General features: G+C 45.6%; 4 protein-coding genes across 5 annotated transcripts; 3 read left to right on the top strand and 1 right to left on the bottom strand.

Moving 5' to 3' along the window:
- Nucleotides 1-1,733: 1,733 nt before the first annotated feature.
- GDF2 (growth differentiation factor 2) lies at nucleotides 1,734-7,542 on the top strand. The gene is made up of 2 exons (XM_060642247.3): nucleotides 1,734-2,287; nucleotides 4,832-7,542. Exons 1-2 carry the CDS (start codon nucleotides 1,942-1,944, stop codon nucleotides 5,770-5,772), a joined length of 1,287 nt encoding a protein of 428 aa, XP_060498230.1. The 5' UTR covers nucleotides 1,734-1,941; the 3' UTR covers nucleotides 5,773-7,542.
- Nucleotides 7,543-20,398: 12,856 nt separating this feature from the next.
- On the top strand, nucleotides 20,399-31,385 carry RBP3 (retinol binding protein 3). Its single transcript, XM_060642248.3, has 4 exons — nucleotides 20,399-23,558; nucleotides 25,742-25,932; nucleotides 27,448-27,590; nucleotides 29,117-31,385. The coding sequence occupies exons 1-4, from the start codon at nucleotides 20,511-20,513 to the stop codon at nucleotides 29,509-29,511; spliced, it is 3,777 nt and encodes a 1,258-aa protein (XP_060498231.2). The 5' UTR covers nucleotides 20,399-20,510; the 3' UTR covers nucleotides 29,512-31,385.
- Nucleotides 31,386-39,460: 8,075 nt separating this feature from the next.
- On the bottom strand, nucleotides 39,461-53,299 carry ZNF488 (zinc finger protein 488). Of its 2 annotated transcripts, none has more exons than XM_060642249.3 (2): nucleotides 53,016-53,299; nucleotides 39,461-40,802 (listed from the first exon to the last, which is right to left on the bottom strand). In XM_060642249.3, exon 2 carries the CDS (start codon nucleotides 40,642-40,644, stop codon nucleotides 39,673-39,675), a length of 972 nt encoding a protein of 323 aa, XP_060498232.1. In that variant the 5' UTR covers nucleotides 40,645-40,802; nucleotides 53,016-53,299; the 3' UTR covers nucleotides 39,461-39,672. The 2 variants fall into 2 exon arrangements, with proteins under 2 accessions (XP_060498232.1, XP_060498233.1); XM_060642250.2 differs by lacking the exon at nucleotides 53,016-53,299 and adding an exon at nucleotides 47,937-48,038.
- Nucleotides 47,876-114,207, top strand: LOC132675375 (anthrax toxin receptor-like). Its single transcript, XM_078434493.2, has 18 exons — nucleotides 47,876-48,609; nucleotides 76,526-76,597; nucleotides 77,919-77,990; nucleotides 80,464-80,545; nucleotides 80,646-80,679; nucleotides 81,353-81,432; nucleotides 81,509-81,577; nucleotides 81,907-81,987; nucleotides 82,091-82,151; nucleotides 100,901-100,996; nucleotides 102,236-102,305; nucleotides 102,874-102,952; nucleotides 104,558-104,773; nucleotides 106,041-106,076; nucleotides 107,206-107,289; nucleotides 108,725-108,802; nucleotides 110,576-110,938; nucleotides 113,675-114,207. Exons 1-17 carry the CDS (start codon nucleotides 47,876-47,878, stop codon nucleotides 110,801-110,803), a joined length of 2,172 nt encoding a protein of 723 aa, XP_078290619.2. The 3' UTR covers nucleotides 110,804-110,938; nucleotides 113,675-114,207.
- The last annotated feature ends 19,334 nt before the right edge of the window (nucleotides 114,208-133,541 follow it).

Genomic DNA, 133,541 nt, shown 5'->3' on the forward strand with positions numbered 1-133,541 from the left:
TGCCAAAAGGGTTGTAGATAGAGGATTGTGGAGCTGCATATCCTCTATTTCAAAATATTAACTGTGGGCATCACTGGTCGGGGAGACATTTGGTTATTTTTATTTCCTTCTTCATGTTTTGCATTCCCTCAATTATCTGCACTACGTACTACTGGGATAATCAGAAAATAAAACCTACCATGCTTTTAAGAAAACATCAGGTAGCAGCCCCTTACGCTCCCCTGACCCACATTCAGGCCACACCCATGTGTCCTTTGGCTCCGCCTCTTGAATGGGACCTGATTCTGGGCTACCTCCAGGAACTGGAGCACCAAGGGGGACGCCTGGCTCACTTCCCAGCTCCTCCCAGGCCTTCTTTGCTGCAGCTCCATTTTCAGGCTCCATACCCCGTCATCCTTTCCCCGCCCCAGGGAGTTCTTGCACTGAGCTGGCTCAACGCCCAGTGTGCTTCCTGCCCCCTCTCGAGAGCAGCACTTCTGAAGCTGCACCCCTTCCCGTCCACCCTCCTTTGACAGTGTCCCCAGAGGATGGGGACAGCAAGTTCTGTTCAGGCCCGGCAACTCTGAGGCTCTTGGTTTCACCCTGCCCCCATTAGGGGTGGGAAGAACACTGGGCACACACTGGGATCTCTGACCTCCGCCAGCTGGCCTGCCGAGGCCCCTCCTACGTCTTCCTAAAGCTACTCAGCTCAGTGCTACCTCTCCCCAGGAGTCCTGCCAGCATGGAAAAACTTCGTGTTCAAATACCCCTCAGAATAGGCCCCCAAGATTGTTAACTATCCCCATTCCTTACCTTGGTCAATGCCACACATAATGGAAATGAACAGAGCCTACGTGTGGGCACGATGCTCTTACAATTACACAGACCCTGGGACCTTGGCCTCCTGGGGCCAGGGGGACATCTCCTGGGCATATGCTGGTCTCAGGGTTTCCCTGCCTCCCTTCCTGTCCCCAGACTGCACACTTCTGCTGGCTGACGAGTGTGGCCCAATTGACATGAGCAAGGAGCCCCCCAAGCCCAGGCACAGAGCGCTTCTGGGGCTTGGGCAACAGGTCTCAGGGTGGGTGTGGTGTCCCGGGAGGGCAGGCCGGGGAAGCACAGGGAAGTAACAGCCAGAATGTGGCCACCCAACAGATGGTGCCATGATGTTTAGCATAGAATCATCTTAGATTCCCCACAATTCTTTTCTGGACCCCAGGGTCGTAGAGGTGATGTGACACTAGTGGGTGGTATATGAGGGAGCCAGGGTTTGAACCCTCCTCTCAGAGGTCCAAAGCCTCCATCCTCCCTGATCCCTAATGTTCAGGGATCTCACTTGACAGACGACAACGCGGACACCGGGCTCTCCAGACACACACACACAGGCACACATGTGCTCCGTAGGGAGCCCGCCTCCCACTGACCCTGGGGCACCCCGCTCGGCCACCCACTCCACCCACCACTTCTCTTGTGGAAGTCTTCTGGGAGTTTTGTGTTGTTTCTATATTTGGAGGACTTTTTGGTCTTCTCTGTTTCCCGAATTGTTTCTGTGGCCCCGGAGATGGAGCCTGGGTCACCCTGTCTCTAGATTCTTCTGAACGGAGCTGGCAAGGAAATGAGAGAGGATCCTAATTAGGGGGGCGATAACCCCACGGAGAAGTTCAGATTCTCTGCAGCAGGCTGTGGGCTTCCCACAAGCCCTGCGTGTTTGTCAGATGTTTATAGAGCCTTCATTAACGGAGAGCTCACTTAGATAAGAGGTGGGAGCGCAGCATCAAGGGCCAGATAAGAGCGCGCGGAGGCCACTCCGGGGACTGCGGCTGAGAGCCTGTGAGCCGGCCGGTGGTTCCGTGCAGAGGCAAGAAAATGCGGGTGCGCTCCTTTTGGGCTCCTCCCCGCGCCCGCTAACACCCCCGGCAGCCGCCCGCAGTCTCCTGTCCAGGGCGACAGCGCCGTCCCAAGATGTGCTGCGGGGCGCTATGGGTGGCCCTGCCCGTGCTCTCCCTGCTGGCCTGTTCCGCGCAGGGGAAGCCGCTGGAGAGCCGGGGGCGCGCGCCCGCGGGGGGAGACGCCCACCGCTTGCTAGGGGGGCCCGGAGGCGAGCGGGAGGGAGGCACCTTCGACCTGAGGATGTTTCTGGAGAACATGAAGGTGGATTTCCTGCGCAGCCTCAACCTGAGCGGGGTCCCTTCCCAGGACAAAACCCGAGCGGAGCCACCGCAGTACATGATCGACCTGTACAACAGATACACCACCGACAAGTCGACCACCCCCGCATCCAACATCGTGCGCAGCTTCAGCGTGGAAGGTAGAGTCGGCTCCACCAGGGCACCCCGGGGGGACTCAGGGGTCACGGCTGCACTGCCCAGTACGGTGGCCACTGGACCCACGAGGCTCTTTGCGTTTCTATTTAAATAAATTAAAATGAAATAAAATTAATAACTTAGTTCACTGTCTTCAATGCAAGAGCTCAATGGTCATGTGTGGCTAATGGCTACCTTATAGGACAGTGCCGAGTGTGAAACGGGTCCCGTCCGTCGCTGCAGAAAGTCCTACTGGACAGCTCTGCTGTGGAAGGTTCTCCCTCCCTGGGCCCGGTGCCACGTTTAACACATTAGGTGCCCCCGAATGCCAGCTCCCTTTCTTCCATCCCTTCTCCTCTTCCCCTTCCTTTATGGCCCCCTTCCTACTTTGAAACAGACAATTTACTTAGCCTCACCCAAGTGGTGTCTTTTTTAACTCTGAAAGAATGGCTATTTCTCTCCCACCAAAAAGTATCTACAAGTCTGATCAATTTTTGTGAGAGAAACATCAGAGGACAGCTTTCTTATTTTCTAAATACAAAATGATTTGCCTGCTTTAATAGGACTGGAAGATAACAAACATCGACTTAGGGCTTGTGCCCACTAATGGCCGTGACATAGGTGAGATGATCTTGTGAGCAGGGAAGGAAGCCAAGGCTTGCAGATGCTGAGGGAACTTACCCGGGTCACACAGTGGTTTGGCAGCTGCATTCTGCCCCAGGCCCCACCTGCCTACAAAGCTCAGGCTTTTCCTGCCTCTGCTGTTTCTCCGAACAGCCAAGCACTTGCGGCCTCTCTCCTCCAGGACTTGACCCCTGCCGACCCCTAACAGGCCTTGCCCAGGACCATGGTAGGCCAGACGTGCCCGCCTGCAGAGCTCATGCCCAGTCTAAAGGACGTGAGAGTCATGATACATGCCCAGCAGTGCTGCGTTTTCTGATTGCCCCAAAGAAGAAGAATAATCTAGATTTCATGTGAACTTGCCTGATTTTTAAAATATTGGCTTCATTTTAAAAACTACAATGTGCGGGTCACCCAGATGCTGCCAGCACCTCACCGTCCCCATGGGACGTGCCTGTAACCTGCGCTTTAGGAGAAGGCTGAGCTTCTTCGGCTGAATCTCATCACCAAATCCCAGAATCTGGGAGTCCAGCATTTGGAGCCATCTCTGTTACCATCCCCTCCCCCGCCCAGCATTGTCCATGCCCCCAAAACGAGTGTTCTGACTCGATCCCACCCCTGCCTGTGGCCAGCACTCCTGTGGAGGGCAGGTATGCTTCCGTTTACAGATGGTCCACCTGCAGCTCAGGTAGGGAGGGTGTTTGTTTTCTAGATGTGTGATGTGGTTCCACAGCCATCTTCAAAGCATGCCACAATAAGAGCACGGTAGGGCATTGATGCTCATAGAGCCCGTTCGCTCTTCACATACGTTCTGCGGGAGCTAGAATGGCACATCCACATTGGGTGAGGGGCTACATGCTTTGAGGGGGGAACGCGTGTTGGGGAGGAGGGTCTGGGAAGGAGGCAAAAGATTGATTATCAGCTGTGAGGCAGGGACTGTGTCCGTAAGTTCCATGTGCCCTCTTGTGGAAGCCTCACACCAACCTTGGAAGGCAGGTAAGATGAGCCCCATTCTACAGATGAAGAAACGGAGGCCCAGAGAGACGCGGGACTCCTCCAAGGTCACAAGCCTAGGAAAGGGCAAGGTCTGGATTAGCACTTTGGCCTGTCAGACACCGCTGGATATCACCGCAGCATGCTGTGGTCTCATGTTTGTGACTGAGCCACAGCATAATAGAGGTGTCCTGATGGCTGTGCATCAGCCAGGAGAGGTTGGAAACGGACACCATTGTGTAGCTAAAAGGCAAGCCCTGTTTTTGCCTACCGTAACACAGCAGTGGAGGCTAATATGTTTTCTTTTTTCCTCAAACATAAAAAAATCCACTTCAACTTTGCTCAGAAATTACAATTCTGAATGATTTCTATACTATTTAAACGCTGAGATTTTTAACATTGTCTTGATGTTGGAAATTCACCGCCCCCTCCCAGGGTGTCTCCTTTAACATTATACACTCAGGATCTGCACTCTGAGGCTGACAATGTGCTTTGCTATGTTATTTGTTCTTTTTTTTTTTTTTTTTAAAGTGAAGAGCTTTACAGGATGTGTTCGCTTGGCAGTTAAACATTCTAAATACCAGTCTCCACATCTGTAAAAGTGGAATAATAATTAGACCCTTGCAGGGTTAGTGAGAAAAGCAAAGTGAAATATAGAAGGCAAAGCTAGTAGTGCAAGGCTGGGCACTGACTAGATGCTTACTAAAGAGTTGGACCCGTGAACTCCAATGCAAGGCCTCTCCTGCCTCTGGTTTTCTTTGGAAGATCCTAAATGTAACTTTGAAAATTCTCTTCTACATTAAGGGCTTAGGTGAAACCCAATAAAGGTTTGGTAGAATCGGTCAATGTCATCTTGGGTGCCCTTTGACACGAGCCATGAGTCTGTTTTGGTGTGATGAAAGATGCCCATCGCTGACTGTGTGCCTGCATTTCAGATGCTGTCTCTCTTGCGGCCACGGAAGACTTTCCCTTCCAGAAGCACATCTTGCTCTTCAACATCTCCATTCCCAGGCATGAGCAGATCACCAGGGCCGAGCTCCGACTCTATGCCTCCTGTCAAAACCACGGAGATTCTTCACATGAGTTGAAAGGCAACATGGCCATTTATGATGTTCTGGATGGAGCAGATGCCTGGGATGCTTCTACAGGAACCAAGACATTCCTGGTGTCCCAGGACATTCGGGATGAGGGCTGGGAGACCTTTGAGGTCTCCAGTGCTGTGAAGCGGTGGGTCAGAGCAGACTCCACCAAGAGCAAGAATAAACTGGAAGTGACTGTGGAGAGTCACAGGAAGGGCTGTGACAAGCTGGATATCAGTGTCCCCCCAGGCCCCAAAAACCTGCCCTTCTTTGTCGTCTTCTCCAATGACCGCAGCAATGGGACCAAAGAGACCAGGCTGGAGCTCAGGGAGATGATTGGCCATGAACAGGAGAGTGTGCTCAAGAAGTTGTCCAAGAATGGTCCGGCAGAAGCAGGGGACAACAAGGATGAGGATGGGGAAGGTCACAAGGCCACAGGGTCATCTTTAGCCAGACGGAAGAGAAGTGCCGGGGCCAACAACCACTGTCAGAAGACCTCCCTGAGGGTGAACTTCGAGGACATCGGCTGGGACAGCTGGATCATTGCACCCAAGGAGTATGATGCGTACGAATGTAAAGGGGGCTGCTTCTTCCCCCTGGCTGATGACGTGACCCCCACGAAGCACGCCATTGTGCAGACCCTGGTGCATCTCAAGTTCCCCATGAAAGTGGGCAAGGCCTGCTGCGTGCCCACCAAACTGAGCCCCATCTCCATCCTCTACAAGGATGACATGGGGGTCCCCACCCTCAAGTACCACTACGAAGGGATGAGCGTGGCTGAGTGTGGGTGCAGGTAGTGCCGGCCTGCAGGCAGGGGGAGACAGGGTAGAGGGGTCCTGCTGAGAGGTCCTGTGTCCCTCTGGGCATGACAGGGACTAAGTCTGTCTGCATGCCAGCCTGAAGAAGGAAAGGAAGCTGCCACATCCTAGAGGTAAAAGCCTGCCCACGCATACACCACGGGGTCCAGCTTCAGGGGAAGACAATAGCAAGCGGCTGGGGGTGAGAGCTTAGGAGAAGAGGAAAGCCTAGAAGGATTGTTGGGGTGCTAGGGGAGACAACCAAAAGGGGAGAGTAGAAAAATAATCCAGAGCCAGCAGAAAAGAACAAAAGGGAGGCAGAGGAGTACAGACAGATGGGGCAGAGATTTATGGAGACAAGAAGGACGGGGTGCATTCCAGTAACTTCAGGGCGTGAAGGGGACAGGGACAGCTATGTGCTCTACACCCATCACTTCACAGATTCCCACAACCCAGTGAGATGGGTGTGACGAGTCCCAGCTTACACATGCAGAAACCAAAATGCAGTTCAAGTAACACCGGTCAAAGGCATGATTCCAACCCATAGGTCTCCATCGGTCTGTCGGCCACCAAAGCCCAGGAGCTTCTCAAATATCCCATCAAAGTTTATCAGGTCACCTTTCAGCTGAAGAACAATTAGATGCCGGGAGGCAGGCATTGAGGGGCAAGCTGGGCTCAGCCCTGGCCAGTACCCACCCGGATGACTGGGTTGCTTGGAGCGTCCGGAGCACATTCTGACTGCTGGTGCCTGTGTTGTATCAGTGGCCCAGTGCTTTTTAAGATGACCCTTGAGCCACTAAACACTACCCCCAAAACCATCTGCAGGATGGAAAGAGGGCATGACAGAAGCCCTCGGGTAGTAGCTTGTACCACGGCTGCAGGTGCTTGGACCCAGTGGCATGATGCTTGCACAGCCAGCGGTTCACATGGGGCCACCGGCTGCCCGTAAACTCAGACTCTGAGATGGTTTGGGAGGAGCAGGCACAATTTACCCCAAGGGATGGGGCAGCCTACGGCCCGCATCTCTGCAGTTAATTTACTCAGCATAACCAGCTCACCAGCAGAACACATCTGTGGGCTGCCCTCCCACAAGGACTCCGTGGGAGACAGGACCTGGATTTGCATTTGTTGGAATAAATGCGCTCTTGCTTTGGTATTTGCAATGTCCCTATTTTTACTCCTCGGTGACATGTGTTCAAGTGATGATGTCCAGCCTTCCTGGGGGAGGGTTCCCAGCCACTGAAGAACTCAGGTCCTTAGTGGCCACATCCAGCTCTGCCTGCACCTGCCGGCTTCCTCGAGCAGTGTGTGTTCAGCTCTGTCCTGGGCTTGGGCCTCAGGACTGGACTCAGCCCCATTGACCCCAAGACGGGACAGAGTTTCCATTTCTTCTGAATTTCATTCTCTTCTCTGACTCTAGAGGCCACACATGGAATGGGGTGGAGTGAGGAAGAGTCTAGAGGTAGTGAAGATTCCACTCCATGGCCCTTCTGACCGCTGGCCAGAGCAGAGCCTATAAGAGGCCTAGAGAGGCCCAGGCCATTCCCACTGGTTGAAGCTCTCAGTATATTTTTTTAAAAAGTGATTTGCGCCAAATGTTTACAAGGAACTAATGAAGAGCTTTAACATAATGCAAATTAATTAATTTAAATACAATTAATTACTGGAGTTACAGAAAGTACTAATTCCTGGTACGACAACGTTGCTCAACCATAAAGATGGATGAGGAACATCTTTTAGTCCTGGTGGTGTATTCTGTGCCTGCATCAAAGTTTCACTTGGAAATAAAGTCAAATGTCTAAACTGTGGACTTTTCCTGAATCTGAGACCTGGGTTTGATGACTCCTCAATGCCATACCCTCACCACCCCTCCCCACAGGCCCTTCTTTCCCTAGGTGGGGGGCAGAGGAGAAGGGCATGGAGACAGAGTTGCTACGGTGGCAAGTGGACAGGTGTGGGCAGCGTCTCTGTCTGCAGGGAGAGTGGACGTGTCCATATAAGGGCATGTGTGTGGGTATGTGAGAAAGCAGATGTTTGCAAGTGGGCAGCAGTTAGCCCCATGCCGTCCCTCACTTCCCCCATGTCAGGGGAGGGAGGTCTGGGCCATGAGTCACCCCTGCCCAGCGGCCTGGGCCCTGCTCCACTATTCCAGCATCGGCTCCCAGTTTGTGCCCGCTCAGATGCCAAGCTCCAGCCCACTCCCAGGTCCACTCCCTGGCGATGCCCTCAGCCGGCTGCCTGGCCACCTCACTTCCAGCTGCAGAGCCCAAGTCGCCATCCGTGAAGGCTTGACTCTAGTGGCACCCCTTTTGTCCCCTCTCTTGATGCTCCGGCTCTGATCTTCCTGCTCAGAAGAGCACTACAGTGCTTCTGTCTCGTAGGTCTTTTGGGCTCGGCGTGGGGACCCGCTCACCTCTTGTCTGAGGTGTCTTGTCACCACATGTGCCACCAAGTCTTCAGGAGGCAAGGTCTGAGAGCCTCTGACCTCAGTCACTCTCAGAGGGCTGCCGTGGGCTGTGGCTCAGGACAAACTGACTTGGACGGATGTGCAGGGAAAAGAACTTGCAAGGAGTGCCCCCAAGAAATGCTGTCTGCCTTCCACCTCCCTGGGTTATTCTTCCCACCAGATTCCCCAAAGCTTTCTTCACCCCCGGCCAGAGAACAAAATGCAACAGCGCCATCCTCTGGACACTCCGTTATGCGGACAGTTAGCCCTCTGCCTAATGACCAGCACCCTTAGTACTGCATTTTTAACGTGTCCTAAAGCGCATTCATTTTTGTCGTATCTGGGTGGTGATATTACCGCTACCACACGTATGAAGAAGCTGAAACCCAGTGAGATGACCAGTTGCAGGGCTGACGGGCCATCCCCTGTTCCTCGTGTGACCTACTCTCCGGGCAAAGAGCAAGAGGAGAGAGAGGTTCAGGGATGTCAAGCAGAAAGCCACAGGCAGACACAGAGAGACAGAGAGATGGGGGTGGCGTGGAGAGGCCAGAAGAAGAGCCAGGGAGGAAGGCTGGGGGGCTCCTGGAGGACCAGGCAGGGCTGGGGACTTGTACTTAGTGGCTCAAGCAATAACCTCAGAATAAATGACATTTTCATCCTGACTTTTGCAAATGAAGAAGACTTTTGCAAATGTGGAAGCACTTGGAAGCCTCACACTTTACTCAGAGCCACTAGCCAGGAACTGCTAAAGCCAGGATTTGAACCCTGGTTGTGACGCTAAGCCCAAATTCGCTCTGTTGCCCTGACCTCTGTCCTAACGACCTTCTCTACAGTGAAGGTCATGGTCATGTTAGCAGGAAGAAGCAAAGACAAAGCCTGTGCTCTCCTGGGCAAGTGCCACCTTCTGTGCCCTTCTTGGCCACTTCCTCTCTGGTGCTACTTGTGCAGAGACCTCTGGTCAGCCAGGCACCGATGGACTGGAGAAGGTGGAGAAGGACACACTTGTCCACTGTGATTAACATTCTATCAACTGGGTCACGAAATGATAGAGTAGGCACTTAGTTAGACAGGAGCTGGAGGCAAGGACAGTGATAAGTAGATTACACATTAGAAACCTGGGGGCACAATATCCTGACTTTGTGGCCTCCAAGACCCCTCAACATCCTGACCTCTTGGCTCCAGCATCCTGGGGCTGACAGACCAAGAGCCACAGGGGTAGCACATATGTTCTCCTCTTCTACCTCTGCCCCAGGGTAGCCCCTAGACTCACCATAATGCATTCACATTGCAGCTTTAGCCCCCTGCCATGGGGGAAGGCTGCCATGCTGGTTCAAGTACAAACCTTGGAGGGGTAAAAACTCCCTCTCCCACCCTGTGGGAGGAGTTTCCCAAAAGATTGGAAGCAGACTCCATCAGAGACCACCCTGTCTGTGACCTGAGACCCAGCTCACAAAAGCCTCAGGGCAGTGGCCACCTCTAGGCCTGCCAGCTCTCCCACCTTGGAAGTGTACTTTCACTTTTACAAACTGCTTCGAGCTACTTCCCTTCTGGCTGTCTTTATTCCAGGGTGGATCCCCACGATTCCTGGGGAATCCAAGAATCAATACCTCCGTTCACACAATGCAGACTCTCCTACCTGTAACAGAAACACCGTGGCTTGTACCTCTTCCGGAATTCTATCAAAATTGGGAGAAAGCAGGAATCCTTGAGTCAATCCTTCCTTGCAACTTTCTCTTTCCAAGCCCAACTGAATTTCCATATGAGCAGAGCCAACACAGGCGGGTGTGGGAGGTCACATCCCTCTGAACTCAGAAACTCTTTTCCTCGTATATACAAGGGTGTGGTTCCATATATAGCTCATCTGACCAGCTCTCTCTGTCCTGGACATCAGTTCCTCTGCAGGGCATAGTGAGGAATCCAGGGCAAGCCCACCTGGGTGGGTGCAGTCTGCAGCAGGCTCCAGGCATTAGCTATGATGGCACTAAGCGACATGAGGAGAGGCCCCTGCCAGCCTCTTCCCCGCAGGGAACCTGCACTCACCCCACTCTAGAATGCACACAGGCATCCCTATGGCCTGGGCAATAGCATGGGACCTGCCTGATTTAATGTTCTGCTGTTGCAATCTCGAAATTCACAATAATTTTTGAACAAGGGTCCTGCATTTCCATTCTGCTTTTGGCCTCACACACTGGTGTAGCTGATCCTGAATGCATGTGTGCGCTTGGTTTCCCAAGTCCCAGGGACACCCTGGAGGCTGCTTCAGACCTTCACATTGATGTGATTCTGATGTGCCAGGGAGTCTGAGCTTTGCTGCTGAGAGCTTGCCCCAGGGTCCGAGTGAAAGGACCAGCCCTACCCCCTTCTCCCTGGTGCCTGCAGAGGGGGCCCAGAGGCGTCTCCAGTGTGTGATCAAAGGCTTTCAAAGGCAAGCCTATTATATCCATATGGCAGCTCCTTGGGGAGCCAAGGTTGCTGAGAAAGTTTGGAACAGCCTGACACGAAGGGGTGCGGCTTTTCCCAGACTTGCCTTCACGTGGGGACGGGTGACTATACCCAAAGCAGGCAGCCCTGCACACAGGTGGCTTACATTGGATCAGACTGAATGAAACTTCCAGAAATTCTTTATTTTTCAAATCAGGCAGAAGTCTAACACCATGGGCCTCAGCTTCCCAGAACACTTCCCACTTAGGACTGCCCCTCTTCCAAGCAGCCTGTCTCATGAGTGGGCAGTTCCGGTTCTCAGAAAGATATGCCTGAGCAAGGGCCCGAGTCTGCCTCTCTGTAGCTCCCTCCCGTGAGTGTTTGTTCCTGCTCATGGGTCCCTGCAGTCCAGGAGAGCCCTGCCATGCCAGCCATCTGCATAGGGGCTGAGGGGCTTTGCCGCGTATGGCCAGCATGGGCCTATGAGGGGTCAGCAGCCTTCTCCAATCGGGATCAAGTAAACAGACTAAGGGCAAGCAAGTATTGTTTACAACAGCCAAGTGCAGTTCAAACATCTCCTCCTTTTTAATGAAATGATGGACATCACAGGTAACAGGATTTTCTTCTTTATAAGGTCCATACTGGGCAAAATAAAATACACTATTCAAAAGGATTTTGAACCATTATAGTTCTAGGACCCAAGTCCTTGGCTCCTTCTCAGTTTGTTCCCCACCTACGGACCTGGGAGTTCTCAGCAGAAGCCCCTCAGCCAGGCATGCCTATTGATGCTGTGACATCCATGAAGGGAGCCAACCTTGCCGACCTCGATCTGGGACCTGTCGACTTTGGGCCCAGCTGCAGCCCCCGTGTCCAGAATCTGGCCAGACCATCATGCCCTCCGATCATGCCTCTCCTGGTCTGGTCTTTCTCTTTTCTGCTTCGCAGACTCCTGGTTTTGGACACCAGTGCCTAGCACCTGCCCACCACAGACCCACGCACGATGCCCATTTTCTCATTCCTCTCTGGTTTTGACATTGGTCCTCACTCTCAGATATGATTTACGGCAAGTTCTTTGTCCCTTCACATGGGTGGTGATGCCCCACCTTCTGCCTGCTCGGTGGGACCCATACCAGCTGCCCACCTAACTCCCTGACAGGAAAGCACCTCCCATCAACAAGATGTAGAAGCCGGGGCCAGCTGGGCAAATGCCAGGTACACACACATACCCTCTCAGGAAGAAATGTAACCTGAGAAGCACTGGAGGGTCACCTCCAGAAGGAACCCAAGAAATGGCCGTGCTCCTGAGTCCCCAACCTGGGGTCTCTGGGCCTCCTCATGGAGGTCTCTTTTAGCTAACTGCAGTACCAAAATGGACCCCAAATCACATAAGCGTTCCCTCTCTTCCTCCTTTCCCCACTTTTTTAGGGAGGAAGAGCCTTTGAGGCCTGTCTGGGTTGTTCTGTGCTGATGTAGGTAACAGGTAGAGCTAAAAACATAAAAGGGGCCTATAGAGCTGGACAGTGAGTATATGATTTCTGTGACCTTCTCAGGACCCCAATGTCACGCTCACATTCTGGAGGCCGTGCCTGACCCCACCTCCCGGAGCCTTTGAGGTCTTCCATGTCAGTGTTGGAGTCTCCTTCCTTTGCTGGACAAGGCCCCAGTCAGGTGGCCGCTCCCAGAGCTGGCATGTGGGTACAGGAGGTCTGCCCAGGACCCCATGACGGAACAGTATAGTGTCTCGGTGTCACCGGGAGAAGCTGTCACATACACATACAGAACAGCAGCTTGACCTCCTTCTGCAGCTTGGTCCTTTGAAGAGGTGTTGAAAAAACATGGCAAGACTCTAACAACATATTTGACCAAGACTTCCTCTCTTGGAAATTGTGAACTAGCATCAGTGAGCAGTGTGCTGTGTGGGAACCTACTGACAGATATGTGCCACACAAATCACAGAAAGCAATGGAAACTGAGAATAAGCTGAAACAAGCGTATGTCCCAACTTACCAGCTAAATCCCAAACACATGTCCAGCAGCAAAAGCCCAGCTGTCCCTACGGGTGGGGCCCTGGGGCCACCCACCAATCCAGGATCCTGGATGGGAAGGGCCTGTGAGAGTTATTACCCTACGCAGCCTTTCTAGGGGCAATCCTGGGCCTTCCTAATACACAGAATGGATGAAGTACAGCATATTGGCTACACTAGAAAAAAATTTATGGGTCTGAAAATGCTGACACAGGCAGACTAGCCATCTCCCAGCCCCCCAGGGGGGTTCCCACGTTAGAAGTTTCTTGTCCTACAGACCACCCAGGGAATGCAAGTCCATAACACTGGTAGTCTTCTCCATGAAGATCCATCAAGCATTCTTTCTTCAGACTATGAATTTGCTCACCAGATCTGCAAAAATACCTTCCAGCTGCAGACAACAACGACCATTGTTCTTATTAATTGTGTTGCCATTAAGGCAGAATGTGAGCTGCTTTTAAATTCTTCACTTCCTATGTTCTGCCTCTGATCACTTTTGTCTTTCCCTCTTGCAGGGTTTGCATTAAACGTCATTTGTTTGGAGAAATTGAAATTAGATGTAAAAAGACATGAGATTTGGAGGAAGCACACGACATCACCGAGGAGACAGCAGCAGCCAGGGCTGATGGAAGATGGAAAGGCAGAGGGGTCCTTTGGAGAGACAGACCCCGGACTTCAGTGAGGCCCCCTGCACAGGACCCAGAGGACACAGGGCATAGGAGCTGTGGCATCACTTAACAAGATCTCAAGCCTGGCTCAGCCCTGTGGTGGGTTGGACATGGACCCCAGGACCTATGAGTATGACCATATATGGCACAGAGGGACTATCACTTTACTGGCAAAAGATGTGATGAAGGATTTCAAGAGGAGGGCCATACTCTGGGTTATCCAGGTGGGCCCTGAATGCAATCACATGTATTCTCACGAGATAGGGAAGAGGGCAGACAGAAGAGGAGGAGTGGGGGGTGACCACAGAGACAGAGACTGGAATGGTGCAGTCACCAGAAGTCAGAAAAGGTGAAGAACACATTGTCTCCTAGAGGCCCAGAGGGACTGTGGCCCTCTCAACACCTTCATCTCTGGCTTCTAGCCTCCAGAACTGAAAAGGAGTAAATTTCAGTTGTTTTAAGCCACTCAGTTTGTGGTCATTTGTTACAGGAGCCACAGAAAAGCAATACAGTGTGTGGCCCTGCTCTGGTGGCTTTGCATGCCGGACTTGTGTGGACTAGCTTCCTGCTTGTTCTTAGGCCACACAGTCAGTCTGTCGGGCAGAGTGTGCTCCTAAGCAAGGAGCGTATGCTCAGAAGCACAGTGTGATCTCGTGCACACAAATGTGAGCACACAAATACACACAAGTATCTGTGTGCACACACGTGCATACCCATGTACACACACATACACGCACAAAACCAGCAGAGATGGGCCGTCCTTACTAGTTAGGCTAGGCCATGCACTGGGCCGAACCCCTGAATTGCCGAGTCCTGGGGAGACAGGGTAACACAGTACATTGTTAAGAGCTGAGGATAGAAGATGATGAAGCAAACTCTCACAGGATCACCAAAGAGGAGAGGACATTCTAACGCAAGTGCGGTTCTTGGAGGCCTTGGCAGAACAGATGGAGGAGTGAGCCCAAGCCATTCTGGACATCTGGAGAAAGAGAGCTGAGGAAATCTAAGTCTGACTTCATTTGGTGAGAAGTAGGGCACCGTTGGGGCTAAAAATTCAGGGCCAGTGGAATGAGGAATTTAGGTTTTAGAGAAATTCAAGTCACTTGCAGTATGTGTGTATTTGTGGTCGATGAAACTGTTCTTTCTGGAACCTGTTTGCAGAGTACTCAAGTGTTCTCTGAGCCTAGACTGTTCTCAGAACAAACAGAAAGGCCTCGTGTGGATGTGAGGGCTGAATGACTTTTTGGAGCTCGTTTTCAGTTCAAGTTCTCACTCAGCTACTTACTGTGCCCTTGGAGAAGACTTTTGACCTCTCCAGGACTCAGTGTTTTCACCTATAAAATGGGAACAATATCACAATATCAACAATGATGGTTAATTTTATGTCAACAAAGCTTGGTGCCAAGCTGTTTGGCCAAACACTAGTCTAGATATTGCTGGAAGGTATTTGTGAATGTGATTAACATTTACTATCAGTTGACTTTAAGTAAAGCAGATTACCCTGTATAATGTGGGTGGGACTCATCCAATGAGTTGAAGGCCTTAAGAGGAAAGACTGAGGTTTCCTGATGAAGAAGAAGTTCTGCCTCAGGACTTCAACATAGAAACTCTGCCTGGGTTTCCAGCCTGCAGGGGCCAGCACTACAAATTCCAGACTTGTCATCCTGCACAATTGATTGCCTGAGACAATTTCTTAAAAATAAATCATCTCTCTCCCTCCCTCTCTCTCTCTCTCTACACACACACACACACACACACACACACACATCTTGTTCCTTGGGTCCACTACTGAAGATCAAATGAGGAAGTGATGGGAAAACAGGACTTCCACAAGCAAAAGAAAGAAGTTGTACCCCTACCTTACATCATATACAAAGATTAACTCAAAATGGATCAAAGACATAATAAATATAGGAGCTAAAACTATAAAACTCTTGAAGAATACCGAAAGATACATCTTCATGGCCGTGGATTTGGCAAAGGATTCTTAGGTATGACACCAAAAGCAAGAGCAACAGAAGAAAAACCAGGTAAACTGGACATAATTAAAAAATTAAAAATTTTTGTGCTTCAAAGGACACCATCAAGAAAGTGAAAAGATAACCCGCAGAATAGGAGGGACTATTTGCAAATCATATATCTGATAAGGGACTTGTACCTAAAACATGTGAAAAGTGCTCATAATTCGATAATACAAGGACAACTGTCCTAATTTAAAAATGAGGCAAAGGACTCAAAGAGACATTTCACTAAAGAAGTTGTACAAATAGCCAATAAGCATATGAAAAAATAGCGGGCATTGTTACTCACTAAAGAAATGCAAATCAAAGCTACTTCACACTCACTAGGATGGCTAGTATCAAAAAGCCAGATGAGAATGAGTGTTGACGATGAGGATGGGGAGAAATCAAAACCCTCACATGTTGCTGGCAGGAGGGTAAAATGGTGCAGCTGCTTTGGAAAACAGTTTGGCGGTTCCTCAAGAAGGTAAACAGAGAATTACCTCATGACCCAGCAATTCTACTCCCAGACATACCTCCGCCCCAACCCATGGGCAAAAGACCTAAACAGATTTTTCATCATAGAATATATACAAATGGCCAATAAATATATAAAAAGATGCTCAACACCATTAGTCATCAAGGAAATGTCAGCTAAAATCACAATGAGGAACCACTCTATACCTATTAGAACGGCTAAAATCAAAAAGTCTGACCATACATACCAATTGTTGGCATTGATGTGAAGGAATTAGAAGGCTCATACGCTGCTGGTATAAGTTTCAGTTTTGGAAAACAGGTTATTTCTTAAAATGCTAGACATATATTCTGTTCTAGTGAAAATAAACACATATACCCACACAGAGACTTCTACTTAAACAATCACTACGGCTGCATTTGTAACAGTTCTATAACTGAAGCAACCTGCGAGTCCATCAACCTGTGAGTGGATAAAAAATTGTGGTATACAGTGGACTACTACTCAGCAATGAAATAAATAAACGAATGGTGAACTCAGCAACATAGGCGAACCTCAAAATCATTATGCTGAGTAAAAGACAGGGAAAAAAAAAAACAGTACACATACTATAATCCCATTTAAAGTCCTGGAAAATGAAAACTGACCCACAGTGGTGACAGAAGGCAAATGCAAGGGGGTGAGGGGTAAGTAACAAACAGGCATGAGGAAAAACAGAGGGAGAGGGAAATATACATGACCTTGATCTTGGTGATAGCTCCATGGGTGAATACACATGTCAAAACCAGACTGTATGCTTCAGATACAGGCAGTTCGATGTATGTTGATTATACATCAATTACATGGTTTAAAAAAAAAACAGAAAAAATACACATTTATTAGATAATTTAAAAGTTACTGAAAATATGATAAAGAAAATATCATAAGTGCATGTGAACTTATGATAAGTGAACTTGAAGTGAACAAGTACACGTACTCGTTGATTCGTTGAGCCAAGGTTTGGACAGTTAGTCTACAGAAACAAGAAGCACTAGTCCTTGTGAACACATGTTTGAGAACGTTTATAACCATAGAAGCAAAAAACAGAAGCAAAAGATCAGTAAATTATCAAGGACTACGATGCAACCATTAAAAGGATGAACTTTATGTATAGGCTTCAACATTGAAGGTTGTTTCTGCTGTATGCTTAAGTAAGTAAAACGAGATACAAACTACTATGTGTATGCAGTATAGACACTATGTATACATAGGTAACACTAAACAAATGGACAGATGGATAAGCATCCATGGGTGAATGGACAATACATCTCCTGCATATGTGCTTCCATGTATGAACGCAGAGAAAGGTGAGGACAGCTACACATTAAACATTTATGTATGTATAATACATATTATTATTGGCTGGGTTAGAATGGCTTTGGAAAAAGATTGTTCACACATTTATGAATTCTTTAACTTGTAAAAAGCAGTATGTTTCACTCTTATTTTTTAAAGAGTAGAAAGAAAAAGGATTAAAATAAAGACAAGATTCAACGTGCTTTGAAATGCATCCAAAAAAAAATATGTTGGTTTGAGATTTAGGGAGAGAGTCAGAGAGATAGAGGTGAGATAATGAAAGGGTAATAAAATGTCAATGTTAGAATCTAAGTACATGGGTATTGGCTGTACTGCTTGAAAATGTCCATAAAGAACATCGAGGGGAAGATAAACATCAAACAATGGATGGATGGATGGATGGATGGATGGATGGATGGATGGATGGATAATAGACAGAGATAAGGCCTCTGCCCACAGCAAAAAGTGAATCTGTAATGTAACAGGTGATTTGCTCCTTCTTGGATTGCCCAGGCTCCAGGCATGTTCCATGTGACCATCCCAACAGCACATCTTCTGTGCTTCATCCCCCTTTTAATCTGACATTTGGATCGCTGCGGGTTGTGCTCTGGGGTGAACACTAAGCCCGAGCTTTTCTCAGGCATACAGATTCTCCAGACACACCGAGGCCAATGGAAGGTTTGGGGCCTCAGAAACATTCCATATGCCAGGGGCCCGAGGGCAATTTCTGCCTGCTGGGGTATCTCTCCCCACCCCCACAGGGGAGTTCTGATCATAGGCTGCCCCTCACCAACTTCTACTGAGTCCTCAGCTTCTCTGTTACACCTGCCAACACTGTTGCAACAATGCCAACTTTATCCTGTTTCCCTTCCAAGGAAGAAGAGGCACAGAGCAGTCATGTTACTTAATAAAGGTCTCTACCCTAGAAGGTAGTAGGGCTGGTCAGGGGAGAGGCTCCCAAGCTTGTACTCTTGACATCTCTGTCCACATGGCTGCTTGTGCAAGTGACAGGGAGGCAGGGGCTTCTGACTTCATCCCAACTCCAAAATCCAACCCAAGGTCACATGGGACTCTCGGTAGCCCCCTAGACTGATGGCTAGCAAGGACTGGATGGGAACGTGTGGAATTTCTCTCCTCCTGGATTTCACTGTGGACTTGTCTGAGGTACACTGTCCTTAGCTGACTGCCAAGTACTTATGTTCCCCCTCACCTGGGGACCAGAGAACATTCCTAGTTCCTGGACAGACTGGAGAACTTTGGGGACAGAATTTTCTCCCACACCCACAAGAGGACACATCACATCCCCTTGCAGGCACTAACTCTGCCCCCCTGATGACTTGAAATGGACCCTCATTTTGTTTTCCACATCCTCTGCGAGGTTCTGGGCCATCCCCACAAATCAGGGCCCAGCAACAGCTGCAGGAATCCCATCCTGAGGCTGCATTTTAAGGAATGTCCAGGAGAAGCACCTTCCCCAAAGAAGGACCTTTTCCTGATTGTCTTTATCCTCTGTACTTCCTGGTCCAGAGGCTTTGCCTGAGCTCACGCAATGACAGAGAAGTGCCCTCAGAGGCCCAGGATGGCATACTCTGAGACGTGATTCCCCAAGTTGGGGCCAGAGTGAAAGGCCCAATCTTCCCAGTAGGGACTAAGGAGGCCTTATTGTTATAATAAATCAGCCTCACCTCATTGGCTGCAAATAGTGGAGTGATGTGACCATATGTCACTTGGGCATTAAACAAATCCTAATGAGCTAAAAACATGTTTGTTTTAGCTAATTGACCTCTTTGGCTTTCATAAACCACTTGGTAAACATCCTCAGACAACGATTTCCAGAGAGCGGATTGTGGTTCTCGGGGGCGCTGAGAAAGCCCCCCGTCTCCCGGGGCACCTCCTGCAGGGGTGCCTGCTGAGGGACACATGTGTGCCTGCCTGCTGCCCACACGACTCAAGAAGTGTGTGGTGGCAATAACAGGACAAAGTGAGAAGAGTGGAGGCAGGCTGCTCTCCCAGCGCTCTTCCTGGCTGTACAGTCTGAGCCGTGCTTGTCTGATAAATATGGAAAGTGCCCACCCTCCGAGGGGTGCGGAGACAAAGCAGGGCTTCTAGACTCTGGGCTCCATGGCAGATACACTTGGAGATCTGTGGCAAATCAGCCCTCAGCAGGACCCATGTCCCTTCCATGCCAAGGAGCAAGATCTGGGAGCCTAAGAGTCCAGCTGTTCACCTGAGACAGGCCTGTATGCTCTGTGCAGGTGAGGGAATGATCTGGATGCCTGTGAGGTCTGGGACCACAGAGACCTAAGTCCTGCAATTGGGTTCTTCCTGCAAGCAGCGGGCCAGAGCTGAGCCCTTACCCAGCAGGGGGTCTTCTTTAGCCAGGAGAATGGACACTTGTCAGGTCTCAGAGCTAACCTCACCTGACCTAGAATCACTGGTCCCATGGTGTCTAGAAGGCAGATGCCCCTCCCACTCACCACATCCTGCATGGAGGTCCGGACATCGTATTCCTACTGTTTGAAAGCTGTTGTGGCGGCGGGAGGGGGGGACCACCCCAATTCCCTGGATGCATTACCAAGATATAGAAAAAAGCTGCAAGCCCTGAAGTAGATGGGAGCCCCAGACTCAGCCTCTGCACTGTCTGGGCTGACTGCAGTCCCCCCAGACTTCTTCTCAATGTCCCCTTCACCCCTAAGGTGATGGGCTTCAGTAAGCTACTGAGATCTATTTCTTCAGCTCTACAGCAGAGATAATACCTACCAGGGAGAACTTATCAGTGATGGAATGCTTCCGTCTTGCCTGAAACCGTGAAATGCTTTACACATATTTTCTCACGTGGTCTGCACAATAAGTAAGATACTTCCCTAAGGCCACAGAGCAGTGAGTCGCGGAGCCGGGCCTCCAGTGAGCTCTACCTAATTCCAGAGGCGTGGATCACCCAGTGTAGTGGGAAGATGCTATTTCCAGCAGGTTAACCGCTCTATTTTGCAAGGCTCTGGTGAAAACTGTCACCTTGTGAAGCATGAAGCACGGAGTCCGGCATGCGGCAGGCACTGCAAATAAACGGTGGTTATTCAGATTACTATACACAGAGATAGCACAGTAGCATGAGATCCAACATACCTTCTGGGTCAAACCACTTCGGGCCCTTCTCCCCAGTCCCCAGGGCTGATGCGCTTGAATTAGACAGGATTAAAGGCTTACTGGAGCTGGAAGCCGCACCCCAACTCCCGAGTTTAGCCCCGGACCTTCTGTCCACCCGCTGAGAAGGACGAGGGAGGAAGGCAGCCGCACAGGGCAGTGCCGTGGCCTTACACACAGTCAAGGGAGCTTTTGCTTGGGAGCCAGCTCTCCTTCTGGATCCCCATGACGAGAGAATGGGCCCTGCTCTTGTCCATGCTGCTCTGTGGCCTGGCTGGCCCCACGCACCTGTTCCAGCCAAGCCTGGTGCTGGACATGGCCAAGGTCCTCCTGGATAACTATTGCTTCCCAGAGAACCTGATGGGGATGCAGGAAGCCATCGAGCAGGCCATCAAGAGTCGTGAGATCCTCGCCATCTCGGACCCTCAGACTCTGGCCCATGTGCTGACGACTGGGGTGCAGAGCTCCTTGAACGACCCTCGCCTGGTCATTTCATATGAGCCCAGCACCCTCGAGGCTCCCCGGCAAGCCCCAGCACTCACCAACCTCACAAAAGAGGAAATGCTTGCCCGGCTGCAGAAGGGCATCCGCCACGAGGTTCTGGAGGGCAATGTGGGCTACCTGCGTGTGGACGACATCCCAAGCCAGGAGGTGGTGAGCAAGCTGGGGGGCTTCCTGGTGGCCAGCGTCTGGAGGAAGCTCATGGGCACCTCTGCCTTGGTGCTGGACCTCCGGCACTGCACCGGGGGCCACGTTTCCGGCATCCCGTACGTAATCTCCTACCTGCACCCAGGGAACACGGTCCTGCACGTGGATACCATCTACGACCGTCCCTCCAATACGACCACTGAGATCTGGACCTTGCCCCAGGTGCTGGGAGAAAGGTACAGTGCCGACAAGGATGTGGTGGTCCTCACCAGCGGCCACACTGGGGGCGTGGCTGAGGACATCACTTACATCCTCAAGCAGATGCGCAGGGCCATCGTGGTGGGTGAGCGGACTGTGGGGGGTGCCCTGGACCTCCAGAAGCTGAGGATAGGCCAGTCTGACTTCTTCCTCACTGTGCCCGTGTCCAGGTCCCTAGGGCCCCTGGGAGGGGGCAGCCAGACATGGGAGGGCAGTGGGGTGCTGCCCTGTGTGGGGACACCAGCCGAGCAGGCCCTAGAGAAAGCCCTGGCCATCCTCACTCTGCGCCGGGCCCTCCCAGGAGTTGTCCGGCGCCTGCAGGAGGCGCTGCAGACCTACTACACCCTGGTGGACCGTGTGCCCAGCCTGCTGCACCACCTGGCCAACATGGACTTCTCCGCAGTAGTCTCGGAGGAGGACCTGGTCACCAAACTCAACGCTGGCCTACAGACTGTGTCTGAAGACCCCAGGCTCCTGGTGCGGGCCGTGAGGGCCAAGGACGCCTCTTCTGGGCCCGAGGTTGGCGAGGACGAGCCTCCGGAGGTAGTCCCCACGGTGCCCGGAGCCGAGGCTGCCCGGCAGGCCCTGGTGGTCTCTATGTTTCAGGTGTCGGTGCTACCGGGCAACGTGGGCTACCTCCGCTTTGACAGCTTCGCCGATGCCTCCGTGCTGGAGGTGCTAAGCCCCTACATTGTGCGCCAGGTGTGGGCGCCCCTGCGGGGCACGGAGCACCTCATCGTGGACCTGCGCCAGAACCCTGGGGGGCCGTCCTCTGCTGTGCCCCTGCTACTGTCTTACTTCCAGGGCCCCGACAACGGCTCCGTGCGCCTCTTTACCACCTATGACCGCCGCACCAACATCACGCAGGAGCACTTCAGCCGCATGGAGCTGCTGGGCCAGGGCTACCCCACCCAGCGCGGCGTGTACCTGCTCACCAGCCACCGCACCGCCACTGCGGCCGAGGAGCTGGCCTTCCTCATGCAGTCGCTGGGCTGGGCCACGCTGGTGGGCGAGATCACCGCGGGCAGCCTGCTGCACACCCGCACGGTGCCCCTGCTGGAGACGCCGGAGGGTGGCCTGGTGCTCACCGTGCCCGTGCTCACCTTCATCGACAACCACGGCGAGTGCTGGTTGGGAGGTGGCGTGGTGCCCGATGCCATCGTGCTGGCCGAGGAAGCCCTGGACAGGGCCCAGGAGGTGCTGGAGTTCCACCGCAGCCTGGAGGCCCTGGTGGAGGGCACGGGGCACCTGGTCGAGGCTCACTATGCACGGCCAGAGGTCATCGGGCAGACCAGTGCCCTGCTTCGAGCCAAGCTGGCCCAGGGGGCCTACCGCACCGCCGTGGACCTGGAGTCACTGGCCTCCCAGCTCACGGCCGACCTGCAGGAGATGTCTGGGGACCACCGTCTGCTGGTGTTCCACAGCCCCAGTGAGATGGTGGCCGAGGAGGTGCCCCCCCCACCCCCTGTCGTGCCCTCCCCAGAGGAGGTCTCCTACCTCATCGAAGCCCTGTTTAAAACAGAGGTGCTGCCTGGCCGGCTGGGTTACCTGCGTTTCGACGCCATGGCCGAGCTGGAGACGGTGAAGGCCATCGGGCCACAGCTGGTGCAGCTGGTGTGGCAGAGGCTGGTGGACACGGCCTCGCTGGTTGTCGACCTGCGATACAACCCTGGTAGCTACTCCACGGCTGTGCCGCTGCTCTGCTCCTACTTCTTTGAAGCGGAGCCCCGCCAGCACCTCTACTCTGTCTTTGACAGGGCGACCTCGAGGGTCACGGAAGTGTGGACCCTGCCCCAGGTGGCTGGCAAGCGCTACGGCCCGCACAAAGACCTCTACATCCTGATGAGCCACATCAGCGGGTCGGCAGCTGAGGCGTTTGCTCACACCATGCAGGACCTACAGCGGGCCACCATCATTGGGGAGCCCACAGCTGGAGGGGCACTCTCTGTGGGCATCTACCAGGTGGGCAGTAGCCCCTTATACGCCTCCATGCCCACGCAGATGGCCCTGAGCGCCACCACAGGCGAAGCCTGGGACCTGGCTGGGGTGGAGCCCGACATCACCGTGCCCATGAGTGAGGCCCTCTCCACAGCCCGGGACATAGTGGCCCTGCGGGCCAAGGTGCCCACTGTGCTGCAGACAGCCGGGAAGCTGGTAGCCGATAACTATGCCTCCCCTGAACTGGGGGCCAAGATGGCGGCCAAACTGAGCCGTATGCAGAGCCGCTATTCAAGGGTGACCTCAGAAGGGGCCTTGGCTGAGATGCTGGGGGCCGATCTGCAAATGCTGTCCGGAGACCCACACCTGAAGACAGCCCATATCCCCGAGGATGCCAAGGACCGCATTCCTGGGATTGTGCCCATGCAGGTGAGACACAAGGGAGACTGAGCCTAGCACAGTCCCAGCCATGAGCCGACTGGTTGTCTGCACATCCAGGGCTCTGTGCACAGTGCCGGGCAATCGCTTCCAGACTCGTTTTCGTGTTTAAGTTCTCATTAGTCACATCTTTCCCTTCCTCTCATCCTGTCATCCCTTCTTCTTCTGGTGTCCCTGAGCACCTCTGTAGAGCACTGATAATCCATGAGGACTCAGTTTGAAAACCCCTGGTATAGAAGGAGTGGCACTCTTGGCGGGGTGGAAGGCAAATGTTTGCAGCACTTCTCATCATCAGTGTTGGCGAAAAGGTCAGGTCATGAGAAGTCACTACGGTTTCGTCCCCTGGAAATGCGGGGTTTGTGTTCATTCTCACCACCTGCCTGCCTCGTGGGGTTTCAGATGGAGAGAGAGGAGCAGGCAGAGGTCTTGGCCTCACAGTTGCCTCAGAGCTAAAGCATGGAGCCTAGACACAGGCTGTGGCATGGTCAGGGGTGCTGACGGCGCACAGCCTGGAGAATCATGGCAGTGGTCAGGCACCACCTGCCTTCTCCTCCCCTCCCATGATGCAAAGCCTCCAGAAGGAGCTGCACTTGGTGGGCGTGCAGTCTGGTCCAAGGGCCAGCTGGATGGCAAATTCCGAGCCAGGCTATTGTGGTCAGTATATTCGAAGCCGGCAATGGCATTTGGGGAAAACACTGAAAAGGTAAATCAAGGTTGAGGAGTTTTGCTGCTGGGTGGATGAGAGAGAAGTTCTCTAGACCAGTGGCCATGGATTCATCAGACACTCCCATAAGCTAAGAGCTTCATCGGGAAGCGATATTTACAACATCTCTCCACATCATTTATCCTCTGTGATTTTGTGGCAGAGTCACAAGTAGTCAGGGCAACATTTGTCTCAGGGTCCCTTGAAAGGAGGTCTAGGATGCAGGCAGTTCAGGTGGGAGGCCGTCTTTGAAGCAGAAGTGAGGGGGCAGGGAGAATGGGATAGGAAAGGAGGAAAAGCTGATGGGTAAGGGCATTATGGAAGCTGTTGCTTCCTAAAATTCCTATAGAACCCTAACAAGTGTGGGGAAGGCTTCCTGGAGCCGTCCATCTACAGACAGGACCCAGCAGTTCCTGTCCTTCTTTGGCTAAAGGTCCCCCTGGGGACATGAACTCTCTCAAACTCTGAGGCAGCTTGGAGAAGGTCCTGAAATCGACAATGGAAAGACATAGGGGTGTGCTGGAGGCAAGGCCCTGTCAGATGAGGAGCGGTTGTAGCAAAAATCAGAGGAGGGCCAAGGGCACCAGAAGCATCTAGTGCAGAATCATCATCCCTGTTTTACAAAAAGAGAAATGGAAACCCAGAGGGGTGCAGAGGAGTGTGACCCATGGCTGAAGAGCTTGTGACTAAGGGCAAAGCAGACCCTGGAGGCTGGGTGTCCCAGTTAACATTCCGGCCCACAGAGCCTGTGTCCTTCTAGCAGTCTTGGAGAGAGAAGATGAGGCACAAAACATGTTGGGGGAGCCTAGAATGTGCCAGCACTGTGCTAGACTCACAGGGCCACCAGATTCCAAATCGAGGACTCACTCCTTTCCAGCATCGCCAGGATTCATGGTTTGGAGTCACATATGGATTCAGCTTCTGGTTCCACCACCTACTGGCTGTGTGACCTTGGGCAAGTTACTTAATCACTCTGTGCTTCAGTGTCCTCATTGAAAGGATGGGGATGCTATAGGGTGCCCTCATGGTGATGGTAAGGGCTGTAATGTGCTCAGCACAGGGCCAAACCCCCTTCTAAAGGTTCAGGGGCCCAGGAGCTAGCTAATGTCTTCCCTCCCAGCCCTAGGGAAGAAGATGAACTCAGAACCATCAGGAGGTATCTGGTGAGGTCAGGGGAGTCAGAGTGGAGACCACGCCTGGGGCTTGCAGCTCTGGACACCGCGGTGTGGGCTTGACATGCATGAACGTTCTCTGTAAGGAGTCTGCCAACCGCATTTGGGTCCACATCCTAGGCCCACCACCCACATAACCTCCTAGGCGCTCCATTGGAAACCTTCTTCAGAAATGTTAATTCCCTCCCATACCCTCAATATCTTTCACGTATAAAGGAAAACTGTGGTGCCCGGTTTCCTGAGCTGTAACATCTGCTCCTCTGCTGACACTGAGCTGGACCCCCACCCATTTTTTTCAGATCCCTTCCCCTGAAGTCTTTGAGGACCTGATCAAGTTTTCCTTTCATACTAATGTGTTTGAGGACAACCTTGGCTACTTGAGGTTTGACACGTTTGGGGACTGTGAGCTGCTCACCCAGGTGTCAGAGCTGCTGGTGGAGCATGTTTGGAAGAAGATCATGCACACGGATGCCATGATCATTGACATGAGGTCAGTGGCTGGGGGGGCAGAGGTCTCTGGCCAGCCAACCCAGGGGTTCCGGCGTAACTGGCCGTGGGGGACCCCAACATCGGTGATCTTTCTAAGCTCCTCAGATGATCCCAGTGTTAATTCCAGGCTGAGAATCACTGGGCTACTCCTGTGGTTTCCAAACTTGCCTGGCCATAGGACTCAGTGGAGAGAGAGGAGGAAGGGAGACTTTAAAAACAGATTCTGGGGGCTTAACGTGACCCTACTGAATCTAAAGCTCCGGGGTGAGGCCCAGTCATCTGTGTATTTGAAAGGCATCACCCCGGGTGATTCTGGTGATCAGTCATGTTTGGGACAGCTAGCTAGGCCACCACCTGCATTGTGCCTCTTATGTCATACAAAGTCAGCCCGTGACCACCCTGATCATGAGAATTGGAAAGCCAGAGTCCCCGAGAGAATGTGAAAATAAGCCACTATTGTGGCAAAAAGAATTCTTTGCATCACAAAATGGCTGGTGGAGGGACGCTTTTAGGTAGATACCCACCCCCAGCAACCAGGCCCCTGCCTCCATGGACACAGGGAGGGGCAGGCTGCTCCCCCAGGGATACAGAACCCCACTTTGTAGCTGCAGGAGACAGGCTGCCAGAATTGGCCAAGTCATGACTTGCCTGCTTGGCCAAGTCATGACTTGCTTGTCTGCAGCTCAGCTGTGGTTCTTGTCTGTCACTAGAGGGCTCCAGATCTCAGAGGCTTGTTCTCCAAAATCTCTCCCAGGGCTCTGTGGCTACATTTGTAAAAAAGGAAGTGGCCCAGCCTACAGAGTGCTTCCAGACCCTTCTAACCTGAGGTTTGGAGTTTCAGACACTGAGGTCAAAGGCCCTAAACCCAGCTGGGCCACCCTAGACCTTCAACCAGAAGAGACTCCTATCATATCACCAGCCCACACTTCTTATTCACAGATGAGGAGACAGGGTCCCAAAGAGTTCACATAACAGGGCAAATCCGAACGTCCTAGGACAGGCACAGGTTGTCGCCTCCCCCACTCTTCCACTCCCCATCCAGTGTGGTTCCACAACTCTGAGCACTCTACTGTACTAAGTAGCAGCTCATTAGGAGACCTGAACAAAAATGCGCAGTGGGTCTTATGAAATTATAGAGAATGCAGCCGGGAAAACAGTGTCCTCACAGGCAGCATGGGTGTGGAGAGGAGTCTATGGTTAGTAAATGAGGAAAATCTATCAGCAAGTTCATGACTGCAGGACTTGTCAGAGCCTTTAATGTAATGGACACAATATGTATCACATAATGTATTAATATGTGATCAGAAAGGGCAGGTATGGCACCAGTGTTTTGAAATTTCTCAAGAGACTTGTACTCTGGGAAATGCCAACCATAGAATTCTGCAGGAGAAGGATGGGACAGGGAGGCTGCCTGGAATTAGTGTCCTCCTCAGGGCAAAGGTCCCAGGCTCCCAGAGGGGAACCGAGGGCCTCCCTGTGAGCTCTGCCCCAATGACCCCCACTTCCCTTCCCTTAGGTTCAACATCGGTGGCCCCACCTCCTCCATCTCTGCCCTGTGCTCCTACTTCTTTGATGAAGGTCCTCCAATTCTGTTGGACAAAATCTACAGCCGGCCCAACAACTCTGTCAGTGAGCTCTGGACCCACACCCGGCTCGCAGGTATGTACAGACGCTTTCCCTTTCCTGTTCTCATTCTAGAAGCTTCTGGAAAATCAGGGAAAGACAGCTTGGGTCCAGGGAAAAGTAACAGTAAATGGAATATAAAGCTCTGCATGCACTACACTTTTACATATGATTCTTAATCCCTACAAAATTCTACCATTATGCTTATTTTCTAGATGAGCCTTGACTAGGTCGAGTCTCTTGTCTAACATCACTCAGCTAATAAGTGGAAGCGCCCAAATCTGAATGCCAGTTTCTCTAAAACCAAAATGCCCTCTGTTCTGGCCACGACAACCATCAGCATGCAAGGCACAGCAGAATTAGAAGGACCCTTGCCCTTCACCAAACCCCACAGAGTTTCTGGTGCTCATCCTCCCTGAGCTGTCAGCAGCAGCTCAGCACACCTGCCTGAATAAAGTTTGTGGTTCTGATGGGGTCTCTGCCCTGCACAGGCGCCACGCTCTGTAGAGCCAGGGCTCTCGTGGTCCCCATCACGGGTGATAGGCTCACTCTGATTCCCTTGCTCAGCATGACAAACCAAGAAACCTACGCTCCCATCCGACGAGGGGCTGGGAGAGCGGTGGGAGGAAGGGTGCATATGACCAGAAAAGCACCCCACAATTTTCATTTGTACACTTCCTTATCACACAAGGATTCGAGGGAGATTCCAGGGCACACATTCACAAATACTGCAAAACGTAAATAAAAATTAGAACCGGGTGAACTGTAAATTCAAACAGTATTCAAAACCAGGAGTTACAAACAGACTCAAATCTGCAAGAGCATGGGGTCCTAGATTGCAATGATGTCCAGTATGGGAGCCGCTTGCCACATGCAGCCACTGAGCACTGAAATGTGGCTCATATGAATTGGGATGTGACAGGTGTAAAATATACACCAGGTATTTTAGGGCTTTTCATGGAAAAATAAAGATGTATAATATCTCCACAATGTTACTGATTACATTTTTGAGACAAACTTGTTTTGGATATGTTGAGTTAAATAAAATATGGTTAAGATTCATGTCATCTGTGCTTTTTTTTTTTTTTTCTTGTTTAATGTGACTCCTAGAAAACTTGCAGCGACATCTGTGGCTCACTTTCTGGCTCACGTTGTGTTTCTATCGGACATCGTTGCCCTAGAGGGCTGTTGTCGTGAAGCCACGAGTTTGGGTCTTCCGGGAGTCCAAAGTGAAAAGAGAATCTGGCAGGTTAGGCATTCTTATGATTCATGAAGAGGAAGCGCATCCTTTCCTTGGGAGAGTCAAGGCTTTTCCCGTCACTCAAAGATAAAAGTGCCAGAAGTGCGTGAAGCAGCTGTCAAGCCCTTACAAACTGGAGATGGGGCACACGCTCGTAGCCCCATTTGACACTTGCAGAACTGGGGCTCACAAAGGAATGCCCTGCATGTGGACACAAGGCCACAGAACCAAATCCCAGGCCTTCCTCTTTGCGGGTCCACACAGTACGGAGAAGGCAGGTGCCCCACAGTGCTGACTGGACTCCCCATCCTCTGTCTTCCAGGTGAACGCTACGGCTCCAAGAAGAACGTGGCCATTCTGACCAGCGCGCTGACAGCCGGCGCCGCGGAGGAGTTTACCTACATCATGAAGAAGCTGGGCCGGGCACTGGTCATTGGGGAAGTGACCAGCGGGGGCTGCCAGCCACCACAAACCTACCACGTGGATGACACTCATCTCTACATCACCATCCCCACGGCCCGCTCAGTGGGGGCTGTGGATGGCAGCTCCTGGGAAGGGGTGGGTGTGGTGCCCCACGTGGCTGTCCCTGCTGAGGGAGCCCTCACCAGAGCCAAGGAGATGCTCCAGCACACTCTGCTGAGGGCGAGGAGGAGCCCCAGGATGGGTGGGACCTCCAGGCGACACACCAAGGGCACTCCAGCACGTGGTCCTGCCTGAGGTCTCCGGGTTCAGAAAAGGGACCTGCTGAGCCCCGGTAGGCTTAGAGTTGAAGGCACCCTTGCGGTTCACCCGATGGTCTCTTCACCATTGCCAACATCTCTGAGCACATAGGGACAGGCAGCTCACCCCTCAGAGGCAACCCCCTCCATAGTAGTTATTTTGGGGAGGCGAAGTCAGATGTACCTCCTACCCATGCTTCTTAATTGCCAAGCCCTAGAGCAGCTCCATCCGACCGAGCTACGACGTGAGCCGCAGATCGCAGCACTCACGTCACTTTACCTTTTCTAGTAGCCACCTTCTTAAAAAGTAAAAAGAAACAGGTGACGTGTATTTTACTAGTGTGATTTATTTACCCTACTATATCCACAGTAGTATCATTTCAGCAACATAAAAATGATTGTGAATGAGATGTTTTTGCACGGAGCCTTCAAAATCTGGTAGGTAGTCTGCACGTAAAGTGCTTCTTCCCCTTCCTCACGCACATGTCTGGGGCTCAGGGGCCACCTGCGGCCGGCGGATCCCCTGTGGGACAGTGCAGGCCCAGAGGTCAGGGACCCCCACTCCCCCAGCACATTGTCCCCCGTCTGCCCTCCCTGCCTCCGCATCTTCCCCATTAAAGCACCTCTCCCTCCTGCCCTGGGATCATTTCTGTCCCAGCATTCTCCTCAGGGGTGGCAGCCATCGTGCTCACCCTGGTCTCCCACTGCCCATCGCTTAGCACAGCGCCTGGTGCAGGAACGCACGTGAGTATCTGGCAGCAAGTCTGTCTTCCCTTCATGTGTTCCGCCCAAGGCCTTGTTCTCTGGCTTCCGCCAGGGTCCCCAAAGTGAGCTCTAGTGTCATGCGGCACTTGGACACGCAGCATTGCTGTTTGAGGGTAGAGTGGCCCTGGGCGGTGGTCTGGGTGCCTGCCTTTCTTGGCCTAGGGCAGTCTGTCACTGCACTGGCTGTGGTGACCAAGCCCACTCCTAACAGGGCAAGAGGGCTGAAGACCCCAAGATCTCCTCCAGAACTGGGCAAGCCCCAGGAGGAGACAGGAAGCCCGGGGGTGACCTGGAGGAAGGCAGCCACTGGCTGGCCCCTGGGAGCTAGGCAACCTTACTCCACTAGAATCAACAGGGACCCAAAAGTGAGAGACCTCCAGGACTCTGCCCAAAGTCACGGTGGGGATGAAGCTGTTACAGCAAGGACATCCCCCACCCTGCCAATCAGTGCTCTCAGAGCCCCGGGCTCCAAGATGTCTGAGTGAGGGAGGATGAGGGACCGTTGCCATCTGGCCTCGCTGTCTGGTGAGTCCAGCCTGCAGCTGCCACAGGCGACTTCCCCAGGGCACCGGGCTGACCTCACTACACAGCCCTGACTCCACCAGCCCCCTCCCCAGGCTCCAGGGAGCTGTGGAATCTGGGCACACCCCTGGGTCACCACCAATGTCTAGGAGGTTCGCCACCTGGAAAACCTTGAACCAACCCTGCTGAAGTAGGAAAACTCTGATGCAAGGCGTTCTGGGTCCTTTCCCTTCTGCTAGATTCAAGTAACACGAAGGGCATGATTGAATTCTAGCAGCATCACATATACTGGGATTTCACCTTTTTCTTCATTAGACCTATTAACATCCAGGCAGATGTGTGAGGCCCCTACATGCTTATATTCTAGGGGCTCTTTCTCCTCCCTCCTCCTTCCCGCTCCCCCCGCCCCCCACACACCCATAGCTATCTGATGGTCACCTACATCAAACAATGGTTCCTCTAGTTGGTAGAACCAGGGGCAATATTTGAACTCTTCTCTTTCCTTAAATCCTTATAATAAGCATGTATTATTATTTTCAAATACAGCATTCTTCCAAAAATAAAATAAGATACATTATACCGTGAGTCCCTAACCATACCTTAGTGATCATTAGCGATTGCTGATTTTTTTCCCACGGGTTTTCCTTGTATATCACTTGGATTTCTTTGATTTGCACCACTGACATTTGTTGACTGTTTATTTTGTTTACGGTATCAGGCTAGGTGTTGTGGGGTTTGCAGATGGCAAAGGTCTCGACGGGTCTTAAATAGGGGGAGGGGTGGAGCAGCTCCTAGGGTGGGTGACAGACATACTTCTCTCTTCTGGGCTTCACAGTGCAGAGACAACCATTTTTTTTTAATTTGCGTATCATTCCTGTGCATATCACGAATTTGCATATCGTTCCTGTGTGGGGTCCACGCTAATCTTCTCAGTACCATAGACAGACATTTCAGTACATGTGCTGCCGAAGCGAGCACTGCACAACCATTCTTATCATTTCTGCAGAAGTCAGTGGACACTCAGTCAAGCTCCGTAATTCACAGGGGCTTACATAGGCAGCACAGCGGACATTCGCCCTACTTTAGGCCACCCAGCAAAGGCACACCCTCTGAATGTTCAGAGAATCGCTCCCCATCTGATCCTGTGGGAAACAGACTCCCTAAGAAGCAGTGAGGCATTTGGGAGCCCTGTCTGGATGGATAGGCCAGGACAGCTACTTCCCAGCTACAGAACTCAGGGCAAGTCACTTTGCCTCTCCAGGCCTCAGTCTTCTCATCTGTACAATGAGATCCACAATAGCACCTTTGGGGCTATGAAGATGAAAAAGGTTAATCCAGGGGTGCCTGGGTGGCTCAGTCGGTTGAGCGTCTGACTTCAGCTCAGGTCATGATCTCGCGGTCCGTGAGTTCGAGCCCCGCGTCGGGCTCTGGGCTGACGGCTCAGAGCCTGGAGCCTGTTTCAGATTCTGTGTCTCCCTCTCTTTCTGACCTTCCCTCATTCATGCTCTGTCTCTCTCTGTCTCAAAAATGAATAAATGTTAAAAAAAAATTTATAAAAAAAAAAGAAAAAGGTTAATCCAGTGCCCAGCCAATGTCACCTCTCACCATTTCCCCACTACCAAGCTGGACACACCACAAGTTCACTTTTCCAGCTTCCTGGCAGCAGGGTACAGGCACAGGGTTCTTTCTGGGCCAATCAGAAGTTCCTATGAAGAATGTTTAATCTGTTTAAGCAAGTTGAATGGGTTTTTTTTAGTGTTTATTTATTTATTTTGAGAGAGAGAGCGAGCACGCACAGAAGCGGGGGCGGGATGGGGAACAGAGAGAGAGGGGAGAGAGAGAATCCCAAGCAGGCTCTGCACTGTCAGCACAGAGCCTGATGTGTGGCTCGATCTCACAAACCATGAGATCGTGACCTGAGCTGATACTAAGAGTCAGACGCTTAATTGACTGACTCACTCAGGAGCCCCATACAAGTTGAATGTTTAAGCAAGTGATAGCTGGGCAGCAGCAGCGGCCAGGTGCCCCATGTGCAGGGCAGCATAGCCATGCCCCTACTCAGCAGGGATGGCAGCAACATCCTCCATAGGCCACCCTGGCTGACCTTGACTGAGGTCCTGCTGACCAGCTCCTTTTTCGTGCCCACTGTCCAGCTCAAGCCCCCAGCCTGCCCATCAAATACTGGGTACAGCCCAGGCTCCCCTCAAGACATCCAGGCGAGGGGCAGGTGAGCTTTGAACCCACATCTGTCTGGCTCCAAAGACCCTGATGTTCCCACCATACCATGAAGAGGTCCTGGGCCCAGCCTGGGGAGAGGGTCTATAGTGGGAGAAGCAGACCCAGAGGGTCCCATGCAGACCAAAGGGAAAGGGTCAGCGTTCCTGAGCCAGCTCTCTTATACTCTTACCACCTGCTTGGAGACAGAAGGCTGGAGAAAAAGGAAAAGGAAAGGCTTCTCTTCTGGTGGCAGAACCAGGTGACCCACAGCTGCCTAGCAGCCTCTGTTCCGAAAGACTACAAGCCCCTTTTGCTCTTGATGTCCCAGTATGAGCTCATCACCTCCACCTTCTCTCACCTTACCTGGATAAGATCTGCTCCTGCCCCCAGGACCCCATCCTTTACACAGCTACCCCTCCCTTCTGAAATTAGGGCAGAGATATGAGAGTTAACCCCAGCTCCCTCCTCTCTGCTCCCACCACCACTCCCACCCAGGTATCTACATAATCACCAGGACACTAAATGAGTTGTCAGAATTAATAGTTAATAGTTCATTCCCCTCTCCCTTGTTTTGGAGTCCTGGTTTGGTTCCTAAATCCCCACCACAGCCTCCTACCCCATTTCTGTGGCCCAGCCTGCAGTCAGGGCCACTGTTCTGCCATGTAACCTTCTCAGGTCTCCCCCTGCTTGAGGACCCCCCCCCCCCCAAGGCACCACTGATCTGTGGTGAGAGGGACCGGGCCAGGCTATCCTCCCCATCTCCCAAAGGTAACCCCAGCCCACAGACAGGCTGGGCCTTTACTTCACCATCAGGATCCTTGCTGGAGACTTGGCCAAAGACCCCAGTCCAGCAGAGGCCAGGGACCACACTGGAGCATCAGAGGGGAGGACCCCAGCTTTTCTCCCATCTCACTCACCTTCCTGCTTCCTATGTCCCTGCATCTGCCTACTCAGCCCGTCACATGGCCAATGGTTGTGTTTGTGTGTCAGTGAGGGCCTTGGTTATCCACACAGCTTTAGTGCAATGAGAGAACATGACTCAGAAAAAAAGGATGCATACCAAATTACTTGTGGGCGAAGAAGCCTGCCTAGGAGATCCCCACTGGAGGGCGCCTGTCTCACATTTCCTGGGTTCCATAGGATTAGCTGCCACCTGGCCTAAGGACCTCCTTGCTTCCTTGCTGATGAGAGAGGCTGGAAGTGAAAATAGCCTGCTAATCCAAGCGGCTTAGAAATAGCGAGGGTATCAGAGGCCACTGGCTTCCTGTCTCCTACCCCAGGACAACACAAGATGACCAGGGAAGAAGATGTTAAATTTAAGGAACCCCAACCCTCCTTCCAGAATGTACTGCCTCCCAACCCCCACTCAAAATTAGTGTCTGAAAATCACTAAGAAGTGGTACAAATCAAAGCCTATTGGAGAACAATTTATTTTTAAAATAAAAGTTTTTTTCCTATGGGATCTATCTCTTATGATATGATTTTTAGTCCTCTCTCAAGACTTCTTCTCCAAACAAAATAAACAAATTATACAATTAACCAGGGTGTGTAAAGCCCTCTCTCAAGAGAAGTGGCCTGCAGGGGAGGTCTGTAGCCTCCAGAGGGAGCCAAGAACCTTCCAAGGAAAGGGAGGATGCAAAATTTGCCTTGGAACAACTGGTGAATTTCTCCCGTATGTGAGGGGTTCTCTTACTGTGCCCAGAAGAATAGGGCCAGGCCCAGCACCCAGCCTCTTCCAAGTCTGGACGCATAACGGAGTCAGGGGTTTCCACTGCTGGTCGTTTCTCCCCCTCCCCGACCCCCTCCCCACTAATGTGCTTCCTTAAATCCATGTTATTCTGGGCATTGGTTTTTTAAAAACTGAATCACCAATTTCACATACAGTCCTGATTTTCAATCTCTCTTGAGGCCTGCATTCAGCCTGGCGCTAAAGAGCCTTCACCAAAGACAAAAGAGCTCTAGATGTCAGGTCCAACCTCCCTCCTCTACCCTCCCTTTCCCTAAGCTCAGTGGACTTCACTCCTGTTCATTAATTATACAGTTTAATTATACAGTTATTTGACTAGGATACCCTGTCTTCAAGGTCTAAGATTCAGGAAGGGGCCAGAAGTTGAAATCCAGGATACCAGCCTTGTTAAGGTTTCACTTCTCTTCCAGATAAAAGCAGGTGGGGGGGGGGAGGGTTGGGGGAGTGGGAGAGGAGGCAGATTTTAGTTAAAATTGAGAACTAAAATGGACCTGAATTCCGAATGTCTTATTTTAGCCTCATTAGCACATGTTGGGGTCTCTTAAAAATCTTATTTGAATGGTTGCTGCTTGGGAGATTTCTATATATACATTGCTGGGGCACCTGGGTGGCTCAGTCGGCTAAGTGTCCAACTTAGGCTCAGGTCGTGATCTCATGGTTCATGGGTTTGAGACCCACATTGGGCTGTCTACTGTCAGGCCCTGTGCTGACAGCTTGGAGCCTGGAGCCTGCTTTGGATTCTGTGTCTCCCTCTCTCTCTCTCTCTCTCTCTCTGCCCCTCTCCCACTTGCACTGTCTGTCCCTCTCTCAAAAATAAACATTAAAAAAAAAAGGTATACATTGCCATTTTCCCAGCCACTATAAGGTATTTTCTCTAGCCTATTCCAAGAAATTAGCCAAGACTTTCTGATCATTGACTCAATGGTTTTTGTGTGACATGCCTAATGACAACATTGGCAGAAAACCATCAAGGCCTAAGATCCTGGAAGAGGTGGAGGAGAGAAGACTGAACACATTGGAGGACAGAGGCAAAGACACCTCTGTATGGGGAGGTGCAGTATGGGGAGACCGCATGATGCTAAGAGAGATTACCTTCTTAGGTGGGGCATGTTGTGGAACTTTCTGCGAACTTGAAAGATGGGAGGAATTTGAAAATAACAGATTGCATATCCTACCAGAACCTACAGGATCAGGGTACAGAGCAGGTTAAATTAGATATAGGGAATTTAAGAAATGTGGCAATTCTTACTCCAGAATTATAGAGGAAAATTCTTACCTGCTGATGTGATGTTTTGTGGCAACATCACCAACCAAACTCTTAACTAGTATGGAAGGTGGCAGAGGGACCTTGGGCAAAGTCATGATTAAAAGTGACTACTCTCCAATATGGCTGGAAGGGCAGGAGAGAAGAAGGGATGAGACAGGATTTGACAGCCAAGGGGACTTTGGGAACCCAGTCTGGTGATAAGTAGGAGCTGCCACATTAATCAACTGCAAAGTCTTCACCTCCATAAGTCATCTTGGAGTTTGTCAATTTAAATGGCTGCAAAGCACCTCGCATGTCCATCCGTTTTTATTAAAATGAATTCCATCTTACAAAGTTGAGTTGGGAGAAGATGTTCTGTTATGCTTCTTCATAACTTTTATTTGATTAACTTTTTTTTTTTTTTTTTTTTTTTTTTTTTTTTTTTTTCAAAATGTCTCCCTTGCTTGAAAATGACGCGGTTGCTGTTAGTAGTAATTCTGTGTGCGGCCACAGGCAATGTTCTTAGAGGCATGCGGGCGGGTCAGGAAAGATGCCTGGGCTGGCATTTCAGGGGTCCTAGCCTTGACCTCACCACCACTCGCCTTGCATCACTTTGCAGGTCAGCTCACCAGTGGACCTCAGTGCTCACCCTTATACACTGGAAGGATGGACTGGAAATCTAGAGTCCCTTTCCATTTTAAATTTCTATCCGGTCTTAAGTGCACTTATGACTTTAAAAAGGGATTTTACAGAAATACAGACCAATCCAATAAGTCAGAAGAGGATGGCTGTGCACACCATTTGACAGATGTCAAAACACTATGAGCAGCTGGCTCGGGGTTTGTCAGGGGCGAGACTGGATCTAGGCATCTCATTCATGCATGCAACAAAAGTCTGTTGAACAACTACTATGTGCCTTCATTGTCCTTCCTGCTGGGGATACAGCAGGGAACAAAACAGCAAAAATCTCTCGTGGAGCTTAGGTTCTAGTAACAGGAGAGACGCTGTAAATAACACAAATCAGAAAACTCATGTAGCATACAAGATATAGAGAAGTGCTAAGAAAAGGGTGATAGGAAATGTGGGGGTGTATGCAGGCTGCAAGTTTAAATTCCAGAAGGGGTCAATGCCTGGTCCTAAATCCTACTTTTTAAACCACCCATGATACCATGTGACCCACAGCTGAGCAGATGTGTGGCAGGCTGGGAAGGATGTGAGTGGTCCTGGGGCCTTATTCTTGCGCTGCTTCTCCTGAACCTATGATCTTAGGAAAGAAGCTTACCCTCTCGGTGGTTTGTTTCTTCTTCAGTAACATGGGAATTAAATACCTACCTCCTGCACCTGTCATAGGTTAAAGGCTATATGTCACTGCATAGTGTGGAGCCTCAGGTTCACACTCCCTCAGATGCCCTTTCCTGGGGGAAGGTTCCCCCCAGCTCCAGCCCCCTTCTGTGGGTAAAGGGACCACCCTGCAGAGCCTCCCTTTTCTCTCTCAGGGAGGGGGTCCTCCAAACCTCCCTGCAAGAATGGAGATGCTCTGTTGGTGCCTGCAGGGAGCATTGCTGGCTCCTTCCACATGCAGAGGAAATGACTCAGGGGGTCTTCTCCTCTCCTCCAGCCCACCCTTCTCACTGCAATCAGAGGCCCCCTCAAAGTGCCTCTTGGAGCCATCCTTCCTGTGCCCTGGGCCAAATTCCTGTCCTTTGAGGCCTTCCTACGTCTCCATCTCAGAGGGCCCCACTCAGTCCTCCTCACACCAGCCTTAAAGCATCCTAGAGCCTCTGTAGCTCTGCCCCCCTGCCTTCTCCCCAGCTACTACCCTCCACCTGCACCTCCAGCATCTGCTGGACTTGGATGATCTGCTCTTGCCCCTGCTCCTCAGGAGGCCTCAGGGGGCACTGCACTTACTCCCACAGGTCTGAGGTGCACCTGCTCCCGTGTGCCAGGCACCCCACACGGGCTTTTGTTTGGCATCCATCATGCTGCACACCAGGCATTGCGCACCCTGAACAAGGACCATGGGCCTAATTCACTGGGCCTCCCCCAGGGCCTGACACCGAGCCTGGCCCAGCAAGGGTACCCAGGGAGGCCAATAAATGGGTGACTGAATGGCTGGCGATGGGTGCAGAATGGCTGGGTGTGTGGGTGGGAGGCGGGGAGAGGGTGAGCGAGAAGGAGGGTGGGCCGGGTGGGACAGGCTCTCACCAGGACCCTGTGTATGCATGGAGAGGGAGAGAAGAGATGGAGCTTGGGGGGTGTTTGGACGGGTCACTGGCCACTGTCTCAGATGCCCACACCAGCTCCTTCCCAACCACAGCCTGAGCTCGGTGCCAGAGGCCCCACCAGAGGGTTGGACACTGCTGGTCAAATGAACAAATCCTGAAAGTGCGGGGGAAACCAGTCAAAAGAACGCCTAACTTGAAAGAGCTCCCAACGAATGGCCTTCCCACAAACTGGCCCGAGTTACATCAGAGTTTATGACCTGAGGTTTGCAAGAGCAAATGCAGATGAATAGAACAGTCACCAAGAGAAGCGCAACCTGCAGTGGATAATGGTAACCAGAACGCTCCGAATTCTCACCATGTTTTAAGTCTTAAGCTTTTGCACATGCTTGCTTGCTGAGAGATAAGGGGTGTGTGGGTGGGGGGATGTTGCTCCTTTCTCCCCCTTCCACATATTCAGCATGTGAAGAACCATGGACCAAGTGTGTCAGCTGAATGACTGGTCCCAACTCTTCATGCCTCTGTAGTAGGACCTTACATCCGCTCCCTCATCACGGCTTCCCTGCGGGCAGGTGGCACATTTCACCCACTTGCTTTGGGCTTGGTCATTGACTCGCTTTGGCTGGGAGGCTGTTAGTAGAAGTGACCCAAGCAGAGACTTGAGGTGTGCTTGTGAGTTTGGATTTTCCTTCTTGTGCTCTGGGAATGACCATAAGAGAAGTATTATCTAGGAAGCCCACTAGTCCTAGAGTAACAGAACATGAACCTAAATATAATTTGCAACCTGGAGCCAAGCCCAGCCAAGCCCAACCCAACCCAGCCAACCCACAGACCTTCGAGCGAGAATTAGATGCTTTGGGTTGCTTGCCGCTGAGACTCTGTCATGGAACAACAGCTTACTAATCTGGACAATGATAAAAAATATCATTCACTCAGGAATCACACTGTGCCAGGTGGCATCCTGGCTATTTTCCACACACCTTCCCACGTAACCATGACAACATCCCTAAGACACAGGTGTCGCCCTCTCCATTTGCAGAGAAGAAAACTGGGGCTCAGATGGTGAAAGCGATGTGTCCAAGGTCAGGGCTAATATCTGAAAGGTTAGCATCCAGGTTTGTCTGCCTCCAAAGCCCAGGCTGTGTGTCAAACTTGCCTCCATATGGAACAGGACCAGGGCCTCTACTCCGTGCCTAGCAGTCTTGATACCCTAGGTTAGCAAAGTGTGTCATTTTATCTCATGACTTTATTTCCATCAAAATACATCAGAGCCAAGGACCGTCTTTTTCAAATGATGACCAAGTTCATCTATCAACTCCAATGCAGACAGCCCTGCAGACAACGATGACGAGCCTTTTCAAAGGAAGCACCAGTGAGCCATCTCCGCCCCACTGCCAAATGCTAGAAGCTGCATCTACAGGTCTGTTCCACAGCCACCTGCTAACTGTGAGAAGTCATGTGCCTGGAGAGATGGTGGCGCTCCCGGAAATACTCATGGCAAATGGGACACGTGAGGGCCTCTTCTCTCAGCTTCTTAGAATGTAAGTCAGGCCCCACATGTTCCTTTTTGTGGTGGGACCGCATGTGGAAGACCAGGTCGGAGGTCAGGCGAAAGGAGAGGTTGCATTTTGCACACCAGTTCTGGGTGGACAGGCCCAGGGAGGTGAACGTAGGTGGCAGCAGGGCCCAAGTGGCAGTGGAAGAGGATGATGACGGTGTGGACATCTGGGCTGTGGCATGCTTTAGCCACAGTGTGGGGGCCCCCAGGAAAGCACTGCAGAGAGGAGCATTTTGTGGCAACGTCTGCAGGTTCCAGAAATCACCCACCAAAAACTTAGAATTCGAAAGCTGATCCCAACAAGGGACATCTACCGTGTTGCTGAGTCCCAACAGCTCCCCAAGGGCATCTGCAGGTCCACGTGCCTGGAAAACAGAGGTTGGCCCAGGTCTCCCTGCTGGACACCTGGCTGGTTTGCTGAAGGCGCTTTTCTGCTCCCCTCGGGCTCCACTGGGCCACACAGAGGTCTTGCTGTCAGCCAGGTCCCTGGGGGTGTCCTGGGTCAGCTTCTGGGGACCAGGCTGGCCTGTGGGGTTATCATGCTCCCTCTCCTTGGCCTGCACACCCTCCAGCCTCTTCTTGAGTCGAGGCACCTCTGTGAAAGCACTCTGCCCCTGTTCCCAGCACACCTTCTGGGCCATTGGCTTTCCCAGTCTGAGTTTTCCTGGGGTTGCTGACAGTGCCACCTCAGCAGAGGTCTCCTCCCGGCCATCACCACCCATGGCAGCCTCAGAGCCCAGGTTGTTCATTTTTTCCAGCAGCACTGGCTTGCAGCTCCAGCCCTGGTCAGCTTCACTAAGCCTCCATGTGTTTTCAGCCGAAGAGCTCTGCAGAGCACCCTTCCCAGCAGCCATGACGACCAGCAGGGTGTGAGCCAGCTGAAGAAGGCGGATGCTCCAACGGCTGTCAGTCTTCAAGGCTTTGGCATTGCGGAGGGCTTGCCCCGGGGAGGAACCGTGAGATTGGAAAGCTCCCCTGTTGGCTGGGCCAGCCACACTTGGACCACAGGACTCTGCATAGAGAGGAAGCAACAGCAGTGAGACACGAGCCCTCCATCTTCATTGTTTGCATCCAAAGAATCCTGACTGCTATAGACACGACAGCTCACCCTGACTCAGAGCGCTATGCCACCCGCTTTCACCTCCAGGACTCCGTCGGGGAGGAAGGACCACACTGCGTGACCCTGCCACCCAGGAACATGGCTCAGCATTGCCCCGCACCTGCCAGCATCCAGGCAGCAGCTGCCATGTTCACACGGCACACGAGGTGTCCACCAGGCAGTTCTGACCTGGTTGCCAACTCTAATGTGCTTGCACCCTGATTTATGAAAGTTTTCATTTTTGTTTAGAGCATTCTTGCTACTCAGCATGCCAATTTTTCTTCTGAAGCATCAGAAGTGCCAGGGCACAAGCACCTGGGGACTGGAGCTCCTGCAGCACAGGTGGCCAGAGGGTAGAAGCTGGACAGTAAATGTCCAGGCATCCCGAGTACGTCTGTGGTTGTACCTGGCCCCACTCCCACTCCTGGGGGGCAGCCACCTGTCCACCCAGCCCTGCCCCTTGGAACAAGCATGAGTCTACCCTGTATCCATTCAGACATTAATCCATTTCCTTCTCCTCTGCTCCCCTGTCAACTGTCCTCTCGTGCCAGCCAACCTGCTGGGCCTACTCAGGGAGACCAGCTTCCACTCAGCCTGGAGGTGCTCAAGGCTCAGAGGAAAGACACTCACGGCCACATGTGAGGTGGCATTGAAGAGGGGAGAGTGCCACCAGCCCTGCTGGGGAGGCTTTCATACCTGCCCTCCCCTAATCAATTCCACCAGCCAGTTCTTGAAACCAGGACACCCATCTTCAAGCTCCCCAATCCCAGCTGGCGAGCAGCACTGGCTGAACCAGACCCCACTGAGTGTTCTGAGTTTTCATAGTTAGAAAGCAGTTATCCTCGGGCCCAGGAGGACCGTGATGAGTGGGCGACCAAGCCCCTTCCTCACAGGGACCTCCACGGGCTTGTTATTCATAAACATCACTGGGTTCAAGTCAGCTCCCGCCCACCTGTAAATGGAAGCACAGGTACCCTGCCCTCCTCCTCTCTGTCTCAGTGGCAAGAGTGTGGACAGGTGTTTTGCACGTGTTACCTCCTTCCACCTTCACTGCACTTGGAGGACCGTCACCCTCTTTCACAGAGGAAGAGGACATGGGTTCTGGAAAGCTGAACACCCCGTCTGAAGTCCTCTGCAGTATGAGGCACTGCTGGGAATGAAACCCAAGGGTGTGTCCCCAAAGCACACTTTGGTTGAACTGCCCATGTGGCCCTCACGATACCCCAAGTGGTGAGCTCTGAGTCCAAACTATATGCTTCCAGGGGAGTCCAAGCCACTCCTAACATCCTTTCTGAATTCATTCTCAAATGGGGTGCCTTTGGCATCAAAGTTTAGTGCTAGCTTATGCTTCTTGAAGAGGCAGAGGCGACCACACCAGTCTACCAAGTGTCCCTGCACTGACCATCCCACCTCTCTCAACCTCAATGTCCCGTCTATAAACTAGAGCTGATGCTAAATTATCTCACTGTGCTTTCCAGATCTACCAGTGTATGACTACTTGAGATGAAGCCGATTCTCCCTCATCCTCAAAGAATAGCTGGTCTGCTTGAAGCCCCACTGCTGAGCTTCTGAGCTCACAAAGATGCACACGCACCCAGATACACTCACACCCTCACATGTACTCACACACACTACACTCACACACTCAAATACACATATACTCACAGACACACATACACACACACATATGATCACACACACTTACATACACTCACACTGGAATACTCATACACACACAAACATCCCTTTTCTAACCCTTCTCTCTTTCTCCACCCAGCTCTGCCTCAGACAGCCTTCCAGATTATATTTTAGAACCATACAATGTCTTCCCCGAGCCTGGGCTGGAGCCCACCCTGCTGTCCTCCCGGTCCTGTTGCACCCCCACATCCCTTTGCAGACAGCTCTACTGGGCTGTCTTCACAGCTTTGCCAACCACAGTCATGTAGACCTAGTTTTCAGAAGTGTCTGGAGTGCCCTGAGCCACAGATGTCACAACCCTGCTTTCAGCATTCAAATTTAGAACATGGGATCTTACTGCAGGATGAAATATTTGCTACCAGGGATGCTTTGTGATATGAGAATAGAAGTAACTGTTTATTGACTATGTAAGTGAATACGTGCCAGAGATGCTAAAAGGCTTCGTATGACTTATTGCATGGAATTTTCATGATAACCACACAAAGGAAGTGCATGATCCAACCCAAGGGCATTAATCTCCAACCTGACAAATGCCACGTTGCTAAAGGCAGCACTGCCTTCCAGCTTCTTAGACCAATATGGGCCTGGATTCTGCCAATCATTATGTTAGACATTCACCCATCTTCATGCTCCATCAATTTTATTATTCAAATCTTAATCATAATAATGAGAACAACAGGAGGAGAAGAAAGAAAAGGACATGATAATAATGATGATGATGATAATAATAATAATAATAATAATAATAATAATAATATTGGGGCGCCTGGGTGACTCAGTCAGTTAAGCATCTGACTTCAGGTTAGGTCATGATCTCACAGTTCATAGGTTCAAGCCCTGCATCGGACTCTGTGCTGACAGCTCAGAGCCTCAAGCCTGCTTCAGCCCTCTCTCTCTCTCTTCCCCTCACACACATGCGCTCTTTCTTTTTCTCTCTCTCTCTTTCTTTGTCTCAAAAATAAACATTAAAAAATTTTTAAATAAAAAAAAAATAATAATATTGAGGAGGAGAAGAAGAAGAAAAGGAGAAGATGACGGTACTGAACTAGCTGGGGACCTTTGGCATGACCAAGCTCCCAGAGGGTCACCTCTTTCTCATGCATCAGCACTGCTGGGGTAAGGTCACTCACACAAGTGCAAACAATGTCCTACAAAATTCTATCTGGGGCTCCCTCTAACTGGTCCACTCTGTCTGTGACGTTGCCAGATTGAAGCCTCTCACAGCCGAAAATGACGTGTGCCTGACGTGGCCTGTCCCCAGTGAGCCTGTGCCAGCTCCTGACGCTCGTCTCTTCTTGTCGAAGGACTCACAGGCCCTTTCCCAGGGTCAGCATCAGACTCTGGGTCTCATCCAGCTCCAGGCTCCATGCACCTCCCCTGTGATCCAGCTCTCAGATGATCTGAGCAGATGTATGATGTCACCTCTGGGGTCACATCATGCCCTGGCCAGTGAGTTCCGGGTCAGGAGATCACAGGCACAGGAGCTTGGTGCTGCCTTGCTCCTTCTTCCTACGTGGACCTACCCATGCCCTTTTTCACTAGAGACGGTTCTCAGCCAGAGATTCCAGTGGATGTATGCAGCCCTTGTTCTCCTTGTTCCCATGCAATCTTAAGGGGCCCTTTGCTGTCCCTCCACTGTCCTCAATAGCCTCAGTTCATTCTGGGCTCTCGACCCAGACACTATTTACTCGTCCTCTTCACTCTGTTATGTGTGTCCTGAGAAGGGTTCTCTTGTCCTCCTTGGATCTCTTCAGTCTGAGCTCAGCAAGATAGTCTTCTGAGTCACACGGACATTGTTCAGTGCCACCCTGTGTCTTCTTACTGAGTGGACCTGATTTCAATCCCATACTTTGCAACATTTCTGAGCCCTTAGATTGTGGGATTATGAAGTAATGATCTTTGAAACCTTCTGAATCTGAGTTTCCTAAGTTGATATGGTGTGACCACATCCAGCCTTCCCTGTCATACATGATCCTTTTCCCTCAGACTCTCAATCTTCCTGGGCCACAGTGAGGATTCCACTGACCAACACAGGAACGGCTACCCACTTGGAGATGAAGACTCACCCACCCCACAGTGTTATAAGCATGTGTGTCTCTGTTTATTACCCATTTCCAGGGCACTGAGTGCAGACTCCAATCATCCTTTCACCTGGGAAACACTGGCCGCATTCTTCCATATTACTTTTCTGTTTGTGCTATGACTGGCCCATCCCATGTACTCATCAAGCCTTCCATCACATAGAGGTTAAGTGCATGGCCTCTTACGTCAGATGTCTGGATCAAACCCACCTCTCCTCTTACCAATCTTTTAACCATAGGCAAGGTGCTGATCCTCTCTCTGACGACTTTCTCATCTAAAAAAGGACCCTTTCTAAAAAGGATCATCCTGGGGTCCGCTTCACCAGGTGGTTGTAAAGATTAGATGAATTAATATACCTAAAGTATTAAAGAGCCTGGTTCAGTAAGTGTTAGGTAGCATCAATTTATCAATTATTATCACACTAGTACAAAGGGTCAGAGTCAACCTCATGGCTGCCTTCCCTCTACTCACGTGCTCCCTGGAACCAGGGCACAATACTGTTTAATGAGTGACCAAATGCCCTGGGCATTTTCCTCCTTTCCCCTTCATTCACATAAGAAAGAGGTTTTAGCAAACAACTGGGCAACCTCATTTCCTGAGAGATCTGAAGGTACTCTCCAGCCTATGTCAGCTGGCCAGTCTCCAGCTTTTCCAAACTGCAGCTCACTCAGAAACTGGATCTTATTCAATGATACCATTTATATCACCAGCTAGTGTCTTCCTGTGTCTGCCTTCCTTTTTAGCTAAAACAGGAGAAGATAATATCTCCTGTGCTCCAATCATTTGATTTCCCTAGACTTTGGAGATGCTTCTCAGACCCTGAAGGAAGGTTCCAGAGGATAATTATCTATCCATCTCTTCTACATATGGATTGTGATGTCCTGGGTTTTCCTGAGAAGGGAAATACACATGCATCCTCCTAGCTCTGGACCCCTGAGAAAATTAAAAACTGGAGAGTTATCCAGGCTTTCCTGGAGGCTGGCTGGTAGTGCCATTGGAGCTGGGAGAGGGGAAGGCTTCCCAGCCAGCCAGTCACCACAGGCTCTATGTCCAGCTCTGCCTGCACCGCTTCAGCAGCAATGCTTATTGTGTTCAAGCAAAACCAAATGCAGGACTCCCAGGATGCAACCACACATCAGGGCCATAATGACGTCAGCAGGAGTCCTAACACAATTTGGCCATGTAGACCAATTTCAGTGGCAGCCTTCAAGGGTAAGTCCATGGCTTGTACATCAAACTGTTCAGCCAGATTCTACCTGATGCCAATGACAGCATAACCTTCTAGAAAAGAGAAACACAGCCTACTGAAAGAAAGAAAAGAAATTTAAAAGCACTGGAGCTCGACACAAAACCTTGAAAAAAAATTTTTTTTTAATTTTGTGATTTTCTGTTTTAAAGAAAATTTGTCACTTCCTGGGTTTCTGAAAAAGAAATCTGCTAAGCAAAGAAGGTATGATATTTTTAAATCATTTGCAAAGCATCCCTTTCACTCCACCCCTCCAGAAGTTTGACACATGGGAAGTCAGTGGTACAATGACATAAAAGGCAATTTGACTCTTTGATGCAGAAAATAGTCCCCTGAATCAAAGTTCCAAGCATATACTTAAGAATTTGTCCAACATTCTTTGATTTAAAATGAAAAAATTCTTTCAATAAACACACTCCAATCCTCTTCCATATTTCATTTTTGTTTACTTCTTGTGTGATTTATGTAATGACAAATTTCCTTTTCCATAGCAACTGAAAAGTCAAATAAACTGAATAATCATTAAAAATCATAAACTAAAAGGTTAAATTATTTATTTGAAAAAAGCTTCAAGTGTTAGGTGGCAATTAATAGCTTTAAAAATAAACAGGCTTTCTTTTTACAACCATATGAGATATATATATATATATATATATATATATATATATATATATATGGTGCATACATACATATATATATATATATATATATATATCGTGTGTATATGTGTGTTTGAACATACAGCTCTATAGATGTCATAAAAATATCATAAAATAATAAAATTATGTCTCTGACAAAATTACATTGCTAACAAGAAACAAAACATTGCTTTAACATACAATACCTCTACTTTATTCTCCCCAAATGAGTCAGATTTGTTTTTCTAGATTTCTTCACTTAATATGTGTCTAAGATAATCTTTGATACTAAAATATTTTCAACTGTGGTCCTACCCAACGTACACAAAAACATTAATTTTAAATGGCACAATAATTGCTATAAGATGCCTGTCTGATTCAACATACTGTCTGATTCAGTAATTTAATTTCTGCACATCAGCACCATTGACAAGTATGTATTTTAGAAATATACACTTAATTTCATGTTTTAACTCTCAGCTAACGTTTTCACACGCAAAGCCCTGACCTCCCTATTGTCTTCCCACAACTGAGCTCTGATTTCCGCCCCTTCCCTCCCCACCAACCTGGCTTTACCCTACTTCCCCAGAAGGAAGGTGTGGGCCCCAATGTCCCCTAAATGTTTCTGCATGCTTTAGCTTCCCGGTGTGTTGTCTGTGCCTATTACTAAAGGCAAGTGTCAAGAAAGGATTCAATCAATTCCTTGTCTGTAAAACCAAGTATTTTCTTCCAGCTCACCATAAAAACTCAGATATTTACGACTGAATCATTTATGGGTTTTTTTCCCCCAAAACAGACACTGAATGTGTTACGTGCTCGAATCTTTGGATATAATCTGTTGGGAGAAAGGATCTGGGGCAGATGCACCATTACCCTGGTGCCCAGCACAAGCCCTAGCTGACAGGGACAGAGCAACAACAGGATGAGAGGATGCGTGGATGGATAGATGGATGAATGAAAATAATTGCTGCCCCAAAAGTCAACCTAGGAGAAGAAAAATCAAAGGCGGAATTCTTGGGGCGGGGAGGGGTGGGGGCAAAGGGAAAGACCACCGAGAGAAACAGAGAAGGAAGAAAAGAAGGGGTAGGACAGGGGAAATACGTAATGAAGAAGAGACAGACAAGAAAAAGTGAGATAGACGACAGAGAAAAACAGGAAGAGATAAGGAGACAAAAGAGGCAGATAAGGCAGGGACTGGGGGGCACGGGGTGAAAAAAAAGGAGGGCGCGACCAAGGAAGCAGGCGCCCGAGGGGAGGAAAGAGGCAGGCAGTCAAGGGCAGGACGGAGCATTCTGCCCTAGGGAGAGGCCGGTAGAAGTGGGATGAATCGCGCCGCCCACGTCCACTCGCGGCCCGTCCCGGGGGCAGGACGGCGCGTCTCACCTCAGCTCTCCCGCGGCGCTCTGGGCGCTGGAGACGCGCTGGCAGCCCCGGCCGCTTGCAGGTTGCGCCGCGCGACACGCGTGTGGGAACCCAGCGCGCGAGCCCCGGGGGCCGGCCGGACCCCGCCCTCCCGGACTGCTCCCGCCTCCGGGGCGGGGCCTCGGGCACCCTCCCCCCCCCCCCCCCCCAACCATGCCGGGAGGGGCCTGGGAGTAGACGCGACCCGCCGCCAGGGGTGCGGTAAGGACGCCCGGTGCGCTCGGCTCCGCGAAACCCCAGCCGCCGCCAGCTGGCTCGGCCTTGGCTGCAGCGGCGAGCCTGAGGGGGCGTCCTGGCGCCGGCCGCCGCGCCGCGCGGAAAGCCCGGGTGCCTTTGGAGGCGGCTCCTGGGCCGCGGCGGAACCGCCCCTGCCTCTGCTCACTCGCTCTGGACGCCGCTACTTTTCGCTGGGGTCGGAGGGCCCCCAGGCTACGGCCGGGACGTCAGTGCGCGCGGTCTGCGCCCCGCCGCGGCGGGTCCCCCGGGCGTCCGGGCAGTCGTTCCCCTGCCCGCTGAGCGGCCGGGCAAACTGCATCTTCGCAGCGCGCCCGAGAATCTCCCAAACTTCAGCGGAGCCGTGCCTCCGCCTCGCCGCCTCCTCAGCTGTGAGATGGCCGCACCGCGCCAGGTCATGGTGAGTTCTGCGACCTCCCAGGAAGCGAAGGTGGCAGGGAACCGACCCACCCACGGAGGGTGGGACGGACTCGGCCCCAAAGAAGGGCTGGGGGACGGGAGGGAATGGCTTCTGAGTGGGCGACGGTCATGGCAGGGCTTGAATGACCTCGTGGTGACAGGAGAGAAGAGATGGGAGAAGTGTCTCAGGTAACCAGAATTGTTGCAGTGGCAGCCAGATGTGCGGGTCACAGGGCATGAGCACAGAGACTGGAGTGCAGAGCAGATGAGACCAAGGAAGGACATTGAGGGACTGAAAGGGAAACCAGTCCTGAGTCCCTGCGCCTGCCTTCCTTCAGTCACTCTGTAAATGTTCTGGACGCCCTTGGGGAGGCAGAGGGTGCGGGGACATAAGGTGACAGGCTCTGTGCTTTTCCCCAGGTTTTGGAGTCCCTATTACACAAATAAGATTGTAAAGGAATGAAATGATGCTAAATCTGAGGTGGGGAAAGCTGATTCAGAATAAACATTAAAACTTTGGGGGGTGGTCCACAAAGCAAAACTTTTATTTTGGTGAATATGGAAATCCCTAATGTGAGCATTTATATAGCCTTAGTGAAGGAGAAGCTTAGAGGAAAATTTGTGCCCCCAAATGGTTATGTTATGGGGGAGGAAATGGTGAAAATAAAGGAGTTAATAACTGACCTAAAGTAGTTGAAAAAGAGTAATAAAATTAAACCCAAAGAAAATGAAAGGGAGAATATATTAGAGAAAAAAAATACAGAAAATAGTAAAATAGTAAAACAAAGCCAAAGGTTATTTGAAAAGTTGTTAATATAAATAATATTCTAATGAAATTGATTGTAAAATAAGACAGTGCTTCCCAATTTTTTTTTTTAAATTATAACCTCCCCCCCCACCCCAGGAGCTTTTTCAAACACATTTTTCCTTATAGGCTCATGAAATTTTAGTACCAAGGATTTATTGTATATCTCTTTATGTACTGTGCTTTATAATTAAAAACTGTGAGACTAATTTTAACTCCCTTGGGACAATATTCTCCCTGTTGTGAATGCATAGAATGAGAAAAGACACAAGTCATATTAGGAATTAAAAAGCTATAACCACAAATCGAGCAGAAAGTTAAGACTCAAACATATTCTTAACAACTTCATAACAATATGTGGAAATAAATATCCAAATTCCTATAAAAATGTGGTACCTAAATGACTGATAAAAGAAATACAAGCACAAAATAATCCAGTGTGTTAGTCTGCTCAGACTGCCATAACAAAGTACCACAAGAAAGTTCCTTTAGGATGAGGGCCATATTCTTATGACTTCATTTAACTTGAATCATCTCCTTACAGGGCCTGTCTCTAAATACAGTCACATGATGTGTTAGAACTTCATAATATTAATTGAGATTGGGGGGGGCACATCTCAGTCCATAATGTTCAGTAAACATTAAACAAATGATATCAGTAGTTTTAAAAAATCCTCACAAACAAAACACTAGGCAGAGATGATAATATACCAAGTATACGTGGAGTAGATTGTTGGGATCATGTTGAAACTACTTTCAAAAGGAAAGAAAGTAAAAACACTCCAAGCACATTTTCTGAGGCTATTGTTACCTAATATAAAACCAGTTAAGAACAGCACAAAAAGAAGAAATTACAGATCAGCCTCACTCATGTTCATAGATAAAAAAAATTTTAAACTAATAGTAAACTCAATCCAGCAGTATTTACAAAAATTATCATGGCCTAGTCAGGTTTATTTATAAAATATTAAAATTGGTTTTATATGCATTAATGTAGTTAATCATATTAATAACTTACTGGAGAAAAATTATATTCATCACAAAGTATGCAGAAAGAGAATTTAGATAAAATTTAACACTTGTTCATGATTTGTAGCAAACCAAGAAGGGTAGGGAGACTCCCTAATCTGATAGATGTCCACCAAAAGCCTTTCATAAATATCATTCTTAATGGTGACGTATTAGAGGTATTTTTAAAGTCAAGAATGCCTCCATCAGAGCTTCCAGTCAAATGTCATTAGAGAACTAGTCAGTACAGTGTTTTTTGGTTTTTATTTTTTATAGAAACCAAAACAACTCTACAGATATATTTTAGAATAAGGGAGCCTAGCAAGTTAGGTGAATAATCAGTAAATTAATACATTTGTCCACAACACCAATAAACAGTTTGAAAACTTTGTTTTTAAAATGCTATTTACAAGAGCTGCTATATATGTATATATATCTATGTAAATATATGTGTATGTATGTATATGTATGTATGTATATATATAAGTACATATGTATATGTATACACACTGTAGGGAAAGGCACTTGGCAAAATGGTTTAAGATCTTTATAGGGAAGTTTATATGAAAGGCGTTGAATAAGACCAAATAAATAGAGACATTATCATGTTTACCAATAGGGGAGGCTAGATAGCAGATTCAAATCCTTTCAAATGTATCTATATATTTAATGTTATTGTAATAAAATATTAAGAGCGTTTGGAGGAGTGGAGAATTGGTGAGCTGAATCTAAAATGTACATGAAAGAACAAGTGGCCATAAGAAAAATAAGGCGGATGATTTACCCTGCCCTGCAAAGGCTTGCTGTAGAGCTCTGTATGTTAGATAAAATAACTGATGCCCTGTGTGTATCAGATTCAGCTGGGTTATCTTCTTGTAACAGCCCCCCACATATGATTAGCTTAAAAGCACAAACTTTATTTTCCACTTATATTCCATACCCTCCTGCATATACGTATCCACCTCAGGTTTCTAAGAGGGCATTGCACAACACAGGTGCTCACCTGAATCATACCTACATTCTTAAGGATTCTATCCAGAAGTGGCACATGTACTTATGTTAACATTTCATTGGTGGAATCAAGTCCAAGCCTGCTATGAATGTGGCAGGGAAGCACAATCCTTCCTTACAGGAGTAAGGGACAGGAAGGAAAAATAACACAATCATCCATACTATAATAAGATAGTGTGGTATTGACACTATAAATACAAACCAACAGATGGATAAAAGGAATAGGACAGAGAGCACAGAACCACATCCACACCTATATGGGATTTGAAACACATCAGAGGTGACGTGCAAATCATTGAAAAAAACATAGAATAGTCAACAAATAGAAAAGGATGGTGCTGAGACATATATTTGGGAAAACATGGAGTAAGATCCCTAGCACAAATTGCACTTATTAATTAATTACAGTTTGATCAAAGGCTTCAATGTGAAATAAAATCTTTAAAACTTTTTTTAATTTAAATTTTTTCTTTTTAACGTTTATTCATTTTGTGAGAGACAGAGAGACACAGCCTGAACAGGGGAGGCGCAGAGAGAGAAGGAGACACAGAATCCGAAGCAGGCTCAAGGCTCTGAGCTGTCAGCACAGAGCCCAATATGGGGCTTGAACTCACTGACTGAATGATCATGACCCGAGCTGAAGTTGGACATCCAACCAACTGAGCTACACAGGCGCCCCTAAAATCTTTAAAATTTTTAGGATAACGTGTGTCTCACCCTGACCTTAACAGGGGAGAATTACTTAAGTCAGATACAAAATCCTGCAAATCTTTAAAGTATAAAATAAGCCACATGCTAAAAGAAAATATTTGCAACAACTGATAAAGGATTAGAATCCAAAATGTATAAGAAATGCCAAAGAATCAATATGAAAAGCATAAACACCTGAATCAGAGAATGGATACAGGTAGGAACAAGCACTTCACAAACAGAAAAATGAATGACCCCAAATCTCTTGAACAGAAAACCATCAGAAATTATGGAAATGCAAATTAAGCCCACCATGAGATGTCTAATCAATAGATGAGTATGCAAAAATATGACAATAGCAAGTGTCAAACAAGGAAAAGCTAATATGCTAATGACATGCATACCAATCGTATCAATTCCAAATATCATTTAAGATATTCCATGGCTTTAAATACCACTCCCCCAAAAACAAAATAAAAAACAAAATAAAACTGCCAACACAAAGCTTTTTATCACTTATACTTTTTTGTAAATACATACTGAAAGCTCTATTTTAAACTTAGAAGGATTTTTAGTGCATATCACACTTGTTTTGTACATGCAAAAAAATGAATAAAACAAAATAAATCAGTTAAGGAATTTCTAAATACTTTTTGCATCTCATACTGACTCTTTGCAATCACTTTCGACTCAAGAGTTGTCAGTGCCTATGCTTTTCCATGGGGCACAGACAAGCCATCCCCATTCAGCCTTCTCTGCATTTCTGATCCACAGAACCTGTGCGCATATAAAATGGTTCTCTTGTATGTCACTACGTTTGGGTGGTTTGTTACACAGCAGTAGATAACAAGAATGTCCCTTATTCACAAAGAACTTTGAATGTTTACACAAACCTTCTAGGCCTTCTAGATCCTTCCATGTCCATGGATGACTTCAGTGTTCACACCATGACCATTAATTACTGTACTGTAGTCTTCCAGTTCATCGACCTCCTGGACACCCACAGGGATGTCCTTATCTAAACCACCTCAGCTGCCTTCTTTGAGTTACAAAAAGGCAGAGTCTTGGAGATTTTAATGGCCACCTATGAGGGTTTAGGGTAAGAGACAAATGGAGGCCTCATCTTATCCCCCATCCAAAGATCCCATGACTCCTGCCTGGGGTTGTCAACAGGCAGGACACCGAGCAGAGCTGCAGGTCACAAAGTCACCATGCCAACCTTCCTGTCCATCATAAGGGACATCACAGGGAATTCTGTCTCTGTGGGGCAGGGAAGGGCCACTCAAGTAGTGGGACTACTGCCCCAGATCCAGCTGTTTGCCTCTTCCGCCCAAAGGGCAGGTACCAGGTGGAGGCTCTAAGAGCACCTTGGAGAAAGAGCTTGAGAGAACAAGGCTCCAGGACACAGGGTTGAAGGGGAGACAGCAGATGAGGCAGAAGCCTGTGGTGGCCAGGCATGGCCAGCGCTGATCCCCCTGCTCCAGGAGAGAGTGGGGCCTCAGGGACAACTAAGAAAATGGGGAGCAGCAGCCTCTGGGTGCCAGGCCCTGCACTCTCCCTGCTCCTGCTCCTTTTCCTGCTGCTGCCACCTCCATTGCTGAGCACAGGGAGCTTCCTGCACCGTCTCCCAGCCTGGAGACCCTTCCACCAGGGCACCAGGCACTACAGGAGCAAGATAGAGAAGCCAAAAACCTGCGAGGGTGCCTTTGATCTCTACTTGATCGTCGACACGTGAGCAGCCCTCCCACCCTGGGTGTTCTTCAGGGCACCTCTGACCTCAGGGTTACTGCTAGCATGAAGCGGTTCAAGTAGACCCCAGCTTCTGAGAAAGGGGAGGTGGGAACAGTCTTGATCAGACCCAAGATAAGACCCTCTGCAATCCCCTTGTTCCTGAGGCTGAAGGAATGTCCCCAAAATTTGTTCCCTGGGACTTCTCCTTTTGGAGAGGAAAAAGTGCCACCATAGAGTTGCTGGATGGCTCTCAGTCTCCCCACCAGCATGGCCTGGATCTGTGGCCTGCATGCCCCTTATATAGCTGGAGAGGCAGGTGATTACTAGGAGCTCCTTCTCAGCAGTTGTTAGAAACTCTGTATGGTTTTTGGTTGTTGTTTGTTTTGTTTTTTACCCAAATGATTTCTGTTTTTACAGGGCCACAGAGATTGCCATGTTGCTTTTGTTAGGCATTGTCATAGTGTCACCGATTAGAAAGTTCTTTGCTCTCCTGCTGCTAAATGTTTTGGTTTTTCTTCAGCCACTTGGAGACCATGTTACAGTTTGTGTGCACGTTCACAACAGTTTGGTCTGATCAAGCTTTGTCTTAGGAAACTGGGATGTGCATCTTATGGTCTTTGATGGAAAGGGGGTGGATCTTCGTGCTTGGAGAGACTGGAGAGGTTGCCTTGGTTCCCTTTTCAACTCCTCTGGTGGGTTGAGAATAAACTTTACTGATTCAGTGGTAGCAGTAGCATGACTGTCAATATAGTGTCAATATAGCACTTTTTGGTTTCCAGAGCCCATTTATTGTACTTTTGTCATCCTCATAATCATCGTGGGGTCAGGGGGTGGGGAGCACCCCAGCATGTAGCGTACGGACGTATTTGCATTTGCAATCTCCTGGAAAGAGGACGGAATCTAGAGTTTGATGAAGTGGCACTGAGACTGGTAGGACTGGCAAGACTCAGGCTTCATGTGTGCCCTGATGGCAGCATCCCAGGCTGTACTGCCTCTGATTCCTTCTATTCTCCGTGGAGGCTGATGATTGGGGAGTTGTGTACCCAGCCCACTAGCATTTAAGGAAAGCCGGCAGAGCTGGGAGCCACCATGCCCACTGAATAAGTCCCTCTTCACTGTCCTGTGGAGGGACTTCTGAGTTGTCCTCAGCAGGTTATGCCTCATTGATACTTGGCACAGCCCAGAGGGATGGTGATTTCTCTCTTGGGCATTGGGCTTGGGAGACGGATGGGCATTGTAAAGGAATGAAAGCCTCTCTGGGTCAGTCTTTGCAGAGGATGGTAATGAGTCCAAAGGGGCCCCTCAGGTGCCATGCTGTTACAGTGCTCCTGCCAATGCATATTTCTGCCATTAGGCCCGATGTGGGTACGGTTCAACCCTGCAATGGATAAGAAGGGCTCTTTGCACAAGTAGGACATGTGAGAAAAACATTAATTGAGCACTTATTGTGTGCCAGGCAATGTGTTGACCACTTTGGTCTCCTCCTGCTTAGAGGAACAGGATCTATTTTCCTATTTTAGGGTGATGCAACGGAGTCTGGAGAGTCCAGTGTTTTCTCAGTGTCAATTAAGCTAGTTTGCTGCAAAAGATTAGATAATAGGGGTTGGTCTCCTCCCCTCTCTCCCAAAGAGGGTGTAAAGTAAGGGTATGAAAAGGTACCATTCTAAAGAGGTGGTCAGGAAAGTCAGGGCTGACAGACAGGATTGTGAGGAGTTCAGGCAGGGGCAGTGTTTTTGACCAGATGAGGTGTATGATTGGAACTGGTTTTAAGTGAATCACAGTTGAGCAAAAAGGCAGAGACCAGTGAGGGGCTGGCACAGAGGTCCACAGACGACATGATAGTGGCATAGAACAATAGGGTAGGCGTGGTAATAAAGAGTGGCCAAGTTCTGCATCTTATTTGAAACTAGAGGTCACAGGAATCCAGACAGATTGGATGGGGGAGGCAATGTGTGAGCCCAGACTGGGGGCAAGAGTAAGGTAGGAAAACAGCTTCATCACTGCATCTTCCTCACAACTACAGGTAAATGTTATTATCCCTATTTTATAGATGAGGGAAGGAAGCTGCTCAGGGGAAGGAATGATGCCCTTAAGGTTTGGCATTGCCTCATTCAGATTTCTCAGATAGGAAGACATGGACCCAGAATTGATACTCTGAAGTGACTTATTCCAAAGCTCATTTCAAAGACTTCAAGGCTGGGTAGCTTTCTTGGAATACCTGTGATTGTTCTTGAAGACAAACGGAATTTGTCACCTGCAGGAAGGTCTTGAGTGGTTTGCTTTCAGCTTATTCATTAGGTTCCTTATTAATTTGGTCATTCATTAGATTGAACAGGATGAAAATGAGTGAGTGTTCCCATGTGCCTGCCTTATTGGCCAGTGGCATATGAAAGCCAGGGAGCTCCAGGCAGAGGGACTGGTCTATGCAAAGACCTGAGCACTGAGGCCCTCAGGTGATCCCAGAGGATCCAAGTATAAGGAGGAAGAAGGAAAAAGAGTGGAAGAAGGAAGAGGACAGGCTAATGAGGAGGCCTTGGGCCCATGTAGGAGGTGTGTTCTTCACCTTAAGGGCAACTGGGGATCAATAGAAGAAAAGCTTTTAACAGAGGAGAGATGGATCAGATCTATGCTTTTATTAGAGCCACTGGATTCCTTGAGAAGCATGGGTAAGAAGGAGGAAGGATGGAAGCAGCAGCTGCAGTGAAAAAGAGAAGGTCTTAGAAATTCCCAGAAGGCCTGAGAGACTAGGGAAAATATGTAGGAACCTAAGGCAGATGTGCCCTGTGAAAGGAGAATGGGCAGACAGACTGCTAGGCAGCTCCCACATGTGTGGTATGGATGCAGAAAGAGGGGCTAGTGTAGAGAAGAGAAGTAGAGCTTCAAGATCCATTCATTCTGGGGACATTGGGACTCTGGGCATTGCCACTGTGGGTGCATTGGGGATTGGAGAGGAGCTCACCACTGTCTTTCCTAGTATTAAAAGGTAAACTGAAACACTTTGTAATTTTTAAGGATTTGAGCATATATGAATTGGAATCAGGAAACACCAAACCTCAGTTATTAGGAGCACTGACAGGATCCAGTGTCAAGGTTTATATAGAGAATATATGAAAGAACATCAAAGAAATTATTTGAATGATTGTAGTTTAAGTAGTTACTAGCCTTATTTGGAAAAGCCTATTTTGTTGCTTGTGATTGGTTTGCCTGTGTAGGCTTTCAAGGTATCAGAGCTACCTCAGTCCAATGGCTTTTCGTGTTAATACTTTAATAATTACTCCCTTTTGGTCATCCTCTCATACAGGAGAGACTGACCAACAATTTAGTATTAGTGCCACTTTTCGTTACCATTAGGGTTAAGTTGTTCTTGTCTTTCATGAAACTTGTAGGTAATGATGTCAGGAACATCGGAAGAATTATTTGTTTTGCTATTCATCTGTTCATTTTTTTTCTATTTCTCCAAGTGCAATGAGACCATCTGATGTATTGATGATGGTTGTGGACACATATTTAAGACCTTTGAGAGAATACAGCACACCATGGAGACTACCATGCTGACTATCAGGAGGATAATAGCAAGAGACTAAAGAATATTCCTTAGCCAGCAAGAGACTAAAGAATGTTCCTTAGCCAGGGTACACATGAACCAAACCAGTTGGCATGAGATAAATCAAAGAATATATCACAAGAGGCATCAACCTGTTTAGCTAAGTGGCTTGTTTGTTAATTTCTCATATTTCAATGTCTACAATACCAGGGGTGTTGGACCAGATACAGCAGGAAGTAATTGCTATGGCAGAGACTCCTCCTTGTTAGCCAGTAAGGAATCTAAACAAATCCTATTTTCTAAAACCACCTTATCAGCTTGAAATAATCCTTGAAACAAAGAGGCATACTTTGGGGTAGCATAATTTACTACCTATTATCTACCTCCTTTGAAATTTCCCCAAGAATTTTCAGTCTAGAAGTTGAGTTGGTAGCTTGTTTCATCTCATTGAATCCATCCCTTCGTCTTGAGAATAGGCCAACTCAGTTAAACAGTGATGTCTCATTTCAAGAGGCAGTGTTGCAGGTAGGATCCCAAAATTAGACCTATACCATGTGAGCAATCAGATATTTAATAAGAGATATTTCAGTGAAAACAAGGAAACAGTTAATGATTGGGGCAGACTATACATCAGGTCCTGAGTCGAGAGAGCAGCCAATTGAGAAGACTTCCAGACATTAGGCTTCTAGATGTGGGTTCAAAGTGTCTCTTGTGTAATTTAATTGTCTCTGGTGATGTTATTGGGTGTTCAAGTGACTGTTCTGAGTGGTCCACACAGCATCAGACACAATGGTTTTCTGTAAATGAGCCATTGTGTTGATTTCTATGAAGTTTATATCAAGTTATCCAGTTCAGTTTGGAGGACTTTGGGAAAAGGGCAGTTTTTATTCTTAGCAATTCCAAATCAGAAGGGTGGAAGAAAGTTGGGATCATTAATTTGGAAAGTTGTAGACAGATATTGGAGAAAAATAGAATAATTTAGTATCCACTCCATTTTACAAATGGATAACAGTGCCTCAAAGACAATGAACAGGTTTAGAATCTGATATCCATTAGGGTGTGTTGTAGGTTTTACTGAAAATATTTTTCATCTCTACAATTACCCCAATTTCTACCAAAAACAATCATAATAAGACTAATTTGTTTGCAAAACATGTCTAGTCTTATTAAACTGGGTCTAGTTATTTGCATATGTGCAGCAAGAATATTCCAGTTAAAGCTTTGGTGATATCTAAAGGGATTGTCTTTATACAGTCCATGTTGTTTTCTTAAAATTGGAAATGACTTAGATTCAATTTTTAAAAGTTTTCTTAGTCTAAGAAGCCAAACTAAGCTGTTGCCCAAATTTGTCCTGTAATAAGAACAGATTTTCACTGAACTTACGCAAATGTCTATATTGTTATGTACAGTAAGAATACTCAAGAATTTCCGGATAATAGAAGGATGAGGTAGAAAGAAAGAGAGAAATACGGTTGACCTTTGAACAATAGGGGTTTGAACTGCATGGGTCCACTTACACATGAATTTTTTATAAATGCAAGACATTCGTAGAAAGAGGCACTACACATCTCTTCATCTCCACCCAAAGTTAGCAAAGCTAGATCCTGGAGTGACACCTACTCCTGGCTTTTCTACCCAGGAATATGGGAACCCTCTTTCCTAGCAGAGTCTAGGAGAAGACAGAGTACCTTTGACCATCTCCCTCCCTAGGTCACTTGCTCTACCTGACCCCTCTTATGTGGTTCTAGTACAGTTTCTGCTTGCAGGAAGTTCTGGCAAGCAGTGAGCCTCCAGTTTCCTGGTGCTGCCTCAGAGAACTGTCAGCACCGTGGACAGTGCCCCTCCTGCTGTCTGCTCTAAGGCCCAGGCTTCTTCTGCCTGGTGCCATCCTGCCCTGGTGTTCTCCCAGATTCCCTACCGAAGAGCTCCTATTCTGTGGTCCTTGCCAACTCTGACCAGTGACTGGACCCACCACTTTGGCAAGAATCCCTTCACAGAACTGGTTTCTTTGTGCTTCTCAGTTCAAGACCTCAATGATATGAGCTTCACATAGGTACTGGAGTGAGGAGTGCCGGGAACAGACCAGAACTCTGCTGTTCCAGCCTTCCCTGCATCTTTGCTCCAACTTCCCTTCACTTCTAGTCATTTGGTAATTTCTATACTTTTAAATCACAATGTTAAACACAGTTGTTGAGTTTTGAGAGGAGGAAAAAGTTATATGTGAATTTTCAACTGTGCAGAGTGTTGGCACCCCTAACACTGATGTTGTACAAAAACCAGCAGTATTGCATTTTTGTTTAAAAAAGTTTGCTTTGCCAAATTGCTATAAGTTATAGATAGGTTAAAAGAAAGAAGAAAAGGGACCTCTTAAGTATGGAAAACAAAATGTAGAAGAAACAGCTGTGTTTCAAAGTCATAAAAAATTATAATCATCCTCATCAGTTATTTCAGTCCCATTCCATGTAGTTAATTCTTTTTAAAAATTATTAGAGAGGGGAGCCTGGGTGGCTCAGTCGGTTAAGCGTCCGACTTCGGCTCAGGTCATGATCTCACGGTCCGTGAGTTCGAGCCCCGCGTCGGGCTCTGTGCTGACAGCTCAGAGCCTGGAGCCTGTTTTGGATTCTGTGTCTCCCTCTCTGTCTGACCCTCCCCTGTTCATGCTCTGTCTCTCTCTCTCTCAAAAATAAATAAACGTTAAAAAAATTAAAAATTATTAGAGAGAGAGAGAGAGAGAGAAAGAGATAGAGAGAGAGAGAATGTGTACAAGCATAGGAGAGGGACACAGGGAGAGGAGCAGAGGGAGAGAGAGAATTCCAAGCAGGCTCCATGCTGAACCAATGCGGGGCTTGATCCCACAACCCTGGGATCATGACCCAAGCCGAAATCAAGAGTTGGATGCTCAACCAACTGAGCCACCCAGGTGCTCCATATAGTTAATTCTTGTTAAAAGTTTTATGAATCTATCAGTTTCTCCACTAGAGTTCAAAAAATTCTCATGGCATTACCAGCTCAAGGTATGACATTAAAGTTATTCAGAATCTGTACTTGGCAGTCCCTTTTATGAATCTCTTTGAAGAGGAAGCACTTTTGCAAAAGCATGAGAGTAAAACAATAACTGTAAATGTCAAAAGACGTAAAAGTGGCCAATATTAAAGATCTTATGAGAGCCTATTACAGTGAAATTGATAAGGAAATTTTATTTTTTCTGACATAAACTTTAAGATAATAATTAGAATTATGACTGATAACGTTATACCATAACAGAATTCTACATAGACATAACAGACATAACAGAATTCTAAGGAATTTCATACATTCCCATGTGATTTGACATGTTAAATTAGCCTAATTGTCTAACATGTCTCTTTTATAAGGAAAGAGAAAAACAACTTTTGACATGTTCCAGGGACCCTCCAAAATATCCCAAAGTTAATTTGAGATAAAAAAAGACTTCATTTAGAATTTCATTATGGGAAGTTTATAAGAAATAGCAAAAGATTTGAACACTTGATTAAAAGTCATCTGGGTTATCTATCCAACTAAAGTGATAAAGATTTCTGGGGCGCTTGGGTGGCTCAGTCGGTTGAGCGTCTGACTTTGGCTCAGGTCATGATCTCACAGCTCGTGAGTTCGAGTGCTGACAGCTCAGAGCCTGGAGCCTGCTTCAGATTCTGTGTCTCCTTCTCTCTCTGCCCTAACCCACTCACATTCTGTCTCTGTCTCTCTCAAAAATAAATAAACAATAAAAATTTTTTAAGTGATAAAGATTTCTAAGGCAAACATAAAAAGTTACATAGTTGTAAAAAATCTTAGCTCTTACAAAAAAAAAATCTTTCAGTAGAGGAGACTTAGTTCCCCCAAGTAATCAAAGACCCAGTAATGACAGCATGAAGCACAAGAAATTATTTTGGTAAGACACAATATATTTGATTTCAAGATAGATTATACAAGGGTATAGAGCAACCTTTTATAATCTGTTATTAAGAGCACACCAAGAGGGGTGCCTTGGTGGCTCAGTTGGTTAAGCATCCAATTCTTGGTTTTGGCTCAGGTCTTGATCTCACAGTTCATGAGATCAGGTCCCATGTTGGGCTCTACACTGACAGTGAGAACCTGCTTGGGATTCTTCTCTCTCTCTCTCTCTCTTTCACACTGTACCTCCCCTACTCATGCTGTCTCTCAAAATAAATAAATTTTAAAAAGAGCACACCAATAGTTTAAGAAACTTTTTCTGTTCAAAATATGAAAGAGAATTACATTTTAATTTTGCATAAGTATACTATTGATATTAAAGCTTATTTTTAAAATATTTTATAATATTTTAATAAAATCATTCATTTCTCACCAGCTTGACCAAGTAAAATGTTTCTCTCACTTTCTGCTTTCTATTTCCATTTAGTTTTAATCTTCCATTCCTTTTTTTCATTCTAAAATGACCATTCTTTTAGAACAAAATTACTCTTTTCCCTTAACAAAAGTTTATTTTCATACCTCATACCTTTTCTTACAAAAATACATTCTACTCTCCCTATATAGAGTCATTTCTCTTATTATTTCTAGTAGTTTTAATTGCATATGTTGATTCAAATTTTTAGTCCTTTAATTTCTAGTGAAAACTAAAATTGAGCTATTAAGGACTATTATACCAGCATTCTGTAGACTGGCAAGTTTGTGAATAAATTTCATAATTTCTGGAAGTATGTATATTCTTCCTCATAGTAAATTTTTCAGTGTGGCATAAGACACGTTTATTAACAAACCCAAATAGCTTTAGTTCTCTGTAATAAGCAGCCCAATGTAGGTAATCTTATGTTGAATAATTAGTGTTTCCATATTTTATCTTGTTTGGAAAAGGCAGTCTCATGTGTGTAGACTCATGTGCATCCAGCCACATAAGAATACACCTTGAGCCTGGAACATGTTTTTCCAAAGAGATAAAGAACCCGTACAGCCTGTGTCAGGCTTAGCACCTTGAGTGAGGACATTGCTCCTTGTTTAACTTTCTGAATGTTCTTTTGTCTCTGCTTAAAGGATGTGCATCATATGGTACCTGACCAATCCACTGTTACACCTGTCTTCTGTGGAAAGGGGCAAGGCTCCTTCCACTGTTGCAGGAGATGCATGCTTAGGGCAATTGCCATGCCTAAGCCACCAGGAGAGGCCCACTGGGTATGGGGTCTAATGCCCACTAGTGAAGTTCATCTTGTTCTGTCTCTTTATGTCAATAAAACATTGTTCCATCCAGTGCTTGACTATTGGGTTTTTCTTGGGGACTCCCAACCATGATGTACTGATCAAAAGTGTTAGGGTTCTCTCCTGGAATTGTTAACTAGTGATCAGTAGTCTCCTCTCTTAGGTAACTAAGAGAGGTAAAAAAATTAAAAAAAAAAATAAGTGGGCTTTGAATCACTTATGTAGAAGTTTTTTGTTCTCATAATGAAATAATTTGTAAGATTATTTTTTATTACTCAAAGAACTGGATTGCATTCTGAATGATATCAAAGGGCTGACCAACCCTCTAACTACACTGCCTTCAATTTGTATATCAGGGAGATTTTCTTCACCTCCTTATTCTCATTTGTTATCTCTGGTCTTTCTGATGGTAACCATTTTAACAGATATAAGGTGAGATCTCATTGTGGTTTTGATTTGAATTTCCCTCATTATTAGTGATCCTGAGCACCTGTTACTCTCTTTGGAAAAATGTCTCTTCAGGGTTTTTTACCATTTTAAAATTGGTTTACTTTATTTTTGCCTCCTCTCATATTTTAAATAGTTTTTTAAGTCTTTATCTAGTAAGTGTGATGCCTTGGCTTTCTTGGGGATGATTTCTGTAAATTTATTTAGATCCTTTGAATGAGCAATGTTCTGCTGTTTCTATGTTTTGTGATTTTACTTTGTTGAAAATTGGGTTTTTAATTATTATATTGTAACTCTTGGACATGTGAATATCTTTGAGAAAACATGTCATTTTAGGTCATACACCCATTTTTAAATTGGATTGTTTGTTTTTTTGTGATTGAGTTGTATGTGTTCTTTATATATTTTGGAAATTAACCCTTTAGCAGAATATATCATTTGCGTATATTTTCTCCCATTTGTGTAGATTGTCTTTACAGTTTGTTGATCTTTTTTCTGTGCAAAGCCTTTTTATCTTGATGTTGTCCCACTTGTTTATTTTTGCCTTTGATGCTTGTCTTTAGGTGTTATAACTAAAAAATTATTCCCAAGACTGAAGTCAATAAATGATTTTCTTACATTTTCTTCTAGAAATTTCATTTTTTTAACGCTAACATTTCAGTCTTTACTCCATTTCGAGTTAATTTGAGTGATATAAGGATCTAGTTTCATTCTTTTGATTTAGAATGTCCAATTTTCCCTGAACCATTTATTAAAAAGATAGTCTTTTTTCCATTGAATATTTTTGACTTCCTTGTTGAATATTAATTAACCATATGAGCATGGGTTTATTTTGCAGATTCTAAATTTTATCCCATTGATCACTGTGTCTGTTTTATGCCAGTATCCTGCTGTTTTTAACTACTATAGCATGTAATACAGTTTGAAATCAGGAATTATGATGCCTCCAGCTTTAGTTTCTTTCTCAGGATTGCTTTGGCTGGCCACTTGGGGTCTTTTGTGGTTCCATACACAGTTTAGAACTGTTTTTCCAATATATGTGAAAAATGCTGTTGGAATCTTGATAAGGATTTCATTGAATTTTAGAAGGCTTTGAGTTGTTTGGCTATTTTAACAATATAAATTCTTCCATTCAATGCACAGGATTTATTTCCATTTATTTGTGTTTTCTTCAATTTCTTTCATCAATGTCTTCTAATTTTCAGTGTAAAGAGTTTTCACCTCGGTTAAGTTTATTCATAAATATTTTATTGTTTGTGTTATTGTAAGTAAGATTGTTTTCCTTATTTCTTTTTCAGGTAATTCATTGCTAATATATAGAAATGCTTCTGGCAGCACATCCTGCCAATGTGCTGAATTTGTTGATTAGGTGTGTGTGTGTGTGTGTGTGTGTGTGTGTGTGTGTGTGGTCTTTAAGATTTTTTAGGTATAAAATATGTCATCTGGAAATAGAACAACTTTATTTCTTCCTGTTTAATTCTGATACCTTTTATTTTTCTCTCCTGCCTGGCTGCAACTTCCAGTACTGTGCTGAATAGAAGTAATGAGAGTAAACATCTTTGTCTTGTTCCTTATCTTAGAATTTCTTTCACACTTTCACCATTGAGTATGATGTTATTTGTGGGCTCTCATATATGGCCTATATTGTTAGGTGTGTTATTTCTATAAACCTAATTTCTTGAGTGTTTTTTTTATCATAAATGGATGTTCAATTTTGTCAAATGCTTTTTCTGCTTCTATTGAAATAACCATATAATTTTTATCTTTCATTCTACCAATGCAATGTATCCCACTTATTGATTTGCATATGTTGCACTGTCCTTGAACCCCAGGGAGGAATCCCTCTTGGTCATGGTGTATGATCTTATTAATGTGTTGCTGAATTTGGTTTGTTAGTATTATGTTGGGAATTTTGTATATATATTTATTTATTTATCAGAGATTTAGTCCGTGGTTTTCTTTTCTAATAGTATACTTATCTGGATTTGGTATCAGGGTAATAATGGCCTTGTAAAATGAGTTTAGAAGTTCTTTTGCTTCAATTTTTAGAACAGGGTGAGAAGGATTGACATTAATTCTTTAAATGTTTGGTAAAGTTCATTAGTAAAGCCATCTGCTCTTGGGTTTTTCCTTGTTGAGAGGGGTTTGATTACTGATTCAATCTCCTTACTCATTGCTGGTCTCTTTAGGTTTTTTCTTTTTTCTTGATTCAGTCTTGGTAGTTTGTATGTTTCTAGGAATTTATCCACTTCTTCTAGATTGCCCAGTTGTTGGCATATAGTTGTTCGTAATAATCTCATATGTTCCTCTGTATTTATGTGGTATCAGTTGTAATCTCTCTTCTTTCACTTACAATTTTATTTATTTGGGACTTCTCTTTTTTTTTTTTTTCTTTTGGTTAGTTCAGCTAAAGATTTGTCAATTTTGCTTATCTTTTCCAAGAACCAAGTCTTAATCTTTTCTATTCTTTTCTTGTTATCTTGACTTATTTCTGTTCTTTATTATTTCCTTTCTGTACTAAACTGGACTTAGCTTCTAATTTGTTCTTTTTCTAATTCATTCAGTTGATAGATTTATTTGAAATACTTCTTTTTCCTTGATGTATGTGTTTATTGCTGTAAACGTCCCTCTTAGAACTGCTTTTGCTGCATTTCATAAGTTTTGGTATATTGTGTTTCCATTTTCATTTGTCTCAAGATACTCTTCTTCCATTTTAATTTCTTCTTTGATCCACTGGTTGTTCAGAAGTATTTTCTTCACTCCCATGCATTTGTGAATTTTCCAGTTTTCCTCCTGTTTGATTACTAGTTTCATACCATTGCAGTGAGAAAAGATTCTTGGTGTGATTTCAGTGTTCTTAAATGTATTAAGACTTATTTTGTGTCCTAACATATGATCAATCCTGGAAAATGTTCCTTGTGTGCTTGAGAGGAATGTGTATCCTGCTGCTTATGGATGGATGAACTATCCTATAGATGTCTTTTAGGTCCTTTTGACCTATAGTATGACTAAAATTTGTTGTTTACTTATTCGTTCTTTGGATGATACGTCCATTGTTGAGCATGGGGTATTAAAGACCTGGGCCAACTATTATGGTATTGCTGTTTATTTCCCTTTTTATTTCCGTTAGTATTTGATTTATATGTTTAGGTTTTCTGATGTTGGGGCATAAATATATGCAATTATTATATCTGCCTTATGGATTGACCCCTTTGTCATTATATAATGACCTTCTTTGTCTCTTTTGGCCATTTTAAATTTAAAGTCTATTTTGTCTGATGTAAATATATCTACCACTCTTTTCTTTTGGTTACCATTTGCTTGAAATATCTTTTATCATCCCTTTACTTTAAGATGTGTGTTTCTAAGGCTAAAGTAAGTCTCTTGTAGACAGTGTATCATTGGGTCTGTGTTATTATTGGTTTTGGTTTTATGTTTTTATCTACTCAGTCATTCTGTGTCTTTTGACTGGAGAATTTAATTCATTTATATTGCCATTTGTTAATTGTATTCAGATTGTTTGATAAATCCATTGTTCTTTCCTTCTTATCTTGTCTTCTGTTGTGATTTGATGACTTTTTGTGACAGTATATTTTGACTCTTTTATCATAATTTTTTTGTGTAACTACTACAGTTAACCCTTGAACAACACAGGTATAAACATCTACTTATATGTGGATTTTTCTCATAAATACTATGTGGTACTATAATTGTATTTTCTCTTCCTTATGATTTTCTTAACATTTTCTTTTATCTAGCTTATGTTATCTTAAGAATATAGTATATAGTACATATAAATACATAATATGTGTTTATCAACTATTTATGTTATCAGTAAGGCTCCTAGTCAACAGTAGGCTATTAGTAGTTAAGTTTTGGGTGAGTCAAATGTTATATGCTGTCAAATAACAAAAATTCAACCAAATAAATTTTAAAGGTCTAATTGGAATTTATTTTTTAAAAAATCATGAATCAGGCAGTACCCCATCTAGCAAGTAGAGGGGAGACCCAGAGGGCTACAGAAAAGGAAAGGTTTTTTAATGTATAAAGGAATAGAGGGGCTTGGGTGGCTCAGTTGGTTAAGAGTCCAACTGTTGATTTTGGCTCAGCTCATGATCTCACAATTGGTGAGATTGAGCCCCATGTTGGGCTCCATGCTGACAGTGCAGAGCCTGCTTGGGATTCTCTCTCCCACTCTCTCTGCCCCTCCCCCACTTGCACGCATGCATGCACACACTCATTCTCTCTCTAAAAAATAAGTAAACATTTTAAAAATAAATGTAGAAAGGATGTAGGAAAATGGAAATTATTAGCAAAGAATTAATTGTTTTAGGCAAGATTTCACTCCTAGGAGGAACAGAAGGGATCTATCAGTACTGACCAGGAAATCTTCATGGTGACTAGTTAATGGTTACATTTATGGGGGGTTGAAACTGAGTTTGGTTGAATATTGTCTTGGTTTGGGGTGTCTGGGTGGCTCAGTTGGATAAGCATCCGACTTCAGCTCAGGTCATGATCTCACAGTTCGTGGGTTTGAGCCCCGCATCAGGCTCTGTGCTGGCAGCTCAGAGCCTGGATCCTGCTTCAGATTCTGTGTATCTCACTCTCTCTCTCTCCCTCCCCCTCCCTCCGTCTCATACTCTCTGCGTCTCTCAAAAATAAACATTTAAAAAAATGTTTTTTTAAATATTGTCTTGGTTTACTGACTTGGGACCTTAACCTAAGTGATGCTATTTGGGGCTTGTGTTTTTTTTAACAACATAGATTTTCAACTGCATTGGGGGGTCAGCACCCCTAACTCCTATGTTGTTCAAAGGCCAACCGTATGTTGTTGTTTTTGTAGTTATGATGAGGCTTACATAAAATATCTTATATTTATAACATTACCTGACATATAACCTGACAATTTAACTTTGCTACCATTAACTAAACTTTATATACTTTTACCTCTTTCCATCACATTTAAGGTTATTGATATTACAAGTTATTCATTTTTATACTGTGTATCCAATAACAAATTGCTGTGGTTATGAATAATTTTATTATGTCTGTTTCTTAACTTTTAAATTAGACTTGTGAGTGAATTATGAACCACCAATTTATTAGAGAATGTGACTCTGAATATATATTTAGTATTATCAATGGATTTTATACCAATGTTATGTTTTTATTATTTAAGTAGCATTATTTTATTTCTACTTGAAGAACTCCCTATAGCATTTCTTATAAGGCAAGTCTAGTGATGAACTCTCTTACCTTCTTTTGTTGTTATTCAGGAAAGTCTTTATCTCTACTTCATTTCTGAAAAACAGAATTGTTCAGTATAGTATTCTGGTTGACAATTTTTTTCTTTAATTATTTTGAATATATCATTTCGTTCTCTCCTGACCTAGAAAGTTTCTGTTGAGACATCTTCTGACAGTTTTATGGTACGTTCCCTTATATGTGACTGTGTTTTTCTCTTGCTGCTCCCAAAAGTCTCTTTTTGTCTTTGACTTATTAAAATTAAATATAATGTGTCTGGTGTAACCATTGTTAGGCTTAACCTATTTGGAGGCATTGCACCTCTTGAAGCTGGATTTCTATTTTTTCTCCATGTTTGGGAAGTTTATTTAGCCATTATTGCTTTAAATATACTTTCTGTCCCTTTCTGTTTTTCTTCTTTTGGTATTTCCATACCTGTATTGTTTCCTTTGTTGATTTCTCATAAGCCCGGTAGGCTTTCCTTATTCTTTTTTATTCTCTTTTCTTTTTGCTTCTGACTGATAATTTCAAATGTCCTATCTTCTAGTTCATTGATTGTTTATTCTGCTTCTTCGAGTCTGCTATTGAAATTCTCTATTGAATATTTCAGTGCAGTCATTATATTCTTCAGCTCCAGGATTTCTGCATGATTTATTTTTATGGTTTCTATCTCTTTGTTGAATTATTTACATCATTTTAAATTTGTTAAGACTTGTTCTGTGGCCTATATTCTCTACCTTGGAGAATATTTCACAAGCGTTTGAGGAAAATGCATTTTGCTGTTGTCACATAGAGCGTTCTTTACATATCTGTTAGGTACAACTGGTTTAGAGTGTTGTTCACATCCTCAATTCCCTTATCCATTTCCTGATATTTTGTCTAGTTTCTCTATCCATTATTGAAAGTAGAGTATTGAAGTCTTCAACCTTTATTGTAGAAATTTCTAATTCCCTCTTAAATTCTGTCAATGTTAGCCTCATAAATTTTGGAGCTTCAATGTTTGATGAATATCTGTTTATAGCTGTTTTACTGTCTTGATTATTTGACCCTTTTATGAATATATAATGTCCTTTGTTATTTATAACAGTTTCTTATTTAATGTCTTTTTTATATAATATAGTTACCCAGCTCTCTTTGGGTTTCAGTTTGCCTTGAATATCTTTGCATTCTTTCATTTTCAACCTATTTATGTCCTTACATCCAAAGTGAGTCTCTTGTAGATAGCATACACTTAGATCTTTCTTTCATCTATTCTGCCAATCTATCCCTTTTGTCTGGGTAGTTTAATCCATTTACATTTAAAATAATTGCTATATGGAAGGACTTACTTCTGCCATTTTGCTGTTTATTTTATGTTTGTCTTAGGCCCTTTTGCTCCTTATTTTCTCCTTTACTGCCTACTTCTGGGAAGGGAATCAAAACTTATTAGTACAAAATAGAATAATCAAGTTTTTATCCCCTTCTCATTTCCTCTGTGCATTCTTTATAGATATTTTCTGTATGATTACATGACCACTAACTGTAATATGCTAAATTTATAGCAATCTAATTATAATTAATGCCATCTTAACTTTAATCACATATAAAAACTCTACTCCTGGGGCGCCTGGGTGGCGCAGTCGGTTAAGCGTCCGACTTCAGCCAGGTCACGATCTCGAGGTCCGTGAGTTCGAGCCCCGCGTCAGGCTCTGGGCTGATGGCTCGGAGCCTGGAGCCTGTTTCTGATTCTGTGTCTCCCTCTCTCTCTGCCCCTCCCCCGTTCATGCTCTGTCTCTCTCTGTCCCAAAAATAAATAAAAAACGTTGAAAAAAAAAATTTAAAAAAAAAAACAAAAACAAAAACAAAAAACTCTACTCCTAAGCTGCTACAACCCCTCCTTTGTGTTATCAGTGTCACAAATTACAGCTTTACACATTGTGTGCCCAGTAACAGATTTCTAATGACTTCAATGCATTTCTTTTGAATTCTATAGAGAGTAAATGTTCAGTTACAAACCAAGATTACAATGATGCTAGCTTTTATATTTGCTCTTGTATTTATCTTTACCAGAAAGCTAAGTCTGTATCTTTTTATGTTCATATAACTTCAAGTTACTGGTTAGTGCCCTCCTGTTTAATCTGTATGGCTCTTTTAACATTACTTAATGTTAGGGCAGGTCCATTGGAAATGAACTCCCTCATCTTTTGTTTATCTGTGAATATCTAAATTTCTCTATTACCTACAAAGGACAGTTTTGTAGAATTTGGCATTCTAATTTGATTTTTTTTCCTTTCATCACTTTAAATATTTTCTCTACTACCTTCTGTCCTCCAAGGTTTCTGATGAGAAATAATCTTAGTGAGGACAACCTGCATGTTACAAGTCTTCCTTCCTGCTCAAGATTCTTTTGTTGTCTTTGTCTTTCAGTAGGTTTATTATAATATGTCTTAGGGTGGGTCTCTTTAGTTTATCACAGTTGAAGTTCGTTGAGGTTCTTGGATAGGTTGATTTATATACTTCATACAATCATGTACTTTAAAGAAATAATTCTAGTATAGTTAACATATAGTGTTATATTAATTGTAGGTGTACAATGTAGTAATTCAACAATTCTATACTTCATTCAGTGCTCATCAAGATAACTGTGCTTTTAATCCCCTTCACCTATTTCACCCGTCTGTCACCCGCCTCCCCTCTGAAAACTATCTGTTTATTCTCTGCAGTTAAGAGTCTGTTTTTTTGGTTTGGCTCTTCTTTTCCTTTGTTTTTTTTTGCTTGTTTCTTTGTTTCTTAAATTCCACATACCAGTGAATTCATATGGTGTTTGTCTTTCTCTGCCTGATTTATTTCACTTAGCATTTATACTCTCTAGATATATCCATTTTGTGGCAAATGGCAAGATTTCAATCATTTTTATGGCTGAATAATATTCAATTTTGGACATTTTTTTTGCTGCTATTTCTTCAAATAATGTTTACGTTCTTTTCTCTTACCTATTTCTAGGATTCCTGAAGTGTAGATGTTGGTCTGTTTCATGGTTTCATGTAGGTCCAAAAGATGCTTATCATTTTTCTTCATTCTTTTTTCTTTCTACTCCTGACACTTGAAAATTTCAGGGGCGCCTGGATGGCGCAGTCGGTTAAGCGTCCGACTTCAGCCAGGTCACGATCTCGCGGTCCGTGAGTTCGAGCCCCGCGTCAGGCTCTGGGCTGATGGCTCGGAGCCTGGAGCCTGTTTCCGATTCTGTGTCTCCCTCTCTCTCTGCCCCTCCCCCGTTCATGCTCTGTCTCTCTCTGTCCCAAAAATAAATAAAAAAAAAACGTTGAAAAAAAAAAAATTAAAAAAAAAAAAAAAAAAAGAAAATTTCAATTTTCCTATCCTCAGCTTCCCAGATTTTTTGCTGTTTATACTCAAATATGCTATTGAACCACTGTAATAATTTTTTCAATAAAATTATTGCAAATTTCACCTTCAGATTTGTGTTTTTTAATAATTAGTTTTTTGTTGATATTCTCATTTTGTTCATATATCATTTTCCTGATTTCCTTGATTCTTAGTCCTTACTTTTCCCTTACCTCTGAGCATATTTAAGATAGTTGCTTTAAGCCTTTGCCTATTAAGTCTGATGTCTTGGCTTCCTCAGGGTTGGTTTCTGCAAATTTATATTTAGTTCCTTTGTTTTTTTTAAATATGAAATTTATTGTCAAATTGGTTTCCATACAACACCCAGTGCTCATCCCAAAAAGGTGCCCTCCTCAATACCCATCACCCACCCTCCCCTCCCTCCCACCCCCATCAACCCTCAGTTTGTTCTCAGTTTTTAAGAGTCTCTTATGCTTTGGCTCTCTCCCACTCTAACCTCTTTTTTTTTTTTTTCCTTCCCCTCCCCCATGGGTTTCTGTTAAGTTTCTCAGGATCTACATAAGAGTGAAACCATAAGGTATCTGTCTTTCTCTGTATGGCTTATTTCACTTAGCATCACACTCTCCAGTTCCATCCACGTTGCTACAAAAGGCCATATTTCATTTTTTCTCATTGCCACGTAGTATTCCATTGTGTATATAAACCACAATTTCTTTATCCATTCATCAGTTGATGGGCATTCAGGCTCTTTCCATAATTTGGCTATTGTTGAGAGTGCTGCTATAAACATTGGGGTACAAGTGCCCCTATGCATCAGTACTCCTGTATCCCTTGGATAAATTCCTAGCAGTGCTATTGCTGGGTCATAGGGTAGGTCTATTTTTAATTTTCTGAGGAACCTCCACACTGCTTTCCAGAGCGGCTGCACCAATTTGCATTCCCACCAACAGTGCAAGAGGGTTCCCGTTTCTCCACATCCTCTCCAGCATCTATAGTCTCCCGATTTGTTCATTTTGGCCACTCTGACTGACGTGAGGTGATATCGGAGTGTGGTTTTGATTTGTATTTCCCTGATGAGGAGCGACATTGAGCATCTTTTCATGTGCCTGTTGGCCATCTGGATGTCTTCTTTAGAGAAGTGTCTATTCATGTTTTCTGCCCATTTCTTCACTGGGTTATTTGTTTTTCAGGTGTGGAGTTTGGTGAGCTCTTTATAGATTTTGTATACTAGCCCTTTGTCCGATATGTCATTTGCAAATATCTTTTCCCATTCCGTTGGTTGCCTTTTAGTTTTGTTGGTTGTTTCCCTTGCTGTGCAGAAGCTTTTTATCTTCATAAGGTCCCAGTAATTCACTTTTGCTTTTAATTCCCTTGCCTTTGGGGATGTGCTGAGTAAGAGATTGCTACAGCTGAGGTCAGAGAGGTCTTTTCCTGCTTTCTCCTCTAAGGTTTTGATGGTTTCCTGTCTCACATTCAGGTCCTTTATCCATTTTGAGTTTATTTTTGTGAATGGTGTGAGCAAGTGGTCTAGTTTCAACCTTCTGCATGTTGCTGTCCAGTTCTCCCAGCACCATTTGTTAAAGAGACTGTCTTTTTTCCATTGGATGTTCTTTCCTGCTTTGTCAAAGATGAGTTGGCCATACGTTTGTGGGTCTAGTTCTGGGGTTTCTATTCTATTCCATTGGTCTATGTGTCTGTTTTTGTGCCAATACCATGCTGTCTTGATGATGACAGCTTTGTAGTAGAGGCTAAAGTCTGGGATTGTGATGCCTCCTGCTTTAGTCTTCTTCTTCAAAATTACTTTGGCTATTCGGGGCCTCTTGTGGTTCCATATGAATTTTAGGATTGCTTGTTCTAGTTTCGAGAAGAATGCTGGTGCAATTTTGATTGGGATTGCATTGAATGTGTAGATAGCTTTGGGTAGTATTGACATTTTGACAATATTTATTCTTCCAATCCATGAACAGGGAATGTCTTTCCATTTCTTTGTATCTTCTTCAATTACCTTCATAAGCTTTCTATAGTTTTCAGCATACAGATCTTTTACATCTTTGGTTAGATTTATTCCTAGGTATTTTATGCTTCTTGGTGCAATTGTGAATGGGATCAGTTTCTTTATTTGTCTTTCTGTTGGAAAGCTTAAGGGTTTTTATGGGATTTTTCTAAGCATGCTTCTGACTGGGCATACATGTGGCTTTTTAGATGTACCTTTGTCCACACCTGCTTTTGTACATTCTAATTTACCCCAGCCAGGTTAGAAGAGATGTACACAGTAATTTGTGAGTAAGGTCCATGCTGTCCCCTCTGGTTCAAGGAGAACTTTGAACTGGGCTACAGATCAAGACCAAAACTGCCACCAGACTAGAAAGAGAGTGGGGAAAGAATGATTAAAAATGCCACAAATCTTTCCTGTCATTTGAAGAGGCTGTTTCTTGATTTGGGCATTTTATTTATTGCTATAAACCTTTGATTGTTTTGTAGAGCTCCTACAGAGTAGAAAGTTGGTGAAGAAAGCTTTTGGTTATTATTTTTTTTTTGAATGTTATTATTGGGGAATGAAGGCTTGGAGTTTCAGAATCTGCCTTTTTGCTGACATCCTCTATGCTATTAGTTTTTGTTTGTACTTTAATTTTTTTCATTTGTCAAAAAATGCTTGAACATAAATTTAAAAGCAAACACTTTGACTTCTGCCTAGGAAAGAAGAGAATTTAGTTTTCTTATAGTTCAGCTCTCCTACATGGATCTTCCCCACTCTTTCCATTCCCCCAGAGTAGTGACATCAGTAAGATATTTTAGACTCAATCTTCAACAGTAGAGATGCCCTCAAATGTCTGGTGATCCCCATCTCTCCATTCTCATTTCAGTGTGGGGTGATAAAAATGATTGGAGCTCTGTGTGCTGGAGCTCCATGTGGTTGCTCTGTTCCATACTGCCTCTCTCCTAGGTACTTATATCCTTGTGGTTTTTCCCACTACACAAGAGCACTCACATTCTTCTGTGTTCTAGAAGCCAGACCTTCCTTCAAAATCATCACAAACTTTTCCAGGGCTGGTAGATGGGTTGAAGACTCTTATCCTGTGAATCTTCTTTGGAAGATCCTCTTCACTCTGGGGGAGAACAGAGGAGAGTAGTAGGGAGAAGGAAAGTGAAAAGGATTACCATTGGTTAGGAGAGGAATTGCCTTTGTTGTAATTTATCATGGAGCTTCCATGAGAAAGTCTGTATTGTGGGTAAGTTGTCAGAGTCTATTGCTATGCTCCCAGCAACTGTTGGTACAGTAGTGTCACCCCAGTCTCCCAAGTCCAATAGGTAGAGCATGGGATTTGCTGGAAGATCTGGGTTCATATCCATGCTATTCATGGAAATTGTGCCAAATTCCTTGACCTGCGAGAGCCTGTTTTTTAATCTGTAAAATAGGAATGATGCTAATACCATTGGATTGATTTGGAATTGGAAATCATGCATATAAAGTGCTTCATAAATAGTGCTCCATGAATGATCATCCTGACATAGTTATAATCATCTATTCTTAGTTTCCTCACCATCTGTTGATAGTTTTAGATGAAACTTAGAGGAGTCAGTAAAAATGATAAAGGGAGGATGTCCTTGGATATGAGGACCACACATATAAATATGACATTTAGGATGTTTATTGACAAAGTTATCACTGGAGGAAAGAGGAAGGGCCTCCTTGTGGGTTCCTCGAATTCATATGACATAAACTGTCAGATGCAGAAAAAGAATCCAGGCCAGGGAATCAGACAGCTTTACCCCTTAACATCCATAGGATCTTGACCAAGACTCTTAGTGACCCTCACATTTGCCAATCATAACCTGGAATAGTGCAGAACTATAGAGATGTTGGATTGCAAAGATCATTGAACCCTGAGCTGGTAAGACTCATTTAAGGGCTTCCTGCTTAGACAGAAGGAGACATCATAAGGCTCTAACCTGCTTGAGCATCTTCACCAACTAGGAACTAAAGTGGGAGCCTATGAGTGTGAGAAACTGAAAATTAGAAGAGGAAGTGGCTTTTCCTGTGGCTTTCCCTGCTGGCCAGAGCATGATGGTGACAGAAGATCAGTATCCTAGGTCTATTCCTATCTCTCCCCTTGCAGTGGTGCTGGAATAGGCCTTCTGTGTCTAGAGTGGCTCAGCTTTGAAGGATGAAGGGAAATTAAATAGTCTGAGTAGCATAGCCTCCCTTGCCTGAGGTGCAGGCTCCTGTTGGGAATGTCTTTTCCTACTCTGTGAGTGCTGGAAAACATGAAAGTATGAACAGAATCTGTGTGTGTGTCATGAGGAATGGTCGGCAGGTCAGACTTTGGCCTACAAATGGATCTCCAATCTAAGGAGGTATGTCAGGATAGCTCTGATACCCAAGAATCCAGAGTCCATTAAAGAATTACAGGGAAAGCTTGGGTCACTCTCTCAGCCTAGATGTATTGCTTTCCAGAGGCATTTGATGGAATGTGGTGCAAGAAAACCCTGTCTTGCATCCCACTACACACCTTTAAGGGGTAGAAGAGGACAGTGTTAATGGTTATTCCAAAGGGAAGTGGGGGGCCAAGAGAGCCAACATTTCAAAATCAGAATGTGTTTTCCAATGAATGCATCCTCCTTCATTTCTTGTCTCCCTACCATGGCCAAACCAACCATCCTGGTTTGCCACCCAAAGTCCTTAATCCATGAAAGTCACGTGGTCCCAAGGACACAGGCCTGGTTATTCAACCTCCCCACCATTCACACTGATGAAAATCACCACCAGGGTGGTGGGTATGTGGCAGGTTTCAGTTATGTGGGATGCAGAGGAGCTTGCTAAAGGGACTGTGGGAGGTGGGGACAGAAACTGCTCTCCTGATGATTATCTTTCATCCCTCTGACTCAAGTCTTTGCTTTCAGGTCAGACAATGCAAACAGCATTTGGAAGGACATTTATAAATTTGTGGATGATCTGGTGAAGAGGTTTCCAAAGTAAGGCTTCTCCATGCTCCAGGGTATTTTCTTCTGTCAGACAGATACACAGCTGCTTAGACTCAGTGGGCATGGGAGTCCCTCAGGCCAGGAGCACAGAGCCCATGGTGGTGTTCTGAAAAAGGAAAATCACACTGATTCCATTAGTTCTTAGCAGCTTTCACTGACTCTTGCTGGAAAGTCAGTCCACATTAAGGGGGACACAGTCTGCTTCTGAGGACTTTACAGGCTTGGAGAGGAAGTTAAAGCAGACTGACTCAGTAACCAAAAACCTGGTTAAATGATGCTGAAGGCCAAGAGAAAGGGACAAAAGTCTTGCATGGCAATATGGAGGAAAAAGCAAGAATTCCTAGAGAAAAAGCCAAGGATAGCTACCTAGAAGATGTGAAATTTGAACTAGGCCTTGAAAGATAGGGGAAGACAGGGTAACAGGAACCATCAAAGAGGCTTCTGGTGATGGGAATGGTCTGTTTGCCTGCAGAGTAGGTTTAGTCAGGAGAAGACCCAGAGATGAGGCTGGACAAGTAAGCCAAGAGCCAAGAACATAGGGGCTCATTATGCCAGACCACAAGCTTGAATTTCCTGCTGTGCGCAATAGGTGGGTATAGGATTTTTGAGCAGGGGTCTCACATGATCGAGGTTGTGCTTCAAAAAAAAATTCTTATAATAGTGGATAAAATGAGCTGGATTAAGAGCCAAGAACAATAAGAAGTTCAGCTAGGGACCTATTGTACCAATTTATCTAAGTGATAATGAGGGTCAACAGGTCAGAAGACAGTGGCTAGAGGATGGAAAGAGAGGGATTTAGATAAATGGCTGCCAAGAAAGAGAATTAATTTCTTTGACAAGAGAAGGAAGTACAGAAGGAGTTAGAGAGAAAGGAATGAAGGTCCAAAGAATGTAGAAGAGAGACCAGGGGGAACCCCTCATGCAGGAATGTGCAGGTGTCTATCTCCTTGCAATGTACTGTTCACATGGCTTGGGGTGTGTGTGTGTGTGTGTGTGTGTGTGTGTGTGTGTGTGTGTGTGTGTCTGTCTTTTGGAATACTGTAAGAATGTAAGAGTGTAAGAATGGATCAGGATGCCATCTTGTCATTCTATTCTAAGGAGGCCACACATCTTACAGTCTAAAAAAATTTTCACTAAATTTACAGCAACTTTCAGGTTTGGGAAATGGGTCCCAAAGCAGAAGAGTTGTGGTGGGAAGTATAGAAATTGACATAGACCCCCTCATTGGCTGCCTTGAGCCTTGTTTTTCTGAGCTTCATTGGTTTCATTTTGAGCCTGTGTTGATGGCGTCTCACACATGCTTCCTCCACAGTTCAAAAATGAGGATGTCCTTAATCACCTACTCCACACAGAGCGACACCATCATGAATCTCACCTCTGACAGGTAAGCACTGATATGATCCCCAATGGCAGACCTAGAAAACCAGGTCTCAGGGAGAGCTAAGAGGCTTAGGGGTTCCCTGAAACCACAGTGGGGAGCCCACTGGTGTGCAGGCTGGGCTGGCCTGGACTTCTTTCCTTGTGCACCCTGATCCTTAGCTTTGGGCCCCCAGCTCTCTCTGACCCCTGGCTGCACTGACACTGGCAGACTATGTGCTGCTAGACCTCTCCACCCCTCTAAGCCCTGACCTACAGCTGTCCTGAGTTCTTCCCTCCATGCTCTTCCCTTTTCTTAGAATGGGCTAGCTAGGATTCCCAGGATTTTAGGGAGCAGATGTACAGGTCCTTTATGAACAGTGATATGAGTCTGACACCTACTGTTGTTATATGTCACTTTCTGCCCTGAGCCAGTGTGTAAGGAGGGGTGGGTGGGAGACATATCAGAACCAGGGAGGAAGAGATCGGCAGCATCGAAGCATTGATGTTTTCAGTGGAGGGAATTTTGCTCCCTTGGTGGGTCTAAACCCATGAGTGGGGTCCTGAACATCAGGCTGGGATAGGGTGCTTGAGGAAGATAAGACATGCCTTCATACTAGGTGGGCCATGGTGAGCCCAGAAGTTTGGGCAAAAGTCTGGAAGTTATGGAGCTTCTGAATAGCTGGTTAAGGAGGTTAAGATTCCCATGGACACAAATGACTGGAACCCAATGAAGCACCAAAGAGAGGTTGAGCACCTCTTAGGACTAGATGGGCCCCAATATTTGTGGCACAGAGCTACCATTCAGGACCATGGAGAGAAGCCAGGCATAGCAGAGTGGTGGTGTCAATGCTTGGAGGTAGCAGCACTCTTCTGTCTGACTCCAGGACAAGCAGGGAGAGAGGGCTGGCTGCCCCAAGCACTAGTGGAGGCACAAATTTGTGCATAGGTGGGGTTTTGCATTCAGGACAGAGAGACCTGAGTAGGTTGAAAGTGGAAGGAAGCAAGTCCATTGGGAGAGATGCTGGCAGGTGGCAGAGAGATGCAGGGCTGCTGGGCAGGGGGCTCTGGAGGAAGAGCTGCCCACTGGGGAGGGTAAGACCTCTGCCTCCTCCAAGGTGGGGGGCTCAGGGCCCCAGATGTGAGAAGCTGTGGCGGGGAGGGGGCTCAGGGAGGACCCGCCTGGTCCTCTCTGGAGCGTGAACACAGTAATGTCTTCCCTGATTCAGGGTTCAGGAGTGGGAATGGGGCCCAGGGGCATGGAAACTATATGAAATTATGTTTTTCTGAGGAAGTAATGTTTTAAGGGAAGGAGTCTAGCTGAGGGTGTTAGGAGCCTGTATTCCTTCCAAATGCAGAGCTAGGAGTAGGGCTGGAGGGGCAGCACTCCCTTAAGGGCACTGGCTCAGGCAACCATATGCCTGACCAGGAGGCTCCTGGGCCATAGACTGGGGAAGCATGAGAGTCGCCCCAGATTTGGGGGCTCAGTTAAGTAAACTTACAAAACGTGGCGAGAGGAGGGAGAATATTTTTGCTGGGCCGAGTAGCACCTGGTTTGATCTCCACTGGCCATGGGTGCCAGGCCTCACCTCCTGGGCTGGGTGGGGCTAGACCTGGAGCTCTCAGGTCTCACCCCACAGCAACATCTCCACTCTCCACAGTAAGAAGCCCTCTCAGGGTCCCAGCTCTCCTAGCCTTGCTGTGCCAGCTCAGCTTGTCACATGAGATTAGCCTGAACCTAGGTCCCCAGTCCCACCTGTGAAATCCCCCTTAGCAGCAGCCACCTGGCCACATACCCATGGCAGCCAGGGGAGCACTGCCCCTCCACCTGCATGGGCAGCCCTCGAGGCACTTCCCCAGCTTTTGGCCTTTTTCTTCAGGAGTATGTAAGCCCAGGAGCCCTAGTTCTCTCATTAAGGAGCTTTCTCCTTCCTTTGGTGCCAATACAGAAGGGGAAGAGGCTTGGGGCAGGTGCAAGTCAATCTCAGGATTCTGTGACGGGGAGGATGGGACAGAGCAGAGCTATCAGCAGGATGACCTTTTCCAAACTCAGCCTTACCTGCTGAAGGAAGAGTGTGCCTTCCCAAGGGACCCGGTAGGTGCTAGCAGCCCTGCCAGTCACACTGTGAGTGCAGATTCACAGTGGCACATCCATGAGTGTGCCCCACGTTCACCACAGATGATCAAGGCAGGGCTCTTGAGGGTCCCCCAGGTAGTGTGCCTGAGACAGTGGTGAGTTCAGAGAAAGCCAGGCCATACCCATGGGAGCAGCAGAGCAGCCTCCCCCCACCCCATGCTCACCAGATGGGGGACAGAGGAGGCCTGAGCAAGGCCTGTTCATATCGAGGACACAGAGCATAAGGTCATGACCAGGCTACTTGACTTGTATCCTGTCCCGACTAGACAGGTCTTCACAGTGCACAGTGGCTCCAGGACAGCTTAGGCTGCTTATAAATTCAACCCCAGATTATACCTCAACCCCTTTTCTAATTTTTTTTCAGAAGTAAAATACATAATAGTCTTGAAAAAATTCAGAATATAGTGCCTACCGGAGCCGCAAACATGCATGAAGGATTTAAAAAGGTACCAAATCTAGAGCTCTGAGGATCTCTGCTTTATGGAGTTCTTAGATTATCCTGGGTCCTCCCACCGCCCTCTCCAACACTCCTTCATTTCCTTGCAGGCAAATGAGCAGATTGAAAAAGCAATCTATGGAGGTAAGCTTCCTGGTGACTTCATTACGGGCAGGTGTGGGGACAGAGCGAGGCCTGGGCCTCAGCAAGGTGCAGACCCTCCTCGGCCCCTTCCTAGCGCTGACTCTTGGAGCAAGGTGCTTGCCCTCTCTGTGCCACAGGTTCCTTCTCTGTGCAGTGAGGATGAAAACCACCCCCAGTGATGAGTCTCAGAACCACATGGGATCATGTGTGTACCTTCTAGGCTCTTGGTAACTGTGAGGTGCTTGACCAACACTTGGGCTGCCTGAACAAGAAAACAGGAAGCCAGGGAAACCAAGAGCAGAAGGATTCCATTTTCAGAAAAAAAGAGCTGGGTTTACCCTTTGCCGCCCACACTTTGTCTGTATCACATTTCTGGCCCTGGCTCCTTTTTCCTTCAGTTCTTTCCCTTTGGCTGATGTCCTGTAACTGTGTCTCCAACACTGGAAAAGGCTGTGCTCTACCCAGAACTGTCTTCATCTAAGAGAGAGAAGTCTCCTTCTCCCTCCAGGACTGTGATTCTAGCTCTCCAGGCACTCCTGATGGCAGGTGCTCAGGTCTGGGCGCTTCTTCCTTGGAGGAGGAAGTATGGGGAGCAGTGTTGTGGCCCCAGCAGCCTGCAGAGAGTCACTTTGTGTATCTTTACCAATGAGGTTACTCCCCATTTCCCCTGCAGGCAGCAATGCTCCCAGTCTGATTATTGGTCTGACTGCAGGACCACTGACACCAAGGACATTTGAGGAGACTAAGTCTGAAGTGAGTCCAACCCATCAGTACCAGCGTTTTGCCCCATGTATTTGGTACTTTATACTCAAAGGGTTCTTTCTCTTAGGCTGAGAAGGCTCGTGAAAGGGGCGCCAAAGTTTATTCTGTGGGTGTAAAAGACTATAAGAATGACCAGGTAATTCAGAACAGGTAACCTGGTGCCCCTTGCGAGCCCAAATGGGGTATGCTTTCAAAGTCAGCTCTCCCAAAGGTGGTCCTGTAACCCACCCCGGTGTCTGGACAGCAGATAGCTACTCCAGAAATGAATAACAGCGTGTAAAACCTGCCCACCAGCAGTGGAGGCAGAAGAGCTTTCCCTTCCATAAGTGTGGGCTGCTGCCCACAAACCAGGGTCTGGCTCTTGGAGTCTAATATGGCATAAGGGAAGAGACTGTCTCCTGGGGTGGAGATTTCTTTGTCCTCAAGCCCAGGCCATGTGCCCAAGGTGCTTCCTCTCTCTTGTAGCTAGAAGACATTGTAGAAAGAAATGACCAATTTTATGGGGTAAACAGTGGATTCGAGTCCCTGGAAGACATCGTTAACATGGTGAGTGTGGGCTAAATGTGAGAAGAGCAATGGGATGGCTTCTCACCGTGTCCCTCCCCCCATGTCACTATCCCTGACCTGCCACCCCTCTCTCTATTTCCAGCTGGTGGTAAATTCCTGTCATGAAATTATGGCTGGGGAGAGTTACTTTGTTTGTGTAGGAGGTAAGAGCTATAGTCACTGTTCTAGCAGAATGGAGAGTGGTGGGCGGGGTGGGGGGGCTCTGTGAGGTGTGTGAATATGTGGCATGTGGGTAGTGTGTGGCTGTCTGTGTTGTGCACGTGTAGCATGGTAGTGTAGAAATATGTTGGATATATGAGTGTGCCTGGGGTATACAGGTGTGTCTACATTTTATTGGAGTGTGCATGTCAAGCATGGGTTGTGGTGTGCTTGTGTGTGTAATTATTTTCCCCATTATTATTGAGATATAACTGACAAACACCTGTGTATAAGTTTAAGGTATTCCATATAATGACTTGACATGCATATATTGTAAAATGATTACCACAATAAGATCTTTGTAATTACTTTTTTTAATCTCAAAACCAAAACTTTAATACAAAATAAGAATAAAGTATATTTAAAAACCTTCAACAAAACACTTCAAAATGAAATCTGAGAACATATTAAAAGAACAAAACATCGAGACTAATTAGGGGCCACCCATGCAATACAAGTCTGATTCAGTAGTTCAAATATCAATGTAACTTACCATATCAGCAATGTGGAGAAGAGAAACATGATTATCTCAATGGATGAATAAAAGAATTAGAGGGGGGAAGAGTTAAGGTGGTGAAGGAGTAGAGGGATCCTATGCTTGCCTTGTCCCTTCAACATAGCTAGATAAATATCAAATCATTCTGAGCACCCAAAAAATCAATCTGAGGGCTGAGAAAACAAACTGCACATTTAGAGGGAGAAAAATGGCCACATTGTTAAATGTAGGAACTGCAGAGAGTTTATTCAGGGCAGAAAAGAACTGCATGTGCTCTGGAGGGGAGGGAGCCCTGGTCATGGAGACAAAGAGTGGAGGGGGGGAGAGAGAGAGAGAAAGCAGAGTGCAGGGGATTGCACAAGAGAAACTCTTCCCCAAAACCATGGACTGGGAAAAGGAGAGGGACTGACTACCACAAGGTTTTATAAGCAGCAGAGCTCAAAGGCTGAAGTTTTAGAAGTCCATGCCATTGCCAGGGTCATACCTGGTGGGCTTAGTAGTGCTCTTATGGGGAAGGAGACCAGAAGCCCAGGAGTGGGCAGTGTGGTCTGAGGATCCCCCGAGACACACAGGGAGACAGTTCCTCTTCTTGGAATGCATTTGGGAGAGGTGGCATGGCTTCCCAGGAAAAAAAGAGCTGGTGGGCACCAACATGCTGCCCTGTTCACTAGAATAGGAACAGAGACACTTGCTGAAGGCAGCAAACCTTGGTTATGGCTTTTTCTGTGCTTTACCATAAACGTCAAACCACTGCACAGTCATGCAACTGTTTTTCTGGCACAAATAAACACCAGCCATAGCACAGCAAGACTCTCCCCCAGAGGATCAGTGTGGGTCCATGCCACACCAGGTCCCTAAATTTGGAGCTCTGAAACCCAGTCACATGCCTGAGATAAAACACAGGAGTACTGTGCTGCCAGGCAGACAGACGGCTCAGACAGACAGGGTGAAGGCAGCGTTCTGACATAAATCTGGGATACAAGAGTCGAGATTGTTTGCTCTTCTGTGATGGCTTCCTGAATAGTGGCAGGTGTGTACTCCCCTCTCCAGGGATGAAAGAGTGGGATGACACCATTTTCTGCCTGCACATTAATACAAACAGACTTCGGTGAGCAGCACATCAACTCCACCGGAGGCTGCAGCGACTTACACCAAGCCCCGCCCCACTGCACCTGCAGGTACATCTTTACAAGGACAAGTCACTCTGAGTACCAGCACAACAGGCCCCTCCCCCAGAAGACTGGAACAAATCCCCTGCATGCACCAAGTTCAGTGATCATATACAGTGCTCCAAAGCTTCAGCCTAGCGGAAATAAGATCTAGCTTCTTTTAACAAGCAGACCAAAACACACCTAAAACTTTCCATATAGTGGACAAGGTCCAACCACTCTGTACTGTAAGCAAGGAAAAACTCTGCAGAGGACTGACTTGAGGGATGGAGCAGCCAAAACACAACAGTAGAGTCCACACTCTGAAACATTTCCTGAAGCACCAGGCACAAGACAGTATAGAACCCCTTCTTATTATAGCCATTATTCTCAGGAGCAGGAATATAACAGCCTTTCCTAACACACACACACACACACACACACACACACACACACACACACAACAGTGACCTAGACAAAAATGACAAGATGGAGGTATTCATCCCAAAAGAAATAACAGGAAGAAATCACAGCCAGGTATTTAATCAAAACAGATATGAGTAAGATTCCTGAACCAGAATTTAAAACAGTAATCACAATGGATAATAGCTTGGCTTAAGAAAAGCATAGAAGACACTAGAGAATCCCTTATTACAGAAATAAAAGAACTAAAATCTAGTTAGGCTGAAATTAAAAATGCTACAACCAAGACGCAAAACCGACTTGGTACAATGCAGAGGATGGACAAAATAGAGGAACAGATCAGTGATATAGTAGATAAAATTATGGGAAATAAGCTGAGAAGAGGAGGGGAAGAAAAGTATTGGATCATGAATGTGGACTTAGGGAATTCAGCAACACCTTAAAGTGTAGTAACATACGATAGGAATCCCAGAAGAAGAGAGGGGAAAGGGGGCAAAAAGGTTTATTTGAGCAAATTTAACTGAAACCTTCCCTTATCTGGGGAAGGAAACAGACATCAAAACCCAAGAGGCACAGAGAATTCTCATCAAATTCAACAAAAGCCAGTCATCACTTAGACATATCATTCATAAAATACACAGACAAGGAAAGAATCTTGAAAGCAGCAAGGGAAAAAAAGTCCTTAACCTACAAGGGAAGACAGATCAGGTTCATGGCACATCTGTCCACAGAAACTTGACAGTCTAGAAGGTAGTGGCATGATATATAAACTGTGCTGAATGGGGAAAATATGCAGCCAAAATGACTTTATCCACCAGGCTGTCATTCAGAATAGGAGAGATAAAGAGTTTCCCACACAAACAAAAACTAAAGGAGTTCATGAACGCCAAACCAGCCCTGCAAGAAATACTAAAGGGGACTCTGCGTGGGAATGAAAGAGCAAAAGCAACGAAGAGTATAAAGGAAAAAAAGACATCACCAGAAACACCAACTTTATAGGTAACATGATGGCACTAAATTCATATCTATCAGTAATCACTCTTCAATGTAAATGGACTAAATGCTCCAATCAAAAGACACTGGGTATCAAATAGATTCAAACAATCAAACAAACAAACAAACAACACCCATCTATATGCTACCTACAAGAGACTTATTTTAGACCTAAAGACACCTCCAGATTGAAAGTGAGGGGATGGAGAATAATCTATCATGCTACTGGAGATCAAAAAAAAAAGCCAGAGTACCATACTTATATCAGATGAACTAGATTTTTTTTAATATGAAATTTGTTGTCAAACTGGTTTCCATACAACACCCAGTGCTCATCCCAACAGGTGCCCTCAGTGACTATCACCCACCCTCCCCACCCTCCCACCCCCTGTGAACCCTCAGTTTATTCTCAGTTTTTAAGAGTCTGTTATGGTTTGGCTCTCTCCCTCTTTAACTTTTTTTTTCCTTCCCCTCCCCCATGATCTTCTGTTAAGTTTCTCAGGATCCACATAAGAGTGAAAACATATGGTATCTATCTTTGTCTGTAGGACTTATTTCACTTAGCATAACACTCTCCAGTTCCATCCATGTTGCTACAAAAGGCCATATTTCATTCTTTCTCATTGCCAAGTAGTATTCCATTGTGTATATAAACCACAATTTCTTTATCCATTCATCAGTTGATGGACATTTAGGCTCTTTCCATAATTTGGCTATTGTTGAAAGTGCTGCTGTAAACATTGGGGTACAAGTGCCCTTATGCATCAGCACCTCTGTATCCCTTGGGCAAATTCCTAGTAGTGCTATTGCTGGGTCATAGGGTAGGTCTATTTTTAATTTTTTGAGGAACCTCCACACTGTTTTCCAGAGCAGCTGCACCAGTTTGAATTCCCACCAATAGTGCAAGAGGGTTCCCATTTCTCCACATCTTCTCCAGCATATATAGTCTCCTGATTTGTTCATTTTAGCCACCCTGACTGGTGTGAGGTGGTATCTCAGTGTGGTTTTGATTTGTATTTCCCTGATGAGGAGCGACATTGAGCATCTTTTCCTGTGCCTGTTGGCCATCTGGATGTCTTCTTTAGAGAAGTGTCTATTCATGTTTCTGCCCATTTCTTCACTGGATTACGTGTTTTTGGGGTATGGAGTTTGGTGAGTTCTTAATAGGTTTTGGATACTAGCCCTTTGTCTGATATGTCATTTGCAAATACTTTCCCATTCTGTTGGATACCTTTTAGTTCTGTTGATTGTTTCCTTTGCAGTGCAGAAGCTTTTTATCTTCATAAGGTCCCAGTAGTTCATTTTTGCTTTTAATTCCCTTGCCTGTAGAGATGTGTCAAGTAAGAAATTGCTACGGCTGAGGTCAGAGAGGTCTTTTCCTGCTTTCTCCTCTAGGGTTTTGATGGTTTCCTGTCTCACATTCAGGTCCTTTATCCATTTTGAGTTTATTTTTGTGAATGGTGTGAGAAAGTGGTATAGTTTCATTCTTCTGCATGTGGCTGTCCAGTTCTCCCAGCACCATTTGTTAAAGAGGCTGTCTTTTTTCCATTGGATATTCTTCCCTGTTTTTCAAAGATTAGTTGGACATACTTTTGTGGGTCCAATTCTGGAGTCTTTATTCTATTCCATTGGTCTGTGTGTCTGTTTTTGTGCCAATACCATGCTGTCTTGATGATTACAGCTTTGTAGTGGTGTCTGAAGTCTGGGATTATGATGCCTCCCACTTTGGTCTTCTTCTTCAATATTACTTTGGCTATTCGGGGTCTTTTCTGGTTCCATACAAATTTTAGGATTGCTTGTTCTAGCTTTGAGAAGAATGCTGGTGCAATTTTGATTGGGATTGCATTAAATGTGTATATAGCTTTGGGCAGTATTGACATTTTAACAATATTTATTCTTCCAGTCCATGAGCATGGAATGTTTTTCCATTTCTTTGTATCTTCTTCAATTTCCTTCATAAGCTTTCTATAGTTTTCAGCCTACATATCTTTTACATCTTTGATTAGGTTTATTCCTAGGTATTTTATGCTTCTTGGTGCAGTTGTGAATGGGATCAGTTTCTTTATTTGTCTTTCTGTTGCTTCATTATTAGTGTATAAGAATGCAACTGATTTCTGTACATTAATTTTGTATCATGCGACTTTGCTGAATTCATGTATCAGTTCTAGCAGACTTTTGGTGGAGTCCATTGGATTTTCCATGTATAATATCATGTCATCTGCAAAAAGTGAAACCTTGACTTCATCTTTGCCAATGTAGATGCCTTTGATTTCCTTTTGTCGTCTGATTGCTGATGCTAGAACTTCCAACACTGTGTTAAACAATAGCGGTAAGAGTGGACATCCCTGTCGTGTTCCTGATCTCAGGGGGAAAGCTCTCAGTTTTTCCCCATTGAGGATGATATTAGCTGTGGGCTTTTCGTAAATGGCTTTTATGATGTTTAAGTATGTTCCTTCTATCCCGACTTTCTTGAGGGTTTTTATTAAGAAAGGATGCTGAATTTTGTCAAATGCTTTTTCTGCATTGATAGAGAGGATCATATGGTTCTTTTCTTTTATTAATGTGATGTACCACATTGATTGATTTGCGAATGTTGAACCAGCCCTGCAGCCCAGGAATGAATCCCAGTTGATCGTGGTGAATAATTCTTTTCATCTGCTGTTGAATTCGATTTGCTAGTATCTTATTGAGAATTTTTACTTCATATTCATCAGGGATATTGACCTGTAGTTCTCTTTTTTTGCTGGGTCTCTGTCTGGTTTAGGAATCAAAGTAATGCTGGCTTCATATAATGAGTCTGGAAGTTTTCCTTCCCTTTCTATTTTTTGGAACAGCTTGAGAAGGATAGGTATTATCTCTGCTTTAAATGTCTGGTAGAATTCCCCAGGGAAGCCATCTGGTGCTGGACTCTTATTTGTTGGGAGATTTTTGATAACTGATTCAATTTCTTTGCTGGTTATGGGTCTGTTCAAGTTTTCTATTTCTTTCTATTTGAGTTTTGGAAGTGTGTGGGTGCTTAGGAATTTGTCCATTTCTTCCAGGTTGTCCAGTTTGTTGGCATATAATTTTTCATAGTATTCCCTGATAATTGCTTGTATTTCTGAGGGATTGGTTGTAATAATTCCATTTTTATTCACAATTTTATCTATTTAGGTCATCTCCCTTTTCTTCTTGAGAAGCCTGGCTAGAGGTTTATCAATTTTGTTTCTTTTTTCAAAAAAACAATTCTTAATTTCATTGATCTGCTCTACAGTTTCTTTAGATTCTATATTGTTTATTTCTGCTCTGATCTTTATTATTTATCTTCTTCTGCTGGGTTTGGGGTGTTTTTACTGTTCTGCTTCTATTTCCTTTAGGTGTGCTGTTAGATTTTGTATTTGGGATTTTTCTGGTTTCTTGAGATAGGCCTGGATTGCAATGTATTTTCCACTCAGGACTGCCTTCGCTGCATCCCAAAGCATTTGGATTGTTGTATTTTCATTTTCATTTGTTTCCATATATTTTTTAATTTTTTCTCTAATTGCCTGGTTGATGCATTCATTCTTTAGTAGGGTGTTCTTTAACCTCCATGCTTTTGGAGGTTTTCCAGACTTTTCCCTGTGGTTGATTTCAAGTTTCATAGCATTGTGGTCTGAAAATATGCATGGTATAATTTCAATTCTTGTAAACTTATGAAGGGCTGTTTTGTGACCCAGTATGTGATCTATCTTGGAGAATGTTCCATGTGCACTGGAGAAGAAATTATATTCTGTTGCTTTGGGATGCAGAGTTCTAAATATATCTGTCAAGTCCATCTGATCCAATGTATCATTCAGGGCCCTTGTTCCTTTATTGATCCTGTGTCTAGATGATCTATCCATTGTTGTAAGTCCTCTGTATTAAAGTCGCCTGCAATTACCACATTCTTATTTGCTTATGTTTGTGATTCATTGTTTTATATATTTGGGGGCTTCCATATTCGGCACGTAGACATTTATAATTGTTAGCTCTTCCTGATGGATAGACCCTGTAATTATTATATAGTGCCCTTCTTCATCTCTTGTTACAGCCTTTAGTTTAAAGTCTAGTTTGTCTGATATAAGTATGGCTACTCCAGCTTTCTTTTGACTTCCAGTAGCATGATAGATAGGTCTCCATCCCCTCACTTTCAATCTGAAGGTGTCCTCAGGTCTAAAATGAGTCTCTTATAGACAGCAAATAGATGTGGTCTTGTTTTTTTATCCATTCTGATACCCTATGTCTTTTGGTTGGAGCATTTAGTCCGTTTACATTCAGTGTTATTATTGAAAGATCTGGATTTAGAGTCACTATGATGTCTGTAGGTTTCATGCTTGTAGTGATGTCTCTGGTACTTTGTGGTCCTTGCAACATTTCACTCACAGAATCCCCCTGAGGATCTCTTGTAGGGCTAGTTTAGTGGTGATGAATTCCTTCAGTTTTTGTTTGTTTGGGAAAACCTTTATCTCTCCTTCTATTCTGAATGACAGACTTGCTGGATAAAGGATTGTCAGCTGCATATTTTTTTGGTTCATCACATTGAAGATTTCCTGCCATTTATTTATGGCCTGCCAAGTTTTAGTAGATAGGTCTGCCACTACTCTTATGGGTCTCCCTTTGTAAGTTAGAGCCTGTCTATCCCTAGCTGCTTTCAGAATTCTCTCCTTATCCTTGTATTTTGCCAGTTTCACTATGATATGTCATGCAGAAGATCGATTCAAGTTACGTCTGAAGGGAGTTCTCTGTGCCTCTTGGATTTCAGTGCCTTTGTCCTTCCCCAGATCAGGGAAGTTCTCAGCTATGATTTGTTCAAGTACACCTTCAGCCCCTTTCTCTCTCTTTTCTTCTTCTGGAATTCCTATGATATGCATATTGTTCCGTTTGATTGCATCACTTAGTTCTCTAATTCTCCCCTCATACTCCTGGATTTTTTTTTCTCTCTTTTTCTCAGCTTCCTCTTTTTCCATAATTTTATCTTCTAATTCACCTGTTCTCTCCTCTGCCTCTTCAGTCCATGTTATGGCTGCCTGCATTTTATTTTGCACCTCATTTATAGCATTTTTTAGCTCCTCATGACTATTTCTTAGTCCCTTGATCTCTGTAGCAATAGATTCTCTGCTGTCCTCTATGCTTTTTTCAAGCCCAGCAACTAATTTTGTGACTATTATTCTAAATTCTTGTTCCATTATATTGCTTAAATCGTTTTTGACCAATTCATTAGCTGTCACTACTTCCTGATGTTTCTTTTGAGGAAAATTCTAACATTTCATCATTTTGGGTAGTCCCTGTAGTGGCTCCAAACTGCAGAGCACTTCCCCTGTGCTGTCAGGAGTAACTTGTGTTGGTGGGTGGGGCTGCAGTCAGACCCAGTGTCTGCCCCCAGCCCACCACTGGGGCCACAGTCAGACTGGTGTGTACCTTATCTTCCCCTGTCCCAGGAGCAGGACTCACTGTGGAGTGGTGTGCCCCCTGTCTGGGCTACTTGCACACTGCCAGGCTTGTGGTGCTGCTTTGATGGGATCTGGCATATTAGCCGGGCTGGATCCGCAAGGTGCAAAGGGGTAGGAGGGACAGGCTTAGCTCGCTTTGCCATCAGTGGTCCCCTGCGGGAGGGGCCCTGCAGCACAGGGAGGGAGACAGCCCTGTCAGAGGGATGGCTCCACAGAAGCACAGCTTTGGGCGTTTGCATGGTACAAGCAACTTTGGTGATGGGGACTGGTTCCCTTTGGAATTTCAGCTGGGGGATGGGAGAGGGAGATGGCGCATGCCAGAGCCTTTGTTCCCCTGCCAAGCTGAGCTCTGTCTTCCGGGTCTCAACAACTCTCCCTCCTGGTGTCCTCTTGCCCTCCTCGCTCTCCAAGAGCAGAGCTGCTGACTTTTAACATTCCAGATTTTAAGTCCCTCTGGCTGTTAGAATTCACAGAGTCCGGCCCTTCTGCTTTTGTAAGCCAGACTTCGGGGGCTCTGCCTTTCTGGGCGGGCTGCCCCTCCACCGCCCAGGCTCCCTCCCACCAGTCTGTGTAGCATGCACCGCCTCTCCACCCTTCCTACCCTCTTCCGTGGTCCTTTTGTCTACCCATATGAACTAGATTTTAAACCAAAGAATGTAAAAAGAGATGAAGAAGGGCACTATATCATAATCCATCAAGAAGATCTAACAATTATATATGCCCCCAACTTGGGGAACCCAAATATGTAAATCAATTAATAACAAACAAACTCATTGACAATAATACAATAATAGTAGGGACTTTAACACCCCAACTACAGCAAGGGACAGATCATCTAAGCAGAAAATCAACAAGAAAACAATGGCTTTAAATGACACACTGGAACAGATGGACTTAACAGATATATTTAGAACATTTCATCCTAAAGCATTAGAATACACATTATTGTTGAGTGCACAAAAACATCCTCCAGAATACATCACATATTGGGTCACAAATCAGCCCTCAACAAGTACAAAAAGATTTAGATCATGCCATGCATATATTCAAATGACAATGCTATGAAACTTGAAGTCAACCACAAGAAAAAATTGGGGAAGACCACAAATACATGGAGGTTAAAGAACCTTCTACTAAAGAATGAATAGGTTAACCATAAAATTGAAGAAGAAATTAAAAAGTACATGGAAGCAAATAAAAATGAAAGCACAACACTACAAAACCTTTGGGATGCAGCAAAAGTGGTCCCAAAGGGAAGTATATTGCAAAACAGCTATACCGTAAGAAGCAAGAAAAGTCCTAAATACACAACCAAACTTTACACCTAAAGGAGCTAGAATAGGAACAGCAAATAAAGCATAAAGCCAGCAGAAGAAGGGAAATGATAAAAACTAGAGAGGAAATAAATAATAGAGAAACAAACAAACAAAAATAATAGAACAGATTAACAAAACTAAGAGGTGGTTCATTGAAAGAGTTAATAAAATTTGTAAACCCAAGCCAGATTTATCAAAAAGAGAAGAGAAGGGGCGCCTGGGTGGCGCAGTCGGTTAAGCGCCCGACTTCAGCCAGGTCACGATCTCACGGTCCGTGAGTTCGAGCCCCGCGTCGGGCTCTGGGCTGATGGCTCGGAGCCTGGAGCCTGTTTCCGATTCTGTGTCTCCCTCTCTCTCTGTCCCTCCCCCGTTCATGCTCTGTCTCTCTCTGTCCCAAAAATAAAATAAACGTTGAAAAAAAAAGAAAAAAAAAATTTAAAAAAAAAAAAGAGAAGAGAAAGGACCCAATTAAACAAAATCACAAATGAAAAAGGAGAGATCACAACCAATACCACAGATACAATTATAAGAGAATATTATGAAAAATTATATGCCAACAAACTGGGCAATCTGGAAGAAATGGATAAATTCCTAGAAACTCACAAACTACCAAAGTGAAACAGGAAGAAATAGAAAATTTGAACAGACCCATACTATTTTCAGACATTATACTCTATGTAGAAAATCCTAAAGGCTTCACCAAAAAATTGCTAGAACAAATACATGATTTCAGCAAAGTGGCAGGATATAAAATCAATGTACAGAAATTCATTGCATTTCTATACTCCAATAGTGAAGCAACAAAAAAAGAAATCAAGGATTCGATCCCATTTACAATTGCACCAAAAACAATAAGATACCTAGGAATAAACCTAACAAGAGGTAAAATTTCTATACTCTGAAAACTATAGAACACTTATGAAAGAAATTGAAGAGGACACATAAATGGAAAAATATTCCATGCTCATGGATTGGAAGAACAAACATTGTTAAATGTCTATATTACCCAGAGCAGTCTCCTCATTTAATGCAATCCCTATCAAAATACCAGCAGCATTTTTCACAGAGCTAGAACAAACAATCCTAAAATTTGCATAGAACCAAAAAAGACGTCAGATAGCCAAGGCAATCCTGAAAAAGAAAAACAGCTGGAGGCATCACAATTCCGGACTTCAAGCTATATTACAAAGCTGTAGTCATCAAGACAATATGGTACTGGCATAAAAACAGTCACATAGATAATGCAACAGAATGTAAAATCCAGAAATGTAATCACAACTATATGGTCAACTAATCTTTAACAAGGCAGCAAAGAGTATCCAATGGAAAAAAGACGGTCTTTTCAACAGTTGGTGTCAGGAAAACTGGACAGTGACATGCAGAAGAATGAAACTGGACCACTTTCTTACACCATATATAAAAATAAATTCAAAATGGATAAAATACCTAAATGTGAAGCAGGAAACCATCAAAACCTTAGAGGAGAACACATGCAGCAACCTGTTTGCTTTTCCTATAGCAACGTTTTACTAGATGTGTCTCCGAAGGCAAGAGGAACGAAAGGAAAAATGAACTATTGGGACTTCATCAAGATAAAAAGCTTCTGCACAGCGAAGGAAACAATCAACAAAACTAAAAGGCAGCCTACTGAATGGGAGAAGATATTTGCAAATGACATATCAGATAAAGGGTTAGTTTTCAAAATCTATAAAAAAAACTTATCAGACTCAACACCCAAAGAAACAAATAATCCGATGAAGAAATGGGCAGAAGACATAAACAGATATTTTTCCAAAGAAGACATACAGATGGTTAACAGACACATGAAATGATGCTCAACATCACTCATCATCACAGAAATACAAATCAAAACCACAGTGAGATACCACCTCACACCTGTCAGAGTGGCTAAAATTAACAACACAAGAAACAACAGGTGTTGGTGAGGATGTGGAGAAAGGGGAACCCTCTTACAGTGTTTGTGGGAATGCAAACTGGTGCAGCCACTCTGAAGAACAGTATGGAGGTTCCCTAAAAATTTAACAACAGAACTACCCTATGACCAGCAACTTCACTACTAGGTATATACACCAAAATTACAATAATACAGATTTGAAGGGGTACATGCACCCTGATGTTCATAGCAGCATTATCAACAATAGCCAAATTATGGAAAGCCCAAATGTCCATGGACTGATAAATAATTAAAGAAGATGCCCTATATATACACAAGGGAATATTACTCAGCCATAAAAAAGAATGATATCTTGCCATTTGCAAAGAGATACAGTGTATCTCTTGCCATGGAGATACAGTGTATTATGATAAGTGAAATACCTCAGTCAGAAAAGAAAATAACATGATTTCATTTTATGTGGAACTTAAGAAAGAAAACAGATGACCATATGGAAAGTAAGATGAAAGAAAGGAAAGCAAACCACAAAAGACTCTTAACTATAGAGAACACACTGAGGCTTGATAGGGGAGGTAAGCAGGGGATGGGCTAAATGGGTGATGGGTATTAAGGAGGGCAGTTGTTATGAGGACACTTGGTGTTATCTGTAAGTGATGAATCACTGATTTCTACTCCTGAAACCCATATTGCAATGTATATTAACTAGAACTTAAATAAAAATTTGAAAAAAAAAATAAAAGAATTAGATACAGTTCAGTGGCCAGCATCATACTAGAAACATAGTCCGACAAAAGGTATCCACACAAATACAACTAAACACACCTTGTTCTATGGGGGACGCCTCTCCCCGACATCTGGAACTTCACAAGCGTGCCCTCTCCCCCCCTACAAAGGTCCCTGAGTCAGTCTGGTGAGGACATCCTGTGCAGTGACTTTTGTGATAGAAGCCCCCTCCCTGCGATGAGCTCTGTGTGTACAGGCTTATATGTCTCATCATGGAGACTGGTACTGAGGAGGGTGGATAAGCACACTTACTCCCCTGGTAACAGCACACACAGCTGGATCTGGCCAAACGCAGACCCAGAGACCGGGTCAGCCTCTGTGCTCTTAACTGTAAGGCTATCGTGCAGTAGACCATGGGGTCAGACACAGCTGTGTTCAGATCTGGCTCTGCTGCAACCTGGAGCAAATTACCAAATATCTGTGAGCTCCCCTTTCGTCTCCAACAACACCCACTAGCTCATCTATCGTAAGACGTAAGGCCGGGCAATCTTACAAGGACCGGCACAGGATCTAGAAGCTGGGAAGCCCTAACCAATAGTAGTGGTACTAATAGCCCCACCATCCTTGACGCCTCCACCCCAAGGCTGAGCTCATGGGCGGGGGGGGGCGGGGGGGGAGGACAAAAAATCACCAGTATGAAAGCGTCTCCCGCTGAGCCAGCTGTTGGCAGCAGCTCTCCGACTCTTCCTGTCTTCTTAACCAACTCGCAGTGAGAGGTTGGAGGCGGGCAGGAGACTCCCACACAAGTAGGCTCTTGCCCTGCTTCTGCTTTAAAGCACCCCACCGTGCAGCCGACCTGACAGCTTCATTCCTCTGATTATGTCCCCTGCACACACGCAGGTCATGGCGTCTGAGCAGCATGTCAAACTGCAGGTGCAGACATCAGTCGTTGTCCATCCCCCATGGCGGCCTGGCCAGGGTTACAGGTGCCTGCCACACACCCGCTGACAGCTCAACTCAGCATTTCCTGCTCTGACCTTTAAGATTGTCGCCCTCTTGACGAAAGCTGCCACACGACATGACAGTCACTTGGAGGCAAAGCTCAAGGCAGGAACCTGGACCCCAAATGAAATAGAAAGAGCCATTTCATCAGGCTGTCATTTGAAATAAATCAGTGGGTCAGGGTGCCTTGGGAAGCAGACAGGGCATGAGCACGACACTCCTGACCTCTTCAGTCTCTCAGGGTGCTCTCCAGGATGAGGCAGAGAGGCCTCTGCTGGCCTTCCTGCCTCTAGGCCTGTGCTCCGCACAGGACCTCAGGGCACTGAGAAAGCCCCTTCCCTAACCCCAGCCTGGCCTGGAAGTCTGAGGCCCCTGGCCCCACAGCAGGGCCAGTCAGGTCTTCCCTCAGCTCTCAGGCTGGGGGTGTCACTAGGCTTCCTACAAGACCCTACTTCCCCCCACTTTACAGGGTCCAGCCCATCCATCCTTTGATGCCACACTCACAGGAGGTTCATCCTTGTCCCTTTCTTGGTTCACTGGCCCCTCTGGATTCCCACAGCCCTTGGTCTGTCCTTCTCATTAGTCGCTTCTCACCTTGAATGTGCCATGACTTCTGCTTGGCTGTGTCACGGTTGATTCTTCTCATTCAGTTCTTTGATGTGTTACCAACCTTTTATGAAGGAAGCTTTCAAACCTACAGCAAAGTGGAAGCAACTGTACAATGAACACCTCTGTCTATACTACCTGGATTTTGCAGTTACTGTTTAATATCTCGCCATATTTCTTTATTTATCCAATGTGCTTTGTCTCTCTCCCTCTCTCTCTTACACACACACACACACACACACACACACACACACACACACATTGCATCTTATTTTTTTATGTGTTTCAAGTCAATTACAGACATCAGGCTACCTCACTTCCAAAACCCATCAGTCTGCATATCTTTATTTACACAAATATTTCTTTTTTTATGTTTTATTTATTTTTGAGAGCAAGAGAAACAGAGCATGAATGGGGTAGGGGCAGAGAGAGGGAGACACAGAATCTGAAGCAGGCTCCAGGCTCTGAGTTGTCAGCACAGAGCCCGACATGGGGCTCGAACTCACAGACTGCAAGATCATGACCCGAGCCAAAGTCAGATGCTTAACTGACTGAGCCATCCAGGTGGCCCTATTTATACTAATATTTCTTAAGAGCTCTCCTTAAATTGCAGCAAACTTCAGTGTATCATTTGACAACTTATGAAAAAATGCACACTCCAGGAAGACAGAATTTACCATTGTCCCTGGAAAATCTCCTCAGATCACTTGCCAGGCAATCCTTGTCCCCAACCGCTGAAGGCAATTCTTCTCAGTTTTTCCTCCGTAGGCTGTTTGGTCCTGTAAAATCTCTTCTCAGTACACTCAGGTAGCATGAACATTGTATTTAAACATTCTGTTTGGCCAGGTACTCTTGGCACAGTGGTTTGGAGAATCATCACTCCTGTATGTTTGCTGGATATACTTCGATATTTGTGTCTGGGAGGACAGCTGGAGGTGGCGCGTTCTCATTCTTTTTCCTGTGTGTGGCTGGCCCAGAGCGAGTGTCTACAGAGCCCAACAACCATGGCACATCAGTGGTGGCACATAGTAGGACACAGGGCAGAGGCGGGCTTTTCTCTGAGAGCTGGTGGACAGGTCCTGCAGGGTGGCCAGGAGACTCACTGTGTGCAGAAGGCAAAGCAGACTGTAGGGCAGTAGGACCCAGAAGGCAAAAGCAGTGCAAAGACACCATTGCCACCAGCTTGGATAGCTACTGTCCCTCCACAATGAGGTTCCCCTTTTTCTACTACTACTGCCTCCCAGAAATAGCTACCATATATAATTGATCATATAGATGCAAATAGCTATTTATATATGCTTTTCAAGGTATTTTTACATTAATGGGATCATGCAGTTCATAACATTTTCCAGCCATCTGCACATACTCCATTACACAGATGGAGGAAATTTCTTTCATTAGTCTCCCCTGGTCGATATTGTGGCTACAGCAGGCTGTGCACACCCTGAGGCTCACCTCTCTGTGGGCGTGGGTCAGGATTCCCTGGATCAATTCCAGAAGTAGAATTGTGGCATTAAGAGGACACACAGCTTAAATGTTGGTCAATAGAGTTGAATTTCTCCCAAAGAGCCGGTGCTGAGCAGAAGGTGGTGTCCCAGAGCCTGACCCTCCCAGGGCAGGTCACTTCCACCTGGTGCCCTTGTCAGTCTCATGGTTGGTTGGTTGTCCTTCCTCACTGCTTGGCTTCCTCCTGACTTGTCAGTGGGCTGCCTGCCTTCCCATCTCCTCTCTCTGGAGCCCAGGAGGCCTGGTGTAGAACTCTTCCTCCAGAAAGAAAGCTCTCATAAAGAAGGATTGGTCTCCCTGCCAGGGACTGGATGGTCCCTGTGCCACCCGAGAGTGGGTGCACAGTGGGACTCTACCTGGGAAACACAGCTCCCTGAAAGCCAGTGTTCATCTGTCCTTGGCTTCAAAGCAAAATCCTTTAACTCTATGTCCCTTCTGCTCGAAAGTCTGACACCATCACCCTGCCTTCCACTTACCAAGACTTTCCATAGTGACGTTTTCTGAGAGCAGTAGTGCCTGGGGACACAGAGGGCACTGCTGTAGAGGAGAAGTAATGACTGAGCAGGGCCTGAAGAGCTGCAAGGCGTACATGGTGGGAAGGGGGTCACAGACGTATGGACAGTGTGCAAGTTTCCCGAGTAGTGCAGACACTGCAAGGTTCCAGGCTGTCAAGCAGCCCTATCCTCAGTGGCTGCCCTACATCCTGAGCAATGGCGTGATAGCTGCTCGGAACTAAGACAAGAACAGAGGGGGGCAGAAGTGGCCTGGATTAAGCTCTAGATGTCAGATCCTGGCCTTGTACCTGCCAGGGGTCTGGGAGAGGCCATCTGCCCTCTCTTAGCCTCAGTTTCCCTCTCTGTAAGCTTGGATAGGTATGCCTAACTCATGGGTGTTGGAGGTTAAGGAAAGTGTAGATTGGCCCATAGTATATGCTCAGTTAGTGAGGAGTGTCATTTTGGATGAACACCGGTGTTACATGGCTTGGGCCTGGCACAGATTTGCCCACTTAGGGTTCCTTCTGCCTGTGTGCTTGTGGAAGAAAGGCTCTACTTGCCTTTTGCCTCCTCTGGAGCCTGATCTGTCCACATGCAGCCAGCTGACTTTTCCCTTCTCTGCCTGTATCTAATTATAATGTGGGCTATCAATTTACAGTTCTGTCTTGCAAGGAAATGCTTCTTTGCAACAAAAAATCCTGGAATGTAAATTGCAGATGACACTTCCTTGAGACTGAGGGCCAGCAGCTCTGCTGAGGGTGCTCCTAGCTGGGCTGGTGAAAGGGTTTGCAGGAGACAAGGCCAACTGCTCCTTCCAGGCCAATCATAGAGCCCTGTGTCATGATGGGAAGGGTCCTTATGAAGTGTGAACAGTGAGAAGGCAACCTGACACAATTGTGGTATTGGTTACTGTATACCACAGTTTACACAGCTGCAAGCCTAAAGTCATTAGCCTCCACTGCTGCACATGTCCAAGACTGGATCATTCCAGTCCCTGAAGCTTGGTTAGAGAGAACATATTCCTTAAGGACATCAAGCCTGCCTAGATGGACAACATGCAGATTTTTTTAGCACAGGGCCATCAGCTGCCCCTCCTGCCCTCTATCAAAACCTCAGTGCTCTCTTCTCACTTCTGTAAGACTCATGAGCTTCCTTGGGCAGGGCCACTGCCAGCAGGAGCCTTTAGGTGCCAGGCAGGTTCCATGCACATTAGGATGGGCTCAGGCCAAACAAAGGATGATTCACTGCAGTGTGATTGGTTCTGGAGTGGTGGTCTGCTGGCCATGGCAAACTGCTCCCTTGTGAACAAAACAGTGGCCCATGTTCAAGCCAATGGTTGACATGTAGAAATATGAACCCGCTGATGCCAGGTGCTCCCATTTTCCATAAAAGCTAGTAATATGGATTTTTAGGGACAATATGTAGACTTTCAATGTTGACTTCAATTTTGGGGAAACACTTGAAAGACTAACATACCATATCAGCAGGACTTGCTCAGCTACAGGGCAAGAATCTATTTTCTTTAAAGCAGAATTTGTAAATGTTGCCTCAATCAGTGGGAGCTGCAAGAAGACCTGAAGCAGGAGAAATCAGGATAGCCATATCCAAGGTTGCCCTGGAATTTTGAGAAATTGTTCCATTAGTTCATCGACCTAAGGCTAATCAGGCTTCAGGGACTGGAATGATTCAGTCTTGGACATGTGCAGCAGTGGAGGCTAATGACTTTGGGCTTGCAGCTGAAGACCTGCATGTTATCCTGGCTGAATCCTTTGGGATCCTGTCTACCATCTGTCCTCTCTGTCTCCTGGTGTTTACTTCAGGGTCTGGGAAGCACTAGGGAAGCCTCAGCACCCTGGTAAAGGTCTAGGGCCTAGACTTGCACCTCACATATCAGTGTTTCCACACTGAGAGAGTTAGTGCTTCCTGAATCCTGGGCGGGTTGTCTGTAGTCCATGAAGCCTCAGGCAAAGGCAGGGGAAGAGCAATCATGTGAGACTTCCAGAACCACAGCTAAGACAGAACTTATCTTTACCTGGGGGATTCTTCTGTACAGAGTCCTGGGCTCTTTGCCTGCCTCACCTGAGTCCCATCCCTGCTCCTGGGCCTTCAGCCTGTGATAGGCAAACAGAAAGACTGGGAGGAGGAGGAAACTCCATGCATCAGGAAGTCATAAGGCACCCAGGCCTGGACAACCAGCTCCGGCATGGGACAGGGCTGTTTTCAGCCTTGTTATCCTAGCTCTTCTCTCATGTATATGGTAGACCCCATGGAGAGGACCTCCTGCACCCTTCAGAGAGTATTTGGACATTTCGGGGTAAGAAACCCAGGGCTGGCATTGCCCCTATGCAGGAGATGAGGCTGAATGCCTTAATGGGCTCCAAAGATCAAGGGTGGAGGTGAGGGGACCCTGAGTGCTCAAGCCCCCTCAGCACTCATAGTGGACCCTCAGTGAAATCAGGTGAGGATCTGACCACACGGGTCACACATCTTGGTTTTGACGTAGTTGCTTCCTTATGAGGAGTCCTTGGAAATGCAGTTTTTGGGTGACCTGCTATTAGTAGCCAATCAGAGGAAAGACAGCCCTCATCCCTCCCTCACACAGATCTTTGGATATTGACTTTGCAGAAGAATATGATATGAGATTTTATGATACTGACTTACATCAACACACGATGGATGAAATTGTTTGCAGATATAAGTTGGATGTCGACAATATCCTCCGTAAGTAGCCACCTTGGTGCCTCTAAGTGACAAACTCCCTACAGTAGGCTGCCTTCCCCTCAGCCCACCAGGCCTTTAAAGCCCTTGCTGGCCATTCACTGTTGGTCCTGTGAGGATAGATCAGCATGGACAAGTAGAAGGAGAGACCTGGCTGGGAAGCCTGGTGACCTATACCTCAAAGCTGGGAAGTCATCAACCACAAGAGCCTCTCCTAGCAGGGCTTTAACCCTTGCCAGGAATGGCTGTGGTGTGCTGGGTGTGCCCCAGAGCTGTATTCCCCCTCCCTTGGCTCAGCTCTCACTGGCCTTGAGAGACAAGGACCCGAATCCATTGAGTCTGCTGGCGAGAAACACAGGCAGCCCTGGGCCAGGTGCACTGGGAGCTTCACAGGAGAATGTGTGCATCTGGGATTGACACAGGATGCCAGCTTCCAGGCCCAGGCCCAGGCCCAGGAATCCTGGCACAGGCACACATTACTTGTCTGACCTTGACCAAATGAGGGTTCTATTCTCAGCTTCTTTTTCCTCTACTGCAAGAGGAAGTCAATATGACAGTCGAGCTAAACCACATCCCCTATGTAAGCCTATAATGTAAGGAAATACTCAGGCATCAGGTATTCCTCCATGATGGGTGAGTGGCCAGTAGAAGCACATGTTGGGTACGTAGATGTGCCCTCACGCTGAGATGGGTGTGATCCTCCCCAGAGAGCAGGGTGGTACAGTAGGACTATCTCCCGCTGAGCCTCCCCAGTGCATTCATTGGACCTGATGAGATTGTGTGCCGTGATGTCTTACTGCAGGGCCATCTGGTAAATCCAGAGCTACCTCCAGACATCACAACATTACACAGTAAATGTTTCAGTCCCTTAAGAGAAATGGTGTCTCTTAGGGACAGGACAGGCCCCACATTCCTAAGCAGCTGTCCCTTCCCCTCTATTCGCTGTGCCTTCTGTTGTTTATTGTGGTCTAAAGAAGTGTCCCTCTCAACATTTATTTTGTTCTTTGTTATTTCATTGTCTCCCTCCCATCCCTCAAATGTAGGGCCCTTGAGAGCAGGGACTCAACCTTTTCCATTCCAACCAGGCATTGCACAGGGCCTGGTGCATGGCAGGGGCTCAGAGGAAGGCAGCAAAGAGAAGCTGGCATCTGCCAGTGTTAGTCTGCTTGCCAGGGGCCAGCTGAGGGGAGATGGATGGATGGACATGCTCCTTGACATTATTCTCTTGTGGTTTTCTCCTAGATAAAAAACCTCTACTTAAGGATGATGAATCTTTAGCTTGCCCAGGACATATATTTAAGGAGCCTGGACAGTAAGTACCTCAGGTCAGGGACCAGTGGGCAGTTTTTGTCACCATGTGCTATACAGAATGTGGGATGCTACTTCTGCTGTGACACTACATGTCTGTTTCAGAGGGCTCAGGGCATCCTTCATAACTACTCTTATTGGTCCTCCCCTGAGATGCTCAGGGTTCTGCTGTGGCCCAGTCTCTGCTGAGGAGGGCAGAATATGAGAACTGATGTTCCCAAGGGTGGTGCCTTTGCTACATGCAGCCTATCAGGGCTAAGCCAAAACTTTGTAAATAGAGAAGAGTCAGGATGGTGATACCAAGCCGACCTCCTTGGAAACTTAGCCTATGGCCATGATGGCATCTGACCCATGCAGGGTTCCTCATGCCTGGTCAGCCTTCACTGCAGAGGTTGACCTTGTAGGGCTTGGGATGAGCCCCCTCTTATCCATGCTGTGTGCTCAATGATGGATCAAAAGCCTGCTTATCAGAGTCTTTACAATGAGGACAGCTGTAGGCTGTGGTTTGAGCCAAGTGCAAGAACAAAACGTCTGCAGGGTAGTACACACGACATGACCTTTCTGTGCTTTAGGGTGGTCATCGTTCAATACAGCCTGAACAATGGTGTCACCTTCATTGAGGAGAGCATGAAAGTAACCAGCCTGAATTGTGTGAGTGCCACAGTGGGGCGGCATCCTCCATCCTGGGACTGTCAAGAGCACTGGCATTGGAGGAGAAGATAGTTGGCGGGGGGGAGGGGGGGCACGGAAAGAGGACACATGCTGGAGGGCCTGAGAAAGTAGCTTATGCAGACAGGCAGCTGGGACAACTTCTCACAGCCAGCTTGGGGCCCTCAGCCCTTCATCGGCAAACCATCCGCACATCAGGCTTGTGAGGTGCCCTGGGAGTGCTTCCACAAGAGCACCTGCCATGTAGCTTCCTGTCTAGCAGGTGCTACAGAACCTCTGCTGTCTCTCTCTGGGAACCAGGCGTCCCTGAAGGCAAAGGAAAGGGAACGGTTAGAGCTCTAAGCAGAGTCCAGAAATGGTGCTGGGGCTCTGCCACCCCGCCTCGCCCCTTGCCACCTCTGCTGGCCCAAGAATAGTGGTGGGGAGCTCGGGGCTCCATCCTGCATTCCAGCTGGGCAAGTGGGAGAGGCTTGGAGGCAAGTGTTAGGAGCCCGAGTCCAGGACCTCTGGGTCAGTGGGGTGCTCCAAACCTGGGCCCCAGACACAGGGGATCTGGAGGGCGGGACCCACTGTGGCCCTGTGCAATCAGGGTGTTTCAGCAGCTGCTGACACAGATGAACCCACACACGCCCATCACTGCCCGCAAGCCCAAGCCCGCTTGAGGAACACCCCTGTCATTTTGCAGAGGGCATCAGCCTCCCCTCTGCCTCTGCTGCTTTCTTGTGCTCCTCAGCCATCCGTCTCCGCTAACTCTCTGACCTCTGCTGGACCTTGCTCTCCGGCACTTGGTGGGAAGCTGCCAGGGCTGTGGGGAGGGCCTGGGACTCAGCTCAGGGACGGGCACGTGGGAAAGAGGGTGCTGCTCCCAGGTGCCCACTTCTCGGAGCTCCACGTCACCCGGACACCTGGGGCGGGGCAGCATGACATGGGCGACAGAGCACGTTAGGCACAGGAAGAGGGCTGCCTGGGAGGAGCGATGCCCGTGCCTGATTGCCACCAGCCTAGTGTCCAGTCCCAGCTGGGAGGGTTCCAGCAGCACAGACAGTCCTCCGACTGTGTGTTCACTTGTGTCAGGACAGGCACTCACCGACCAGCAGACCACACTCAGCCATTTGTCCCTCAGGAGCCTGACAGGCCGCCCTCAGCAGGCACATTTAGGAAAGAACTCAGGAGGAGCCTGAGTTCATGGGCCCCCACCCTGCTTCCCCCTCCTGGGCACAGACTCTGTCCCCTGTAGCTCCCCTGCATCAGGGAAAGCCGAGCATTTGGTTTAGGGCAGGACTGCACCGCGTGCGGCTGAGGCGTGCAGTGAGGGCTGGCATGTCACACATGGGGATTCCGGTCCTTGTCAGGGCTCTGGGCCAGAGCCTCGGAACGAAGCCAGTGGTGGGCTCTGTGGCCCAGGGCTCCGCAGCAGCTCTTTGAGTGCAGTCTTGTCCTCCAGGCCTTCAGTGCTCCCTGGAGGTGGGGAAATCTGAGGTGAGTGGGAACAGGCGATGTGCAGGTGTAGTGTAAGGTGCTGGGGGGAGGCACCCAGTGAGGGCCATCCAGACCCACCCAGGACTCTGACTTTTGTGCTTTTTTCAGGCCAATACATCGGAGCCCACAGATGCCCCAAAGGAGGAGACTTCAGTCCCCACAGTTGGCACACAGAAGACAACAGTGCCCACAGTTGTCACACAGGAGGCACCAGCACCCATGGTTGTCACAGAAAAGCCTACCCTTGACTACCTATTCCCATTGTTCGTCCCAACCCTGATCATTATCGTGGTGGTGATCTGCTGTCTCTGTTGCTGCAGGAAGGTGAGTGACCCCTGTGAGTGATCCACACGGCCCTATGACACAAACTGTCCCCAGGCCACAAGGTAACCAAGCCCCACTCACCCCATGATCCTGCCAGTGGGCAGGTTCCCAGCAGCTCCCAGTTCATCACATGAGCAAACACAGGCACAGACTGTGTCTACCATTCCTGGGCAGAGACTCAGCTTGCATCTCAGGGACCCCCTGCTTCATGCTTGTTTCCAGAAGTGGCCTATGAGTTGCCCTGTCCTCTGGGGAGAAGTCACCCCAGTACCTAGTGACAAGGGAGGCATCACAGCAGCCAGGCTTCTGGAGAACTCAGGGAGACCAAGCACCAGAAGAGGCCTCTGATGCTGAGAGAGGAAAGCGGGTCCCATAGGAGGCACTGGGGCCCACAAAAGAGAATCTGCTGGAAGGGATGATTCCTAGCCTCTGGGGCAACTGAGCCTTGGAAACCAGTACAGATTTCTGCACACAACCAGTGCATCCCTCCTTCCTTCCTCAGTCATTACTAAGGGCCAGGACATGATGGGCCCCATACTTGGCACACAGGGATGGGAAAGGAGCTGCCACCATCTTGCACACAGGAGCTCACAGTCTGGTGTCTGCTCTGGTATTGGTACCTGGGGGTGGCGGGTAAAATGTCAGCCTCATAGGCTGTGGCATCAGGGCCCTAGCAAAGGAGAGACACTGGCCTCCGGGGAGGGAGAAGGGCAGACGTACTGGCTGCTGGGTTTGCAAGGACCCGGGACAGAGCTGGGTGAAGGAAGAGGAAACCACAGAGGTGGGAAAGGACAGAGCAAAGCAGCAAGACAGAAGCAGGCCAGGTTGCTGTGGAGGGGGAGCTGTGAGGACAGAAAGCGGGAGTGGGGGCTGTCAGCACAGAGTGGGGACTAGGGAAGGCTGCGGGCTGTGGGAGGTGAGGGGAGAGGAGGAAGGGAATTGGATGTGTTCTCTTGTCTTCATGTCATGGAAGGGCTCCTAATGAAAACTACTGCGTGGACACCTCCGCCAGGGACCAGGCACCCTAGTCTGGCTGTCTCCCTGTCCACCGCCAGGGAGGTCCGATATCCCTTTGATAACCCAGGAGCCTGAGCCTCGGGATGCTGGAGCCGGTTGGCCACATCCCATAGACAGTGGGCTCGCAGACTGACACCCAAAGCCCACGTTCTGTCCCACTGCTGCTGAGTAGGGTCCCCTTCTGTCTGCATGGCCGAGCCAGTGCCCTCATGCTCCTCCAGCCTATGTTCATGTCTCTTTAACATTCTAGCCCTGCAAGGAGCTACCAGTACAGAAGATAGTAATGGTAAGTCCTGATTTTTGTCCTCATGTCAGCGTGCCCAGTGCCCACACAGACCTTCACAAAAGGGAACCACACAGACCTTCACAAAACCTGCCTGTGGGACATTTCTACCCCCTGCCCCACTGCCTGCCACCTACCTGGGCAGAGAGAGCTGGCCGAAAAAAGAGGGTGATGGAGCGGCAGGGAGGGGCCTCAGGAGGCCTTAGGACTCAAAACACCTTTCCCAAGTGTGCGCCACAGCCGGATCCAGGGCCTTTGCCACCAAATTAGTAACTTGAGATAACCTGTTTCAGCAAGTGCTGTGATCCTCATTGAAATATTAGTGGCTTTTTAAATTTTTATCAATTTCCAAAGGACTATTTATAGTACACAGGTGAACTTTCAGAAAAGGAGCCTTCGATTTCAGAACTTGGTCCCTGCCCAGGCTCTGATGTATGTTGGGCTGCATTTTGTTGATCTCCATCCCTGTCACCCGCCAGGGCAACAGGCTTGGCCACAATTATATTTTAGTGACTACAGGCTGGGGAGGTTGGAGGAGAGTGTGTTACTTGGCATTGAGCTGTGAGGCAGGCCCGGCCCAGATGAGCACAAAGAGCCAGGGCCGGTGAGCTGTCTGTGGATCCTCAGGGTAGAAGCCTAAAAGAGATCCAGAGGAAGTAGTTATAGCAGGACACTATGTCAGAGGAAGGGGACCGGGCCTGGGTTTGGGTAGGAAAAAGACCCCACTGGCCAGCGCTGTACTGACTGATGGCACTGTTGCCTGAGGAGGCTGCATCTGCCAGGGGCAAATGAATGCAGCCTGGGCCCCTGCAAATGCTCCCACCCTGACAGCCCTCCTGTCCACTGCACAGCCCTAAGACCAGGGTTTTCCACCAAAGGCAGACCCCGGGACCAAAGGGACAGGAGAGACTTTGTCAGCCTTTGGGGAAAAGGTCATATTTACAAATAAATTGCATTTCCTGGTTTTTACCATGTGGGACACTGACATAGTGTAGGATGCTACTGATGTGTCCTTAAAATCTCCCAATGCACCATTGCTGAGTGGCCACTAAGAGGTGCGGGAGCAACAGATGTTATATGTCTGCACCAGAAGCTCCCAGACAAAACAGCAAAATGTGCTTTCTCTTCCTAGAAGCCAGAGACATGTATACAGACACGTACCCCGGTGATTGTCCCTTCTTGTATGTACCAGGAAGACACTATAAGACGGATAGAGGTGAGAAGGGCCTTTAGGTGGGGCTGAGGGACAAGGGAGGGCAGCCAGTCCATGCCCCCACATGAACCATGGCTTGGGTGGAGATGAACTTTGTGGGCACTACATCGATTGCTGGGCACCAGAGAAAATGCCGAGGCCATCCCAATCCTGGGCCCCAGGAGAGGGCAAAGAGTGTGAGGTCTCCTGCCATCACCAACACCACTTGGAGCCCGGCACCAGGCTTGGAAGGGGCCCAGGTCTGCAGATGTTGGTGGCTGGCCACAGCCCACCAGTCCCAGGCTGTCTGAGGTTGTCAGCAGCACCAACAATGGCTTCCATTTTTGTGGCCAGCAGGCAGAGGAGTAAAACACAAGCTCAATCACAGTCTCCCACAGGTCAGAAAAAGAATCATTTAAGGAAAATTCTGAGCAAAGTTTGTTCCATGAGTCAGCTCAGCAGAGTGAGGGACTAAGCTAACTACGTTGTCCTTGGACACACTGACATGGGGACAAGGGCCTCAAGGAGGAGGAGGCTGTGAGGAAACATCCTCACAGAAAGTGCTAGGGCCGCACCCTGGTAGGGAGCTCCCATCCCTGCAGGGAGGCATGAAGACAGGGTGGGGAGGCCCCAGGCAGTCCTGGCTGAGGAAGGAAGAACCCAATATTCTTCCTTTATGGGCTGTGCCCTCCTCCTGGTCCTGCATCTGTGGTGATGCACCTGTTGGAACCATTCTGCCAGGGCCCGGGCACGTTAGTCTAGTCCGGCTGTCTCCCTGTTGACCCTGCAAGGAGCCCCAGATGGCAACATGACAGCCTGCAGACAGTCAGCCTGGGGGCTCAAAGAAGCCAAACCGCCTCCAGACAGGGCAAAGGTCATGGCCTGGGGCTTATTCCTGCTCACAAGGCACAGCCCCACCTGCCCCCTCAGTAGGGCCCAGAGAGGCCTGAACTGCAGGTCCTGAAGTCGGGAGGCCACCTGCCCCTGGGTCCAGGGCCTCTCACTGGTGTCCTCCCCTCCTCTCTCCGGAGCAGCCCCGGAATCAGCCCTCGTCCCCACCTGCTCCTGGTGTGCCCCAGTGCAGGCCCTTGTCCCCTTCTCCCAGCTCCTGCCCAGCTCCCTGATGCCCACATCACGTTCCCCTGCAAGACCTCTCCTTGTGACCCTGCATGTCCCCCACCTTGGACCCTTCCTCTCAAAGTAGCCCCTGCCTTCTCCTCCTACACCAGAAATACAGACTCATTTCGGGTTCCAAAACAATCTGTGACCTACACTGACACTGCCTGCCCTGAAACACACAAGGCCACCAGGCCCCTGCCCCAGGTGGAGACTACAGGGCGGCCTCGGTGTGTTCCTGGGGACAGAGCCCTCTGGAGCCATCTCAGGCAGAGGGGTCTCTACCCCTCTGGAGGTGACGGCCAGGCCCTGGAGCTTCCTCACAGCTACATCTGCTTTTCAGGGCAAACTGGACACCTTGTGTGACTTTGTGCAAAGCTGCAACCAGATCCCATTGATGTGGTGTCAGCCCAGGAACGCGGTAAGCAGGGGCACAGGGATGTTCCCTGGGCAGGCGCCCTTTTCTCTTTGCCCTTGGCAGCTGAGCTCAGGGACTATGGGTCAGAGAGCCCTGTCCAGGCATCTTCCGGGAGGATGCCCCAGACGAGGAGACGCGGTGCTCATGAGCCTCCCGTGTGGATTCTGGGTGGGGCGCCTGCATTTCCTTGCTGGTCCCCATCAGAAGGACAAGAAGCTTTCTTGGGGAGAGTGTTACCCAGTGCCTCCAAACTTAAGTGAAAGAAGCTGGAGAAGGAGGCAGGCCAGCAAGTTCTCCTGACCCTCAACCATCATCCCTCCCCACCGAGCTCCCCAACCTGTATCTGCTGGATCCACACCCTCATCCTCTGAGACTCTCCTGGGCGGCTCCCTCATGTGCCAGGAATGCTGGAGGAATGGTGACACCCCCATGTTGTTGACCAACATTGCGTGCTTTTGCCAGCTAGTAGAGTCCCTCCACGTGCCACTGCCTGTGACAGTGGGGAGAAGCCTGCATGTTACAGGTGTTCCCCTTGGAATTTAATAGTTGTGATGGCTAATTGTTACAGAGCTCCTCCTATGCCAGCTGCCAGTCTAAGAACTTTCCATAATTTCACATTCAATCCTGCCAGTAACTGTACGTGCAGGTACTAATATGCCACTTTTTCCAAGGGGAACTAAGGCACAGAGAAATCAAGCAACTTGCCCCAGGTCACAGAACCTGGGAGTGGCAGAGCTAGACTTGAACCCCAGGGCCTGCCACCACCCTTCTCACTGCCCTGCCCCCCCCCCCCCATCAGGTCAGCACTCATGAAACCATAATGGTTTCCCCAAAATCAATGCAGGGCTCAGAATTAGGGCCCATGAATAGCATGCTCCTGGCTTGCCTGGGAATCATGTGCCTAAGTTTCCCCATGATCAGAACCTCGGACTGGGCCAGGTGCCTGGAGGACGTGGTGTCCCCAGTATCTATAGTGCGGGCTGCATTAGTCATTTGCTTGGTTCAGGCAAGCATGACTGTCCCTGGTGGCCAGGTGAGCATTAGGAGTCCTGGGCATGCCTGGGAGTGGGGACCCTGCTGAGGAGACACACTGGATGTGTGCTAACACACATCCAGGCTTGCCTGGGAATCATTCCCTGGGCTTCCCCATGATCAGACCCTTTTCAAAGACTGGGCCCAGTGCCTAGAGAATGTTGTGGTCCCCAGTATCTGTAGTGAGGCCTGCCCTGGTCACATTCAATGAATACTCACTGTCTGGCTGGGCAGATGGACCTTCAGAATGCTGAGCAGTATCATTCTCTTCCCACACCAAGAGACCGATGGGTTCTGCTGCCATCTTCCCATCACCCATGGGAAGGTACCCCTACACTCCCTGACTTTGGGGGACCTGGATCCTGGCCTGAGGGCTGAGATGAAGGCTTATCCCTTCATCACATACTCCCACAGAAAGCCTGGGAAACACTGGAGCTGCAAGGCCTCCTTGCTTCCCAGGCCCCCAGTCCAACAAGGAACATCAAGTCCAATACCAGAGGGAAAGGGTGTTCTGAGTCAGAAAACCTGGGGTGGCTGGGGGACACAGGGAAGACTTCCAACAGCTGAACAGAGTCTTAAAATAGCAGCCCAGCCTGGAAACCAGCACCCAAGAGAGGAAGGGCATCAAGAAAGGCCTACTGTGTTGGTCCAAAGGGTTTAAATCCCTGAGCCAAAGACACCAAAGCCTTCTGGTCCTAATTCCAGTGGCTTCCCAGTGACCTTCTCTCTCTTCTTTTCCTACAGGGGAAGTATATCATCTTCAACTTCGTGAATCCCCTCTGCGGGCAGTTGCCCTATAGCCCAAACATTTGCCTTCCACCCAGCCAGGAGTGCTTTCCTCTCAACAGCTGCTGCTCACAATGCCAACACCCCTGCTTCATATGCTCCCAGCCACCCTCCAGGATGCTGTCACTGCTCCCTCCTCCTGCCCATGCACTCTCCAGAACTACTTTGTCACTCCCACCCCCATAACCCAGCCTCTAAAGTCCCCAAGACCCAAGACTGTTAAGAGCTCTTTATGTACCAAATTGGATATATATATATTGAGTCTTGGTTTACGATCAAAGGAGTTGGAATTGTGGCTGATCAACAAGAATTTGTTGCCTGGTAAGCACTGTTTCTCTGTATGTGACGTATCTATACTGCTCCTGCCAGGAGAAAGCACCCTGTTGTTCTGTGGATGCAGACGTTGATGCGCCCGAGTCCCCACAGCCCACTCTTTATCTGTCATGTGGAGATTTAGCCAAATTCTGTTCTTTGAGGAAAACCCATAGTGTCTCTGAAATGTGAATATGCCCTGTGTCAACCAGTCATTGGCTATTATTTAATATTTGGGGCAAGTTACTTAATCTCTCTGTGTTTCAATTACCTCATTGAAAAGATGGAGATAATGGTGTCTTCTCTACAGGATGGCCTTTAGGGTGATGGTGTGCACTGCAGTGTGCCTAGCACAGGGCCAGGTCCCTACTAAAGACTCAGATGTCCAGTAGCTAATGTCTTTGTTTTTTGTTTTAGGAGTGGACAGAAAGATGAGCTCAGAGACATCAAGAAATATCTGGTGAGGTCAGGGCAGTCAGAATGGAGACCATGCCTGAGCCTTTCAGCTCTGGCCACCAGGGCATGGGGTTGGTATACCCCCAGGTCCACCACGCACATAACCTCCAAAACACCAGTGGGAAAAGCCATGGTATTTACTACCTCCTTCAAAAATGTTAGTTCCTTTTCCATACCCTTAATATTTCTCATGATACAAAGGAGAACCGTGGTGCCCACTTTCCTGAGCTTTCAAATCTGCTTCCCTCCTGACAGAGGCAGACTTCCCAGTTGTTCAAACCCTTTCTCATTAAGTCTGTGTTGACCTGATCAAAGTTTTTCTTCTACACTAACATGTTTGAAAACCATCCATATATAAGGCCCCATTTTTAAAATTCCAGAACATGGGAGTGACGTTATAGCATTTCCCTGGACCATGGTGTCTGAAAAGGGCAGGAGAAATTACTACATTCTGACCTCACCACCCCTCTCCCAGGCTGTCATTGCACTACAGTGAAAGGGTTCCCTCCGGCCTATGGTTTCTCCGGGGGGGGGGGGGGGGAGGGGGAGAGGGGAGAGACTAAGGTGGACATCTAGCCTTTCCCACCTTTATGGGACACTCCCAGAAAACCTACTCTGGTCTCCCTAACCAGAATCACAGGTGTAAGCTGTAGGGATTGAGTGTGGAATTTGATTTGGATGGAATAGATAGGAAGGTCTCATAGCAACCAGTGTTCAGAAATTGGCAGATTGTGTTCCCCCTCTTGGTGATCCCGGAGTACAGATACTAGCAAGTAGTTCTCAAGGAGAACCAAGACAATGGTCCCATCTAGTCAAGGAAACTTAGGGCAGTTCTGCCTGTTTCAGGCCTCCAGCCAACAAGCCATGCAGCCCTTACAGCCTGTTGTAGCCCTTCACCCAGGCAGGGAAGCAAATTTCTACCCCCATCTACGAGTGAATATGGCCTCCAGTTCACAGTCAGGAAGCCTAACCAGAATACCTGAAAGCTGCATAGCTCATCTTATTGCACTGCTTACAGTGGCATCCAAGCAAAGAATGCATCCGGCAACTCTTCCCAACTGCAGAACCAAAGTGGTGGCCCTATCTGGCCAGAGAACTTCGTGGGCAGTTCTGCCTGATTTTTGTCTATAACCAATGAAGCATCTTGGAGTCTGTTCTGCTGTCCTGCCTAGAGAGGGAAATGGGTTCATGGCCCCACATGCTACTGAGTAGAGCACTAGGCAGTCTGACCAGAGAACTTGGGCAACTACAGAGCCCATTCTACAACCACACTGGTGCATGGAATCAAGAAAACAGTGCTATCCGACTGTTCCCAGCCAGTATCACTCCACTGACCTCAGGGCTTGGACAGTGGCCTCACTCAAATAGAAAGCCTGATAGCAAGCCCCACTTACTCAAATACACTGTCTACTGACCCTTCCAGAACCTCAAGCTGAGCTGACTTGTGAAGAACTGTGTCTGCCGGAGCAAACTTGTAAAGTCAGCACTAAGAGACTGTTTAGTCAAATGTGTACATACCAACACAATGAATCTGAAAATCACAATCAGGTAAACATGACACAGTGAGTACAAACTAATAAAGTTCCAGTAACTGACTTTAAAGAGATGGAGATATATGAACTTTATGGCAGAGAATTCAGAATAATCATTTTGAAGAACTTTAGTGAACTACATGAACACACAGGCACAAAACTAAACAAAATTAGGAAAAACAATACATGAACAAAATGAGAAGATCAGCAAGGAAATCGAAACATTGTGAAAAGAAAGCCTTACCGAGATGGAGTCAGAAGGCCAACATGGAATCTACCACAAAAACCAAGAGCACACTTTACACACTGTATGTTAGACAATTTGACAATAAATTGTACTAAAAAATTTAAAAAAAAAATTTTTTAATTAAAAAGGCCAACAGGGGGAGCTCTCAGGCCCTACCTCTCTTCCTCAATTTCAGACTCCACAGGAAGAGACCAAACCCCTCAAGTCCACAACTACTTTACTATGCTGACAGGAGGAAGAAAGGTTTTCCTCCTTCCCCAGCAACAGCCCTGCCAATGAGAGACTGTCTCAACTCAGCCAATGGAAACTCACTATACTTCAGATTCCCAGTTTACTCCAGTGACTTTTTTTTTTTTTATAACAGCCCTCCAAACTTCCCTTTTCCTCTGTTTAAAGAGCAGTCCTCTCCTTTGTTCTCAGGATTTGCCTGTGGTTTTGCAGTAGCTTGCCTGTTCCAAATTGCAGTTCTCTGCTATTCCTGGTAAAATAACTGACAGTTTTATTTCTAAGGTTAACAATAATTGGTGATCAGAAGTGGGATCTAGAGAAGACCCCCAACAATTCCAAGGCTGGTGAGCAAACAGATGGTGGTACCCCCAGAGCTAATTGGACTCACTGCTTTCTTGCCAACCCTGGAGTTTGAGGGTAAGTTTTCTCCTGGATTTTGTGCTCCACTCTCTGTGTATGAGTTCTCCTGGCTTTATTCAGAATCTGTTTTCAGGCCTTGTCCTTTCTGTGAGTATAGCCTTTGGCCTGACACGTTTTTGGAAATGGACTATTGCTATTGAACTGTACTGGCCTTTGGTCTGATTCCTTTGGGAACTAGCCCATTCCTATTGAAACTGCACCATTTAGAAATTGTTCTTTTTGCTCTAGATTAACAACAACAACAACAACAACAACAAACCCTCCAAGAATGGGATCCCAGTCATCAAAATGCTTTGAGACTTTCCCCACCACCACTGGGACTTTAGATTTAAAATCTGTGGTGCCTCCTCATGCACATTTATAACTAAGTGGACCAACTTAACCAAAAGTAATTTAGAACTGCATTGACCACTGTGGGGAATTTTCAGTCTCCCACACTTGTTTTTTTCAAAATTAAATTAGAAAGTCATGGCTTCGGCTAACAAAAACAAATGAAAACAAACAAGCAAATTGAATGGGATGTCTGTTTTAACTGGTATCTTGAAACTTCCAAACATTTTCAGGATTCTAAGTTTGCCTCTGTCTTTTTGGGGGGTGTTTTAATTCATTTACTCCTAATCAAAAATTCATTTTGATACATAATATATACAAAATTCAAAAGTTACAGAGGGTATGCAATGAAAAAGAAATCTCCCCGTCACTATGCCTGCCCAGTTCCCTTCCTGGAAGGCAGCCTCAGTTACAAACCCCTCTGTTTCTTTCCAAAGTTAATCAATGTATACATAAGTATATATGCACATAGTATTTTATTTTTTCTTTTATTTTTTAATTTTTACTTTTATTTATTTATTTAATTTCAAGTTAGTTGACATACAGTGTAGTATTGGTTTCAGGAGTAGAATCCAGTGATTCATCTCTTACATATGACACCCAGTGCTCATTCTAACAAGTACCCTCCTTAATACCCATCACCATTTAGCTCATCCCCCCACTCACCTCCCTTCCAGCAACCCTCAACTTTTTCTCTTTAAGAGTCTCTTGTGGTTTGTCTCCCTCTGTTTTCTCCCTCCCTCTCTCTTTCCTATTTTTCCTTAATTTCTCTGTTGTTCATCTGTTGTGTTTCTTAAATTCCACATGTGAGTGAAATCATAAAATATCTGTCTTCCTCTGATGGACTTATTTTTCTCGGCATAATACACTCTATTTCCACCCACATTGTTCCAAATGGCAAGATTTCATTCGTTTTCATCACCAAGTAATATTTCATTGTGTGTGTGTGTGTGTGTATATGTATGTATATATATACATATATACATGTATATGTATATGTATATACGTATATGTATATATATATGGCATATCTTCTTTACCCATTCATCAGTAAATGGACATTTGGGGTCTTTCCATAATTTGACTATTGTTTATAGTTCTGCTATAAACATTAGGGTGCAAGTACCATATCAATTCAGCGTTTTTGTATCCTTTGGATAAATACCTAGTAGTGCAATTGCTGGGCTCTAAGGTACTTCTATTTTTAATTTTTTGAGGAAACTCCATACTGTTTTGCAGAGTGGCTGCACCAGTTTGCATTCCCATCGGCAGTGCAAGAGGGTTCCCCTTTCACCACATCCTTGCCAACATCTGTTGTTAACTGAGTTGTTAATTTTAGCCATTCTGACAGGTGTGAGATATGTCATTGTGGTCTTGATTTGTATTTCCCTGATTATGAGTGGTGTTGAGCATCTTCTCACGTGTCTGTTAGCCATCTGGATATCTTCTTTGGAAAAGTGTCTGTTCATGTCTTCTGCCCATTTCTTCATTGGATTATTTGGGGGGGGGGTGTTGAATTTGATAAGTTCTTTATAGATTTTGGGTACTACCCTTTATCTGATAGGTCATTTGCAAATATCTTCTCCCATTCCATTAGTTGCCTTTTAGTATTGTTGATTGTTTCCTTCACTATGCAGAGACTTTTTATCTTGGTGAGGTCCCAATAGTTCATTTTTGCTTTTATTTCCCTTGCCTCCAGAGACATGTCTAGTAAGACGTTGCTGCATCCAAGTTCAAGAGATCGCTGCCTGTTTTCTCCTCCAGGATTTTGATGGTTTTCTGTCTCACATTTAGGTATTTCATCAATTTTGAATTTATTTTTGTGTATGATGTAAGAAAGTGGTCCAGTTTCATTCTTCTGCATGTCACTGCCCAGTAGTTCTCCAAGCACCATTTACTGAAGAGACTGTATGTTTTCAATTGGATAACTCTTCCCTATTTTGTCAAAGGTTAGTTGGCAATACATTTGTGGATGAATTTCTGGGTTCTCCATTCTGTTCCTTTGATCTATGTATCTGTTTTTGTGCCAATACCATACCTTTTTGATGATTACAGCTTTGTAAGACAGCTTCGAGTCTGGAATTGTGATACCTCCAGCGTTGGTTTTCTTTTCAACTCTTCTTTGGCTAGTCAGAGTCTTTTCTAGTTCCATACAAATTTTAGGATTGTTTGTCTTAGCTCTGTGAAGAATACTGGTGTTATTTTTATAGGGATTGCATTGACTGTGTAAATTGCTTTGGGTAGTATCGACATTTTAGTAATATTTGTTCTTCCAGTCAATGAGCATGGAATGTTTTTCCACTTCTTTGTGTCTTCTTCAATTTCATTCATAAGCTTTCTATAGTTTTCAGCATACAGCTCTTTTGCCTCTTTAGGTTTATTCCTAGGTATCTTCTGGTTTTGGGTGCAATTATAAATCAGACTGATTCCTTGATACCTCTTTCTGCTGCTTCCTTATTGGTGTATAGAAATGCAACTGATTTCTGTACATTAATTTTATATCCTGTAGCTGCTGAATTCATGTATCAGCAGTTTTTTGGTGGAGTCCTTCGAGTTTTCCATGTCATTTGCAAAGAGTGAAAGTTTGACTTTTTCCTTGCCAATTTGGTTGTATTATATTTCTTTTTGTTTGACTGCTGAGGCTAGGACATCCAGTTCTATGTTGAACAACAGTGGTGAGAGTGGACATCCCTGCCATATTCCTAACCTTAGGGGAAAAACTCTCAGTTTTTCCTCACTGAGGATGATTTTAGCTGTGGGCCTTTCATATATGGCTTTTGTGATGTTGAGGTATATTCCTTCTATCCATATTTTCTTGAAGGTTTTTATCAAGAAAGGATGCTGTATTTTGCCAAATGCTTTTCCTCCATCATATTGACGGAATCATGTGGTTCTTATCCTTTCTTTCATTAATGTGGTGTATAACATTGATTGATTTGCAAATATTGAACCATCCCTGAGACCAGGAATAAATCCCACTTGATCATGGTGAATAATTCTTCTACTGTTCTGTTGCATTCAATTTGCTAGTATCTTGTTGAGAATTTTTTTCATCCTGGTTCATCAGGGATATTGGCCTGTAATTCTCCTTTCTGGTGGGACCTTTGTCCAGTTTTTGAATCAAGTTAATGCTGGCTTCATACAATGAGTGTGGAAACTTTCCTTCCATTTCTATTTTTTGGAACAGTTTGATGAGAATAGATATTAACTCTTCTTTAAATATCTGGCAGAATTCCCCTGGGAAGCCATCTGGCCTAAGACTCTTATTTGTTGGGAGATTTTTGATAACTGATTAATTTCTTTGCTGGTTATGAGCCTGTTCAAATTTTCTGTTTCTTCCTGTTCGAGTTTTGGTAGTGTGTGAGTTTCTAATAATTTGTCATTTTTTCCAGATTGCCCAGTTAGTTTGCATATAATTTTTCATCATATTCTCTTATAATTGTTTGCGTTTCTGTAGTGTTGGTTGTGATCTATCCTCTTTCATTCATGATTTTATCTATTTGCATCCTCTCATTTTTTTCTTTTTGAGAAGTCTGGCTAGGACATTACCAATTTTGTTTATTCTTTCAAAAAACCAACTTTTAGTTTCATTGATTTTTTCTACTGGGTTGTTTTTTTGTTTGTTTGTTTGTTTTTATAATTTATTTATGCTCTCATCTTTAATATTTCCTTTCTTCTGCTGGCTTTGGCCTTTATTTGCTGCTCCTTTTCTAGCTCCTTTAGTTGCAAGGTGAGGTTGTGTATATAGGACCTTCCTTGCTTCTTGAGATAGGTCTGAATTGCAATGTAGTTTCCTCTTAGGAGTCCCATTGCTGCATTCCAGAGTGTTTGGACTTACTTGTTTTATTTTCATTTGCTTCCATGTTTTTTTTATTTCTTCTTTAATTTCCTGGTGAATCCATTCATTCTTTAGTAGCATATTCATTAACTTCCGTGTCTGTGAGGGCTTTCCAAATTTTTTCTTGTGGTTGATTTCAAGTTTCATAGTATTGTGATCTGAAAATATGCATGGTATGATCTCAATCCTTGTGTACCTGTTGAGGGATGATTTGTGACCCAGTATGTGATTTATTCTGGGGAATGTTCCATGTGCATTGCACTCAAGAAGAATGTGTATTTTGCTGCTTTAGGATGAAATGTTCTGAATATATCAGTTAAGTCCATCTGTCCAGTGTGTCATTCAAAGCCTTTGTTTCCTTGTTGATTTTATGCTTAGATGATATGTTCATTGCTGTAAGTAAGGTAGTAAAGTCTCCTACTATTGTGGTATTATTATCAATTTTCTTTATGTTTATGATTAATTGGTATATATATTTGATTGCTTTCAAAATGGGGGCATAAATATTTACAATTATTAGATCTTGATGGATACACCCCTCAAAAATGATATAATGCCCTTCTTCATCTCTTATTATAGTCTTTGTTTTAAAAAAAAAGTTTCTCCCAGGGGCGCCTGGGTGGCTCAGTTGGTTGAGCATTTGACTTCAGCTCAGGTCATGATCTCACAGTTCATGGGTTCAGGCCCCACATCAGGCCCTGTGCTGACAGCTTGGAGCCTGGAGCCTGCTTCAGATTCTGTGTCTCCCTCTCTCTCTGCCCCTCCCCTGCTCGTGCTCTTTCTCTGTCTCTCAAAAATAAATAAACATTTAAAAATTTTAAGTAAAATAAAATATAGTTTGTCTGGGGTGCCTGGGTGGCTTTGTTAAGTGTCTGACTTCAGCTCAGGTCATGATCTTACAGTTCATGGATTCAAGCCCCAAATTGGGCTCTATGATGACAGCTCAGAGCCTACAGCCTTCGGATTCTGTGTCTCCCTCTCTCTCTGCCCGTCCGCCACTTGTACTCTTTCTCTCTCTTTCAAAAAAACAATCGACATTAAAAAAATTTTTAAAAATATGTCTGATATAAGTATGGCTACTCCAGATTTCTTTTGATGTCCATTAGTAGGATAGATGATGATTCTCCATCCCCTCACTTTCAATCTGCAGGTTTCTTTAGGTCTAAAATGAGTCTCTTATAGGCAGCATATAGATGGATTTTATTTTTTTATCCTTTCTGATACCCTATATTTTGATTGGAGCATTTAGTCCATTTGCATTCAGATTGATTATTGAAAGATATGAATTTAGTGTCATTGTGTTACCTGTAGAGTTGGTGTTTCTGGTGATGTTCTCTGATACTTTGTAATGTTTGTTGCTTTGCTCTTCTTTTTTTTTTTTTCCTCCACTTAGAGTCCCCCTTAAAACTTCTTGCAGGGTTTGTTTAGTTGTCATGAACTCCTGGAGTTTTTGTTTGGGAACCTCTTTATCTTTCATTCTATTCTGAATGACAGCTTTGTTGAATAAAGGATTCTAGGATGCATATTTCTCCTAGTCAGCACATTGAATGTTTCCTGCACTTCCTTTCTGGCCTGCCAAATTTCTGTGGACAGGTTTGCTGCTAACCTTATGTGTTTACCCTTGTAGGTTAAAGATGTGTTCTCCCTAGCTTCTCTAATAATTCTTTATCTTTGTATTTTGCAAGTTTCATTATGATGTGTCATGGTTTTGACCTGTTTTTATTGATTTTGAAGAGAATTCCCTGTGCCTCTGGACTAGGATGCCTGTTTCCTTCCCCCAGATTAGGGAAGTTCTCAGCTAAACATTGTTCAAATAAACCTTCTGCCCCTTTTTCCCTGCTCTTCTTCTTCTGGGATTCCTATGATACAGATATTGTTTCATTTCATGAAATAACTTAGTTCTCTAAGTCTCCCCTCATACTTTAGTAATTTCCTTTCCCTCTTTTTTTCAGCTTCATTATTTTCCATAATTTTATCTTCTATTTCACCTATTCTCCCTTCTGTTTCTTCAATCCTTGCTGTCATTGTATGCAACTTATTTTGCATCTCAGTTATAACATTTTTTATTTCATCCTGACTAGTTCTTAGGTCTTTGATCTCTACCACAAGGTTTCTCTGGTGTCTTCTATGCTTTTTTTCAAGCCCAGATATTAGTCTTATGACTGTTGCTCAAAATTCTTGTTTAGATATATTGGTTATATCTGTTTTGAGCAAGTCCCTGGCTGAGACTTTTTCTTGGCTTTTCTCTTGGGTAGAATTTCTCCATCTTGTCATTTTGTCTAAGTTTCTGCCTTTTGCATGTTTTAAAAGCTTATTATGTTTCATGCACCTAAGAATACTATTATATTAAAAAGGATTCATACACTGCCCAGGGCCTGGCACATCAGAAAGTGTTTCTGGTATATGCTATGTGCACTCTACTTTTGCATTTTGGCTGCTCTTTCCCACTGGTCAGTCCTTTGGAGAGCTCCTCCCTGCTTCCAGTGGTGGAATGTTTGGACCTTTAACTAGGTGTTTGATTTGTTTGTTGAAACAATCCTGGGGAAAAAGGGAGGGGGAACCTGATCCCATAAAAAGAGAAAAGGAAAGGGAAACAAAAACAAACAAACAAAAACAGAATAAAAAAAAAACTGTAAGGCTGATTCCAAACAAGCAAACAATAAGAATGGGGGAAAAAAGCAGAAGAAAAGGGAAAAGAAGGAAAAAGAAAAGAATAAAAAAGCCTGATCCAAAAAAAAAAAAAAAATAGATGAAATGACAAAAAACAAATAAACTATGAGCCCAATTCCAAAAGAAAAAAAGAGCTCTCTGTGGTTGCATGGAGGGTGCTGGCTGTGCTTGTCTGGAGGAGAGTCAGAGTCAGTATTGCCCCAGTAAATAAGCAGTTGCCAGGCACCAAGGGGCAGGGTTTCATGTAAGCCAGTTCCGCTTCCAATGGGGGCTGCTGTGTTGCTCCCTGAAGTCCCACCATGTTGGTGTTTGGGGGTAAATGGCGCCACCCCAATCTCGAATGCCTGGACCAGGAATCACAACCCCCACTATTCAGGTAGCTCTCACAGAATAGCAAGGGCAGTAGCTCACCCTGAGCCACAGCTCTCCTGCATTTTTTCTTTGGCACGTGGCTAGGTTCCACAACCCAAAGTCTTAAAGGACCTAGCGTGGTGTGGATCTGCTCCCTTCCTCCAAAGTAGAGCCTCTCCACCCTGCTGATAAAAGGCCTTTGGCTGGCACCTAGAAGGTCTTTTGTCCTCAGAGAGGCAATCAACTCTCTTCCAAAAGTACTCCAGGAAGGGGATCGTTCTCTCCCAGTGCACCCCAGAGATCTCTACACCCCACTATGCACTCCAGGGCTAGCTCCCTCCTCCCCAGGAACACACACCACAGCTCTGCTCTAGAAAAAGTCACACACTTCCAAAACCTCAGAGTTTGAGCTCCAAAAGCTGTTTGCAAAAATGAACTGGGACACTTAGTACTTCTCGCTCCCTAGTCCATGTTCCAGAGAGGTTTTCCTCTTGTGCTAATATCAATGCCACACTATCTCAATGCCTCTCTCTTTCTCTCCACAGAAAGGGTTCCCTCCCTTCCACAGCGCCATCATTTTTCTCTTCCCCAGTTCACATCCACACACCTCTCCCTTGCCAAGCTGTCGCCCTCCAACAGTGGAGATCCTCCTGCCACTCTGCAGATCAATTTTCTGGGTGTTCCAAGTAATCTGACCTCAATACAGCTGTGTCTGAGAGACGAGGAAAGCCCAGTGTCCCCCTACTTCTCTGCCATCTTAACTCCTCCTTCACAAAAACACTATTTCTTAAGTTAACTGAGGCAAACAATTAAAAGAAGTCAAAATGGTCTCTAAGACCTTTTCCCCCTTCCCCTGTCTTCTTTTTCTGTAGACACTTGGCAGCCACCTTGTGCTCAGACTCCACCTCTGTCCTCTCTGCCAAACTTAACTTTTGCTCTAAACCTCTCCCCACACCCTCCTTTCTTGAACATATTAAAACCTGACTCTTTAAAGTTAAGTCTTCTGAGGATCTAAATAAACCCCAAATTTCTTATGTTCCTTGGACTATGGCTGAACTGCAAGGCATAAAGAGCCTCCTAAACTAATTGAGGGCCTCCGTAGGTTTGCTGAAGTGCTTCAAACTTACCAACCCAGTCTCTCAGATTTATATCAATTACTCCACATGCTTTTTAGTAAGGTCAAGGCTAAACTCTGGATGAAACTAGTCAAATAACATCCTGGGAAGAATTTAGAGAAACAGCCCCTTAATTTTTGGCAAGATGCTAGAACACTTGCTGAAAATCTCCAGTGAGAAATTATAGTAGCTTTTCCCAAGCCTGTTGACTAGAACAAACTTCAGTCTTGTCCTCGAAAGCCTGATGAACCTGTCCATGACCATTACAACTGAGTATAAATTGTTTTTAAAGGAAATTCTTGTTTTCATTTAGACACTGAATCCACCAAGATAGGACTCAACTCTCTTTATTAATGGACTGAATTGGGAGCTTTCTCCTTTAGATAAAAGGACCAAGAAAGAATGGGAAACTATGTTCACTCCAGATCTAGTGGATTTGGCAAACCAGCTCACTTGCATCCTGTATTACTCACCTGAAAGAAAGACCACAACAATTCTCAGTTTTCAGCCCCAGCAAATGAAGGGCCCTAAACAGAACTTAAAACCTCCTAGTTTCTGTTATTATTGCACAGCACCAGAACATTGGGCAAAAAGGTTGTTACAAACATAAGCATTCCATACACCTTCAGGCCTCTACTCAGTCTTTCCAGTGTCCTCTTAGTTCCTAATGATGGGTTTCCAAGGAGCTAGAGGGGTGCTTCCCAAATCTCCCTCTTAAATGGCTGAGAAATTGAATGAATTTGTCTCCAGGTAGAGAATGAATTTGTCTCTGTCCTTATTGACCCTGAAGCTATGCTCTTGGGGGCTCAACCCCATTCCTATAAAGCAGCCCCAGTCTCAGAGTGCTAAAACAGTTCAGATAGTAAGGTTCTGTAATAAACCTCAACAGGTTCCTGTCTCTGAACCTATTCCCTTTTATCTAGGCCCTTTGAGATATACCCACACTTTTCTCCTTAGTTCCTCTACCCCTATTCATTTATTGGGCTGAGATTTCTTAGAAAAGTTATCATGCCAGAATATCTTTCAAAAGGGGGAAATAATCCTGGAATTTGACAGTAGTAATCAAAATAGCCAACCAGGAGAGTTAAGTGACATTTTAACATCTTTTGTTTGCTCCATCTCTGATGGCACTAGAGCTGGGGACAATGATCATGTGTTCCTATTGGATCAGCTACCATCCCCTCTATGGGAAAAATCTACAACTGATACTGGAAGAATCAACACTACATCTCCCATAAAGATTCATATATATCCCTCAAAACCTCTCCCCAGAATTAATCAATACCCTATAAATAAAGAAGCCTTTCAAGGCATTAAGCCCATAATAGAAGATTATGAGAATTAAGGCCTGACTATTCCCTGCACTGGTCTCTGCAGTGCCCCTATTTTCCTGTGAGAAAAGCCAATGACTTGGGATGGAAGTTTTTCCAGGATATTCAAGCAATACGTGGCACTATTATCCCTTGGTACCCTGTTGATCCTAACCTCCATGTGCCACTAACATCCATTCCCACTGAAAGAAAATTTTTCACTGTAATTAGTCTATGCAGCACATTTTTAGCATTCCAGTTGAGAAGGATAGCCACTGTCTTTTTGCTTTCACATGGGAAGAATGGAAATACACCAGGACAGTAATGCCCCAGGGTTTCACAGAGTCCTTCTTACTTTTTACAAACCTTAGAAGCTGATTTGGATGATAGAACATTTTCTTCAGGCTCTACTTTGTTAAAAATACTTAGTGTGTTTCAATACTCCCCTTCTCACATCTCTTCACAGGAAGATAGCATCCACCTGTTAAAATCTTTGGCCTTAAAAAGACATAAAAGCTCTAGAGAAAATTGCACTTTGCTCAAATTCAGGTTCAATACTTAGGGCACTTGACCTCAGAGCAAGGAATGCATTTGGATCTAAACAAAACCCTTCACAACTGCTTGATGCTGACATATTACTTTTTGACTCCCCATGACAATGTATACGAATCTCCTCTACCAATTGCGGATTCTTCACGGCTTACTGATGGTTTTTATTTAAAGTATGAAAATGATAAAAATTGTGATTGGTACGCTATTGCAACTTCTTTTTGAAGTCTTTCAGGCAGTACCTTTACCTTTGGCTATTTTGGGCCAACAGGCTGAGTTATATGCCTTTGTTTGAGCTTGTTACCTTAGTCATGGGTAAAAGCACAAACATTTATACCAATAGTTAGTATGTCTTTGGGGTAGCTCATGACTTTGGAACATTATGGAAACAATGAGGTATTCTTACCTCCAATTGGGGATAAAATTTAAAATGGCTCCTCCGCCCAATATTTATTAGATACCATACATTTGCTGGCTGCTCTGGGTATTATTAAGGTTCCTGGGCATTCCAGGCTCAATCCCTAGAAGCAAAAGTAAACCACATCACTGATACTTCCACCAAAAACTCTGCTGTCAAGGAAACCAACAGCCAAACCTCTGTCATATCCAAAGGAATATTTCCCCAAATGATAATTTGAAAAAATTGACAAGAGATACCCAACAGTTGGCCCCAGAAAGGGAAAAGCAATATTGGAAATCTAATAACTGTTGGCTTGATAAAAACTCTAGTTTGTATGAAATAACAGTCCAGCCCTACCAGAAATTCTAAAATTCTCACTACTTACCATTGTACATACATAAAAAGCATTAATAAGACCTCTCTTGTCCCACCTGTTCAAAGTATAATCCAGTTAAACCTGTTTTCACAAATAGATTTCATACAGCTTTCCCCATCTTGTGGATGTAAAGATGTTTTAGTCATGGTTTGTATGTTTTCTCACTGGACTGAAGTTTTCCCTTATAGACAGGACAGTGCTTATTTTGTAGCTCAAATTCTGCAAGAAAATGTTGTCCCTACCTGGGGAACCACCCTCAAACTCCATAATGATTGGGGAACCCATTTTACTGATTGGGTGCCTTGACAAATTTGTGCTGTCTGGAGAGTTTTCACAAGACTTTTATTGTGCATGCCATCCTTAATCCTCAGGGTTAGTCAGACACATAAACATCACTATTAAGACTCATTTGGCAAAATGTGTAGAGACTTTCAACCATCTTGCCAAAAGCACTGCTATTAGTCCTTCTAAATCTCAGATCCATCCCTGTTGATACTCATGGACTCATCCCTTGAGCTAGTCACAGGATGTTGAATGCACTTGGCCCCTGCCTCCTTTGACCCACAATGGATAAAAGGATATATACTTCAATATTGTAAAGCCCTAATGGCTTCTATTTAAAAATAATCATGCTTTGGTAGAACAGTCTTTTCATAGTGTACTCCCAGATGTTGACCTTAGGTATCATACCTTGCAACCTGGAGATTTTGTCTATTGGAAAGGACACCTCCAGAAAGACTCTTTATCTTTGCTGGAAAGGTTCTTATCAGGAACTGCTAACCAACCCTTGTGCTGCCAAACTCCAGGAATAGATTCTTGGATTCATATGACACATCTAAAGAAAGCACCAAACCTGATTGGACCTGTACTCATTCTGGTGATGAGAAAGTAAGGATTTTCTAGAGTTGAAGCAGATGACATCTGACAAGACAGCTTTCCCAAGATGTCTGGACCAGCCTTTATTCTCACTGTTGTTTCTTCTATCTCTTTTCTGGGTTGGGGGCGGGGGGACCCTTATATTCCTTTCCCTAACTCTTGCAAAAGGGAGAAAACTCTCCCATGATTATAGTCTTTCAGAAACAGCCTTATCATGATCCTATAACAAATAACTCTTCCACCTGCTTTTTCTGAAGGGTTAGAAGGTTCAGAATTCACAAAAGTCTTTTCTTTATCTGAACTATGAACTGACCCTGGACTCTTATCCAAATTCATGATTTCTGAATTTACAATTTTACAGACTGTATTACTGCCAATACATTTGATTGTAAACAGTTATTTTGAGAGAAATATTGTTTTTAAACATTTTTGAAGTTTTGCTATTCTTGCAAAAAGTTCATTAGTTATTGCTTTATGTTTATACCTTCACCATATCTTCCCAAATGCACTCAGTTTTTTTCAGTATATTCTGCAGTGTTCACTATTCCATTTTCATGGATGCTGTAAATAGAAACTTCCAGGAAGGATACATGACTTTGGGTTAGCCTTCATAGGAAAAACTTTCCTCTCCTAAGTCAGAATAGTGCCAATAAATGTTTCAGTTGGTGGCTTGCAGACCTAGAGTGGAGTCCTGGCTTAGAACCATAATGCAATTTGGAATTGTCACATTACTTTTTATTCTTTACTTGTCTGTCAGCCTTTGTATAGATGACATATCCCATAAGATGATGCTGACTCAACACTTAAAAATTTTTTTTAATGTTTATGTATTTTTGAGAGTGAGAGCACAATAAGGGGAGGGGCAGACAGAGAGAGAGGAAGACACAGAATCTGAAGCAGGCTCCAGGCTCCAAGCAGTCAGCACAGAGCCCAACGCAGGGCTCAAACTCACCAACTGCAAGATCATGACCTGAGCTGATGTCAGACACTCAACTGACTGGCTAGCTCAACACTTTGAGATGATTTCCAACACTTATGACATTAAGAAGATACAGATTTTATTTTCTTTTAATGTTTATTTATTTTTGAGAGAGAGGAAGAGAGAGAAAGAGAGAGAGAGAGCACAAGTGGAGAAGAGGCAGAGAGAGAAGGGGACAGAGGATCTAAAGTAGGCCCTGCACTGACAGTGCAGAGTCCGATTCAGGGCTCAAACTCACGAACTGGGAAATGATGCCCAATGCATGACTCAAACTCAGGAACCATGAGATCATGACCTGAGCCAAACTTTAATGCCAAACAGACTAAGCCACCCAGATGCCTTGAGAAGACATAGACTTTATATGGGAAATGTCTGAGAGCTCTTGTTGCTTAAATGTGTCTGTAAGTGGTTCCTCTGATGTAGAACATAATAACCAGGTAAGGTCTTTCCTGGCATTGAGGGACAAAACCAGTAAATGTGGAAAACCTGACTCTTACTCAGTGATGCTTGAAAAGATCTTGATCAAAAGGGGGAAATGTGGAAATTAATAAAAGGAAACCTTACTAAAATGGAGTTAGGAGGCCAGCAGGAGGAGCTCTTGTGCCCTACCGCCCATCATGAATTGCAAACCCAAGAGAAGATGAACCTTGTAAGTCCATAGTATTTTAGCTACTACTTTGCTACCCCAGCAGGAGGTAGAAAAGCTTTTCTCCACTCTTGGCAACAGCCCACCCAGTGAATCTGTTTCAACTTAACCAATGAACTCACTATACTTTGAACCTCTAGTTTACTTCAATAGATGTTTTGTTTAAAGCAACCCTCCCAAATTCCCCTTTTCCTCTATAAAAGAACATTTCTCTCCTTTGTTCTCAGAACTTGCCTATGGTTTTGCTGTAGCTTACTTGTCCCAAATTGCAATTCTCTGCTATTCCTGAATAACCCCATTTTTGCTGATAAAATGTCTGACAGTTTTACTTTTAAGGTTAGCACCATCAAAAAAGCAAATAGAATACTATATCTGAAGAATACAATGACTGTACTAAAGAATACAATAGAAAGCTTCAACAGCAAAGCAAATGTGACCAAACAAAAGAAAGAATCAATGAACTAAAAAGTCATTTGAAATTATCCCATCAAAGGATCAAAAAGAAAATGAAATAAGAGTAAAGAAAGACTTAATTATGAGACAGTATCAGCAGAACTATGAACTATAAGAATACCAGAATGAGAAGATAAGGAGAATGGGAAAATATTTGTAAACCATAGGGGTTGAAAAGTAACCAAATGTGGAACAAGAAATGGACATCCAGCTTCATGAGGCCCAAAGGACCCAGATAAGTTGAGCCAAAAAAACAAAAACAAAAACAAAAACACTACACTGAGACACATTCTAAGTAAATTGTCCAAAGTTAAAGAATGAATTTTGAAAGCAGCAAGCAAAACAAGTTACCACAAACACAGAAGCCCCATCAGACCTAGGTTGGATTCCTCAGCAGAAACTTTGTAGGCCAGGAGAAAGAAGGATGATATATTCAAATATTAAAAAAAAAGAAACCTGTCAATTAAAAATACTTTACCCAGCAAAGCTGTACTCTAGAAATGAAGAAGAGATGAAAAATACTCCCAGTGAACAAAAGCTGAAGGAGATCATCACCAGGAGACCTGCCTTACAGGAAATGTTAGAGGATGGTCATCAAGCATAAATAAAGAAAAATTAACATCATGAAAACATAAGAATATATTTGTAAAACTCACTAGTAATTTCAAAAATACTGTGGAAGTCAGATCCTCTAATATTGTAATGGTAGTGCATAATTCATGTAGAACACTAGTTTAAAGTTTAAAAAGTATTAACCAAAGGGGAGGAACCAAGATGGCGGAACAGCATGGAAGTGTTTTGTGTGTCTCACATCCATGAATACAGCCAGAACAACACTAAGCCATCCTGCATACCTAGAAAACTGATCTGAGGATTAACACAACAATCTGTACAACCTGAACCAGAGAAATCAGCAGAAAGAGAAAAAATTCATTTTTATTTTCAATTTTGATTAAAAATATTTTTCTTTAATTTTTTTCTACTATATTTTTTAATTTGTGTAAATTTTTTCAAATTTTATTTTACTTCCATCATTTCATTTTAGTCTCCTTCTGTGTATTCATTTTTTTCAAATTTTCAAACGATTTCCTTTTTCTTTCTTTCTTTCCCCTTTTTTCTCTAATCTATCAAGCCTCTTTCAACACCCAGACCAAAACACATCTAGAATCTAGCATCATTTATTCGATTTTTTTGTGTGTTTATTTTTAATTTTTTTTAAATTTAAGATTTTTTATTTTAATGTTTATTTTAATTTTAATTTTTTTACCTCATTAATTCCTTTTCTCCCTTCAAAATGATGAAACAAAGGGATTCACCTCAAAAGAAAGAGCAGGAAGAAACGACAGCCAGGGACTTAACCAACACTGATACAAGCAAGATGTCTGAACAAGAATTTAGAATCACGATAATAAGAATACTAGCTGGAGTCGAAAATAGATTAGAATCCCTTTCTGCAGAGATAAAAGAAGTAAAAACTAGTCAGGATGAAATAAAAATTGCTATAACTGAGCTGCAATCTCAAATGGATGCCACGGCAGCAAGGATGGATGAGGCAGAACAGAGAATCAGCGATATTGAGGACAAACTTATGGAGAATAATGAAACAGAAAAAAAGAGTGAGATTAAGGCAAAAGAGCAGGATACAAGAATTAGAGAAATCAGTGACTCATTAAAAAGGAACAACATCAGAATCCTAGGGGTCCCACAAGAGGAAGAGAGAAAAATAGGGGTAGAAGGGTTATGTGAGCAAATCATAGCAGAAAACTTCTAACCTGGGGAAAGATACAGACATCAAAATCCAAGAAGCACAGAGGATTCCCATTAGATTCAACAAAAACTGACCATCAACAAGGCATATCATAGTATAATTCACAAAATACTCAGGCAAGGAGAGAATCATGAAAGCAGCAAGTGGAAAAAAGTCCTTAGCCTACAAGGGAAGACAGATCAGGTTTGCAGCAGACCTATCCACAGAAACTTGGAAGGCCAGAAAGGAGTGGCAGGATATATTCAATGTGCTGATCAGACAAATATGCAGCCAAGAATTCTTTATCCAGCAAGGTTGTCATTCAAAATAGAAGGAGAGATAAAAAGTTTCCCAGACAAACAAAAATTAAAGGAGTTTGTGACCACTAAACCAGCCCTGCAAGGAATTTTAAGGGGGACTCTCTCAGGGGAGAAAAGATGGGGAAAAAAAACAAATAAAAAGAACAGAAGCAACAAAGACTAGAAAGGGCCAGAGAACACCACCAAAAACTCCAACTCTACAAGAAACATAATGGCAATAAATTCATATCTTTCAGTACTCACTCTAAATGTCAATGAACTAAATGCTCCAGTCAAAAGACATAGGGTAACAGCATGGATAAGAAAACAAGATCCATCGAAATGCTGTTTACTAGAGACACGCTTTAGACCTAAAGACACCTTCAGATTGAAAGTAAAGGGATGGAGAACAATCCAGCATGCTAATGGTCAACAAAAGAAAGCGAGGGTAGCCATACTTATATCAGACAATCTAGACTTTAAAATAAAGACTGTATCAAGAGATGAAGAAGGGCGTTATATCATAATTAAGGGGTCTATCCACGAAGAAGACCTAATAATTGTAAACATTTATGCTCCAAATGTGAGAACACCCAAACATATAAATCAATTAATCACAAACATAAATAAACTCATTGATAGTAATACCATAATAGTAGAGGACTTCAACACCCTACTCACAGCAATGGACAGATCATCTAATCAAAATATCAGCAAGAAAAACAATGGCTTTGAATGACACATTGGACCAGATGGACTTAACTTGTATATTCAGAACATTTCATCCTAAAGCAGCAGAATATACATTCTTCTCCAGTGCACATAGAATGTTCTCCAGAATAGACCACATACTGGGGTACAAATCAGCCCTCAGCAAGTACAAAAAGATTGAGGTCATACCGTGCATATTTTCAGACCACAATGCTATGAAATTCGAAATCAACCACAAGAAAAATTTGCAAAGATAACAAATACTTGGAGACTAAAGAACATCCTACTAAAGAATGAATGGGCTAACCAAGAAGTTAAAGGAGAAATTAAAAAGTTCATGGAAGGCAATGAAAATGATAACACCACAACCCAAAACCTGAGGGACGCAGCAAAGGTGGTCATAAGAGGAAAGTATATAGTAATCCAGGCCTTCCTAAAGAAGGAAGAAAGATCTCAGATACACAACCTAACCTTACGCCTTAAAGAGCTGGAAAAAGAACAGCAAATAAAACCCCAAACTAGCAGAAGACAGGAAATAATAAAGATTAGAGCAGAAATTAATGTTATCAAAACCAAGAAAACAGTAGAACAGATCAGTGAAACCAGAAGCTGGTTCTTTGAAAGAATTGACCAAATTGATAACCCCCTAGCCAGTTTGATCAACAAGAAAAAGGAAAGGATCCAAATAAATAAAATCAAGAATGGAAGAGGAGAGATCACAACCAACACAGCAAAAACAAAAACAATAATAAGAGAAAATTATGAGCAGTTTTATGCCAATAAAATGGGCAGTGTGGGAGAAATGGACAAATTCCTGGAAACATATACACTCCCAAAACTGAAACAGGAAGAAATAGGAAATTTGAACAGACCCATAACCAGTAAGGAAATTGAATTAGTAGTCAAAAATCTGCCAAAAAACAAGAGTCCAGGGCCAGATGGTTTTCCAGGGGGAATTCTACCAAACATTTAAGGAAGTGTTAACGCCTATTTTCTTGAAGCTGTTTCAAAAAATAAAAATGGAAGGAAAACTTCCAAACTCTTTCTATGAAGCCAGCATTACCTTGATTCCAAAACCAGACAGAGACCCAACTAAAAAGGAGAACTATAGACAAATTTCTCTGATGAACATGGATACAAAAATCCTCAACAAGGTATTAGCCAACTAGATCCAACAATACATTAAAAAAATTATTCACCACAACCCAGTGGGATTTATACCTGGTATACAGGGCTGGTTCAATACCCACAAAACAATGTGATTCTTCACATCAATAAAAGAAAGGACAAGAACCATATGATCCTCTCAATAGATGCAGAGAAAGCATTTGACAAAATTCAGCATCCTTTCTTGACAAAAACCCTCAAGAAAGTAGGGATAGAAGGAGTATACCTCAAGATCATAAAAGCCATATATGAAAGACCCAACGGTAATATCATCCTCAATGGGGAAAAACTGAGAACTTTCCCCCTAAGGTCAGGAACAAGACAGGGATGTCCACTCTTGCCACTGTTATTCAACATAGTATTGGAAGTCTTAGCCTCTGCAATCAGACAACACAAAGAAATAAAAGGCATCCAAATCGGCCAGGAGGGAGTCAAACTTTCACTCTTTGTAGATGACATGGTACTCTATGTGGAAAACCCAAAATTTTCCACCAAAAAACTGCTATGACTGATTCATGAGTTCAGCAAAATGTGGCAGTATATAAAATCAATGCACAGAAATCAGTTGCATTCCTATACACCAACAATGAAGCAACAGACAGAGATATCAAGGAATTGATCCCATTTACAATTGTGCCCAAAACCATAAAATACTTAGGAATAAATCTAGCCAAAGAGGTGAAAAATCTATACACTGAAAACTATAGAAAGTTTATGAAAGAAATTGAATAAGACACAAAAAAAAATGGAAAAAGATTCCATGCTCCTGCATAGGAAGAACAAATATTGTTAAAATGTCGATACTACCCAAAGCAATCTACACATTCAATGCAATCCCTATGAAAATAACACCAGCATTCTTCAGAGAGCTAGAACAAATAATCCTAAAATTTGTATGGAACCAGAAAGGACCCCGAATGGCCAAAGCCATCTTAAGAAAGAAAACCAAAGTAGGAGGCATCACAATCCCACACTTCAAGGATACTACAAAGCTGTAATCATCAAGACAGTATGGTACTGGCACAAGAACAGAGACTCAGATCAATGCAACAGAATAGGGAGCCCAGAAATGGACCCACAAACATATGGCCAACTAATCTTTGACAAAGCAGGAAAGAATATCCAATGGAATAAGGACAGTCTCTTCAACAAGTGGTGCTGGGAAAACTGGACAGCGACATGCAGAAGAATGAACCTGGACCACTTTCTTACACCATACACAAAAATAAACTCAAAATGGATGAAAGACCTAAATGTAAGCCATCAAAATCCTCAAGGAGGAAGCAGGCAAAAACCTTTTTGATCTTGGCTGCAGCAACTTCTTACTCAACACATCTCCGGAGGCAAGGGAAACAAAGCAAAAATGAACTACTGAGACCTCATCAAAATAAGAAGCTTCTGCACAACAAAGGAAACAATAAGCAAAACTAAAAGGTAACCAACAGAATGGAAGAAGATATTTGCAAACGACATATCAGAGAAGGGGTTAGTATACAAAATCTATAAAGAACTTATCAAATTCAACACCCAAAAAAAGCAAATAATCCAGTGAAGAAATGGGCAAAAGACATGAATAGACTCTTCTCCAAAGAAGACATCCATATGGCCAGCCAACACATGAAAAAATGCTCCATATCACTCATCATCAGGGAAATACAAATCAAAACCACAATGAGATACCACCTCACACCTGTCAGAATGGATAACATTAACAACTCAGGCAACCATGATGTTGGCAAGAATGTGGAGGAAGAGGATCTCATTTGCACTGCTGGTGGGAATGCAAACTGGTGCAGCCACTCTGGAAAACACTATAGACGTTCCTCAAAAAATTAAAAATAAAACTACCCTATGACCCAGCAATTGCACTACTAGGTATTTATCCAGGAGATGCAGGTATGCTGTTTCGAAG

Source organism: Panthera onca, chromosome D2, assembly GCF_046562875.1.
Source record: "Panthera onca isolate mPanOnc1 chromosome D2, mPanOnc1 haplotype 2, whole genome shotgun sequence".
NCBI lineage: Eukaryota > Metazoa > Chordata > Mammalia > Carnivora > Felidae > Panthera > Panthera onca.

Coding starts and splice junctions, on each gene's coding strand:
- LOC132675375 (XM_078434493.2), top strand. CDS start 47,876: ATGAATCGCGCCGCCCACGTCCACTCGCGGCCCGTCCCGGGGGCAGGA. Junction 48,610..76,525: donor CCGCACCGCGCCAGGTCATG/GTGAGTTCTGCG, acceptor CTTTGCTTTCAG/GTCAGACAATGCAAACAGCA. Junction 77,991..80,463: donor ATGAATCTCACCTCTGACAG/GTAAGCACTGAT, acceptor ATTTTTTTTCAG/AAGTAAAATACATAATAGTC.
- RBP3 (XM_060642248.3), top strand. CDS start 20,511: ATGACGAGAGAATGGGCCCTGCTCTTGTCCATGCTGCTCTGTGGCCTG. Junction 23,559..25,741: donor CTGGGATTGTGCCCATGCAG/GTGAGACACAAG, acceptor CATTTTTTTCAG/ATCCCTTCCCCTGAAGTCTT. Junction 25,933..27,447: donor GCCATGATCATTGACATGAG/GTCAGTGGCTGG, acceptor CCCTTCCCTTAG/GTTCAACATCGGTGGCCCCA.
- ZNF488 (XM_060642249.3), bottom strand. CDS start 40,644: ATGGCTGCTGGGAAGGGTGCTCTGCAGAGCTCTTCGGCTGAAAACACA.
- GDF2 (XM_060642247.3), top strand. CDS start 1,942: ATGTGCTGCGGGGCGCTATGGGTGGCCCTGCCCGTGCTCTCCCTGCTG. Junction 2,288..4,831: donor GCGCAGCTTCAGCGTGGAAG/GTAGAGTCGGCT, acceptor CCTGCATTTCAG/ATGCTGTCTCTCTTGCGGCC.